Raw genomic sequence first — 144,179 nt, forward strand, 5'->3', positions numbered from 1 at the left:
GCCTTTGAATACTAGCGAAGTTCAGCAGCAAATCAACAGAACAACCCTAGAAATCCAAGCCTGAACTTCAACTTTTATCTCCTTGAAACTCAAATCCGGATTCAGAAAAATAGAAAATTTTTTACCTATACTTCTCTTAAACCTTGAAAGGACTCCTCAAAGAAGAATATTAACCCTTAAAACCATCAGTTCAATAAGCTTTTTAACCCTTTTTTCGGAAAATTCTTTTTTGAGTCCCCTTTTTCACAATCGGATAAGGCTTCTTTTGAAGACCAATCCTTGATGAATGTGGGGCTCGGATTGAGTGAAATCAATCCAATGCCTCACACTCATCCATCATCTCATCTCCAGAGCCTTCCAATCGTGCGATAAAACTCGAATTCGAGCGAGTGAGAGGAGAGGGGAATATTTGGTGTCACAAACCGTTAGAAATGGTGATGAGGAGAGAGGGAGAATGCGTGAGGCAAGATTTGGGATTCACTCACCCGAATCTGGACTGAATTTGGGGCCTGGTTCGAGTGATTTTGGAGAAGAAGAACAGTAGGCATCGGTTTGGGACTTAGGGCTCGCCCGCTTGTTTCATTTGGGTTTAACCCATTATTTGGGGAGCGGGTCGGGTTGCAGACGGGTTGGCCAGCCGGGTTTGGCGTAATTGGGCTAGGGTGAAGGATTTCAATTTGGGCTTGGACATGAAAATTGGAGATGGGTCCAATTGGTATTGCTCTTCCTTTTATTTTCACCTATTTTCAATTTTTCCAAAAGTTCTTTTTTTTCAAGATTAAATAACAATCTAAATTAATTACTAGAACTTAATTCACCTAACAAACACTAATTAAACCTAAATGATAATTGTCAAAATTAAAAAAAACAAATTAAAGGGAAATCTACTTATAATCAAAGTTAAAATTAAAAAAGCAAATTAAACTATTTTTGTGTAATTTTCCTTTTATAAAAAACCTAATTGCTTAATTAGCCCTAAAATATTAAATTAAATCCTAATTGCAAATGCACATATATTTTTGAATTTTTCATTAATTAAAATGCACAGACAAAAAAATGCAAACAATTAACAGAAATGCTACAAAAATCTACGAATTTTGCAATTAATGAAAGAAATTATTTTGTTTTGAATTTGTGGGAGTAATTAATATAAGGCAAAAATCACGTGCTCACAGCTGCCCCTCTTTGCCCGGAAACACGAAGAGTTTTCGTGCAAAGATAAAGTGAGCGGATACGAGCGATTTTTGCCCGTCTGAACACTCCGTGGGAAGCATTTTTGAAAGAGTTGACCGTACCCTGCTTCTGAGGTTGCCTAAATATACTTGGCTAAAAGGAATCAGGCTGGTGTAGTTCAGGAATGTCTGGTAGCTGGGACTACCATGAAGTTGGGATTTCACTGCTGCTGCTGCTGCTTGCTGAACCTCCTTATTACACCATGTCAAAATAAAACAAGAGGCTAGACTAGACTATGATCTATGGATTACAAAAAATCCTATCTATATCTTCAAACTTGATCTTGTGCTTCTTGTTGCCTTGTTGTTCTCCATTCTTTCGGAGACATCCGTTTGTTGCCACCTTGAATTGTAAACTGAGATGTTTTCCCCTTCTTCAGGTGGGTGCCTGACTGCTGAACTTGATATGTATTCCCTCCTCTCCAGGCGGGCTCCTGACTTCAAAACGTGAATATATCCCCATGTTATCGAGGCAGGCTCCTGACTATTGACTTGAAATGTATTCCCTGCTCTTCAGGCGGGCTCCTGACTTCAACATAAACAAAGCAAAGAATTTGAAAGCTAACTTAAATGGTACTCCCTTGTTCTCCAGACGGGCTCCTGACTGCTGCATTTGAAGTATTCCCTGCTCTTCAGGCAGGCTCATAACTTCAATTTGAAATGTATTCCCTACTCTCCAGGAGGGATCCTGACTTCTGACTAGAAATGTACTCCCTTGTTCTCCAGGCGGGCTCCTGACTTCAAAATGAACAAAGTAAAGAATCTGAGAACTAAAACTTCAATTGCACTCCCTTGTTCTCCAGGCGGGATCCTGACTTCAAAAAAACAAACAAAACAAATAAAAATTTTTGCCCCAGTTTGGCGGCTGGGGAGAGATGTGATTGGAAAACTAAATCATGCTACCAAGTGTTATTAAGGATTTGAGAGCTAGGTCCCATTATTCAAGGGGAGGGGTTCCTGACAACTCTTAACTAACGACAATTTAAAATCTAAGTTATATCTTCTACGGGTGTGACTTCTGCTAAACTTTGCTATCTAAGAGGATCTTTAGACTACTCCCCATTATCCATGAGGGTCCTAAAACTCAAAGGTCAAATTTTATCTTAAAGGTGACAGCTTTCATGTCTGAATTATACTACCTTACGTAGAGTTTACGCTAAATGTTGGTATCTAATCGAAATCTTAAGATAAGTCCCATTATTCATGAGGGTCCTGAAAACTCCTAATTGAATCCTATCTTCAACATGCAAACTTCTAAGCCCACTTATATTCCTTTGGGATACATTTATGCTAGATTATGCTATTTCTTAACTTTAAACTAGGTCCCATTTTCCAGGAGGGTCCTGAAAATTTAAAAAATCAAACCTGTTTGATGCCTGCCTTTCTCCACGGAGAATTCCTCTGAAACAAACTAACTTTTTTGCCCCTGTTTCATTCAAAGAAAATTTGTCAGTTTAAAATGGTGGCTAGCTGATGGAATTCTTGCTGAAGATCTTTCCGCTTCATTGTTTTGTTCTAACTGACTTCCTCGAACTGGCCTTGAACCGCTTTGACTTTCTGACTAACTTTCACAACCCATGACCTTTGACGAACTGAGTGGTCTATACCCATGCTGTTGTTTTACCTCTGACCCCATTATCTGAACCTTTGCATTCCCCCTGACATTACCAATCCATTACACCGATGGAACTTCCAGTGATTCCTTGTACCCCCTCTTACATCATGTTATCCTTAGTACGCTCTGACCACGCTGTGCTTTGCAATTTTGTAAGTTGGTAGTGAGCTTTGACTTGCTTTGAACAAAACTGATATCGAAACATCTTAGACAAATAAACCCCAAAAAATGAAATGCAATGATTTTGTGGGTTAAAGATAAGAAGAATCCAAAATCAGATGACTGCTACAGAGGGGAAAAGAAAAAGAAACTTATCTGAGTGGAACAGCTGATACCAATGGGCGTGACATGCATTTAGGATTAATCGGCCAAATCTATCCAACTAATCAACTTTCATTCGCCGTACTATGTTGCCTCAGAATTTCCATGACCTGATTGCTTCACCCAAACCTTGACCTTGTTCATCCTGCGGTGCATTGAAACAATTTTCCACCAACAGACCTTTCTCATTTCACTTCTCAACGCACTTTCACCTCAAGGTGCCCGTGAAGTTTCACCAATAAGACTCTCTCATTTTAATTTCTCTCAACTCCCATCGCCTTACGGTGCCTGTGAAGGTTTTCACCAATAAGACTATCTCATATTTATTTCTCTCAACTTTCGTCGCCTTACGGTGCCTGTGAATGTTTTTACCAATAAGACTCTCTCATTTTTATTTTCTCTCAACTTCTGTCGCCTTACGGTGCCTGTGAAGGTTTTCACCAATAAGACTCTCTCATTTTTATTTTTTTCTGCTTGAACCAAAGTGTTGCCCCTGACATGAATTACCTTTACCTGCTCGACTTGGCATTTCTCAAAGACTGATCAGAAGGTCTTTCTTTGGACCGTAATGTGGGCTTTTGGACAGGGTTAAAAAGAAAGGGTATAAAAGGCTCAAAACAATTCAAATGGGTTAAAAATACAACTTTCGGAATTAAATTTCTCACAACAACCACAACTTCTGCCCCAGTTTCTTGCTTGGGGATTGTTAGATTTTATTTTGATGGGACCGAACCGTGAGGCTGCCTACGTATCCTTAAAAGGAATCAGGTCGAACGTAGTTCATGTCATAGAAATTACTTCGTTGTTGTGATTTTTCTTTTCTCTCTTTCTTTTCTTTCTCTCTTTTTCTTCTGTTATTCTTCTTTTCTTCTTCTTTTTTTCTTTTCTCTCTTTTTTCTTTTTGCTTTTCTCTTTTCTTTTCTTTTCTTTCTCTTTCTTCTATCTTTTCATTTTTATTCTCCTTTTCCTTTTTTGTTCACCCTTATTTTTCCTTTCACTTACTTATCCTGCGCACTTGCGTTTCTGAATTGTGTCGTTAATCCCAAAAGAGGGGTATGAAAGAAAATAAATAAGGCTCAAAAAGGGGTGACAAGGGATAAAGTGTTTAGATAGCAGAACAAAATGTCTTCGTCATTTCAATCTTCAAAATATGCCAAATACAAACAAGTACAATCAAACAAGGGAATCATACATAGTATCTTTTGATTGCATCAGAATTGATAGACATTTCTACACATTTGCCTTCTATATCTGTCAAATATAATGCGCCATTGGACAATACTATGGATACAACAAATGGCCCCTGCCAGTTTGGGGCGAACATTCCTTTTGCTTCAGCCTGATGAGGCAAGATATGTCTCAACTAGGAGTGTACAAAGGAAACCGACAAACCGCACCAACCCGATAATCCGAGTCAAACTGAGAAAAAAAATCCGACTATGGTTTGGTTTGATTTGGTTTGGTGTTGGAAAAAAAAACCCGACCATAATTGGTTTGATTTGGTTTTAACCAAAGAAAGTCAAACCGAAACCAAACCAACCCGACATTACATATATAGAAATTTTAGATATATTTAATATATAAATATATTTATTGTGATGTAATTTATAAATATTTCTTAAAACTTTTCATAATTTTATCTTTTAAGGTATTATTTCAAGGTTGGACTTAAAACTTTTGAATGTTCCAATAAGTTTTATAGCCATTAATATTAGTAAATTAAATAATGCTAACAAAAGCCCAAACAAAAATCAAATCAATACTAGTGCTAACAAAAGACATTCAATTCAATACTACGAATGAGAATGTATTGAATATCTATTTTTTGTTTTGCAATAATTTTGGATAAAAATGCATAACCTATTTTTATTTTTTCTTTAGCGTTTAGTCATGTAATTAATACTCCCTTATTAGTCTACTTATTTTAACACGACTTAGTACTTTTAAATTATGTTTATTTTTATTATGGCTTATTAATTAGCAATATTTATATTACATAATTTTATTCTCTTTATTGTTGAATATTTTAGGATAATGTCATGACACATCTCATATTTTATATTATTTTCTTGTAAAATACTTTATATAGTTGCTTCTTACTAGGATTAAAGAAATATTTTGAGCACAACTTATATGTTTTGTTCTACGAAGATTTTACCGGAAAAAACCTGAATAACCCGAAAACCCGAGAAAACCCGAAAAAAATCGAAATTGAAAAATCCGAGTTTTATTTGTTTGGTTTGGTATTTAGATTTAATAACCCGACACAATTGATTTGGTTTGGTAATTATAAAATCCGAACCAACCCGACCTATGTACACCCCTAGTCTCAACACTAGTTGACCCACTTCGAACTTCCGTGGACGTACCTTCTTGTTATATGCTCTCGTCATTCTCTGTTGGTACAATTGGCCATGACATACTGCCGCCAATCTCTTTTCATCAATCAGACTTAATTGCTCCAAGCGGGTTTTGACCCATTCAACGTCATCAATTTCTGCCTCAGCAACAATCCGAAGGGATGAGATTTCAATTTCTGCGGGTATTACTGCCTCCGTGCCATACACCAACAAATAGGGAGCAGCCCCTACTGAAGTGCGAACAGTAGTGTGATAACACAGCAACGCAAACGACATCTTTTCATGCCATTGCCTAGAACCTTCCATTATTTTTCGAAGTATCTTCTTTATATTCTTGTTGGCTGCCTCGACTGCTCCATTCTCCTTAGGGCGATATGGGGTGGAATTGCGATGTATAATCTTAAACTGCTGACATGTTTCCGTCATCATATGACTATTGAGATTAGCGCCATTGTCTGTGATGATCACCTTCGGAATCCCAAACCGATAGATGATATTTGAATGCACAAAATCGACCACTACTTTCTTGGTCACAGATTTGAAAGTTTTTGCTTCAACCCACTTGGTGAAATAATCAATGGCTACTAGAATAAACCTGTGTCCGTTTGATACTGCTGGTTCGATTGGCCCAATGACATCCATTACCCAAGCAACAAAAGGCCATGGTGCAGACATTGTATGTAATTCAGATGGTGGAGAATGAATCAAATCTCCGTGCACTTGGCACTGATGACATTTATGCACAAAACTTATGCAATCCCGCTCCATATTGAGCCAGTAATAACCTGCTCGGAGAATCTTCTTTGCCAAAATGTACCCACTCATATGCGGTCCACAAACTCCGGAATGTACCTCGGTCATGATAGTTGTGGCCTGTCTTGCATCTATGCATCTTAGCAATCCTAAATCCAGAGTTCTTTTATACAATACCCCTCCACTGAAGAAAAATTCACTTGCCAACCGTCGAATTGTTCTTTTCTGATCACCTGTGGCCTATATCGGGTACACCCCAATCCTGATGTATTCTTTGATATGATGGAACCATTGCTCCCCATCAAGTTCTTCTTCTACCATATTATAGTAAGTGTGTTGGTCACTGACCTGAATCTTCAAAGGGTCCACATGAGCCTTATCTGGATGATGTAGCATCGATGCCAAAGTAGCCAAAACGTCTGCAACTTCATTATGGATCTTCAGTATATGCTTGAATTCTATCGACTGAAACCATTGGCAAAGGTCATGCAAATATTGTCTGTATGGTATGAGTTGCAAATCCCGTGTTTCCCAATCTCCCTGAATTTGGTGCACCAGGAGGTCCGAATCGCCCAAGACCAAGACTTCATGGACACCCATATCCACAGCTAACCTCAAACCCAGAATGCACGCCTCATACTCAGCCATATTGTTGGTACAGTAAAAACGAAGTTGACCCATAATAGGGTAGTGTTCCCCTGTTTCAGAAATAAGTACCGCTCCTATTCCCACACCCTTCATGTTTGCAGCCCCATCAAAGAAAAGTTTCCATCCCGGCTTCTCAACTTGTTCCAACTCATCAACATACATCACCTCTTCGTTAGGGAAATAAGTTTTCAAAGGTTCATAATCTTCATCAACCAGATTCTTGGCCAAATGGTTTTCCAGGGCCTGTGCTTTCATTGTAGTCCGAGTCACGTAGACAATGTCAAACTCTGTGAGCAAGACCTGCCACTTTGCAAGCCTCCCTGTGGGCATAGGTTTCTGAAAGATATACTTCAATGGATCCAAGCGAGATATGAGGTAAGTAGTATAAGATGACAAATAGTGTTTCAGCTTCTGTGCCACCCAAGTTAGGGTGCAACATTTCCTCTCAAGATGAGTGTACTTAACCTCGTAGGATGTGAACTTCTTGCTGAGGTAATAGACGGCCTGCTCCTTCCTGCCATTGATATCATGTTAACCCAATACACAGCCGAATGAATTGTCCAATACCGTCAAATATAGAATCAAAGGTCGCTCTGGTTCTGGCGGGACCAACACGGGTGGATTTGACAAATACCCCTTTATCTTATCAAACGCCTCCTGACATTCATCTGTCCACTTGACCGCAATGTCTTTCTTTAACAGCTTGAAGATAGGCTCACAAGTTGTCGTGAGCTTAGCGATGAACCTGCTGATATAATTCAATATCCCCAACAAACTCATCACCTCAGTCTTGTTCTTCGGAGGTGGCAATTCCTGGATGGCCTTGATTTTTGATGGGTCCAATTCAATACCCCGACGGCTGACTACGAACCCCAACAACTTACCAGACGGCACCCCAAAAGCACACTTTGCAGGATTAAGCTTGAGATTGTACCTACAAAGCCTTCATAAGAACTTCAGATCCCTGACATGGTCAGACTGCTTTCTAGACTTCACGATCACATCATCCACGTATACCTCGATTTCCTGGTGTATCATATCATGGAATATTGTTGTCATTGCCCTCATGTAGGTTGCCCCCGCATTTTTCAAACCGAATGGCATGACCCGATAGCAGTACGTTCCCCACAGTGTGATGAATGCCATCTTTTCTACATCTTCCTCGTCCATCAAGATCTGATGATAACCCGCGTAACAATCCACAAAAGAACAAATCTCATGTTTGGCATAATTGTCAATCAATATATGGATGTTTGGCAGGGGAAAATTATCCTTCGGACTTGCTTTGTTGAGATCCCGATAATCAACGCACACCCTGGTCTTGCCATCCTTCTTTGGCACATGCACAACATTGGCTAACCAGGTGGGATATCGCGTGACCCGAATAACTTTCACATCGAACTGCTTGGTGACCTCATCTTTGATCTTTACACTCATATCCGTTTTGAACTTTCTCAGCTTCTGTTTGACATGAGGGAATGTCGGGTCAGTGGGCAACTTTTGAACCGCTAAATCAGTGCTCAGACCCGGCATGTCGTCATAGGACCATGCAAAAACATCTTTGTATTCGAACAGTGCTTTAATTATCTCCTCCTTGAGTTGAGGTTCCAGATGGACACTTATTTTAGTTTCACGGACACTTTCTTGGTCCCCTAGATTAACTGTTTCTGTGTCATTCAAATTAGGTTTGGGATTTTCCTCAAAATGACTTAGTTCCTTACTAATTTCTTCATAGGCCTCATCATCCTCAAATTCCAACTCGTCATCACACTCAATTTCTTGTATTATTATTTTAGAGTTAGATTGGCTTTTAAAACTGGGCCGAAGATTCCTCACGCATGTCATGTCGTTGATATCAGCATAAAAAGGACTGTACAAAAGAAGAAAACCAAAACAAAAATAAAATTAGAAGAAATGAAAGAAAAGGAACAATTGCATTTCATTGAATATAAAGATAACAGGGTTTTAACACATCCAACTGGACGGAACATAATATCTAAATTACAGACCTTGGAATAATCCGGATAACTAAAAGAAAATCAAAATCCACTACCAAGACTCCCTCCGGATAGGAAGAGGAGTAGCTTCCTAGTTGTTGACTTTTGCACGTGGTCCCACAAATTGCACATCTGCCTTGCTGGACCCTTCCCCAGCCTGAACCATATTAACCTCAGTGAATAACCTTTCGAACCCCTTCTCCAAGTCTCCATCGGCTCCAATCAGTGGTCCAGGGACCTTTGACAACAGTTGCTTTCTCGTACCCTGCCTGATGAATGACCTAGACAGATGCGGGATTGGCTTTGGCAGTGCTCATGCTTTCTTTTTCATTTTTCTACCTCTTCTCACGTCTGCAACGGTAGGCTTGAACCCAAGACCAAAAGTATCTAGATTCTTTGGAAGAGAAACTGGCTGCATAATACCTTGCAGAGATGCACCTAAACCCTTGCCCGGTACGAAACCATTTTTCAATATTTCAACAGCTACCATAACTAATGCCGCAGCCATCTTTGGAGTTGGAACGCACTTTCCTTCCGAAATTTTCTCTACCGATACTATGTCGAAAACCTGATAAACCCACTCCCCTTGTCGTCGTCGACCTCTATGAACAGAACAATGGCATCATTGGGAACACACTAATTATCTTCACCATGTACAACAATTTCCTATCGATCCCATTCAAACTTAACAACTTGTTGTACCGTAGATGGGACTGTCTTGGCAGCATGAATCCAGGGTCGTCCCAGCAACAGATTGTAAGAAACAGCCACATCGAGCACCTGGAATTCCATAGTAAATTCAACTTGCCCTATGATGAGCTCAAGCACTATGTCTCTGACTAAATCCTTCCCTCCACCATCGAACCCCCGAACACAGATATTATTCTTGTGAATTCTTTCATCATCCACCTTCAACTTGTTCAGGGTGGAGAGAGGACAAATGTTTGCACTAGACCCATTATCAACCAATACCCGAGTAACCACGAAATCTTCCCATTTCACCGTTAGGTAGAGGGCTCTATTGTGCTCAGTCCCTCCACGGGCAACTCATCATCAGAAAAAGTGACTCTGTTTACCTCAAATATCTTGTTAGCTATCTTTTCCAAGTGGTTTACTGAGATCTTGTCAAGAATGTAAGCCTCATTTAAGATCTTCATCAAAGCCCGGTGGTGCTCATCGGAATGGATCAACAATGATAATAATGAAATCTGAGCCGGTGTTTTCCTCAACTGCTCCACAATGGAATAGTCTTGCACTTTCATCTTTTTCAAAAATTCATCTGCTTCTTCCTCGGACACAGCTTTCTTCACCAACATTGGGTTGTCTTTGGAAGTTTTAGCTTTTCTCAACTCTTCGGGGGCAAAGCATCTCCACGATCGAGTCAAACCATGGGTCTCACACACTTCTTCTTTAACCTCTTTCCCCTGGTAAGTTACTGTCACTCATTCATAATTCCACGGGACCGCCTTACCGCTGATCACTGGAAGCTGAGTTACTGGTTTTATAATAACAGGCTCTGTGCGAGCACCCTTCACGACCACGACAGGTTTACTTGTAACCCCTGGTACCACCACTTTAGATTTCTCTGGTTTCACTGCAATAGTACTTGACAACCCTTTCTCGGCTACCACAGCTGGCTTGTTGTCTACCTCTTTCCACTGGACCACTGATTTCCCATTGGTTACCTTTTCCTTTGAACTGGTTTTACTGGAGCAGTTCATCATCACCGTCTGCGAGGGTTTCTTGGCCTTCCCTCCCTTGTGTATCAACTCAATCATATGGGTATCATGGTGAGCTGGTAGCGGATACTGGTTGATGTTTGGTGTTTCTGGGGCTTGAACCTTGATCCGATGAGTATCAATGAGCTCTTATACAGTTGTTTTTAGTTTCCAGCATTTCTCTGTGTCATGGCACAGGGCCCCTGAACAATACTCACAATTCACCGAGCGATCAAGATTTCTGGGGAGGGGATTCGACATTTTGGCCTCGATCGGATTCAACATACCCAACTGTCTCAATCTGTGGAATAGGCTGGTATACGATTCTCCTAATGGAGTGAAAGTCTTCTGCTTCTGCAACCTCTCATTCTTAAAGGCTTGATTAGGTCGAAAACCTGTCCCAAGAGGGTTTTTGTAGGCCTTTGGGGGCGGATGGGTATTTTGTGGAGCTTGGTAGGGACTCTGTGGAGCTGGCACACGCCATTGTGCATGAGCAGGAGGTTGGGTATAGGTTTGTGCGTGATAGATAGAAAAATGGGGATCTGGCGGTGGGTAGTAGTGTTGTGGTGGGCTATATGGAGTGTGGGGGTATGTTTCGGGATAGGGTCGAGGCTGGTTGTAGAATGGTGGATGGTTCCTGGATCTACCCAAGCTTCCGACTCTATCGTTGCAACATCCTCTTGCTTCTTCTTTCCGAGTACACCCCCAGTACCATTTTGAATGGCCTGAGTGGTTGCTTTGATTACTGAATAACTCATGATCTTATTGGACTTGAGACCCTCCTCAACCATGCCTCCCATTTTCACAACTTCATTAAAGGACTTGCCCACTGCTGACACCAAATGACCAAAATAAGTAGGCTCCAAAGCCTGCAAGAAATAATCAACCATCTCGCTCTCTTTCATCGGTGGGTCAACCCTCGCTTCTTGCTCTCTCCAACGGAACCCATATTCTTGAAAACTCTCACCGAGCTTCTTCTCAATCTTCGTCAGTGACAGACGGTCTGGGATGATTTCAAGATTATACTGAAAATGACAGGCGAAGGCTTGGGCCAAATCGTCCCATGTGTACCACCTGCTATGATCTTGTCTGGTGTACCATTCTAGCGCCGACCCACTCAAACTTTGGCTGAAATATGCCATCAACAATTCATCTCTTCCACCTGCTCCTCTTATATTACTACAGAATCCTCTTAAGTGTGCTACCGGGTCTCCATGCCCATCGTACATATCAAACTTGGGCATTTTGAACCCTGCTGGCAATTGAACATCTGGGAACAGACACAAATCCTTATAGGCCACGCTCAATTGGCCTCCCAACCCCTTCATATGTCGGAACGATTGCTCTAAGCTTTTGACCTTTATGATCATCTCTTCATGCTCGGGATTTTTAGGTGATTTCTCGGTCTCTGCTGGGATATCAAGATGAGGAGTGTAAGGATATGGTTCTGGAACTTTAAAGGTGGGTTTAGGGGGATAGTACTGGTTGTCGTGAGTTTGGAACAGGGGTTCACTGGAAGATCGGTGTAATGTAGCAGGTGGAGGTGCCACAAAAACAGGTGTAATTGGTAGAGGAGGGTATGAGACTTGTTTGGGTGGTGCAGCTTGAGAAGTATGGGAAGTGGCACCATGACATTGTTGGTAGAGGGGAAAGGCTGGAGATGAGTTCACAGTGAGAGGCTCCGGAGGTTGGGCTGATGGTGGGATATAAGCAGGATTGGCGGGATAAACCGGTGGTGGATGCCCTTTCGCCCAAGCTTGGTACATTTCAGCCATATGCTGTTTCAGCTTATTCATTTCTTCCCTCATTGCATTAACGTCCATTTCTTCCACCTCTTTCGATGGGTCAACAATACTTGTTTCCGGTTCCTGGTCGACCATATTCAGCCTGTCTTTCGATCGGGTGCTGTAGGAGTGAGTTGCCAGAATGCCAGTCAATTAACCACATGCCTGAACTCAATTCATCAACAACAACATTGTTAGTGGTTAGGTTTTCAACAAGTTGGTAATCGCACATTTGAGGGATGAATGCACCTAAGCAGTTAACTGTTTCTATCATGCATTTGTTCGACCGCTTGCGTCATCCCGGCTTGGTCATTTTGCAACTTTATTTCTTTTCCTTTTTCTTTTTTTTGTTTCTCTTTTCTTTCTCTATCCTCTCCTTGCCATCGTTTCTTTCCTCTTATTTCTCTTATTTTCTTGTTTTCTCTTCCTATCTCTTGTTTTTCCCCTCATTTCTTTTCTTCCTTTTTTTCTCTTTCTTTTTCTTTATTTTGGTTATGGTCGAATCCTATGGAGATTGCCTGCGCATCATGACCCCGCATGAATCAGCCCGAGCGTAGTTCTGGGAGATAAGTGTGAAAGTAAATAAAACATTTTTGGGATTTTCAGTTTTTATAAAAATAGATGTTTCGATTACAGAGACTCAATACTAACAAATTCCAAAAGACTAACAGACTCTGATGCAAAGACAAAATACAAACTCCGTAAATAAGCTACCATATGCCAAAGAAATAAACACTCAAACAGAAAGAAAATAAAAGCCTAACATGACTTACAGACTCTGACAGAAAAGGAAATACAGACTCAAACGAAAAATCACGAGTACATCAATGCTCCTAGTGCCCGCGGGACATCATTCAGTCTCGCCGCGGGCCTATGTGCAAGATCCCTTTGAAGTCGGTCCAAATCATTCACTATCTGTTTAACAAAGGTCATCACTGCTACAAAGAATGTAGTGCGAGTCATATCCTCACAGATATGGCACTTCATAACGATGTAGTCGGCAATGTTTCTAATTATCTCTCTTATGACGCCCTTTTCTTGTAACAAACGCCCAATCTGCTGGGCCCTGGCCTCCAAAGTTTGCTCAGCAGCATAATTTTGCTCCTGAAGCTGTTGCAAATCTATTTCTAACTGCGCCAGTGTCGTATAACAATGTTCCCTTTCAACTTTGAAGTCTTTTGACTGCTTGATCATTTTGTTTTCCGTGGCGATGACCCTTTTCTTCAGTCCTGCAACCTCATCATCGTACCTTTCTCTCAACTGCTTAACCAGGCGTATCTGTTCATCTGCATTTTTAGCCAATTGTTTTTGAGCCTTGGCTAGTTCACTTTCTGCTTTGTTCAAATCGAAACTTTAGTCACTCACTTTCTGCCTTAGGTTAGCTATGAGTTTTTCATCCCTGTCGCTTCGAGCTGGATTTTCTGCCTTAGGTTAGCTACTTTTATCTTCTGAATTTGAACTCGAAGGGCTTCATTTTCTTTGGCTAGCGTTTTCTTTTCCCCTTCATCCACCGCAATCTGCAAGCTACTCTCGAATTGAAGCTCCCTGATTTGCTTTTCTAATTTTCCTATTATGGCCCTGTACTCACTCTCCTTAGCCACCCAAGCCCACTGTTCTTGTGACGCTTCAACGAATTTCTGAAGGTGAGGCTTTTTGACTGGTCTTTCTTGTTCAGCCCTTGTAGTGTTCTTCTTTCTATACCAAGCAAGATAGGTTGGTGAGACTTCGCCTCTAGATAAATCACGCACTCGAGTGTTTACTGTTAAGTACTGGCATTCATTCCAAATAGAACGAACTGTTTCTTCACGAAATTGACCGTCAGAACTAACCTCGACCGCATTCGTACTATGATCTTCATCTGGATGCATCACCTGACACCTTCCCAACTGTTTCATCGCCCGGTAAAGAGCGTAAGGCTGAATACCTCGCAGACCCATCAGGAGGAAATAAGGACCAGTGGCGGGCATATACACAATTTCTTCAACAAGAACCCAACCCAATGTCCACTCTATTTGCCCTGTAGTAATGGAGCGAAGGCAGGATACCCATTCCTCAAACCCATGTGGCAACATAAACCCTGCAATTCTTATGCCAAACTCTTCAATACAACTTTTCTTTGTGGATCCATAACTCATATACTGAGGGCGATGGCACAGGTGCTCGATCGTCCACATCTGTAATAGAAAATTGCACCCCTCAAAGAAATCTGCCCCAGCTTTATAGGCTGTGAGAGCTCGGTATATCTCAGACACTATCATAGGGGAGAGAATGCTCTTGGCACTGGTAATCAGGACCTTGACGACTGCGGCCACCCGCAAATCGATATTCCCATCTTTTCGGGGAAATACCATAAGGCCTAAAAAAGCTACCATGAAGGCGAAATGCCTATGCTCATCCCATTTTGTTCGGTTTCCTTTGATACAAACCCCGCTTACCGGATCATTGAACCCTCTTACATGATCGTACCTATGGTATATAAAATGTAGAGTAGCAAAACCATCCTCCAACTCGGAGTACGGTACTCCCTTGCTTATGTTTAGCAAATCCATGAACTTGTGAGAGTTAACGGCTCTTGGAGTGATCAGATACTTATGCCTCAGCCCTTCAGTACTTCCCATATAACCTGCTATCTCTTCCAAGGTTGGGGTGAGTTCAAAATCCAAAAAGTGAAACACGTTATGGGCCGGGTCCCAAAACGTAACCAAAGCCTTTATGACATCTCCTCTGGGCCTGATTTTTAACAACCCGGTGAGACCTCCCAAATGTATATTGACCTTATCTTGCTCCGTCTTTCCTAGATCCTCCCACCACATATGCAACTCCAAAGGGATCTTGTTCGTAATTGTTATCGGCAAACATGGACTCGTGCTCATTCTGCACATTTATTAGGATGATTAAGCAAAATTCAAGACTCATTTGACTCAAAGACAAAGTTGACACTTTTTTTCTATTTTTTCAAATTAAAAATAAAATCCGGTTTTGCAAATACGGCCTTTCAGCACCTCGAAGACGAAGATTTTAAGGCTGTGTTGGCTAACCGGTGAAAACCTTGAAAAATGACCACAGGCGGCTGTCCTTGCAAAAGCATCCTTTCGGCGCCCTTTTAGGGACATTCGGCTATTTCTGACAAGAATGACATCACCCTAATTATTTTCAAATAAAAGTAAAATTTTGTTCTTTTGGGCTATTTTTGCAAAAGGAAAGTTGGACCCGATGAGGGTTACCTACATATCCCACACCCTGTGAGAATCAAACTGGCGTAGTTCGGGCAAATAAAGCAAAAAACTCTTTTTTCATTCCATTGGCAAATAAACAAACTAATTTCTCAAAAATTCGGCAGAGTTTTGACACTATTTGGACATTTTTTTTCAAAACAAGCGATTAACTCTCTTTAGCCCTCGTACTGCCATTTCTTTCCAAATGCTCTTTTTTTTTAAAAAAAACTGGTCAGCATGCAAATCCGAAGCAAATAAATGCAAAAGTAGCAAGCAAAATGCATTAGGATGGTCTTTTGTTTCGGGTGCACCTGTGCTAGACAGACCCAACCCCTGTGTTGAGTCTCCAAAGTCAAATATGCACATGATGCAAACAAACGTTCCTACTAGGGATCTGGCATGAGGTGTTGTTATACTAGGTTTAAAACTCTGGGTTTATTTGTTCTAGACCTGGCTTACCCCAGCGGACAACTCGAGCCGAGGAGGGGGCTGCGTACCGGTAACCAAAGGATCATCCGGCTTTGCAACTTGTCCGAGCCTCGTTGTATTTGGGATTTGACACTAACAGAAAGAAGTCACGACAAGCGTGCACTCCTCAGGAGAGAAGAGAGGGGTTTCGTAGCAGTTTATATATACAGATTAGATAATATCAAAGCGATAAAAAGCAACATTTAGCACATTAGGCCCAAATATGTGAATAAAATCAGATAATAAATAAATCCAAATACAACGATTCATCTAAGCTTGAATTCTTGAACCCAGAACCAGAGATTCTGGGTTCGGTCCCCAGCAGAGTCGCCAGAGCTGCCACACCTCCTTTTTTACTCACACCCCGTAAAAGGTATAAATACAAGGGAGTTTTTCCAATTAAAAGACAATCGAAACGGGGTCGTTTATTTATTAAAAATCAGAGTCGCCACTTGGGATAATTTATGGTGTCCCAAGTCACCGGTTCAAATCCCGAATCGAGGAAAAGGTTGACTCTGTATTACAGTCCGCGAACCAAAAATCCGGGTAAGGAATTCTATTAACCTAGGATAAGGTGTTAGGAACTCCCAAGTTCTGTGGTTCTAGCACGGTTGCTTAACTGTTATATTTGGCCTATTATCTGATTTTTAATACATGTTTTAACATATGGTTCAATTTTAACTTTGTGCCGCTTTGAATTATTTTTTAGAAGATTGCAACGTTATTAAAATACGTCTCGAACAGCGTCACATAAATGCACCCGCGGTCTTCGACACATTTTAACATTGTTGAGATTTGGATTTGAGTCACATAAATGCGCACCCAAATTTAGGAAGGTGAATTGTTAAAGTAACGTGCCTAAAGCAACTACGCGTTTGCAACTTTGTGAGGGCCATAGAAATTTACTAAATGGCACGCCTCGAATTCTAAAAATCGAAACAAGACTAGTTAAGCGATGGTCGTAAACTATGTAATTCAAATGTATGAATGACACGCCTCCAAACTATTCAACTAAATTAATTAGGATATTCATATTTGGAACTAATACGACATTAATCATCGCAACTACATTACGGGAACCGTACCCGTAGTCGTAATGATCTAATTATATGCTTGTAGGTCTGCCTAACCATGAAATGCCAACAGTTGCAGTAAACCAGTCAAAGGAATAAGACAACTTAGAAGTAAGCACCAAATCAATTCTTCATGTTTTAGTAGTACAACAACAACGAAAAGAATGTGACTCAGAAATATATGGAAATTTCTTTGACATGAGAATAATCAGGGAACATAGAGGTGAAATAGAGTGAAATTCAAGTGCAAACGCCTCCTGACATTCATCTGTCCACTTGACCGCAATGTCTTTCTTTAACAGCTTGAAGATAGGCTCACAAGTTGTCGTGAGCTTAGCGATGAACCTGCTGATATAATTCAATATCCCCAACAAACTCATCACCTCAGTCTTGTTCTTCGGAGGTGGCAATTCCTGGATGGCCTTGATTTTTGATGGGTCCAATTCAATACCCCGACGGCTGACTACGAACCCCAACAACTTACCAGACGGCACCCCAAAAGCACACTTTGCAGGATTAAGCTTGAGATTGTACCTACAAAGCCTTCATAAGAACTTCAGATCCCTGACATGGTCAGACTGCTTTCTAGACTTCACGATCACATCATCCACGTATACCTCGATTTCCTGGTGTATCATATCATGGAATATTGTTGTCATTGCCCTCATGTAGGTTGCCCCCGCATTTTTCAAACCGAATGGCATGACCCGATAGCAGTACGTTCCCCACAGTGTGATGAATGCCATCTTTTCTACATCTTCCTCGTCCATCAAGATCTGATGATAACCCGCGTAATAATCCACAAAAGAACAAATCTCATGTTTGGCATAATTGTCAATCAATATATGGATGTTTGGCAGGGGAAAATTATCCTTCGGACTTGCTTTGTTGAGATCCCGATAATCAACGCACACCCTGGTCTTGCCATCCTTCTTTGGCACATGCACAACATTGGCTAACCAGGTGGGATATCGCGTGACCCGAATAACTTTCACATCGAACTGCTTGGTGACCTCATCTTTGATCTTTACACTCATATCCGTTTTGAACTTTCTCAGCTTCTGTTTGACATGAGGGAATGTCGGGTCAGTGGGCAACTTTTGAACCGCTAAATCAGTGCTCAGACCCGGCATGTCGTCATAGGACCATGCAAAAACGTCTTTGTATTCGAACAGTGCTTTAATTATCTCCTCCTTGAGTTGAGGTTCCAGATGGACACTTATTTTAGTTTCACGGACACTTTCTTGGTCCCCTAGATTAACTGTTTCTGTGTCATTCAAATTAGGTTTGGGATTTTCCTCAAAATGACTTAGTTCCTTACTAATTTCTTCATAGGCCTCATCATCCTCAAATTCCAACTCGTCATCACACTCAATTTCTTGTATTATTTTTTTAGAGTTAGATTGGCTTTTAAAACTGGGTCGAAGATTCCTCACGCATGTCATGTCGTTGATATCAGCATAAAAAGGACTGTACAAAAGAAGAAAACCAAAACAAAAATAAAATTAGAAGAAATGAAAGAAAAGGAACAATTGCATTTCATTGAATATAAAGATAACAGGGTTTTAACACATCCAACTGGACGGAACATAATATCTAAATTACAGACCTTGGAATAATCCGGATAACTAAAAGAAAATCAAAATCCACTACCAAGACTCCCTCCGGATAGGAAGAGGAGTAGCTTCCCAGTTGTTGACTTTTGCACGTGGTCCCACAAATTGCACATCTGCCTTGCTGGACCCTTCCCCAGCCTGAACCATATTAACCTCAGTGAATAACCTTTCGAACCCCTTCTCCAAGTCTCCATCGGCTCCAATCAGTGGTCCAGGGACCTTTGACAACAGTTGCTTTCTCGTACCCGGCCTGATGAATGACCTAGACAGATGCGGGATTGGCTTTGGCAGTGCTCTTGCTTTCTTTTTCATTTTTCTACCTCTTCTCACGTCTGCAACGGTAGGCTTGAACCCAAGACCAAAAGTATCTAGATTCTTTGGAAGAGAAACTGGCTGCATAATACCTTGCAGAGATGCACCTAAACCCTTGCCCGGTACGAAACCATTTTTCAATATTTCAACAGCTACCATAACTAATGCCGCAGCCATCTTTGGAGTTGGAACGCACTTTCCTTCCGAAATTTTCTCTACCGATACTATGTCGAAAACCTGATAAACCCACTCCCCTTGTCGTCGTCGACCTCTATGAACAGAACAATGGCATCATTGGGAACACACTAATTATCTTCACCATGTACAACAATTTCCTATCGATCCCATTCAAACTTAACAACTTGTTGTACCGTAGATGGGACTGTCTTGGCAGCATGAATCCAGGGTCGTCCCAGCAACAGATTGTAAGAAACAGCCACATCGAGCACCTGGAATTCCATAGTAAATTCAACTTGCCCTATGATGAGCTCAAGCACTATGTCTCTGACTAAATCCTTCCCTCCACCATCGAACCCCCGAACACAGATATTATTCTTGTGAATTCTTTCATCATCCACCTTCAACTTGTTCAGGGTGGAGAGAGGACAAATGTTTGCACTAGACCCATTATCAACCAATACCCGAGTAACCACGAAATCTTCCCATTTCACCGTTAGGTAGAGGGCTCTATTGTGCTCAGTCCCTCCACGGGCAACTCATCATCAGAAAAAGTGACTCTGTTTACCTCAAATATCTTGTTAGCTATCTTTTCCAAGTGGTTTACTGAGATCTTGTCAAGAATGTAAGCCTCGTTTAAGATCTTCATCAAAGCCCGGTGGTGCTCATCGGAATGGATCAACAATGATAATAATGAAATCTGAGCCGGTGTTTTCCTCAACTGCTCCACAATGGAATAGTCTTGCACTTTCATCTTTTTCAAAAATTCATCTGCTTCTTCCTCGGACACAGCTTTCTTCACCAACATTGGGTTGTCTTTGGAAGTTTTAGCTTTTCTCAACTCTTCGGGGGCAAAGCATCTCCACGATCGAGTCAAACCATGGGTCTCACACACTTCTTCTTTAACCTCTTTCCCCTGGTAAGTTACTGTCACTCATTCATAATTCCACGGGACCGCCTTACCGCTGATCACTGGAAGCTGAGTTACTGGTTTTATAAATAACAGGCTCTGTGCGAGCACCCTTCACGACCACGACAGGTTTACTTGTAACCCCCGGTACCACCACTTTAGATTTCTCTGGTTTCACTGCAATAGTACTTGACAACCCTTTCTCGGCTACCACAGCTGGCTTGTTGTCTACCTCTTTCCACTGGACCACTGATTTCCCATTGGTTACCTTTTCCTTTGAACTGGTTTTACTGGAGCAGTTCATCATCACCGTCTGCGAGGGTTTCTTGGCCTTCCCTCCCTTGTGTATCAACTCAATCATATGGGTATCATGGTGAGCTGGTAGCGGATACTGGTTGATGTTTGGTGTTTCTGGGGCTTGAACCTTGATCCGATGAGTATCAATGAGCTCTTATACAGTTGTTTTTAGTTTCCAGCATTTCTCTGTGTCATGGCACAGGGCCCCTGAACAATACTCACAATTCACCGAGCGATCAAGATTTCTGGGGAGGGGATTCGACATTTTGGCCTCGATCGGATTCAACATACCCAACTGTCTCAATCTGTGGAATAGGCTGGTATACGATTCTCCTAATGGAGTGAAAGTCTTCTGCTTCTGCAACCTCTCATTCTTAAAGGCTTGATTAGGTCGAAAACCTGTCCCAGGAGGGTTTTTGTAGGCCTTTGGGGGCGGATGGGTATTTTGTGGAGCTTGGTAGGGACTCTATGGAGCTGGCACACGCCATTGTGCATGAGCAGGAGGTTGGGTATAGGTTTGTGCGTGATAGATAGAAAAATGGGGATCTGGCGGTGGGTAGTAGTGTTGTGGTGGGCTATATGGAGTGTGGGGGTATGTTTCGGGATAGGGTCGAGGCTGGTTGTAGAATGGTGGATGGTTCCTGGATCTACCCAAGCTTCCGACTCGATCGTTGCAACATCCTCTTGCTTCTTCTTTCCGAGTACACCCCCAGTACCATTTTGAATGGCCTGAGTGGTTGCTTTGATTACTGAATAACTCATGATCTTATTGGACTTGAGACCCTCCTCAACCATGCCTCCCATTTTCACAACTTCATTAAAGGACTTGCCCACTGCTGACACCAAATGACCAAACTAAGTAGGCTCCAAAGCCTGCAAGAAATAATCAACCATCTCGCTCTCTTTCATCGGTGGGTCAACCCTCGCTTCTTGCTCTCTCCAACGGAACCCATATTCTTGAAAACTCTCACCGAGCTTCTTCTCAATCTTCGTCAGTGACAGACGGTCTGGGATGATTTCAAGATTATACTGAAAATGACAGGCGAAGGCTTGGGCCAAATCGTCCCATGTGTACCACCTGCTATGATCTTGTCTGGTGTACCATTCTAGCGCCGACCCACTCAAACTTTGGCTGAAATATGCCATCAACAATTCATCTCTTCCACCTGCTCCTCTTATATTACTACAGAATCCTCTTAAGTGTGCTACCGGGTCTCCATGCCCATCGTACATATCAAACTTGGGCATTTTGAACCCTGCTGGCAATTGAACATCTGGGAACAGATACAAATCCTTATAGGCCACGCTCAATTGGCCTCCCAACCCCTTCATATGTCGGAACGATTGCTCTAAGCTTTTGACCTTTATGATCATCTCTTCATGCTCGGGATTTTTAGGTGATTTCTCGGTCTCTGCTGGGATATCAAGATGAGGAGTGTAAGGATATGGTTCTGGAACTTTAAAGGTGGGTTTAGGGGGATAGTATTGGTTGTCGTGAGTTTGGAACAGGGGTTCACTGGAAGATCGGTGTAATGTAGCAGGTGGAGGTGCCACAAAAACAGGTGTAATTGGTAGAGGAGGGTATGAGACTTGTTTGGGTGGTGCAGCTTGAGAAGTATGGGAAGTGGCACCATGACATTGTTGGTAGAGGGGAAAGGCTGGAGATGAGTTCACAGTGAGAGGCTCCGGAGGTTGGGCTGATGGTGGGATATAAGCAGGATTGGCGGGATAAACCGGTGGTGGATGCCCTTTCGCCCAAGCTTGGTACATTTCAGCCATATGCTGTTTCAGATTATTCATTTCTTCCCTCATTGCATTAACGTCCATTTCTTCCACCTCTTTCGATGGGTCAACAATACTTGTTTCCGGTTCCTGGTCGACCATATTCAGCCTGTCTTTCGATCGGGTGTTGTAGGAGTGAGTTGCCAGAATGCCAGTCAATTAACCACATGCCTGAACTCAATTCATCAACAACAACATTGTTAGTGGTTAGGTTTTCAACAAGTTGGTAATCGCACATTTGAGGGATGAATGCACCTAAGCAGTTAACTGTTTCTATCATGCATTTGTTCGACCGCTTGCGTCATCCCGGCTTGGTCATTTTGCAACTTTATTTCTTTTCCTTTTTCTTTTTTTTGTTTCTCTTTTCTTTCTCTATCCTCTCCTTGCCATCGTTTCTTTCCTCTTATTTCTCTTATTTTCTTGTTTTCTCTTCCTATCTCTTGTTTTTCCCCTCATTTCTTTTCTTCCTTTTTTTCTCTTTCTTTTTCTTTATTTTGGTTATGGTCGAATCCTATGGAGATTGCCTGCGCATCATGACCCCGCATGAATCAGCCCGAGCGTAGTTCTGGGAGATAAGTGTGAAAGTAAATAAAACATTTTTGGGATTTTCAGTTTTTATAAAAATAGATGTTTCGATTACAGAGACTCAATACTAACAAATTCCAAAAGACTAACAGACTCTGATGCAAAGACAAAATACAAACTCCGTAAATAAGCTACCATATGCCAAAGAAATAAACACTCAAACAGAAAGAAAATAAAAGCCTAACATGACTTACAGACTCTGACAGAAAAGGAAATACAGACTCAAACGAAAAATCACGAGTACATCAATGCTCCTAGTGCCCGCGGGACATCATTCAGTCTCGCCGCGGGCCTATGTGCAAGATCCCTTTGAAGTCGGTCCAAATCATTCACTATCTGTTTAACAAAGGTCATCACTGCTACAAAGAATGTAGTGCGAGTCATATCCTCACAGATATGGCACTTCATAACGATGTAGTCGGCAATGTTTCTAATTATCTCTCTTATGACGCCCTTTTCTTGTAACAAACGCCCAATCTGCTGGGCCCTGGCCTCCAAAGTTTGCTCAGCAGCATAATTTTGCTCCTGAAGCTGTTGCAAATCTATTTCTAACTGCGCCAGTGTCGTATAACAATGTTCCCTTTCAACTTTGAAGTCTTTTGACTGCTTGATCATTTTGTTTTCCGTGGCGATGACCCTTTTCTTCAGTCCTGCAACCTCATCGTCGTACCTTTCTCTCAACTGCTTAACCAGGCGTATCTGTTCATCTGCATTTTTAGCCAATTGTTTTTGAGCCTTGGCTAGTTCACTTTCTGCTTTGTTCAAATCGAAACTTTAGTCACTCACTTTCTGCCTTAGGTTAGCTATGAGTTTTTCATCCCTGTCGCTTCGAGCTGGATTTTCTGCCTTAGGTTAGCTACTTTTATCTTCTGAATTTGAACTCGAAGGGCTTCATTTTCTTTGGCTAGCGTTTTCTTTTCCCCTTCATCCGTCGCAATCTGCAAGCTACTCTCGAATTGAAGCTCCCTGATTTGCTTTTCTAATTTTCCTATTATGGCCCTGTACTCACTCTCCTTAGCCACCCAAGCCCACTGTTCTTGTGACGCTTCAACGAATTTCTGAAGGTGAGGCTTTTTGACTGGTCTTTCTTGTTCAGCCATTGTAGTGTTCTTCTTTCTATACCAAGCAAGATAGGTTGGTGAGACTTCGCCTCTAGATAAATCACGCACTCGAGTGTTTACTGTTAAGTACTGGCATTCATTCCAAATAGAACGAACTGTTTCTTCACGAAATTGACCGTCAGAACTAACCTCGACCGCATTCGTACTATGATCTTCATCTGGATGCATCACCTGACACCTTCCCAACTGTTTCATCGCCCGGTAAAGAGCGTAAGGCTGAATACCTCGCAGACCCATCAGGAGGAAATAAGGACCAGTGGCGGGCATATACACAATTTCTTCAACAAGAACCCAACCCAATGTCCACTCTATTTGCCCTGTAGTAATGGAGCGAAGGCAGGATACCCATTCCTCAAACCCATGTGGCAACATAAACCCTGCAATTCTTATGCCAAACTCTTCAATACAACTTTTCTTTGTGGATCCATAACTCATATACTGAGGGCGATGGCACAGGTGCTCGATCGTCCACATCTGTAATAGAAAATTGCACCCCTCAAAGAAATCTGCCCCAGCTTTATAGGCTGTGAGAGCTCGGTATATCTCAGACACTATCATAGGGGAGAGAATGCTCTTGGCACTGGTAATCAGGACCTTGACGACTGCGGCCACCCGCAAATCGATATTCCCATCTTTTCGGGGAAATACCATAAGGCCTAAAAAAGCTACCATGAAGGCGAAATGCCTATGCTCATCCCATTTTGTTCGGTTTCCTTTGATACAAACCCCGCTTACCGGATCATTGAACCCTCTTACATGATCGTACCTATGGTATATAAAATGTAGAGTAGCAAAACCATCCTCCAACTCGGAGTACGGTACTCCCTTGCTTATGTTTAGCAAATCCATGAACTTGTGAGAGTTAACGGCTCTTGGAGTGATCAGATACTTATGCCTCAGCCCTTCAGTACTTCCCATATAACCTGCTATCTCTTCCAAGGTTGGGGTGAGTTCAAAATCCAAAAAGTGAAACACGTTATGGGCCGGGTCCCAAAACGTAACCAAAGCCTTTATGACATCTCCTCTGGGCCTGATTTTTAACAACTCGGTGAGACCTCCCAAATGTATATTGACCTTATCTTGCTCCGTCTTTCCTAGATCCTCCCACCACATATGCAACTCCAAAGGGATCTTGTTCGTAATTGTTATCGGCAAACATGGACTCGTGCTCATTCTGCACATTTATTAGGATGATTAAGCAAAATTCAAGACTCATTTGACTCAAAGACAAAGTTGACACTTTTTTTCTATTTTTTCAAATTAAAAATAAAATCCGGTTTTGCAAATACGGCCTTTCAGCACCTCGAAGACGAAGATTTTAAGGCTGTGTTGGCTAACCGGTGAAAACCTTGAAAAATGACCACAGGCGGCTGTCCTTGCAAAAGCATCCTTTCGGCGCCCTTTTAGGGACATTCGGCTATTTCTGACAAGAATGACATCACCCTAATTATTTTCAAATAAAAGTAAAATTTTGTTCTTTTGGGCTATTTTTGCAAAAGGAAAGTTGGACCCGATGAGGGTTACCTACATATCCCACACCCTGTGAGAATCAAACTGGCGTAGTTCGGGCAAATAAAGCAAAAAACTCTTTTTTCATTCCATTGGCAAATAAACAAACTAATTTCTCAAAAATTCGGCAGAGTTTTGACACTATTTGGACATTTTTTTTCAAAACAAGCGATTAACTCTCTTTAGCCCTCGTACTGCCATTTCTTTCCAAATGCTCTTTTTTTTTAAAAAAAACTGGTCAGCATGCAAATCCGAAGCAAATAAATGCAAAAGTAGCAAGCAAAATGCATTAGGATGGTCTTTTGTTTCGGGTGCACCTGTGCTAGACAGACCCAACCCCTGTGTTGAGTCTCCAAAGTCAAATATGCACATGATGCAAACAAACGTTCCTACTAGGGATCTGGCATGAGGTGTTGTTATACTAGGTTTAAAACTCTGGGTTTATTTGTTCTAGACCTGGCTTACCCCAGCGGACAACTCGAGCCGAGGAGGGGGCTGTGTACCGGTAACCAAAGGATCATCCGGCTTTGCAACTTGTCCGAGCCTCGTTGTATTTGGGATTTGACACTAACAGAAAGAAGTCACGACAAGCATGCACTCCTCAGGAGAGAAGAGAGGGGTTTCGTAGCAGTTTATATATACAGATTAGATAATATCAAAGCGATAAAAAGCAACATTTAGCACATTAGGCCCAAATATGTGAATAAAATCAGATAATAAATAAATCCAAATACAACGATTCATCTAAGCTTGAATTCTTGAACCCAGAACCAGAGATTCTGGGTTCGGTCCCCAGCAGAGTCGCCAGAGCTGCCACACCTCCTTTTTTACTCACACCCCGTAAAAGGTATAAATACAAGGGAGTTTTTCCAATTAAAAGACAATCGAAACGGGGTCGTTTATTTATTAAAAATCAGAGTCGCCACTTGGGATAATTTATGGTGTCCCAAGTCACCGGTTCAAATCCCGAATCGAGGAAAAGGTTGACTCTGTATTACAGTCCGCGAACCAAAAATCCGGGTAAGGAATTCTATTAACCTAGGATAAGGTGTTAGGAACTCCCAAGTTCTGTGGTTCTAGCACGGTTGCTTAACTGTTATATTTGGCCTATTATCTGATTTTTAATACATGTTTTAACATATGGTTCAATTTTAACTTTGTGCCGCTTTGAATTATTTTTTAGAAGATTGCAACGTTATTAAAATACGTCTCGAACAGCGTCACATAAATGCACCCGCGGTCTTCGAAACGCGGGTTACAGCTGTAAGAACTTATTTCTTTCACGCTGCCAAAAACAGTTGAATCGAGCAATGAATCGTGCCGAAACGTGCAGTATTTTGGGACATTTGTTTGGATTGTGAGCCTGCTGAAAATCTGCTTTGTTTTGCACTAATTAAGCAGCAAATCTGCACAGTTTGAGTGCAGATTTTGCGCTATTAGCCCTCGTTATTGAATCTGTCTTGGTTTAACTAAAATCTCTCATGTTGTGACCATTAAACGAACTTAATAATTTGAATTGAATTCGATTTTGAAGCAACTTTAAAGGCGGAACAGAGTTTTATGCTCTATGCTCATGAGAAATGAGATTTTCAGTTTACTTTTCAATATGAAACAGTCTTAAGGGGTTTATTAAACTCATTGTGAGTTGTGCATTTGGAGTTTTTGGCTGTCCTCATTGTCCTTTCAGTTGTAAACTATTTCCCCGGTAAAGACTCTAGCTAAATTTGGAGTTGGCTGGAAAAGACTATTTGGAGTTGTGAGTTGTGAACTATTTCAGTTGTGAAAGATTCTGCATGCGTAATTTGAAACAGGAATTTCTAGCTTGCTATAGGTATTGTTATCTATGAATCTTTCCATCTGATAAACTTGGTGCGCGCTAGGAGGTCAAATCACGCTATACAACTAGGCTAACCATTACTTTGGCTGATCATGTGAGCTGAAATTAGTCATTGCTATTGCACTTGAATTTCACTCTATTTCACCTCTATGTTCCCTGATTATTCTCATGTCAAAGAAATTTCCATATATTTCTGAGTCACATTCTTTTCGTTGTTGTTGTACTACTAAAACATGAAGAATTGATTTGGTGCTTACTTCTAAGTTTTCTTATTCCTTTGACTGGTTTACTGCAACTGTTGGCATTTCATGGTTAGGCAGACCTACAAGCATATAATTAGATCATTACGACTACGGGTACGGTTCCCGTAATGTAGTTGCGATGATTAATGTCGTATTAGTTCCAAATATGAATATCCTAATTAATTTAGTTGAATAGTTTGGAGGCGTGTCATTCATACATTTGAATTACATAGTTTACGACCATCGCTTAACTAGTCTTGTTTCGATTTTTAGAATTCGAGGCGTGCCATTTAGTAAATTTCTATGGCCCTCGCAAAGTTGCAAACGCGTAGTTGCTTTAGGCACGTTACTTTAACAATTCACCTTCCTAAATTTGGGTGCGCATTTATGTGAAAATAAAAATTCCAAGTGTTCTTAAGGAAATCAAGAGTTTTGGTGTTACATTCGTTGTTTAAGATATTATTTTGGCGGTTAGGGGAAGGAAAATAGAGTAAATCTACATATATACAAGTAGCGAAACAGTTGAGTTTCAACACCAATTTAAACCAAGATCTGATGAGAATGAATCGTCAAGCGGCATACAAGATTCACAAATTCTTGCAGTCAACAAAGAATCCTACTGCCCGTGTCATTTAACATGAAGAAACCAAGACAAACTAACACGGGTCTAACTCAGTAAAACATAAACCAATGCAGCTTTGCCCAAGTTTTAAGACTCGATGAATCAAGACTAAAGTAGAAACGAGAAACTATTTTCCATTTCCTAGAACTTCAAGGTTGAGCTCAACTCACACAACTTGACCTCAGCCTCTAGTTTTAAGTCCAAACAATGTCAAACAAACAGACGCGAACTAAGTTCTCAGCCACAGCACATCGAAGAAAATAGACATAGCTCAACAGACTTTACAAAATAAAAATTCTCAACTAGTCACAAATCAATAAGAAACTAAACTCGAATTCACTGATTCAATCCCACAAAAACTTAAATGACAACAACAAAGAGATGCAAACTCAGAAATTCCATAGCTCAAGAACAGCTAAAACCAGAGTTATATGTGAGAAAGAAAGCCAAACCTGAAGTTACAAACTTCTTTTAACAATTACAGCCTTAATAATACACCTCTTGCCTTCGAATGCTAGCGAAGTTCAGCAGAAAATCAACAGAACAACCATAGATATCCAAGCCTGAACTTCAACTTTCATCTCCTTGAAACTCAAATCCGGATTCAGAAAAATAGAAAAAATTGTACCTATACTTCTCTTAAACCTTGAAAGGACTCCTTAAAGAAGAATATCAACCCTGAAAACCATCAATTCAATAAGCTTTTTAACCCTTTTTCGGAAAATTCTTTTTTGAGTCCCCTTTTTCAAAATCGGATAAGGCTTCTTTTGAAGACCAATCCTTGATGAATGTGGGGCTCGTATTGAGTGAAATCAATCCAAAGCCTCACACTCATCAAGCATCTCGTCTCCAGAGCATTCCAATCGTGCAATAAAACTTGAATTCGAGCGAGTGAGAGGAGATGGGAATCTTTAGAGTCATAAACCGGTAGAAATGGTGATGAGGAGAGAGGGGGAAGGCATGAGGCGAGATTTGGGATTCACTCGCCCGAATCTGGACTGAATTTGGGGCCTGGTTTGAGTGGTTTTGGAGAAGAAGAACAATAGGCATCGGTTTGGGACTTAGGGCTCGTCCGCTTGTTTCAGTTGGGTTTAACCCATTATTTGGGGAGTGGGTCGGGTTGCAGACGGGTTGACCGGGTGGGTTTAGCGTAATTGGGCTGGGGTGAAGGATATCAATTTGGGCTTGGACAAGAAAATTGGAGATGGGGCCAATTGGTGTTGCTCTTCCTTTTATTTTCACCTATTTTCAATTTTTCCAAAAGTTCTCTTTTTTTTTCAAGATTAAATAAAAATCTAAATTAATTGCTAGAACTTAATTCACCTAACAAACACTAATTAAACCTAAATGATAATTGTCACAATTAAAAAAACAAATTAAAGGGAAAGCTACTTAAAATCAAAGTTAAAATTAAAAATGCAAATTAAATTATTTTGTGTAATTTTCCTTTTATAACAACCTAATTGCTTAATTAGCCCTAAAATATTAAATTAAATCCTAAATGCAAACGCACATATATTTTTGTATTTTTCATTAATTAAAATGCACAGACAAAAAAAATGCAAATAATTAACAGAAATGCTACAAAAATCTACGAAATTTGCAAATAATGAAAGAAATTATTTTGTTTTGAATTTGTGAGAGTAATTCATATAGGGAAAAAATCACGTGCTCACAGTAGCTTCTCAAACTCTTTGCGCAGCTCCTCCCTGCGGGAATGCAGTTCATACTTCTCTAGGAAGAGAATGGAGAACTAATACCAGGTAAATAGCGGTGCACCAACAGGCCTACGCCTCTCATAAGCCTCCCACCAAGTGAAAGCAGCCCCAGAAAACCGAAAGGTAGTAAGTGAGACCCCACTAGTCTCCAGAATACCCGCTGTAGGCAACATCCTCTGACATTTATCCAAGAAACCACTGAAATTTAGAGGCTGAAGTCTATCAAATCTCTCCAATCGACGCTGCTCTTTGTTAAGCATAACTGGAACCACAAAATCCTGAGCAGGTGCAACCAGCTGGGCTAGTGGTGCCTCCAGTGTCTGGAGTCCCTGAACAACCTGCTCGAGTGTACGGGCAGGAGTCTGAGTGCCTCCCCCGACCTGAGAAGTAGCTGCTGTAGTAGAAACTATGCCTTCTTGAGCAAGGACGGTGCACACACTTAGAATCTGAGCCAAAGTCTCCTGTAGACCCAGAATAACAATAGGCACAGCCGGTGCCTGAGCTGGTGCTGCTGAAGCATCCTCAGCTGGAGCCTGATCATGAACTGGGGAAGCAGGTGGATTTGTAAGTATTGCCCTAGCTGCTATGAGGGACACACCCCTGCCCCTACCATGGCCTCGATCATATCCTCGACCTCTAATGGCCCCAACTGGTGGTATTGGTGGTCGTCCATCCTGACCGGTAGCACGTGTCCTCACCATCTATGAGAGAATAGAATAACAGAAGTTTAGTACTCAAATCAACAGATTCGACCGGCAGAATTCAAGAATATGAACTTTTTCCTAAAGGTTTTGCAGCCTCCCGAGGATAAATACAGACGTCTCCATACCGATCCACGAGATACTACTAAATCTGCTAATGACCCATAAGACTTATGTAACCTAGGCTCTGATACCAACATGTCACGACCCAAAATCTGACTCGGTCATGATGGTGCCTATCGTGGAACTAGGCCAACCACTTATTCCAATTTTCCTTTTTTACCCAATTTATTTACTTAGAAAAAAATCAATTTTTAAACAGAAATCCATTAATAAAAGATAGAAGTATCAAAACAGCGGAAAGAAGTACAACCCCAACCTCGGATGTCGCTAGTCACGAGCAAACTAATACAACTGTCTGAAATACAAATCTAGAATAGTTTGAATACATCCAATAAGTAAAGCTAGAGAAAGATAGGGAAGGAGAAGGCGGAACTGCGGTCGCCAAGCAGCTACCTCGCAATCTCTGGTGGAAGTACACACAAAGAAGATTAGCAACCGCTACCGTGACCAGATACACCTAGATTTGCACACAAGGTACAGGGGTAATGTGAGTACAACAACTCAGTATGTAACAAGTGCAACCTCCGGACTGATAGGTAGTGACGGACAAAACCTCAACAGGCAAATAGCAATTAACAGATTAGAAATATAGACATGCTTACAGTTCAAGAAAACTCAACAATAATTGATGCAGCTGACTAGAAAAAGAGTTCAAAACTCATAGATTTTATACGTGTACCAATGCACACTAGCATGATCAATGTTCCACAACCTCCACTCACAAATGATTAACCACTCGGTACTGTATATGACCATCCGGCCCAGGGAAGGTTCATCCCGGAATATATATCACTGACCATAGTCATTCAGTACCGAGGACACAGGATGATCCAGCCTCTTGGGGAAGATCCATCTCCCGGTATAGTACTTCGGACAAGATCCATGTCCAGGGAAGATCCATCCCTCAATATAATCATCTACTGTGCTCACTGGGGGTGTAAAGACTCCGGAGGTTCTCCTCTAAGCCCAAGCGCTATATCAATGCCAGCGAAGGCATGATCAATATCATGGCTGCGATGTGCAGCTCGATCCCATACTGTCAATCAATATTCGGCTCTCGGCCTCACTCAGTCAATACTCTCCAATCTCACACACATGGGCTAAGATGTCATAATACAAGCCCGAACAATGAAATGATATGCCAAATAGCAATAATCGAGATTGAGGCATGATATAATATGCATGAATATGACTAATTATAGAATATACATGAATCTAATGACATGATAGCAAGAAACGACCTATCGGGTCTCAACAGTGTTGGCGTGAAGCCTTAACATGATAATTAACATGATTTGCAGCTTATCAACTTGATCACATGATTACAACAAAGATATCAACATAAAAGAGTAGCTAAGTGGTGCCATGGAATGATCCAGGCCACATTTCTCACGGTGCACACCCACACGCCCGTCACTTGGCATAACATCACCTTCATAATAATCATGGAACACATCGTTCGGGGTTTCGAATTTGCAGAACCAAGGTTGGAAGTGTTACTTATCTCAAGCCAAGCCAAAACTCTTGCCCGCGATGCCTTTTCCTTTCGAATCGGCCTCTGAATGCCTCAAATCATACCAAAATCAGTACATAGCCATCAATATACGCTAAAGGAGTGAAATCCATACCAAATTAACCAAATTACACCATAAAATCCGAAATTGACCAAACCCAACCCTCGAGCCCACATCTCAGAATTCGACAAATTTTACATCAATAGAATCCTTATCCCGCCACGAGTTCATTCACACCAAAAGTTCCAAAATCGGACCTCAAATGATCCCTTAAATCACCACTCAAAGCTCTCCAATTAACCAAGCCCTAACCCCCAATTTACCACTGATTTTCCCTTAAATTTCATGTTCACAACGATAAAAATCGCCATAATAACTACCTTAGGAACCAAGGTCCTTACCTCAATGAATCCCTCTGAAAATCTCCCTTGAAATGTCTTCCAAAAGCTTCACCCCGAATGAAATATTGAGAAAAATGGCCAAAAATCGCAAAGGGTGAAATATATACCTTTTGACCCAGGGATTCTGCGCCTGCGGTTATTTCCTGCTTCAGCGGTCTAGCCCACCGCACCTGCGGTTTTCACTTAAAGGCCTGGGACCGCACCTGCGGTCAGTCTCTCGCACCTGTACCATCGTAGATGCGTCCAGACATCCACTTCTGCGGCTCCGCCTGACTCACCTCATGGCCTTACTTTTGCATCTACGGGAGTCGTAACTGAGGCCTCCGAACCGCATATGCGGTTATGACAGCAACCATAAAACTTCAGCGGTAAACTCCCAATTCTTAACCTTCCGACAACCATCCAAAATCACCCTGAGTCCCTCGGGATGTCAACCAAAAGCACAAATAAGTCACATACCACTATCCAAACATATACCAACCTTCAAAGCACCTCAAACAAAATCGAATCAACCAAATCACATCGGATTCAAGCCTAAGATTCCAAAAATCTTCCAAATTGCGCTTTTGATCAAAAAGTCTATCAAACTACGTCTGAATGACCTGAAATTTTACGCACACATCCCAAATGACACAACGGACCTACTGTAACTCTCAAAAATCCATTTCAACCCCTATATCAAAATCTCACCTATCAACCGGAAAACGCCAAAATTCCAATTTTGCCAATTCAAACCTAAATCTACTCAGCACTTCCAAATCCTATTCTGGTCACGCTCCTCAGTCCCAAATCATCTCCTGAAGCTATCCGAACCATCGGAATTCACATCCCACCACTTATTTACATAAGTCAACATCTGTTTGACTTTTCCAACTTAAGCTTACTCAGAAGAGACTAAGTATCTCAAACCTTACCAAACCTTTCTGAACCCAAATCAATCAACCCAATAACATATAAAACATCTGAACAAGATAATAAGAAGCATAAATGGGGGAAATATAGTGGTAACTCATGAAATGACCGGCCGGGTCGTTACAATAATTGGTTGGGAATGGCTATGAATTAACGTGGCAGCCCCCCCTCTTTTTAATTTAAGATGACTCTTAAGTCATTACTATAGGTGGCAAGATTAAGAGATGTGGGCAAGTCTTGTAAACATGAGACACATTATTCATTTAAGGAAAGAGATCCATTTTAAGTCTTGGGAAGATAAGTCATTAGTCACATATTCATCTAAGGAAAGAGAGCTTCATCCAAGCATATAGAAACGTAACAATTCCAACTACATTCTCATCCAAGGAAATAGCAACGTTCATTCATCTTCCAAATAGCAACGTTATTGCTAAGTTCTTAAGGAAAGGTTTCGGCCAAGATTTTCTTTGCATAGCAGCGCGATTGTTTCGAGCTTTTGATATGACTTGTTCCATGTTTTTTTTTGCAATTAATATGTGTTAGAGGGATTTTCAAGAGAATCAACCCAGGTATGTTAAGGATATCCCTTCTTTCCTTTTTGGCATGATCCATATGATACAACGAAATGAGAAATCACGCAAGTTTCATAAATGATTCTATTCTTATAAGTACTAAGGTTGCCTATGTTCTTGATTCCCCATATGTCCTACTACCATATTGTCTATTCATGGGTCTCATGACATTCCAAGAGATCATATTAACTTACTTCATTATGCATTGCATTCATATACGCGTATATATGTGTTTATATATATATATATATATATATATATATATATATATATATATGTGTGTGTGTGTGTGTGTGTGTGTGTGTGTGTGTATGGGAAAAAGTGTTATATACGCACCACCACCTGACCAGCTGGTATACGATGATGATTTTGCCCACAGTGGCTGAGATGATATGATGGGATGCCCTCAAAGGCTTTATGATGTTATGTACGTACAGACCTATGCATTACATGACATTTATACGCATATGCATGATACTATATATATTTCATGATTTACAGAGCTATCCGAACTTATAGGTTGAGTCATTTACTCTATATTTCTTCCATGTCCTTAATTAATGTTGACTTACTGTTATGTTTTAGTTCCGCCTTACATACTCGTTACATTATTTGTACTAACATCCTTTTCTTGGGGACACTACATTCATGCTTGTAGGTATAGACACTCAGTTTGATGAGCCCTCATAGTAGACGGGGTTAGCATTCAGCGAAGGATCGGTATTACTCCACCTTATTTGGAGTGCATCCGAGTCTATAAGTAATTGTGTAACAGTTTTGCTACAAACTTATGAGCAGGTCGGTACCCTATCCCATTTTATGTCAAATAATCTTAGAAACTTTATAGACACAGGTTTATTATGGATAACATGTCAGAGGTCTTGACGACCCATATGTATTCATATTTTGTGAACGATGGTTCATGGATATAACTTTTGCCCACTTACAATTGTACATTACGAGTTGTGTCTGTTTTGGCCCATGATAGTTATAAAAGGAATGAATGAGTTATAGAGTGGTTCGCTCAGGCTAGTACTGCACCGGGTGCCAGCCACTCCTCCCCAGGTTTGGGGCGTGACAAAGTGGTATCAAAGTGGATCGTGTCCTTGGGAGTCTATAAAGCCGTGCCTAGTAGAGTCTCACTTATGGGTTTGTTGCGCGCCACATTTATAATTGAGAGGCTATAGGGTATTTAGGAAATGTTACCCTTCTTTTGTTTACAGATTGTGCCATAGAACTGAGCCATAAGAAGTCAGTATGAAGTTTTTGTCAGGTTTTGTATGCACTAGAGGTGCAGGTATTACATTGGAGCTTTAAGGCGTAATTTACACCTATGTTTAAGGAGGTTATAAAAGAAACAGAAGACACAATATGAGATACTCAACTACAAAAGGTTGTGAATAGTCGAGACTTCGGATATAGTTTGGGTTTTAGTTTAACTTACAGAAGAGACCTAGTGAAAATTTTGTAAATCTCTAAGAGTTAACATTCGAGGACGAATGTTCTAAGAGGGGAAGGATGTTACATCCCATACTTTAATATTAGGATAAGTCGTAGTAATCCATATGAGCTTGAAGGGAATAAGATAATTCATGAGGTTATAAAGAATTTGTGACTATGTTATTATAAGACCCTGTAAGCTTAACAACATTGACATCGTTATATACATTTGATATTGTATTTTGAGAGGAATATTTTTGTAAAATAGTTTGAAAAAAATATATGATTATATATAGTTATTATATTACTACTTTCGAATATGCTTTAAATTATACACATAATAAGAGAAAGTTTATGAGATTTTCTTTATTGAAAAGATAGAAATTATTTTCTCACAAGAAAAGAAGATTATCTTTTTACCATTTTAACAATTAGGCGTACGAAATTTGGTACTCTTTGTATGAAATTAGGAAAAATTATATGCGACTTGTTCATACGCCTCTTTTCTACTTATGTGCTCATGATATGCTTTAATTATTTGGTTACTATAAACACTAGTCTTTCCTATAGGAGATAACAAAGAAGACCTGCTGTTTATATTCTTTTACATGAAACTTCCATAATTGGCATTTGAGTAGTACGTTGGCTTCTTTAATATAGTTCATATCTTATTATGGGTATATTTTTAGCTTTACACTAAAGGCAGAACTTTCTTTTATTAAAGTCATATTTATCATCCTTTTATTAGTTATATCAATTTCCAAACACTTAAGGAGTTTTATGTTCAATCTCATCATTAGTTTTTGTTTGTTTTTATTACGTGATAGGCTATTGTCTAGTAGACTAATATTTTGCTTTTATTCAAATTTTTTGAGTATACTATATATTCGATAACTATTATTTTTACTCTAGTTGATTCTTGGTAAAATTTTCACCCATTTATCTTACTTCCTATGCATATAGCTATTTAGTTTATTTAACATGGATGTTTTAAATAATAGTATATGTATTTAATTTATATAGTATCACATGACCATGATAGTAAGCTATATATTAAGTATTAAAAGTGAGTAGTATTTTAAGTAAGTCTAGATAATTCTTAATTATGTGGATAATCGAATAATTATTGATTTCGATGGGAGATTAGCAATTAATTAAAAAGTTGGTAGCTAATTGGTTGGGAATGGATAAGAATTAACGTGGCAGCCCCCCTTTTAATTTAAGATGACTCTTAAGTCATTACTATGGGTGGTAAGATTAAGAGATGTGGGCAAGTCTTGTAAACATGAGTCACATTATTCATTTAAGGAAAGAGATCCATTTTAAGTCTTAGGAAGATGAGTCATTAGTCACATATTCATGTAAGGAAAGAGAGCTTCATCCAAGCATAGAGAAACGTAACAATTCCAATCACTTTCTCATCCAAGGAACATAGCAAAGTTAGTTCATCTTCAAAATAGCAACGTTGTTGCTAAGTTCTTAAGGAATGGCTTCGGCCAAGATTTTCTTTGCATAGCAACGTGATTGCTTCGAGCTTTTCATACGACTTGTTCCATGTTTTGTCGTAATTAACGTGTGTTAGAGGGATTATCAAGAGAATCGACCCAGGTATGTTAAGGATATCCTTTATTTCCTTTTTGGCATGATCCATATGATACAACAAAACGAGTAAGCACGCAAGTTTCAAGAATAATTCTATTCTTAGAAGTAGTAAGGTTGCCTATGTTCCTTATTCCCCATATGTCCTACTACCATATTTTCTATTCATGGGTCTTATAATATTCCAAGTGATCATATTGACTCACTTCATTATGCATTGCATTCATTTATATATGTGCATTTACCCATGACTCAGACAACGTTATATATGCGTATATATGGATATGGATATGGAAAAAGGTTACAGCATTATATACGCATCACCACCTGATCAGCTAGTATACAATGATGATTTTGCCCACAGTGGCTGAGATGATATGATGGGATAACCTCAAAGGCTTTATGATGTTATGTACGTACAGACCTATGCATTACATGACATTTATACTCATATGCATGATACTATAAATATTTCATGATTTACATAGCTATCCAGACCTACAGGTTGAGTCATTTACTCTATATTTCTTCCATGTCTTTAATTAATATTAACTTGCTATTATGTTTCAGTTCTGCCTTACATACTCGGTAAATTATTTGTACTGATGTCCTTTTGTTGGGGACGTTGTATTCATGCCTGCAGGTATAGACAATTAGTTTGATGAGCCCTCATAGTAGACGGGGTTAGCATTCAGCAAAGGTTCAGTATTACTCCACATCAGTCGAAGTGCATCCGAGTCTATAAGTCATCGTATTAGAGTTTTGCTATAAAATTATGGATAGGTCGGTACCCTGTCCCATTTTATGTCAAATAATCTTAGAGACTTTGTAAACACAAGTTTATTATGTACAGTATGTCAGAGGCCTTGATGGCCCATATGTATTCATGTTTTGTAAATGATGGTTCGTGGATATAACATTTGCCCACTTATAATTGTACATTACGAGTTGTGGCCATATTGGCCCATGATAGTTATAAAAGGAATGAATGAGTTATAGAGTGGTTCGTTCGGACTAAGCACTGTCTCTATTTCTTGCATGAGGCTAAGCATTGCCTCCATTATCGCATTAGGAAAAACACTGCTTTCTTTGCATGAGCCTAAGCACTGTCTCCATTCCTTGCATGAGTCTAAGCATTGTCTCTATTATTGCATAAGGCTAAGCATTGCATTTCCTTACATGAGGCTAAGTACTGACTCTATTATTGCATAAGGCGAAGCACTGCCTTTCCTGCCTGAGACTAAGCATTGTCTCCATTCCTTACTGTCATGACCCGGATTTCCCGCCCTCGGGAGTCATAATGGCGCCTACTAATGTGAGCTAGGCAAGCCAATTATTTGAAGAAATTGCTTATTTATCCATTTTATACTCTTTAACAATTATAAAGCTAAAGCATATGGACAACGGAAAATTTCAATAAGCGGAAGTAAAGCAGTAAATTATCTGAATATATATGTCTAATACAACTGTTTGAACCTCGACCACCCAGAACTGGTGTCATAGTACCACAGACGATCTAAGAATGCTACATACAAAGCTTGAAAACAAACAATACACTGTTTCTGATTAAGGAAATGAAACAAGAATAAAGGGATAGAGGGAGACGCCAGGGCCTGCGGACACCTGCAGGTCTACCTTGGATCTCCGCGTGGACTGAAGGCAGCCACCCAACTACGGTCCAAATGTTGTTGCTCCGGGATTTGCACATAGTGCAGAGTGTAGTATCAGCACCACCGGCCCCTTGTGCTGGAAAGTGCCTAACCTAACCTCGGTGAAGTAGTGACGAGTCTAGAACAAGACTACCAAATAAACCTGTGCAATTTAACAATAAACAGCAGAAAAGAAGAATAGAAATATACGATCAAGTATGGGAGGGGTAACATGCTGCGGGGGAACTGTCAATTTAGAATAGAAAGACAACAGAAAATTGAAAGAAACAACATATCTTAGATATCAACAAAGAATCAGAAATTAATAAGTGCACGGCATCACCCTTCGTACTTTTACTCTCGTACTCACCAAAGAAATCAAGTAATGAAAATGTCCACGGCATCACCCTTTGTGCTTCTACTCTCGTCCTCACCATATAATCAATATAATCGGCACGGAATGGTACATCGTGCAGCATGGTATCACCCTTCGTGATTTACACTCTTTCCTCACAAATCATATATGGCATCACCCTTCGTGCATTAACTCTCTCTCACCAAAACAATACACGGCACCACCCTTCGTGCTTTAACACTTTTCCTCACCCAAAATAACAATTACAAATAATAGGGCAAGGGAATAAATGAAATTACAATAAGAACCCCGGCAAGGGAACAATAGTTAGACAATCAAGTTCCGGCAAGGGAATAACATCAAAAGAAGCATCAACATCCTTGCAAGGGAGATAACATCAAAACAACAAATTCCCGGCAAGGGAGATAATATAATGATTCTCTTCTCTTTTCACTTTTACTTCACAACTTTGAGCCAATGCTAAAAGGTTCAATTTCCCCTTATGCTTTCGCATTTCATTGTACAACTTGAGCCAACGCTCCTCAATGTTGAAATGTCATAATTACTTCCACAAAATTTGCCCAACAATAGTAATCATCATCAAAGCATGAATAACACAACGAAACCACAATAATCACAATATAAGATTCACAGGCATGCTTGACACCAACGTATAGATACTCATCACCATGTCTATACGTCGTACTCGACAAATACCACATAACAAATATGACTCGACTCATAATCCCTCAAGCTAAGGTTAGACCAAACACTATCCTCGATGCTACGAACACAATTCACATCTCAACTATCGCTTTACCCCTTTATTCCACGACCAACTCGCTCGTATCTAGCCACAAGTTACTTAATTACATCAATAAATGCTAATGAATCAACTCCAATGCATGAAAATAAGTTTTCCAAAGTTTTACCCAAAACATCAAAAATCGCCCCCGGGCCCACATGGTAAAAACCCGACGTTTGAACCAAAACCTGATTACCCATTCCCCCACGAACTCAAATATATAATTTGTTTTAAAATCAGACCTCAAATCGAGGTCCAAATCCCCAATTTTTGAAAAACCTAGGTTCTACCCAAAACACCCAATTTCCCCCCATGAAAATCATTGATTTTGAGTTGAAATCATGTGAAAAGATGTTAATGATTGAAGGAAACAAGATGAAATTGACTTACAATCGATTTGGAAGAAGAGTTGTCTTTGAAAAATCGCCCAAGAGTATTTTGGTTTTGAAAGAGCGTGAAAAATGAGAGATTTTCGGCTAAGTTATAAAATTGCAGGTTGCAGATATGGGAATTCGGACTAGGTTTCACAATTGCGAACTTCGACCTCTGCTATGTTTGGATTTGCGAAGGGATTCTCGCATTTTCAAGTTTTAAAATGTGAACAAAGGATCGCATTTGCGATAACAGACACAAAAGGGGCGCATCGCATTTGCGAAGGAAATCTCGCATTTGCGAGGAAGAGCTGGAAGGGTTGTTTCGCATTTGCGACTCAGCCTTCGCATTTGCAAACTTGCATTTGCGAGCCAGGTTTCGCAAATGCAAAGCCTGCAGACCTGATCACAGCAGCTAAAAACCTGCAATTCACCAAGTCCAAAATCTACCCTGTGGCCTATCCAAAACTCACCCGAGCCCTCGGGGCTCCAAACCAAACATGCACACCAACCTAAAAAACATAATACAGACTCGCTTGTTTATTCAAATCACTAAAATAACATCAACAACTATGGATTTAGCATCGAAACCATGAAATTTTCTTAAGAACTTCAAATTTCCAATTTTCTCAAAAACGATCCGATTCACGTCGTTTCAAGTCTGTTTCTTACCAAATTTCATAGACTTACCTTAAATCACATATAAGACCTGTACCGGGTGCCGGAACTAAAATACGGGACCGATACTATCAATTTTTAATCACAATTCATTTCCAAAACTCATAAACATTTTCAGAAAACAATATTCTTTAAAAATTCATTTCTCGGGCTTGGGACCTCGGAATCCGATTCCGGGCATATGCCTAAGTCCCATATTTTCCTACAGACCCTACGGGACCGTCCAATCATTGGTCTAGGTCTGTTTACCCAAAATGTTGATCGAAGTTAACTTAAACTTATTTTAAATGCAAAATTCATCATTTTCACAGATTTTGACAAAATGGCTTTTCAACCACGTGCCCGGACTATGCGCTCAAATCGAGGTGATGCTGAAAGAGGTTTTTAAGGCCTCGGAATGTAGAATCCACTTTTAAAACAAGTGATGACCTTTTGGGTCATCACATCCTCCACCTCTAAAACAACTGTTCATCCTCGAATGGACAGAAGAAGGAAGTACCTGTGTTGGGGAAAAGATGGGGATAACAGCTCCACATATCGGACTCAGACTCCCAGGTCGATGCCTCAGCGGGCTGACCTATCAACTGAACACGAACAGAAGGAAAACTCTTCGATCTCAACTGACGAACCTGCCGGTCTAGAATAGCTACCGGCTCCTCCTCATAAGACAAGTCCTTGTCCAACTGGACAGTGCTGAAATCTAACACGTGGGATGGATCGTCGTGATATTTTCGAAGCATGGACACATGAAACATTGGATGCACGGCAAATAAGCTCGGTGGCAACGCAACTCTATAAGCCACTTCTCCCACTCGATCAAGAATCTTAAATGGGCCAATGAACCAAAGGCTAAGTTTGCCCTTCTTCCCAAATCCCATCACGCCCTTCATAGGTGACACTTGAAGCAATACCCGTTTACCGACCATGAAAGCCAAATATCGAACCTTGCGGTCGGAATAGCTCTTTTACCTGGACTGAGCAGTACAAAGCCTATCCTGAATAATCTTGACCTTGTCTAAGGAATCCTAAACCAGATCTGTAACCAACAACCGAGCCTCTCCCGACTCAAACCATCCAACTGGCGACAGATACCGCCTACCATACAAAGCCTCATAAGGAGCCATCTGAAAACTCTACTGGTAGTTGTTGTTGTAGGCAAACTCTGCTAAAGGCAAAAACTGATCCCACGAGCCTCCAAAGTCAATAACACAAGCTCGGAGCATATCCTCCAAAATCTGAATAGTTCGCTCGGACTGCCCGTTCGTCTGAGGATGAAATGATGTGCTCAACTCAACCCGTGCACCCAACTCTCGCTGATTGCTCTCCTGAAATGGGAGGTAAACTGCGTACCTCAGCCCGAGATGATAGACTCGGGCACACCATGAAGGCGAACTATCTCCCGGATATATATCTCATCTAACCTCTTGGAAGAGTAGGAGACTGCCACAAGAATGAAATGTGCTGACTTGGTCAACCCATCAATAATATCCCACACTGCGTCAAACTTCCTCTGAGTCCATGGGAGTCCAACAACAAAGTCCATAGTGATCTGCTCCCACTTCCACTCGGGAATCTCAATCCTCTGAAACAAACCACCAGGCCTCTGATGTTCGTACTTAACCTGCTGATAGTTCAAACACCGAGTCACATATGCAACATTATCCTTCTTCATTCTTCTCCACCAATAATGCTACCGCAAATCCTGATACACCTTCGCAGCGCCTAGATGAATAGAGTATCGGGAACTATGAGCCTCCTCTAAAATCAACTCTCGAAGCCCATCCACATTAGGCATACAAATTCGCCCCTTCTATCTCAAAACTTCATCATTACCTAAAGTAACCTTCTTGGCACCTCCGTGATGCACCGTGTCTCTAAGGACACACAAATGGGGATCATCATACTTCCGATCTCGGATATGCTCCAATAAAGAAGAACGAGCGACTGTGCAAGCTAACACATGGCTGGGCTCAAAAACATCCAACCTAACGAACTGATTGGCCAAATCCTGAACATCCAAAGCAGCGGTCTCTCATCGACCGGAATATAAGCAAGACTGCCCATACTGGCTGTCTTTCTACTCAAAGCATCGGCCACCACATTGGCCTTTCCCGAATGATATAAGATGGTGATATCATAGTCATTTAATAGCTCCAACCACCTTCTCTGCCTCAAATTTAGCTCCTTCTGCTTGCACAAATACTGAAGACTCTTGTGATCCGTGAACACCTTACATGCCACGCCATACAGATAATGCCTCCAAATCTTTAATGCCTGAACGATGGCTGCTAACTCCAAATCATGAACCAGATAGTTCTTCTCATGAATCTTCAACTACCATGAAGCATAGGCAATGACCTTGCCATCCTGTATCAACATCGCACCAAGTTCAATACGAGATGCATCACAATAAAATGTATAAGGCCCTGAACCTGTGGGCAAAACCAACACTGGTGTCGAAGTCAAAGTTGTTTTGAGCTTCTGAAAGCTCGCCTCACACACGTAATACCATCTAAACTGGGCACCCTTCTGGGTCAACCTGGTCATTGAGGCTGCAATAGAGGAGAACCCCTTCACAAACCGATGATAATAGCCTGTCAATCCTAAGAAACTCCGAATCTCTTTAGCTGATGCTGGTCTAGGCCAATTCTTGACTGCCTCAATCTTTTTTGGATCAACCTGAATACCCTCTGCGAATACAACATGACCTAGGAATGCAACTGAACTCAACCAGAACTCACATTTCGAAAATTTGGCATACAACTGACTATCCCTCAAAGTTTAGAGAACCACTCTAAGATGATGCTCGTGCTCCTCCTGGCTATGGGAATAGATCAAAATATCATCAATGAAGACTATCACAAACGAATCCAAGTAAGGCCTGAACACTAGGTTCATCAAATCCATAAAAGCTACTGGGGCATTTATCAACCCGAATGGCATCACCAAGAACTCATAATGTCCGTACCGAGTGCGGAAAGCTATCTTAGGGACATCAGATGCCCTAATCATCAACTGATGGTAGCTAAATCTCAAGTCAATCTTTGAAAATACCTTGGCACCCTAAAGCTGATCAAACAAATCATCAATCCTCGACAATGGATATTATTCTTGATTGTAACCTTGTTCAGCTACCGGTAATCAATACACATTCTCATCAAGTCGTCCTTCTTCTTAACAAACTACACTGGCGCACCCCAAGGCGAAACACTAGGTATAATGAAACCTTTCTCAAGCAAGTCTTGCAACTGCTCCTTTAACTCTTTAAACACAGGCGGGGTCATACGATACGGCGGGATAGAAATGGGCTGAGTTCCTGGAGCCAAATCAATGCAAAGGTCAATATCCTTGTCGAGCGGCATACCCGACAGGTCCGAAGGAAATACCTCAGGAAACTCCTGAACAATAGGCACAAAATTAATAGAAGGAACCTCACCACTAAAATCAAGAACATAGCCAAATAGGCCAAACACCCCTTCTCGACAATATGTCGAGCATTCATATAAGAGATAACACTACGGGTAGAATACCCAGGAGTCCCACTCCACTCTAAATGAGGTAAAACCAGTAAGGCTAAGGTCACAGTCTTGGTATGGTAGTCCAAGATAGCGTGGTAAGGTGATAACTAGTCCATCCCCAATATGACATCGAAATCAACCATGTCCAGAAGAACAAATCTACATGAGTCTCAAGACCCCCAATCACAACTATACAAGAACGATGGACTCGATCTACCACAATAGAATCACCACCGGTGTAGACATATAAATAGGAAGCACTTAAAGAATCACTAGGCATGACCAGATACAGTGCAAAATAAGATGACACATAGGAGTACGTAGATCCGGATAAAATAAAATTGAAGAATCTCTACTACAAACTAGAACAGTACATGTGATAACCGTATTGGAAGCCTCAGCCTCGGGCATGGCTGGAAGAACATAACATCAGGGCTGGGACCCACCTCCCTGAACTACATCTCTAGGACAGCCTGCTGTTGGCTGGCCTCCACCTCTAGCGGCCTGAGCTCTACCTATAATACCTCTACCTCCACCTCTAGTTGGTTGTGCGGGCTGTGGAACACTCGGTGCCTGAACCATGGCACGGGAACCCTAATGCTGAGAGCAGCTCGGTGCTCGAGGGCAAAACCTAGCAATGTAAACCATATCACCACAAGTGTAACAAGCCCTCGGCTGCTAAGACTACTGACCCTGAAGACTTGAATGACCACCCCTAAAACTCTGAAGAGGTAATGCACTGATAGGAGTTGGTGGTGCACTTTAGGGCTGCTGATCAGAATACTGCATATGGGAACCATGATCACCTAAAGCACCGTGAGAAACCTGAAGTGCTGACTGAAAAGGCCTAGGAGTATGGCCTCAACAATACGAATCTCTGCCTCCAGACGAGGTACCACTGAATCGGCCTGAATGACGAGGCCTCTTGTCAGACCCCTGACCACCTCCCTACGATAGAACCATCTCAACTCTCCTGGCAACATTGGCCACCTCCTGGAAAGAAATCTCACTCCTAGTCTCCCTGGCCATCTAAAGTCAAATCGGCTGAATAAGTCCCTCAATGAACCTCCTCACCCTCTCTCTCTCTCTCGGTGGGAAGTATGATAAGAGCATGACGGGCCAAGTCGATGAATATGGTCTCATACTGAGTAACAATCATAAAACCCTGCTAGAAATGCTCAAACTGCCTCCGATAGATCTCTCTTTGAGTAATAGGGAGAAATTTCTCAAGAAATAGCTAAGTAAACTGCTCCTAAGTCAAAACGGGTGATCCGGTTGGTCTAGCCAAGCAATAATCTCTCAACCAAGTCTTGGCACATCCAGACAAGCGAAAAGTAGCAAAATCGACCTTATTGGTCTCCACTATCCCCATGTTCCTGAGAACCTCATGATAGTTGTCTAGATAATCCTGGGGATCCTCAAGAGATGCACCGCTGAAAGTAGTAGTGAAGAGCTTGGTGAACCTGTCCAACCTCCACAAAGCATCGGCAGATATAGCTTCTACATCACTGGTCTGAGCTACCACACCCAGCTGAATTGCTCCAACTGGCTGAACTACTGGAGTTTGAAACTGGGGAGCTACCTGCTCCGGAGTGCGAGTAGCAGATGTATGGGCTCCTCCTCCAGCCTGAGAGACGGCTGGTGCTACAGGAAGCAAGCCTGCCCGGGTGACACTATCCATAAGGCCCACCAGACAGAAAAGAGCATCCTAGAGTACTGGGGTAGCAATAAACCCCTCTAGGACCTGAGCTGTGGTGGCCGGAACTATCTGGGCCGAAACCTCATCATCAAAGTCAACCTGAGGCTCCGCCACTGGTGATGCTGCTCTACGGTGAGTTCTTCCCCTAACTCGGCCTCTAGCACGGCCTTGCCCTCACCCTCTGCCCCTTGTGGGAGCTGCTGCTGGCAGTTAGGGCTGCTGGTCAGTGGATGAGTAAGCGTGTGTTCTCGTCATCTGCAAAATAACTGAGTAGAAATTCAATTAGTATTGAGAAACCAAACCGCACGTCAGGAAAAAATAAATGTAAAGTTTTTCCTAACTCTATAGCCTTTGGGGGATAAATACAGACGTCTTTGTACCGATCTCTCAGCCTCTACTAATCTTATCTGTGAACTGTGAGACCCATGTAACATTGAGCTCTGATACCAACTTGTCACGACCCAGATTTCCCACCCTCGGGAGCCGTGATGGCACCTACAAATGTGAGCTAGGCAAGCCAATTATTTGACCAAATTGCTTCTTTATCCATTTTATACTCTTTAACAATTATAAAGCCAAAGCGTGTGGACAACGGAAAATTTAAATAAGCGGAAGTAAAGTAGTAAATTATCAGAATATATACGTCTAACACAACTGTTTGAACCTCGACCACCCAGAACTGGTGTCACAGTACCACAGACGATCTAAGAATGCTACATACAAAGTCTGAAAACAAACAATACACCATTTCTGAATTAAGGAAATGAAACAGGAATAAAGGGATAGAGGGAGATGCCAAGGCCTGCGGATGCCTGCAGGTCTACCTTGGATCTCTGCGTGGACTGAAGGCAGCCACCCAATATACGGTCCAAATGTTATTGCTCTGGGATCTGCACATAGTATAGAGTGTAGTATCAGCACAACCGACCCTATGTGCTGGTAAGTTCCTAGCCTAACCTCGGTGAAATAGTGACGAGGCTAGGACCAGACTACCAAATAAACCTGTGCAATTTAACTATATACAGCGGAAAAGAAGAACATAAATATACGATAATGTATGGGAGGGGTAACATGCTGCAGAGGAACTATCAATTTAGAATAGAAAGACAACAGAAAATTGAAAGAAACAACATATCTCAGATATAAACAAAGAATCAGAAATCAATAATGCACGGCATCAACCTTCGTGCTTTTACTCTCGTCCTCACCAAAGCAATCAAGTAAAGAAAATATGCACGACATCACCCTTCGTATTTCTACTCTCATCCTCACTATATAATAAATATAGTCGGCACAGAATGGTACATCGTGTGGCACGGCATCACCCTTTGTGCTTTACACTCTTTCCTCACAACTCATACACGGCATCACCCTCCGTGCTTCAACACTCTCTCACCAAAACAATACACGACATCACTCTCACAAATAATAGGGCAAGGGAATAAATAAAATTACAATAAGAACCCCGACAAGGGAATAATAGTTCAACAATCAAGTCCCGGCAAGGGAATAACATCAAAAGAAGCATCAACATCCCGGCTAGGGAGATAACATCAAAACAACAAATTATTGGCAAGGGAGATAATATAACAATTCTCTTCTCTTTTCACTTTTACTTCACAACTCACTTCACAACTTTGAGCCAATGCTCTAAAAGGTTTAATTTCCACTTATCCTTTCACATTTCATTGTACAACTTGAGCCAGCGCTCCTCAATGTTCAAATTTCATAATTACTTCCACAAACTTTGCACAACAATATAAATCATCATCAAAGCATTAATAATACAACGAAGCCATAATAATCACAATATAAGACATACGGGCATGCTTGACACCAATGTATAGATACTCATCACCATGCCTATACGTCCTGCTCGACAAATACCACATAGCAAATAAGACTCGACTCCTAATCCCTCAATCTAAGGTTAGACCAAACACTTACCTCCACGAACACAATTCACATCTCAACTATCACTTTACCCCTTGATTCCATCACCAACTCACTCGTATCTAGCCACAAGTTACTTAATTACATCAATAAACGCTAAATGAATCAACTCCAATGCATGAAAATGAGTTTTCCAAAGTTTTATCCAAAAAGTCAAAAATCGCCCCTGGGCCCACAGGGTCAAAACCTGAGGTTCGAACCAAAACCCGATTACCCATTCCCCCACGAACCCAAATATATAAATTTTTTTGATATCAAACCTCAAATCTATGTCCAAATCCCCAATTTTTAAAAAACCTAGGTTCTACCCAAAACATCCAATTTCCCCCATGAAAATCATTGCTTTTGAGTTGAAATCATGTGAAAAGATGTTAATGATTGAAGGAAACGAGTTAAAATTTACTTACAATTGATTTGGAAGAAGAGTTGTCTTTGAAAAATCGCCTAATAGTGTTTTGGTTTTGAAAGAGTGTAAAAAATGAGAGATTTTCGGCTAAGTTATAAAATTGCAGGTTGTAGATATGGGAATTGCGACCAGGTTTCGTAATTGCGAACCCCGACCTCTGCTATGTTTGCATTTGCAAAGGGGTTCTCACATTTACGAGTTGGGAAATGCAAACAAAGGATCGCATTTTTTATAACAGGCCCAAAAGGGGCGCATCGCATTTGCGAGGAAGAGCTGGCCTGGGCTGTTTCGCATTTGCGACTCACCTTTCACATTTGCGAACTCGCGTTTGCGAGCCAGGCTTCATAAATGTGAAGCCTGCATGCCTGATCACATCAGTTAAAAACCTGCAATTCACCAAGTCCAAAATTCACCCCTGGCCTATCCAAAAGTCATCCGAGCCCTCGGGGCTCCAAACCAAACATGCACACCAACCTAAAAACATCGTACGGACTCGCTCATGTATTCAAATCACTAAAATAACATGAAGAACTATGAATGTAGCATCAAAATCATTAAATTTTCTTAAGAACTTCAAATTTCCAATTTTCTCAAAAACGATCCGATTCACGTCGTTTCAAGTCTATTTCTTACCAAATTTCACATACTTACCTTAAATAACATATAAGACCTGCACCGGGTGCCGGAACCAAAATACGGACCCGATACCATCAAGTTTTAATCACAATTAATTTCCAAAACTCATAAACATTTTCAGAAAATAATTTTATTTAAAAATTCATTTCTCGGGCTTGGGACCTCGGAATTCGATTCCGGGCATATGCCCAAGTCCCATATTTTCCTACGGACCCTCCGGGCCCATCCAATCACGGGTCTGGGTCCGTTTACCCAAAATGATTGCTAAAGTCAACTTAAACTCATTTTAAATGCAAAATTCATCATTGTTCACAGATTTTCACAAAATGGCTTTCCGACTATGCGCCCGGACTACGCCCGCAAATTGAGGTGATGCCGAAAGAGATTTTTAAGGCCACAGAATGCAGAATCCACTTACACTTACATAGGGCTAAACACTGCCCTTACCATTGCTTAAGGCTAAGTATTGCCCCTCCTTAAGTGAGACCAAGCATTGTATCCATTCCTAGCATGAGGCTAAGCACTGCCTCCATTACTGCATCAGGCTTAATATTGCCTCTCTTTGCATGAGACTAAACACTGTCTCTGCTACACTGCATAAGGCTAAGAACTATCTCCTTTCTTCGTATAGGGATAATCACTGCCCTCATCTCATACAAGACTAAGCCTTGTCTTGTCTCGTCCTCGCATATGACTAAGCATCACTCGTTTCCTCTATCAAAAGATTGATATCGCCATATTTTTGCATTTCATGGGCTGAAACATCGCCACATTGTCTAAAGGTGTCATAGTCCGAAGGCACCATCCTCATAGCCTGAAGACACCATTCCATGGCTTGAGTATCTCTCGAAACTACACATAATTATTCAAAGGCGTCGTAGTCCAGAGTCACCATCCTCATAGCCCGAGGACACAATTTCACGGCCAGTGAATCCCATATCATACGCTTCATGGCCCAGGACATCGTGGTATTAGGACATCACCCTCATCGTCCAAAGACAACCTTCATGGTCCAAATGGAATTTGCATCATGTTTAAATTTTTGCAATAACCCATATATATTTGCATGCACCGTGTTTTGAGTTTTGGCAGGTAACTCGAGAGGTAACCGTTTTGCAAATAGGAGTAATCTTTACTCCGATTTCCATTCACAATGTTCACATCCTTTGACTACTTCGAACGTAAATGGAGACCCGTAATTGACTACCTTTTACTCTATAACCGATCAAATGTCTTCTTTGTGATATTTGTTATTTGTATTCATGAACCCACCTAAATATTTGTTACCTACAATTCTATTCTGCCCAACAGAACCTTTTCGAAACATACGACCACGCTCATAACAACTCCATCGATTTTGTTCGTTGTTGGATCTAGAACTATACACGGCCTGATTCTCGTAACACCAAGATATGTAGGCAACTTAAGAACCAGGGTTCGGCCCCCATTATATCAAAATACATCATTCCTCACTCACTTCGGACAAAATTGGTCATTATTTTCTTTACCCGACAACTCTTTCACCATTCCTATGCAAAGAGGGATAGTTGTTGATACCCAATTTGGCCCTCATATATTTCAAATAGTATATATAATTTCAAAATATAATTTTGCATCATTACTTAATTTACAAGAGTTATACAGGTATTTTCTATAATTGTCGAGCTTTAAAATTATTTTTCTTGCGTTTAAATTACTTGATTATTTATTAATTATCCTTTCAAATTATTTTGTGATGAATCAATTATCTAAACTTATTATTTATATCCACATATAGGTTTCATAATATTTTTACCTCATTTTATGTAGTTATATTTGTATCTTTAGGCTATTTAAATAATTTTGCAATAATAGTCTATGTGCTATGCATAATCATATGTTTTTCACATTATTTGTGCCAAATAGCATTTTTTATATTTTATAATATTAAATAGTTACTTTCAATTACTTTATTGGACAAGTAATATTTTTATAAATTATTTTATTAGCAATTTTTGTGTATTTAATTTATAGCCCAATACAAGCCTAATTCAGGACCAAAATCAAGCCCAAGACATTTGGCCCATTCCATTTCACCCTTCATCAACCCAACCAAATGACACTTTGAAAATCTGGTCTCAACCCGTTATATTTAACCTACTCGTTGCCTATTCGATCTTGGTCGTTGATTTTAAATGATCAACGGCCCATAATAAACTAACCCTTTCTCCTTATGACCCCTCACCCTAACCCTGGAGACTACTTTTGTTAGCCAACTGCCTCTATACCCTCTCGAAACTTCCCCTCTCTTCTCCAAACCCTAGCATTTGTTGCCCGATTCTCTCCGATTCCGACCTAAAAATGGAATCCACTTATGATCTACTTACCTTATTAGTCCTCTCTTATTATTAGCCGTCCGATTATGGTATCACATAGGTACTTGCCTAACTATGGCAAGTACCACTTCCAAGATCAGACTGGAACAACTATAATCTTTGGATTTTAGGCAGTTTCTGCCTATATATGCTTAACAAGGAGCGATTTGCACCTCTGATTTGATTTTTCAAGCAACTGGACCTAACTTGGGTTTGAGATGCTACATCTCCTCTACTTATTCTGATTTGCATGTGATATTTACTTTCTTTTTTGTGCTTAATTGATTGTTTTCCATGTTTGTTCGTTCAATTCCTACTACTATATAAACACCCTTCCTGTTCCCCTTAGAGGAAGACTCTAATCACCGGAATCACTATTATTCTCTCATACTGTCACTCACTCGATACTATTCTGAATCTATTGCTCTTGGCCAGCTGAAAGCCAAGGCTATCAGAATCCTCTCTAACGACCTCCCTAGTATGAACACTGCTTGGGTCCATTTGATGCTCATGTGAACTCTGACACACTAGGATTTGGGTTTTTTGGGTGTTCTCTTTGCTGGTGGTATTCAAGCTATTTCTGGCACTTAGCGTTTCCCTCTTATTTTGTTTGTTGAATCTGCAAACTGGTGAGTGTCTTAACTTTTGCAATTGTATATTCTTTTTCTCGTTTCCAGTATGAACCAATATGACTCCAGTATTATGTTATTTTACATGCTTTGGTAGATATCCTGTAACCTTGAGTCTTTGAATGTCATAACCTATATAGATTCTTATGGACATCTTGAATGACTAGGTACCTTTAAGTTTACTTTGTGTTCCGCTGTTTATAATGAGTTTTCTAAAACTTTGTTCTAGATTCTTGCACTGAAATTCCTAGGGCATCGTTTCCTTCCCAGAACTTGCTTTAATTCCTTATGTGAACTCCTTTTTCTCCTGCTTACATGAGCCAAATCTGTTGTCGCAATGCTTTAGTCAAACCTATTGTTGTGCCTTTGGTGTTTGGTCAATCCTGTATTCTTTAGTATTGTTTATGCTGCTAGTTGAGTCCTACAACATTTAGATTCCATGATCATTTATAGTTGACTGGCTTAATCTCTGAAATCTGTCTACTCTGTCTAACCTTAAGTTGGTAATGTTTTGTACCATAATAATCTTGAACTTGGGAATCTCTATATTGTATTCTGCATAATTAAGATCCTTATCAGCTACTATAGACCATGCATCCCTACTTGTTTGTTTACTTACCATTCTCTAGCTGTGACTTTGTTAGACCTTCATGCCTTAAATTCCCAATTTTGAATCACTTTAGGCTAATTCATGCTTTGCTATAATCTTATTTTTCTGAAAAACAAGAATCCATGCTTATCATGTTGAACTAAGTGATATGTTTGCCAAACTGTGCCTACTAGCATGTTGTTATGTTGTCTGCAACCACATTCTCATTAGGTTCTCATGTTAAAACCTTCATATAAGGACTGAACTCTACATACTTCTTGTTCGTGAATCTGCTAGACTATTATCTAAAGGTCTTTAGGTAGATTCTGGATCATACCTTACTTTGAATCCCTTTAAAAGTGGTTTGCTATCCTATGATGCTCAACCTTGTCACTATCAAACTCTACTTCTGGAATTACAAAGCATAAGCTTGACTCATATGTGTTTTTGTGTGCTTTTCCATTTAGCATGATCCTATTTATATATCTTGGATGGAGTTGTTGATGGTTACAACAGTATATAGGTTTTTTATGAATATTGTATCACTTGCCTAGCTAAATTTAACATCCATTTGGGTGAGCAAGTTATTCATTTGGCCTGGAAATGGGCCATGTGTGTTGTTGGACTTGGGGCACTGGATTCAGGTGCACTCTGATTGTCTTGTGACATGTGGTTTGAGCCTGTCGATTGTCCGAAAAGTAAAACTATTGAAGGTCTGGGATATACCTAGGTTATTTTGTATTGGGCCTATAATTTCTTTAGTAGGCTTATATTTGTTTCAGCCTATGCTTCGTCAATTTCAAGTCTGTATTATTTCATTCTTGCGCCTGTAATAATCTGGAAACAAACAATGGGGATACTACTGAAATTGGGGAAATGGGTACGTTCTTACATTTGCATAAAAGGGTAGAAAATTTGCCTATAGGATCTATGTAGTCTATCTTGTTTTAAAAATGAATTTTGTGTTCCGAGGCCTTAAAAACCTCTTTTTATCTCGCCTTGATTTGCGTGCACAGTTTGGGATCGTAACCAGAAAGCCATTATGTGAAGATCTGTAAAAAGTGATGAATTTTGACTTTAAAATGGATTTAAGTTGACTTGGGTCAATATTTTGGGTAAACGGACCTGGACCCGTGATTTGACGGTCCCGGAGGGTCGGTATGAAAATATGGAACTTGGGCGTATGCCCGGAATCGAATTATGAGGTCCCAAGCCCGAGAAATGAATTTTTTAAAGAAAATTATTTTCTGGAATATTTATGAGTTTTTGAAAGTGAAATGTGTTCAAATCTTGATGGTATTGGGCCCGTACATTGGTTTCGGAGCCCGGTACTGGTCTTATATGTTATTTAAGATGAGTCTATAAAATTTGGTAAGAAATGGACTTGAAATGATATGAATCGGACCTTATTTGAAAAAATTGGAAAATTTGATGTTCTTAAGAAAATTTCATGATTTTGATGCTAAATTCATAATTGTTGATGTTATTTGAGAGATTTGAATGCACGAGCAAGTCTGTATGATGTTTTTAGTTTGGTTTGGAGCCCCGCTGGCAAATGCGATGATGACCGGAAAGCTGAGTGGGTCGTAAATGCAAAAGTCCCAATTTTCTGAAGAGTTCGCAAGCAAATGCGACATCAGAGACCTGTAAATTCACACTTAGACGCATTTTCAACCATTTTTCATATCTTCTCAAAAGATAAACTCCCTAGGGCGTTTTTTCAAAGGCAACTTCTTCACCAAATCAATTGTAAGTGATTTCTATCTAGTTTTCTTCAATCCTTAATATCTTTTCACATGATTTCAATTCAAAATCAATGATTTTCATGGGGGAAATTGGGTGTTTTGGGTAGAACATAGGTTTTTCAAAAATTGGGTATTTTGGACCTCTATTTGAGGTCCGATTTCTAAACAAATTATATATTTGGGTTCGTAGGGGAATGGGTAATCGGGTTTTGGTTCGAACCTCGGGTTTTGACCATGTGGACCCGGGGGCGATTTTTGACATTTTGGGTAAAACTTTGGAAAACTTATTTTCATGCATTGACATTGATTCATTTAGTATTTATTGATATAATTAAGTAGCTTGTGGCTAGATACGAGTGAATTGGTGGTGGAATCAAGAGGTAAAGCGATAGTTGAGGCTTGAAGTGTGTTCGTGGCATCGAGGTAAGTATTTGGTCTAACCTTAGATTGAGGGATTAGGAGTTGTGTCCTATTTGCTACATGTTACTTTTTGGGTACGACGTATAGGCATGGTGACGGGTATCTATACGTCGGTGTCAAGCATGCCCGTGAGTTTTGTATTGTACTTGTTATGACTTCGTTGTGGTTTATTGCGCTTCATATGAGTATTATCGTTATTGTTCCCTTGCCGGGATGTTATTATCATAATTGTTCCCTTGTGGGGATGTTATTATCATTATTGTTCCCTTCTCGGGATGATATTATCATTATTGTTCCTTTGCCAGGATGTTATTATTATTATTTTTCCCTTTACCGGGATGGTATTGTCATATTATTGTTCCCTTGCCGGGATGTTTGTTTTGATATTATTGTTCCCTTACCGGGACCCTTTATGATGGTGTTGATAATAGAAATAGGAGCGGGTTGCACGCCCGCAATGGTAATATGTGAAATGGGAGCGGGTTGCATGCCTGCAATGGCAATATATGAAATGGGAGCGGGTTGCACACCTACAACTGTAATATGTGAAATAGGAGCGGGTTGCACGCCTGTAACGGTATTATGTGAAATGAGGTCGGTTGTGCTGATACTACACTCTGCACTGTGTGAAGATACTGATATCGGACCGCTTGGACCGTAGTGAGGGTGTTTTCTTCAGTCCACCCAAGCGACCTGAGGTAGTCCTGCAGATGTCCATGGGCCTTGGCATCACCTCCTACCTTTCCTCTTTCTGTTTTTCCTTATTCAGAGATAGACATATTTATTTCATTCAGACTTTGTTTGTGGTGTTCTTAGACTGTCTGTGAAGCTGTAACTCCAGTTCTGGGTAGTCTTGTTTAAATAGTTGTATTGGATATACTTAGTAGTTTTATTATTTTTTCTTCCGCTTGACTTAAATTTCGCTGTCTTTCAATTGTTGCTCATAATTGTTAAAGGATTAAAATGGGAAAAAAGGTAAATTGATCAAGTAGTCGGCTTGCCTAGCTCATATTAGTAGGCGCCCTCACGACTCCCGAAGTCGGAAAAATCCGGGTCGTGACAAGTTGGTATCAGAGCTTTAGGTTACATAGGTCTCACAATTCACAGACAAGCTTAGTAGAGTATGAAGGATCGGTACAGAGATGTCTGTATTTATCCCAGAGGCTACAAAGTTAGGAAAAAACTTCACATTTATTCTTTCCCGTCGTGTGGTTTGTTTTCTGTTGATACCTAATTTTTTTCTATATATTTACAATATGCAAAATAACTTCAAAATAGCATATATATGCATATATAAGCATGTCCAAGTATTTTATTATTTTTCCCATAATTTTAAAGGTCTAAATTGATTTCTTTTTCTCCCTTTTATCCATAAAATCCCCAATAATTATTTCCAAAATTATGGTTTTCATAATTCATCTATAGTATTTCTATAATTATGCCAAAATATGTCTAAGGTAATTTTTATATATTTATTTACAATTTTATTGAGAATTTTTAAAGCTTAATTGCACATAATTGCAATATTAGCCATTTTTTATATCTATAAAATCAGATCCTAAATTTTTAAATTGCTAATTATGTATTGTAAATAATTGTAGAATTTTTAAATTATTTTTTAGAAATTATCTACTATTTTTCTATAAATTAAAAGGGAAAAAGTGGCTATTTAACTTGTAGCCAAAATTGGCTTTCAAATCTAGCCCAAATCAAACCGGCCCAATTCCAGTTAAACCGACCCTAACCCAATTTTTAACCCATACCAACCCGGATCCCCACCTACCCCGTTCGATCTTGACCGTTGATCATTCAGATCAACGGTCCCATTTCCCATTACCATTTTTAAACCCAAATGACCCCCTAACCTAATTCATTTCCTACCAACATGCCGCTCTTGAATCCCCTTTCCTCTCCAATTCTCTCTGCAACCTCACTCAAACGCTAGCCGCCGCAACCCAAACTAACCCTAAATCCCCTTCGATCCTCACTCAATCCATGGACTTCCATGGCTGTTTGAGACGTGTACTTGTCTCCTACGTCTCCGGGTGGCCCGCTTTTGTGATTTCATGGAAAAATCTCGAAGAGATCTAGTCCAGTCCTTGCTGAACTTCTATCCATGGTCTTTTTCCGGCCATTCATAGCCGTTCGAGTAAGATCTGCAACTTTTTCGGCTAAATCGGTAACTTTTCGAAGTTTTCTCACTTTTTCTGGGTTCTCCAAAACCCTAGCTTTAAAGATTTTCCCATCTTCTTTCAGATCTACCTTAGATCTTCATATATTATGAACCTCTTGGTGTTGTTCTCAAAGATTTCTCCGATTTTGTTTTTTTCAAAATGACTATTCGTCTTCAAAGATTAGAGTTTTCTTAATCTCTTTTAAAAGACTTCTCCTCTGATTTTCAGTGTTGTCACATGACTTTACTAGGTTTAAACAGTTTGTCTATGTTTTCCTCTACCTGGTTCATCGTGTTGAAATCCTAAGTATTTTTGGTTTATCGGGGGTCTTGGAACTATCCTTGTTTATTTTATATGTATACCTATTTTGATTGGGTTCTTTACGGTTAGATCCTTTCTCTTTGTTTGTCTTGAATGATTCTGAGTTCTTACCGCTGTTAACTCATCTCTGTCAAAACCCTAATTTCCTAAAGATGTTCCTCGCTTGTTACTGTGGGTTTTTAAAGACCTCCTTTACTTATTTTCGTGTGTTGGTCTGATCTCCTTTACCTGTTACTATGTGTTAGACTGGTTTCTTCATTTTTTGGTTCTATGTGACTACTTGACTTTGTTGATTACTATGCTTCGAGTAGTCCTTAGGTTACCCATGTCACTCATGTATGTTTGTGTTCATCTAGTTTGCTTCTTTTGTCAATATGTTTGACCCTGCATATCTGATACGCATGTTCATTCTTTTCTATTTATATATCATAGTGCAGAATCATGACTCCTTCTTGATTGATCTTGATTTCCTTAAGTTACGGTTTGATTGCAAGGTTTTCTTATAAACCCCTAATTTTACTCGTTTGTTTAAGTTGATTGATTCCCTTCCTTTATTTGTTGTGATGTTTCATCCCTACTGAATCCTTTTCCCAAGTCAAGTATATTCTGTACCTACTCAATTGTATACTCTATACCTTTACTACCCCCTTATATGGTAAAAATCAATCTTTCTCAAACTGATTTTCTTTTCCTTAAGTTACCCCTGTTAGTATCTGTAAAGCTGCAATTCCTTGTTTAAAGGGGAGCACTTGTATTAATAGGATTCTGATTGTGATCATTTCCATATTTGTGTTAAACCTTTACTTGTTACCTTATTTTTCACTTATTTTCAAAACTATAAATACTCTAAAGTCTTTCATTAACAACACAAGCAACTAGTTCAGAACACACATACACATTCAAACTCTTTTCTCTTTATCTACTACTTGTTCTACTGCTTTATCTAGCCAGCTGAAAGCTAAGGTTAGACTGTGGAACTTGAATTTCTTTACTTTTTCTGCACTTTACTCCTTCAACTGGTGTGTTCTTAGTTTAAATTCTGAAACTCAACTCTATATGTTCCCTTGATTATCAATCCTTGTTTCTTTCTGCACCAACTTAATGGCTCATGCAGTTAAATTGTACTTTCTATTTACTACTTTACTCAGCATGCTTAAAATTATGTCCTCCTTTATTCAAATGTGATCAGTATGGTTACTTTTTCCTGTTTATGTCCCTCAACTAGCATGTCTCCTAATGTACTTGATTCATGACTAATTATGTGTTTCTGATTTGGGTCCTCTATGTCCCCAACCCCTACTTTCCTATTTGTAACTACTAAAGTTGTACTGCTCTTTGGACTTGTTCTGGTATGTGTTGTTGTTGCTCCTATCCCCTACCCCTTTCAAAACTGTCTTCCCTAAGCAGCTCTTCTGTTGCTGTTGCAAATTTATTTCAAACCAATCCTTTTCAAAAGCTGTTTTCTAAAACAAACTCCTTTTTAAACATGTGTTCTACACTTCCACTATCTCTTAGATCATTAGGTTCTGCCCTTTTTGTGTGAGGCTTGCTTTGGGACCCTTGAGTTCCCTCTGAACTTGGACACATAAGAGCTGGCCTTTCCACATTGCACTCATTCTGTTTGGTTATGCAATCTAGGTGTGAGCACTGCCCGGGATCCCTTGAGGTCCTTAGGGAACTCTGACACACCCATATATGAGAAAGGCTATGGAACAATATTGGCATTTGAGGTGGTTTATTACGTAACTCAAAGAGGAAGTCAGAATCAAGTTTCCTATAGTTGTAACTTCTTATTTTGCATTTCTCATGTAATTCAATCACATGGTCTGTGATAATTTATAAACAAGTGTTGGGTTGGCTAGTGAAAAGTGATATGGTAAATATGCAAGTTAAGGGTAGAAAACATGTTTTTAGGTTTATGTTCCTAATTGCGCAATAGAAACCATGCTTAGGGTTCATGCATGCATTAGAAATCATGCTCTTAGGTCTCATGTTTATTATTTCAGCATGTGCACCTTTACCACATCATATTTTAAAATCTGTTAATAATCAGTATTCTACTATTATCTACATTCCTACCATGTGCATTAGAAATCTTGCTCTTAGGAAATTTTGCATTCCCTCCCTATGCATTTAGAAATCCTGCTCTTAGGAAATTCTGCAATCTTGCCATACACATTTAGAAATTTTGCTCTAGGAATTTTGCATTTTTAGATACCATGTTTTAGGATCTTATTTGCACTTACACTTAGTGTAAATTGCTGATTATAAAATAGGTAAAAATAGCTTCATACTTGATTATCCCATTTAAAATAACTGGTAATAATCTCTGCTTTTGACTAGAACAGTATGCTCTTAGGGTAAAGAATAAGCTCCAAACCGTCATTTAATAATTTTGAATAACTGCTGCATCTCGCTTTGCACCTAGGAAAACCTTAGGTAATAACTTAAATAAAACTTGAACTGCCTTTGTTTAATTATCAACTGTTAAAATCAGTAGGCAAACCTGATTCGGACTTTTTTTCTAAGTCATGTAATAAATCTGGTTCTGATGTTACCACTTAAACGCCCTACTTTAGGATTTTGAATTTAGACTTTAGTTGTGCATGATACATGCTATCTCTATGCATTATTTGTGGAGGTAAACCTAAGCCTTCTACTTGCTTATATGTCCCCCCCTAGTGCAGTCTTATATGTTTTGTATGTCGCTTTAGTATTTTTGCGTTAAAACCTGAGGGTCTGCCTAGAACCTCCTTCTTATAGGAATAGGAGTCCTAAATTCCTCCGGGACTGATAGGAAGGGACGGGTAACAACATGCAATAGAGGTCGAGACCAACCTTCGCTTTAATTACCTTCACAGGGTGGGAAAGGGTAGATATGGATATGATGACCGATGCGCTAATACCACGTGTAGCCCCTCTTTTGAGGAGTGTCATACTGGGTATTGCATTCAAGTGATCCATATTACAAACAAATCTAGGACGCCCCTTTACATTGGACACTTAGATCGTAACTCTTTTTAAAACCTTGCTTTTATTAATCGTTTTCAAACACTTGTGTATTTAACTCCCCTATTATTTGAGCCCTACTTGTTTATTTTCTAATTGCACAAATTCACAAAAACTGTCTGGCCGGGAACCACACTAGTGGATCCTGAGGGGTGCCTAACACCTTCCCCTTAGGATAATTTCAAGCCCTTACCCTATCTCTAGTTATCAAACATAGTGGTAGATGAACCTTATGGGTGCCCTAACGCACCTTAAAATCGTTAGGTGGCGACCCTTCAAAAAATATAAACCTCATTCCCAAAAGGAATGAGTTGTCCCATACCCAAAATGTCATGAACCCGATTTCCGCAAAAGGAAAAAAGGGGGGCTTGATAGCATGGCGACTCTGCTGGGGATTTTTAGGCTTTTACCATTTCATACCGTTTTTGTGAATTTGTGCCCCTTTATGTGCAATTACCTGTTTAATTTCTTTAAGAATTCAATTTCTTCTTCAAAAGCAAAACTGACATATCTTTCTTGTTTCCTTCCTTTACTACTGCTTTAAATTATAAAAATTGTTGTATTTATCACTTTGTTAACGTGCAAATACATGTCAACATGCTCTTAATTATTGCATAATCATGTTCAACATCATACTCCACTCGTGCCAAACAAATACTATAGCAACGCTTGATGAGTGGTTGCGCTCTTCCTATATCATTACCCCATAAATTCAGAAAGGCATATTTGTGGTAAAACTAGTCGATGAGCGGTGCAGTCGACAGTTCCGTGCCTTTCCCCTTGAGTTGTCCGCTCAAGGGTATCAGCCTAAAACCCTATAGAATCCTTACTCTGTTTAAATTGTGCATGCATCATGGTCAAACCTAGTCGGGTCAGTTATGTTTTCCACATAATGATTCATTAAGATATCCTGGTCCAAAAGTCCACTGGGTTTTCTAAACCCAAATGGATGTCATCACGTTCTGTGCATTTATTTGGAGAACTAATGCTTCATGCTAATTGTTGATATTAAATAGTCGAGTCTGGTGGGGGTAAGGGCCTAACCTTGTTTGTCTTGCAGAAATATGAGGCACGAAGTCCCCAGATTTGGCATGGTCACCAACATCCACCCAAGATTGCTAAGCTGGTGGAGAGATTTACATTCTAGAGACCAAACCCTAGTCAGAAAATATCTAGGAAATCTACCAACCCTCCTGGAGGTCCAACCTAACAACATAATCATAGAAGTTGCTACATTATTTTGGGATTTTGAGAGGGTCGTGTTCCGCTTTGGGGACATTAAAATGACACCTTTGCTAGAGGAGATAGGGGGACTGGCCGGTCTTGTGTGGGAAACTACAGTTCTGCTAATGCCTGAGAACCGCACAGGCAGGGGTTTCCTTAAAATGATGGGTTTGAAAAAGAACGCAGAATTGGTATGCCTGAAGGAATCATACATCCCTTTTGACTACTTGTATGAAAGATACGGTCACAGCAAATCATACCGTACCTACCCTAACGAGTTTGCCATCACGTCCTTGGGACACATCCATCGTAGGGTTTTTGTCTTCATGTTTTGCTTCCTGGGTCTGATCGTATTTTCGATGAAGAAAGGGAGAATCCATACTACACTAGCTATGGTAACCAAAACCCTAATGGAGGGGATTGGTGGGCAGACATTTAGCATTGTACCCATGATCATTGCAGACATATACCGAGCCTTAGAGAAGTGTCAACGAGGAGCAAAACACTTCGAAGGTTGCAATCTACTACTTGAACTCTGGCTCATGAAACATCTCCAAAATGGCGAATACCGACAAGAAATTCAGCGGAGGGACTGGAATGATCACATCGCTTTCCACCATCCAAAGTGAATGAATTACATCCCCGACATGTTCTCTCAGCCAGAGAGTGCCAAAGAATGGGTTGAGCTCTTTGATAATCTAACTAAAGAATAGGTTCAATGGATGTTAGAGTTATTTTCGACAGCAGAGTTCATCGCCCGATCCAGAAATGCACCTTTCCTGATCCCGATTGGTCTAAGAGGAACCTATACTTACATCCCTCTTCGAGTTATGAGAAAGCTGATAGGAAGCAAGTTATACCCAGGGTCGACAAGATGAGTCATTTCAGAGCTGACTTCCAAAATGATGATAGTCCCTACAACTGCCAAGCCCAGCATATGTGGCACTGCAAGATCGTAATGGGGAAAGACACCATCGAGCCAGACAGATATCATGCCGGTTGTACTCCATTCTATTCTGGTTGGTAGGAAGACAATCATGATGGTCTGGGCTAGCCAGAGTTCGTTCGAGCTCAAAGAATTATAGATGAAAAGACCGAGGCGCAAGTCAAGTACAACTAGCTGCGCAAAAGGATTCGGGAATGCTAGAGCAAACATCGAGAGATACAAGAGTCTAACCAGAAGATGATTGAGGAATGGAAGGACATGGCTTTCAGTGCCAACAAAAGGCTAGGATACTTGGAGCGGGGCATAGAAGAACTGCAGAGAAAATTTCTCAAAAGTGTTGAAGATTGTCAAGAGGCTGAAGGGACCGAAGGTGGACATCTAGCAAGAGCGTACCTGTTGTTGGGACTTCGCGAGTTGGGGAAGATGTTCGACGGAGCCAGGGATACCGAGTCTGGGGAAGGTCGTTCTGGGACCAAGTAGATAGGAGTTTATCTTTTTCGCTTTATCAATGTAATAAGGCCAATAGCCATTAGTGACTTTTATTTCTTGTTTATTTAGTGTCGTTTTGGGATTCGCCTATCTTTATCAATACAATGAGGCATTTAGCATGGTAAGTTCTCCAAATCAATTTGTCGCTAGGCCTACCTCGGGCACAAAGAGGTTCCCAAATTAGGACACGCTTTACATTCTCGCACTATGTGTTTAAATAGCGCAATACTTTTTATAATCCTCACTAACTTGATTACCTTTTGATTTTATATTTTTTATTATTCTCCTCCCCAAAGGTTAGTTTGTACACTCTGGCATCCCATCTTATTTCCCAAGATCCAAAGGCCCTCCACCCACTCCTCCTCTTGGTCCCATTAAAGGCAAGAACAAATACAAGATGGAAGATTTAAACAACATCATGAAGGAGAACACAACTGAACGGATAGAAGCCACTGATAGCCAGGGTATTCGGGTTCTAAACGAGAATGTGTCGCAGCTTGAACACAAACTGTTGAAGTTCTAGGAAGAGCTCGATCAGGTTCGAAATCTGGCAAACTTGTTATTTTCCCTCAGCACCCCAGATGTCAGCTTTCCCCAACACTTAAAACCCTACACCTCCTCAAAATATCCCAAAACAACAAAATCATCTCGCTCATCACATTGCTCTACCAAAGAACTAATATAACACTTTCCATACCCCAAACAACGCGCCACTACTCATCCCAAAACCTCAAATCTCCACAAATGACCATTTCCACACCCATACACCAGGTCACCACAACACTCCTATCTACATGGTGACCATGCCACACTCCACGCAACCTATCTCACGCACACCTGAGTCTGACAAAAAGGATCTACTTATCAGGAACCTAGCCAAGGAGATTAAGAAACTGACTAGCCTGATTTAGGGCGTTAAGGGAAGCAACCTAATCGAGGGGCTGAACTATGAGGATCTTTGCATAAAACCTGATGTCAAACTACCCGAGGGGTACAAACCTCCTATGTTCGAGATGTTTGATAGCACGGGTGTTCCAAGGGTCCATCTGAGGACATATTGCGACAAGCTGGTTGGAGTAGGGAAGGATGAAAGAATCCGCATGAAGCTGTTCATGAGGAGTTTGAAAGGAGATGCATTATCTTGGTACATCAGACAAGATCCCAAGAAGTGGTCAAGCTGGGTAGGCATGGAATCTGACTTTATGGACAGATTCAGGTTTAATACAATGAATGCACCAGACGTGTTCTATATGAAGAAATTGAAGAAGAAGCCCACGGAAATGTTTCACGAGTATGCTACTCGCTGGAGGTCCAAAGCTACTAAGGTCAGACTTGCCTTAGAAGAGGAGAAAATGAACAAGTTCTTTGTCAGGGCCCAGGACTCGCAGTACTATGAGCGGCTAATGGTGATTGAGAACCACAAGTTCTCCGACATTAACACATTGGGTGAAAGAATTGAAGAAGGTATCAAAAGTGGTATAGTTACAAACTTCGAGGCCTTTCAAGCTATAAATAAGGTTTTATAGTCCAGTGGTGTCCAAGAAAAGGGACGTAGGGGCCGTGATGGTTGCACAAAGGACCAAGTCTCCCCATAAATACCAAACTTACCCAACACCTCCACTTACACACCAGCCAACTCCAAATTACCAAGTACCCTCATCCTCATACCAAGCTCTGACACCCACTTATTAGTCATCTCCACCTCCTACATATCAACATACTTTACACAGATACTCCCAACCCGCTCATGTCTACCAAACTTATAATGCTCAACCATCCCACTATCAATCACCCTCTGCATGCCAAAACTTCCCTAGAACTCAAACTAATTTTGATCACAGACCTCAAAAACAATATACAGCCACCGTCGAACCTATCGACCAGCTGTATGAGAGGCTCAAAGCTACTGGTTATGTCACCCCCATTCCTGTTGCAACCCTTGAGAATCCTTCTCAGTGGGTTAACTAAAACAAGTCCTGTGCATACCAATCCGACATGAAAGGGCACACCATCGATGAGTGTCGCTCCTTGAAGGACAAGATACAGTCCTTGATTGATAACAAGATTATTGTGGCAAAGGAACCCACTCCAAATGTATGCAACAACCATATGCTAGACCATAAGGGTGGAGGTATCCACATTATTGAAATAGAAGATGACTAGGATCCCGAGGGATCAATCGGGTTGATCGTAGAAGGTGATGACCCTAAGAAATCGACAGTTACTCTAAATCCAATCATAGTACAGATCCAACCGTCTGAAAATGCTGTGGTGAATATGTCTATACCTCTCGAGTTTGAAGCAGCGCCATCCGCAAAGACACCGACCACAATTGAGGTTGAATTCATGTCTCCAGCAAATGCACCCAAGGCACATGTTCCGTTCGGAGTGAGGATAGCCGCGCCGATCCCAGTGGCGATGTCAACTATGATACCATTGTATACAAATGTCATACCCTAGGACTATACAGTTGAGGCGAGAAGGAAAGGCAAGGTCAGGATTGAAGAAACTGTCGTAGCACAAGGTATGACAAGAACTGGTAGAGTTTATACCCCTGAACATCTAGATGAATCAAGCAAGCAGGCCTCTAATCAGCCACCCCTCATTGAGACAGGTCCGGATGACCTTTGGAAGAAAATACAGGCCAAGGAATATTCGGTCATCGACCAGTTAAACAAGATGCCAGCACAAATCTCCATTCTCTCTTTGTTGCAAAACACATAAGAATGCTTTATTGAAGGTGCTGAATGAAGCATACGTACCGAGTAATATCACTAGCGGGGAGATAGCTAATATGGTAGGGCAGGTGCTAGAAAGCCACAAGATCACCTTTCACGAGGACGAGCTACCACCAGAAGGGCTGGGTCACAACAAGGCACTACACATCACCGTGCAATGCGAAGATTATTTCATCACTAGAATCCTAATCGATGGAGGTTCCAGCCTTAACATTTGCCCGCTAGTAACACTCAAGAAGCTGGGTAAAGGACTGCATGAGATAAAGGATGGAGAAATCAATGTGAAGGCCTTCGATGGTTCTCAGAGGTCCACTATTGGCGAGATTATTCTATGCTTGCAGATGGGACCAACCTGGTTCGATGTCGATTTCCAAGTAATAGATGTACCAACATCTTACAACTTGCTGCTGGGACGGCCATGGATTCATGCTGCTGGGGCTGTAGCATCAACACTACATCAGGCAGTAAAGTTCGAATGGAATCACCAGGAAGTGATCATTCACGGTGACGGTAGCAACCCTATATATGGTCACTAGACCATTCTGGTAATCTAGGGAAGAATGAAGCTAGGTAGAGAAACTTACCACCACATCGAATGGGTCAATTCTGTCAACAAAGACAATGATGGGATAGCAAAATCGAGAGCATATTGAATTGGAGCGGGTACGAACCTAGTAACGGGCTCGGCAAGAACCTCCAAGGAATCTCTAAGCCCATAAAACTCAAGAAACATGGCACTACCTTCAGTTTGGGATATGAATACACCTGGGATGAATTCAACAACTGGTCGCCACCATGGCGCGGTCCTTACTATCCATTAGAGCAGCCAATACTGCATCTGGAGCAGACTTTCCAACAGGCTGACATTATTTATGGGTCAGATGAAGAAAAAGCACTTGCAGCGGTAAAGAACTTGCTTCTGGAGGACAATGATATGGACTGTTGTGTTATTCTCGAGGAGGAGGGGGAGGAAGACCCTTCCATACAAGCTGTGAGCAAAGGGGCCCATCTCAAGAATTGGACCATCAGGACAACCAAAGCCCGACGAGCTTCGGGGTAGCAAGGCTAAAACAAGCATTATTCACTATTTTATTTACTAAAGAATTTTCTTTTTGCATTTTTCAATTCCAGCAATAAGATCTTCATTGTTTAAAGCAGTTATTCCATTTATCAAAAGCATTTTCGATTTTTCTTATGAATTAATATTTATTGCTATCGTTTTCTCTCCTTACTTTACCAATACAATATTACTATTACTTATCTTGATGAACTAATGATTGTGACATGCAATGAGACAACGCAACAAATGGATATTGATTCAGAGAAAGATGACATACCTGACGAGATTGTTAAAGAAGTTGAGAACTTTGAGAACAGACCTAAGTCCAACCTAGACGAGACCAAAATTGTCAACCTGGGAGATGCAAAAAATGTCAAGAAAATGCGAATCAGCATTCACCTATCACCATCGGAAAAGAAAGAATACACAGAATTTCTAAAGGAGTAAGAGGACATATTTGCCTAGTCATATGATGACATGACTGGTCTGAGTATGTCTATTGTGGCTCACAAACTGCCAACCGATCCAATGTGTCCACTGGTAAAGCAAAAGGTCAGAAAGTTCAAGCCTGATATGAGTTTGAAAATCAAGGAAGAAGTCAACAAACAGATCAAAGCTAAGGTTCTCATGGTAGTGGAATACCCGACATGGTTAGCCAACATTGTGTCAGTTCCAAAGAAGGATGGGAAGGTCAGATTCTATGTCGACTACCGGGATCTCAACCGGGCCTGTCCAAAAGACAACTTCCCTTTGCCAAATATACACATCCTGATTGACAATCGCGCCAAGCATGAGTTGCAGTCATTCGTGGATTGCTTCGCTGGTTATCATCACATCTTTATGGATGAGGAAGATGCTGAGAAAACGACTTTCATTACGCTGTGGGGAGTGTCCTCTTACAAGATGATGTCGTTCGGCCTAAAGAATGTAGGGGCCACCTACATGAGGTCCATAACTACCATCTTTCATGATACGATACATAAAGAGATAGAGGTATATGTGGATGAAGTTATCATCAAATCCAAGAAAGCCACTGACCACATGGAAGATATAAGGAAGTTCTTCAATAGACTACAGAGGTACAACCTGAATTTAAACCCCAAAGTGCGCATTTGGGGTTCCTGCTGGGAAATTGCTTGGGTTTATTGTGAGCCGCCGAGGAATAGAAATGGATCCATCGAAAGTTAAATCCATTCAAGAGCTACCACCGCCAAAGAACAAGAAGGACGTAATGAGTTTCTTGGAAAGGCTTAACTACATCAGCTGATTCATAGCACAGTCTACAGTTATCTGTGAGCCAATCTTTAAGATGTTAAAGAAGGATGCTGCTACCAAATGGACCAATGACTTCCAAAAAGCCTTCAACAAAATTAAGGAGTACTTATCAACACCACCAGTCTTAGTCCCCCCTCCCCCCCCCCCCCCGAGAGCTAGGTAGACCCTTATTGCTCTACCTTTAGATGGAGCTTTCGGCTGCGTTCTAGGGTAGCATGATGAAATGAGGAGGAAGGAACAAGCCATTTATTATCTTAGTAAGAAGTTCACCCCCGTACGAGGCCCGGTATTCTCTATTGGAACACACCTGTTGTGCTTTGACTTGGGTAGCTCAGAAGCTGAGACATTACTTTTACGCCTATACTACATATCTCATATCAAGAATGGATCCCTTGAAGTATATATTTCAGAAGCCCATGCCCACTGGCAAGATAGCTAAGTGGCAAATCCTGTTGAGTGAGTTCGACATTGTTTACGTGACTTAGAAAGTGGTCAAGGGACATGCACTGGCAGACCACCTTGCTAAAAACCCCATGGATGGAGAATACGAACCCCTGAAAACTTATTTTCCTGATTAAGAGGTATCATTCATAGGAGAAGACATTGCAGAATCCTAGGACGGTTAGAGAATGTTCTTCGACGGAGCAACAAACTTCAAAGGAGTTGGTATAGGAGCAGTCCTAGTATCCGAAATCGGTCAGCATTATCTGGTGTCTGCCAAACTCAGGTTCCCCTGCACCAACAACATCGCCGAGTATGAAGCCTGCATCTTAAGACTCAAAATAGCCATTGACATGAACGTTCAAGAGCTGCTAGTGATTGGAGATTCATACATACTTATACATCAGGTACGAGAAAAATGGGTAACCAAGAACTCCAAGATACTCCCATATCTGCATCATGTACAGGAATTGAGAAAAAAATTCACGAAGATGGAATTCCAGCATGTTCCCAGAGTCCAAAATGAGTTCGCCGATGCAGTAGCTACCCTATCATCTATGATACAACATCCAGACAAGAATTTCATTGACCCCATTCCGGTGAAAATCCATAATCAGCCAGCTTATTGTACCCATATCGAAGAGGAAGCAGACGGAAAGCCTTGATTTCATGATATCAAGGAATATTTGGGAAAAAGAGAGTACTCGGAGCTTGCAAATCCTACTCAAAAACGCACACTTCGAAGATTGTCCAACAACTTCTTTCACAGCGGAGGAATCCTGCATAGGAGAACTCCTGATTTGGGATTACTAAAGTGTGTCGATGCAAAGGAAGCATCCAGGCTACTAGAGGAAATTCATGTTGGGACCTGCGATCCACATATGAACGGTTTTGTCTTAGCAAAGAAGATACTCTGGGCTGGTTACTTTTGGATGGCCGTGGAAAAGGACTGCATCCAGTATGTCCGGAAATGCCACCGCTGTTAGATACATGCAGACATGATAAAGGTACCTCCAAATGAGCTTAATACAACAAGCTCACCATGGCCGTTTGCCACTTGGGGGATGGATGTTATTGGACCAATCGAGCCTGCTGCTTCCAATGGACACAAGTTTATCCTAGTAGCCATCGACTATTTCACAAAATGGGTCGAAACAGCATCTTACAAGGAAGTGACTAAGAAAGTTGTGGTAGATTGTGTCCGCAACTGCATTGTTTGTCGATTCGGAATTCCAAAATCAATCATTACTGATAATGGCTCCAACCTCAATAGCAACTTGATGAAAGCTATGTGTGAATCTTTTAAGATTAGACACAAGAATTCTACAGCCTATAGGCCTCAAATGAACGGATCTGTAGAAGCCGACAACAAGAATATCAATAAGATATTGAGGAAAATGATACAAAAGCATAAATAGTGGCACGAGAAGTTATCATTAGCTCTACTGGGGTATCGCACCACAATTCGCACATCAACCGGGGCAACCCCCTATATGCTGGTTTACGGTATAGAGGCTGTCATTCCCGCTGAGGTAGAAATTCCTTCCCTAAGGATCATACAAGAAGCTGAGCTCGACGACGTAGAGTGGGTAAAAAGTCGTTATGAGCAACTAGCCCTTATAGACGGAAAGAGAATGAATGCAGTTTGTCATGGTCAACTCTATCAGAACAGAATGTCCAGAGCCTTCAACAAAAGAGTCAAGCCAAGACAGCTCACACCGGGGCAGCTGGTATTAATGAAAATTTTTCAGCATCAAGATGAAGCCAAAGGGAAGTTCTCTCCCAACAGGCAGGGTCCATATATGGTTCACCGGGTTTTGACAGGAGGAGCACTCATACATGTAAAAATGGATGGAGAAATCTGGCCAAAACCAATCAATTCAGACGCAGTCAAGAGATATCATGTTTAGATTATTTACACTCCTCCATATGACGTAAATTGAACTACGTCTGACCTGATTCCTATTTAAGATGGGATACGTAGGTAGCCCTATGGGTTTGGTCACAGATTCAATAAAATTTCATTTCCCGACGCAATTGGAAACTGGGGCAGAATTTTGAGGAGGACCCTCAAAATTCGAAGTAATTTCAGCCAATCACCACACGAGCAACAGTCAGAAATGTCAACCCATCAACCAGGGGCAGAATTTTGAGGAGGACCCTCAAAATTCCATTAGCAGGAGAGGTTGCAATGACCTGAACCACGTCACAGTCATCGATTCATCTAAAGCTATTTCTAAATTATACATTTAGGTCATATTTTTACAAAACCATGCATGTTTATTATTGAAACTGCTTTGTATAGCAACACTACCCTAATGATACAAACGGTATCACCATATCAAAGCCAAATGAGTCAAGCAAAGCCAGTGGGGATACGAACTAACCTTCCCCCTTACAAAACTCACGATTTTTCTTTGGATGCAGACACGAGTATTGCGAAATCATTAAACATGATGTACGCCATGGAACAAACATTGTTCGAAAATACGATTCTCAAAACCATCTCACTTGCCAACATTTGCTATCAGCACTCACCAGTAATGTTCCGTATGTCACAATGCTCCCAATAATCACGACGCCAGAATCTGCTATCAACTAAGAAAACACTACTATCATTTGTTATTTTATTTCTTGCATAAGGCTACTATTCTGCCTTCCAATTTGCATAAGGCTACCATTCTGCCTTCCGAGACTAAACATTGTCTCCATCTACATCTGCAATGCATAAGGCTACCATTTTGCCTTCCGAAACTAAACGTTGTCTCCATCTGCATTGCATAAGGCTACTATTCTACCTTCCAATTTGCATAAAGCTACCATTCTGCCTTCCGAGACTAAACGTTGTCTCCATCTGAATTCTTGCATAAGGCTACTATTCTGCCTTCCAACTTGCATAAGGCTACCATTTTGCCTTCTGAGGTTAAGCTCTACCTCCATCTGCATTTGCATTGCATGAGGCTACTATTCTGCCTTCCAATCTGCATAAGGCTACTATTATGCCTTCCAACTTGCATAAGGCTACCATTCTGCCTTCCGAGGTTAAGCTCTACCTCCATCTGCATTCTTGTCTTTGCATAAGGCTATTATTATGCCTTCTGAGGCTAAGCTCTGCCTCCAATTTTCTTCGAAACTAAGAGCTATCTCAAGCACTATTTATTTCTCTTTTCTTACAGGCTAAGCTCTGCCCTTCGATTCGCAAGACTAAGCTTTGTCTTGTCCGCATCATACTACTGCATCTTACTTGGGCTGAAATATCGCCAACTCATCCAAAGGCATAATCGTTCGGAGGCACCATCTTCATAGCCCGAGAATACCATGTCATGGCCTAAGGATCTCTTTCAATCTGTTGCATATCATTATTCAAAGGCATCATGGTTCGGAGGCACCATCCTCATAGCCTGAGAACATCATTTCATGTCCTGCAAATCCCCTATCATACGCTTCATGGCCCAGGACATCATGGTCTAATGACGCCATCCTAACCATCCAAAGACAACATTCATGGTCCAACGGGAATTTACATCATGTTTAAATTTATGCACAATATGCGCTTGTATTGTTTCTAATTGTAGGTAAACCGGCGAGCAACGGCTACCTCCAGCAAGAGCAATTCAGCTCCAGTACCCGCAGCCATATCAAACCTAAAAACTCCCGTAAACCTCTCACTCACCCAGCCCTAGATATTGCATCCGTTCTTGAAATATCTTCACCAGTATACTCAGCCGATGGATCCTAAACTAAATACGACCTGATTCGTGTAGAACCAGGGATATGTAAGAAGCTCAGAAACCAAGGTGTGGCCTAAACTCTTCAAATCATTTCGCTCGGTCAAAATTGGCCATCATATCTTTACCCGACAACTCTTTCATCCTTCCCGGGTAAAGAGGGGCAGGTGTTGATACCTAATTTTTTCCTATATATTTCCAATACAAAAAATAACTTTAAAATAGCATATATATGCATATATAAGCATGTCCAAGTATTTTATTATTTTTCTCATAATTTTAAAGGTTTAAATTGATTTATTTTCTCCCTTTTATCCATAAAACCCCCCAATAATTCTTTCCAAAATTATTGTTTTGATAATTCATATATTTTATTTCTTTATTTATGATAAAATATGGATAATATACTTTTTATATATTTTTTAAAATTTTATTTAGTATTTTTAAAGCTAAATTGCACATAATTGCAATATTAGCCATTTTAAGGTTTAATTGTGTTTTATACGAATAAAATCGGATCTTGTATTTTTAAATTTCTAATTATGTATTGTAAATAATTTTAGCATTTTTAAATTATTTTTTAGAAATTATCTACTATTTTTCTATAAATTAAAAGGGAAAAGGTGGCTATTTAACTTGTAGCCAAAATTGGCTTTCAAATCTAGCCCAAATCAAACCGGCCCAATACCAATTAAACTGACCCTAACCCAATTTTTAACCCATACCAACCCGGATCCCCACACATTACCTGGTTCGATCTCGACCGTTGATTATTCAGATCAATGGTCCTCTTTTCCCTTTCCATTTTTAAACCCAAATGACCCCCTAACCTAATTAATTTCCTACCAACCCGCCACCCTTGAATACCCTTTCCTCTCCAATCCTCTCTGCAACCTCACTCAAACCCTAGCCGCTGCTACTCAAACTAACCCTAAATCCCCTTCGATCTACACTAAATCCATGGACTTACATGGCTGTTTGAGACGTGTACTTGTCTCTTACTTCTCCCGGTGGCTCGCTTTTGTGATTTCATGGAATGATCTCGAAGACATCTAGTCCAGTACTTGCTCAACTTTTATCAATTGTCTATTTCCGGCCATTCATGGTCGTTCGAGTAAGATTTGCAACTTTTCCGGCTATATCGGTAAATTTTCAAAGTTTTCTCACTTTTTCTGGGTTCTCCGAAACCCTAGCATTAAAGATTTTCCCATCTTCTTTTAGATCTGCCTTAGATTTGCATGTATTATGAAGCTCTTGGTGTTGTTCTCAAAGGTTTCTCCGATTTTTTTTCAAAATGACTCTTTGTCTACAAAGATTAGGGTTTTCTTAATCTCTTTTAAAAGACTTCTCCTCTGATGTTTAGTGTTGTCATTTGAATTTACTAGGTTTAAACGGTTTTTTTATGTTTTCTTCTACCTGGCTCATCGTGTTGAACACCCTAAGTATTTTTGGTTTATCCAGGGTCTTGGAACTGTCCTTGTTTATTTTATATGTATACCTGTTTTGACTGGGTTTTTTATGGTTAGATCCTTTCTCTTTGTTTGTCTTGAAATGATTCTGAGTTCTTACCAATTTTCACTCAACTCTATCAAAACCCTAATTTCCTAAAGATGTTCCTCGCTTGTTACTGTGGGTTTTTAAAGACTTCCTTTACTTATTTTCGTGTGTTGGTCTGATATCCTTTACCTGTTGCTCTGTGTTAGACTGGTTTCTTCATTTTTTGGTTCTATGTGACTACTTGACTTTGTTGATTACCATGCTTCGAGTAGTCCTTAGGTTACCCATGTCACTCATGTATGTTTGTGTTCATCTAGTTTGCTTCTTTTGTCAATATGTTTGACCCTGCATATCTGATACGCATGTTCATTCTTTTCTATTTATATATCATAGTGCAGAATCATGACTCCTTCTTGATTGATCTTGATTTCCTTAAGTTACGGTTTGATTGCAAGGTTTTCTTATAAACCCCTAATTTTACTTGTTTGTTTAAGTTGATTGATTCCCTTCCTTTATTTGTTGTGATGTTTCACCCCTACTGAATCCTTTCCCCAAATCAAGTATATTTTGTACCTAGACTCAATTGTATACTTTATACCTTTACTACCCTCTTATATGGTAAAAATCAATCTTTCTCAAACTAATTTTCTTTCCTTAAGTTACCCCTGTTAGTATCCATTAAGCTGTAATTCCTTGTTTAAAGGGGAGCACTTGTATTAATAGGATTCTGATTTTGATCACTTCCATATTTGTGTTAAACCTTTACTTGTTACCTTATTTTCCACTTATTTTAAAAACTATAAATACCCTAAAGTATTTCATTAACAACACGAGAAACTAGTTCAGAACACACACATACACATTCAAACTCTCTTTTCTTTATCTACTACTTGTGCTACTGCTTTGTCTAGTCGGCTAGAAGCCAAGGCTAGACTGTGGAACTCTTATTGCTTTACTTTTTCTTCACTTTGCTCCTTCAACTAGTATGTTCTTAGTTAAATTCTGAAACTCAACTCTATGTGTTCCCTTGTTTGTCAATCCTTGTCTCTTTCTGCACCAACTTAATGGCTCATGTTGTTAAATTGTACTTTTTGTTTACTGCTTTACTCAGCATGCTTAAAATTTTCCCCTCCTTTGTTCAAATGTGATCATCATGTTTACTTGTTCTTGTTTATGTCCCTCAACTAGCATGTCTCCTCATGTACTTGATTCATGACTAATTATGTGTTTCTGATTTGGTTCCTCTATATCCCCAGCCCATACTTCCTTATTTGTAACTGCTGAAGTTGTACTGCTCTTTGGAGGATATGCTCCGAACTTGTGCCATTGACTTTGGAGGCTTGTGGGATCAGTTTTTGCCTTTAGCAGAGTTTGCCTACAACAACAGCTACCAGTCGAGTATCTAGATGGATCCTTATGAGGCTTTGTATGGTAGGCGATGTCGGTCGTCGGTTGGATGGTTTGAGCCGGGAGAGGCTTGGTTGTTGGGTACGGATCTAGTACAGGATGCCTTGGACAAGGTCAGGATTATTCAGGATAGGCTTCGTACATCTCAGTCTAGGCAAAAGAGTTATGCCGACCGCAAGGTTCGTGATTTGGCATTCATGGTCGGTAAGCGGGTATTGCTTTGAGTGTCGCCTATGAAGGGCGTAATTAGGTTTGGGAAAAAGGGCAAGCTTAGCCCTAGGTTTATTGGCCCGTTTGAGATTCTTCATCAAGTGGGAGAGGTGGCTTACAGACTGGCATTGCTGCCGAGCTTATTAGCCGTGCATCCAGTGTTTCATATGTCCATGCTTCGGAAATATCATGGCAATCCATCCCACGTGTTAGATTTCAGCACTGTCCAGTTGGACAAGGACTTGTCTTAGAAGGAGGAGACGATAGCTATTCTAGAATGGCAGGTTCGTCAGTTCAGATCGAAGAGTTTTCCCTCTGTTCGTGTTCAGTGGAAAGGTCAACCTGCTGAGGCATCAACTTGGGAGTTTGAGTCCGATATGCAGAGCCGTTATTCCCATCTTTTCCCCGACTCATGTACTTCCTTCTTATGTCCGTTCGAGAATGAACGGTTGTATGTATTCTGAGGCCTTAAAAACCTCTTTCTATCTTTCCTCGATTTGCGTGCGCAGTCTGGGCACGTAGCTGGAAAGCCATTATGTGAAAATCTATGAAAAGTGATGAATTTTGACATTAATATGGATTTAAGTTGACTTCGGTCAATATTTTGGATAAACGAACCCCGACCCATGATTTGATGGTCCCGGAGGGTCCGTAGGAAAATATGGGATTTAGGCGTATGTCCGAAATCGAATTCCGAGGTCCCAAGCCCGAGAAATGAATTTTTTGAAGAAAATAATTTTCTAGAATATTTATGAGTTTCTGAAAATGAAATGTGTTTTAACCTTGATGGTATCGCGCCCGTATTTTGGCTCCGGAGCCTGGTACAGGTCTTATATGGGATTTAAGATGAGTCTGTGAAATTTGGTAAGAAATGAACTTGAAATGATATGAATCGGACCTTATTTGGGAAAATAGGAAAATTTGATGTTCTTAAGAAAATTTCATGATTTTGATGGTAAATTCATAGTTGTTGATGTTATTTGAGAGTTTTGAATGCACGATCAAGTCTGTATGATGTTTTTAGGTTTGTGTGCATGTTTGGTTTGGAGTCCCGAGAGCTCGGGTGAGTTTTGGATAGGCCATGAAGTAGAATTGGACTTGGGAAAATTGCAGGTTTTCAGCTGGTATGATCAGGTCTGGAGGCTTCGCAAATGCAAAGCCTGACTCGCAATTGTGAGCTCGCAAATGTGAAAAACCTTCGCAAATTCGAAAAAAGGACCTGGCAGCTAGAGTCGCAAATGCGACTATTTTCTCGCAAATGCGATTTCGCATTTACGAATGGTCTCTCGCAAATGCGATGATGACCGGAAAGCTGAGTGGGTCGCAAATGCGAAAGTCCTAATTTTCTGAAGGGTTCGCAATTGCGAACCCTGGTCGCAATTGCGACATCGGAGACCTGTAAATTCACACTTAGACGCATTTTCAACCATTTTTCATATCTTCTCAAAACATAAACTCCCTAGGGCGATTTTTGACTTTTTGGGTAAAACTTTGGAAAACTTATATTCATGCATTGGCATTGATTCATTTAGCGTTTATTGATGTAATTAAGTAACTTGTGGCTAGATACCAGTGATTTGGTGGTGGAATTAAGAGGTAAAGCGATAGTTGAGGCTTGAATTGTGTCCATGGCATCGAGGTAAGTGTTTGTTCTAACCTTAGCTTGAGGGATTAGGAGTTGTATCCTATTTGCGATTTGTAACTTGTTGGGTACGACGTATAGGCATGGTGACGAGTATCTATACGTCGGTGTCAAGCATGCCCGTGAGTCTTGTATTGTAATTGTTATGACTCCGTTGTGGTTTATTGCGCTTAATTTGAGGATTATCATTATTGTTCCCTTGCCAGGGTGTTATTATCATTTTTTCTCCCTTGTCGGGATGTTATTATCATTATTGTTCCCTTGCCGGGATGCTATTATCATTATTGTTCCCTTGCCAGGATGTTATTATCATTATTGTTCCTTTGTCGGGATGGTATTGTCATATTATTGTTCCCTTGCCAGGATGTTTGTTTTGATATTATTGTTCCCTTGCAGGGACCCTTTATGATTGGTGTTGATAATAGAAATCGGAGCGGGTTGCACGCCCGCAACGGAAATATGTGAAATGGGAGCGGGTTGCACGCCTGCAATGGTAATATATAAAACGGGAGCGGGTTGCACGCTTGCAACAGTACTATGTGAAATGGGAGTGGGTTGGACGCCTGCAATGGTAATATGTGAAATGGGAGCGGGTTGCACACCTACAACGGTAATATGTGAAATGGGAGCGGGTTGCACGCCTGCAATGGTAATATGTAAAATGGGAGCGGGTTGCACGCCTGCAACGGTATCATATTAAATGGGATCGGGTTGCACGCCTGCAATGGTATTACATGTATACTTTTTTTTCTTACTTCCTTATCTCTGCTGGTAATTGATTTATAGCATTCCTTACATTTCTCTAATGTTGTTTTGTTGTTATCTGTTGATCCCCGCAGCATGTTTCCCCTACCCAATTTTCATTGTAATTATCTGCTTCCATTTCCGATGTATAGGATTTAACTGCACAGGTTTATTTGGTAGTCTGGTCCTAGCCTCGTCACTACTTCGCCGAGGTTAGGCTAGGCACTTACCAACACATTAGGTCGGTTGTGTTGATACTACACTATGTACTGTGTGCAGATAGTAATACCGAAGTGCTTGGACCGTATTGAGGGTGCTGTCTTCAGTCCACACAGGCGACCCGAGGTAATCTTGCAGACGTCCGCAGTCCTTGGCGTCACCTCCTATCTTTCCTCTTTCTGTTTTTACTTATTCAGATACAGACATATGTATTTCATTCAGACTTTATTTGTAGTGTTCATAGACTATCTGTGAAGCTGTGACTCCAGTTCTGGGTAGTCTTGTTTAAATAGTTGTAATGGATATACTCAATAGTTTTATTGTTTTTTCTTCCGCTTGACTTAAATTCCGTTGTCTTTCAATTATTGCTCATAATTGCTAAAGGATTAAAATGGGAAAAAAGGGTAAATTGATCAAGTAGTCGGCTTGCCTAGCTCACATTAGTAGGCTCCATCATGACTCACGAGGGCAGAAAAATCCGGGTCGTGACAATTTGCTATTTGCTCAACATGTCTTATATGTTATTTAGTTTCATGTGTAGAAAGCATGCCTATATCAATCATGCATAATTCATTTGTACATTGTTCAAACACGTTAGCTTAAGTATTTTCCATACGCGCCTCTATGTTATTACTATATATTTAGGCATCATGCATATAGGATATGACACATATGCATTTCTCAACTAGATACCATGCCCATAGAACTTCAAATAATTAATTGGTCAATTGTTGCTACTACTTTAGTGTATTTCCCATTTAGATATCATGGCTACAGGATCTTTATTATTTAATCAACTACTTTATGCTTCTTCTATACTGCTTTGTCATTAGAAATCTTGTCCATATGATATTATCACCCGTCTAGAAAACATGATCATAGGGATAAAGTGTTCTAAAACCAGTTTCAATTGTCAATCGTTAGAAATCCTACCTATAGGATGTGGTTATTCATCATAGACAACATGTTTATAAAAATCAACATCACAAATTCTGAGTGTTCAAATGGCCTTACTGCCTCTTCATATGAACAAGTAGACATTATGTCTATATGAACTGTAACGCCTGCAATATACCAATCTGTTAGTTTAAAGCTGCAATGCTGCTTGTACAACGCCATAAATTAGAATCAAATAGAAATCATACCTATAGGACTTGCAATGTTTTAGTCCACCTGAATGTTGTTTATATATAATACTGGAAATTAGAACTCAGATATAGATCCTTTTTATAGGACCTAATGATTAACAATGTGCACTGCCTAATCTAAAAACCTGTGAATGAACATGAGTGAAGAAAGGTCTTATGTTACCATTTTTTTGTGGTAAAGAATATGTTCTTGTTCTTCCATTCCCCAAACCCACTTCAGCTTTCAAGATTGGGTTAGTGTTCCGACAAGTGAGAGGTGTAAGCACCGTGTAATGACCCGACCGGTCGTTTCATGAGTTACCGCTCCGTTTCCCCCATTTATACTTCTTATTTTCTTGTTCAACTGTATTATGTGTTATCAGGTTGGTTGGTTCGGGTTCGGAGAAGTTTTAGTAAGGTTTGAGACACTTAGTCTCTTCTGAGTAAGCTTAAGTTGGAAAAGTCAACCGGATATTGACTTATGTGACAAAGGGCTCGGATGTGAATTTTGATGGTTTGGATAGCTTCGGGAGGTGATTTGGCACTTAAGAGCATGATCGGAATGTGCTTTGTAGGTTCGGAGTAGATTTAGGCTTGAATTGGCGAAATTGAAATTTTGGCGTTTTTCGGTTGGTATGTGAGAATTGGATATAGGGGTCGAAATAGAATTCTGGAAGTTATAGTAGGTCCAATGTGTCATTTGTGACATGTGTGAAAAACTTTAGGTCATTCGGATGAGGTTTATAGACTTTTTGATCGAAAGTGGAATTTGGAAATTTTTGGAATTCTTAGGGTTGAATCTGATGTCAATTTGGTGTTTTGATGTTGTTTTCAGCATTCCGAAGGTTGGAACAAGTTTGAATGAGGTTATGGGATATGTTGTCATGTTTGGTTGAGGTTCCGAGAGCCTCGGGTGAGTTTTCGGTGGTTGAACGGATCATTTCATGTTGGAAAAAGTTGCAGAAAAACTGTTATTGGTGTTGTAGGCATTTGGCCTTCGCGTTCGCGATGGATGTCCCGCGTTTGTGAAGGGTTAGGGTGAGAGGAAGGAGGTTTGGCCTTCACGTTCACGATGGATTTCCCACGTTCGCAAAGGGTTGGGTCCAGTACTCATTGCGTTCACGATGGTTATGCCGCGTTTGCGTAGAGTAAAGGTGAGCAGCTGGGATCCTAGAGAATTGTGCTTCACGTTCGTGTGCTGGTCGTCGCATTCCCGATGCATTGAGGAGCTAAGGCTTCGCGCTCACATATAGGGTGTCACGTTCGTTATGAAGGAATAAGTGGCCAACGAATGTTTGTGCTTCGCGAACGCGAGGCGTTGACCGCATTCGCGAATAAGAGATTTTAAGTGCTGGGCAGAATGTTTAAAAGACCATTTCCGCGATTTTGGGTCTAAGTTTCACCATTGTTGAGCGATTTTGGAGCTTTTTGAGGAGGATTGAAGAGGGAATCAAGGGGAAACACTTGGAGGTAAGCTTTATGGACTTAATACTCGATCTTATGTTGATTCTTACTTGTTTAAACATGAAATTAGTGGGATTTAAAGCCTAAAATTTAGGGAATTAGGGCTTGAAATTTGAGAATGTAAATTGGGGATTTGAGGGGCTATTAGAGGTCTGATTTTGATGTTCTTGGTATGTATGGACTCGTGGAAGAATGAGGATTCTATTGATATGATTTTTATTGGATTTCGAGACGTGGGCTCGGGGGCTAGGTTTGGCCAATTTTGGGATTTTTTATGTAAATTGGTTATTTTCGAGTGGCCTTTATTCCCTTAGCATATTTTGATGGTATAATCTGTTTTTGGATAGATTTTGAGAATCCGGAGGCCGATTCAAGGGGCAAAGGCATTGCAGGCTAGAGTTTGGACCGGATAGAGGTAAGTAATGATTGTAAATGTTTGTCCTGAGGGTATGAAACCCCAGATTTCACATCATTGTGCTACTTTGAGGTGATGCACATGCTAGATGACGAGCGTGGGATCGTGCACCGTTGAGGATTGTGACTTAGTCCACCCCGTACGACGGTTAAGTCACGTGTTTAATTAAAACTTGTTTGATATCGTTGTGTTTTGGAAAGCATTATCATGTTTTAGGCTAAATGCCATATTTGGGCCTCGTGCCAACTGTTTTGGACCCTTAGGGTATTTTTACTACTATTCCTCACTGTTTTGACTTCATATTTGTACTCCGTCATGTTGTATTCTACTGTTTTCATAACTTAACCATGTTTACTCCGTTTTGATATTTTAAATGATATTTTGGGCTGAGCATCATGTTTTACTATTGCCTGAGCAGCTTGAGAGATTTTTGACTAAGTGAGGTCGAGGGCCTGTGTTGTGAGAATATTATGGGATCGGGCTGCGCGCCACAGTAGTGTGGTACTGATTCATGATTATGAGGACGAGAGTCTGATTTGTTACGCCACGAGTTGGCTTGTTATGAGGCCGAGGTCCTGTTTGACTATGCCACGAGATGGCTTGTTATAGCGCTTGGGCTGTCGGGGCCCCTCAGGAGTCTGCACACCCCTAGTGAGCGTGGGTACCCATTGCGAGTGATATGATGTGAGGCTGTTGTTGTTTCATATTGTTGCCCGAGGGGCTGTCTTGATCCATGTTTTTTTCGAGGGACGGTTCTTGATTCATGTTATGCCTGAGGGGCTAATTACGAGTGATTGTGAGGTAGCCCGAGGGGATGGTTCTGTTGATATTATGCCCGAGGGGCAGTTTATGGTACATGTTTTGCTTGAGGGGCTGTTTAGGTTTTTCATAATTTTTACTCACTGTTTTATCACTCGTTTGAAACTATTGAAAGTTGTTTTCAAAAGGTTTTACCGAAACTGAGCTTGATTTACGAAGTAAATAATTTTTGTATTGTTTTGGAAACGTACTGCATTTATTGTAGTGTTATGGCGTGGTTTACGTGTTTTCTTACTTCTCAGATTTCATTTACTTTTATTACTTACTGAGTTGGCGTACTCACATTACTCCCTGCACCTTATGTGCAGATTCAAGAAATTCTGAACCTGGTAGCGAGTGTTGATTTCTCAGTGGCAGAGTCATCGGAGTTAGCAAGGTAGTTGCCCGATGTTCGCAGCACTACTCTTCTCCCTCTTGTCTTCCTTAAAATGTATTTAGTATATTTTTAGACTCTTCGTTGTATTCAAACCTTAGTAGATGATCGTGACTTGTGACACCCCGATGTCGGGCTTGTATATTTATTCTGCACTATTTAATTAGACTTACATTATGAGATATTTGGATTAATTAAAACCTTAAAAATGATTTATATTGATTAATGGTTAATTTGGAGTTGAGTCGGCTGGCCTAGTTTCACGATAGGTGCCATCATGACTGGGTCAGTTTTAGGGTCGTGACACACTGCGAGGTGTGAAGCCAGATCGTACTAAATATAATAAAAAAATTAGAAAATGAGAGATTTTAAATAAATAAGTAAAGGGATTATGAAAGACAGTCCCATATTGACAAGGATGAGCTTTTTCACGAAGAAAGCTTCGCACCCAACTGCTTGTATATCGATCAGAAAGAAGCAGCTGCAAATGCTATCAGTGGTTCTTTTGTTTGCTTTTTGTGCTTATGTGTGGAGGTTAACTTGAGCGTTTCATTGTTGTTATGTGCATTCCTAATTATTTTGAATGTTGATTAGTTTTATCATTTTGAGCATCCTAAGTAAGTCTAAAACTACCCAAATAGAGGTCTAAAGCCTCCTGGACCATATGCATGGGAGGGGTAGTGCACACATAGGACAACAACAACAACAAACAACAACAACAACCCAGTATAATCCTACTTAGTGAGGTCTGGGGAGGGTAGTGTGTACGCAGACCTTACCCCTACCCTAGGGTAGAGAGACTGTTTCCAAATAGACCCCCAGCATCCTTCCCTCCAAGAACTTCCCACCTTACTCTTGGGGAGACTCGAACTCACAACCTCTCAGTTGGAAGTGGGGGTTGCTTACCATCAGAGCAACCCCTCTTACCATCAGTGCACACATACGACACTACTTAGAATTGAATTAGAGCACCTTTAAGTAAAAAACTTCAACATAGTAATTTGATAGCAAGAGATGATAGTCTGTGCCCGCTAAATAATATGAGCAACCCCTACCCCAAGGGAGTTGCGAAGTATTATTTATGTTGCACGGGGTGATCCTTTAGGCTAAAAAACTTAGAACCCCCCCAGCTTTATGTACTTATTAATTACACTTAATCACTTAACATAAAACGATTTAGTCGTATCCTTGTAGTCATTAAGATTTGTACTGATTCTCGTATGTTTTAATAAGATTCCTCTACTTCTAAATTTTCCTTTAATTTATTTGATCACCTAGCCTAATTACACAGTCCACATGGTTTAAAGTTTGGCCGAGACCCACAGGTATGGACATCGAAGAGTGCCTAACACCTTCTCTTTAAGATAATTTGAGCCCTTACCCGATCTTTGGTGACATAGACTAGTTAAAACAAAATTATTTGCAAATAAGTGCCCTAACGCACCCCAAAATCATTAAGTGGCGACTCTTCTCTTTTAATACCCACTTAAAGAGTTATCAGACATTGAAACTCGCTTTCGTGAGAAAATGGGGCGCGACAATAATTCCCATTCAACTTCGGTTATTAAGGCCGACATAAAGTCGTCCACGAAATCTGCCAACATTTGAGATTTAATGGCAGTTCGAGGTCGATACTCAATATCGTACCTGCTGATTTTGACAGCCCATTTGGCAAAACGGCCGGAGAGCTCAGGTTTGGGCATGATGTTCCTTAGTGGGTAGGACGTTACGACACATATGGGGTGATATTAAAATTATGATTTTAACTTTCTAGAGGCGCTTAGCAAAGCGAGCGCCAATTTTTCCAGCTGAGGATACCTTGTTTTGGCCTCACCTAGAGTTTTACTGACATAGTAAATAGAAAATTGCGTACCTTCATTTTCTCGGACCAAGACTCCACTTACCGCCACCTCGGAAACCGCCAAGTTAAGGTATATCTGTTCATCCACCTTCGGAGTGTAGAGAAAAGGTGGACTTGAAAGGTACCGTTTGAGTTCTTCTAAAGCTTGTTGAAATTCTGGTGTACATGAGAAGTTATTCTTATTTTTCAAAAGTGAGAAAAACCGATGGCTTTTATCCGAGCATCTCGATATAAACCGGCCCAAACGGCTATGTGCCCGATCAGCCTCTTAACGGTCATAACATTGTCTACCATGGTCATGTCTTCTATGAGGGAGTTTTTTAAGATTGACCTCGATTCCCTCAATTGGATACCACGAAACCAAGGAATTTTCCCATCCGACCCCGAATGCGCACTTCTCCGGGTTCAACTTCATATTGTATTTCTTCAATATGTCGAAGGTTTCCTGCAAATGTTTCTAATGGTCATCTGCTCGCAGGGACTTGATTAACATATCATCAATATAAACTTCTATCTGTTCTTCGAACATCCAGTTTACTAGGTTGATAGGTGGAAGCAGTGTTCTTTAATCTGAATGGCATTACATTATAACAACAGGTGTCGAATTTAGTGATAATAGAAGTCTTTTCATGATCGTCCGGGTCCATCTGAATTTTGTTATACCTAGGATAGGCATCGAGAAATCAGAGTATCTCATGCTTGGTCGTCGCGTCGGTCATGCGAGCGATGTTAGGAAAAGGAAAAGAGTTCTTAGGGCACGCCTTTTTCAAGTCTTTATAATCTATCCACATTCTTAGCTTATTTCCTTTTTTAGGCATTACCACTACGTTAGCTAACCAGTCCGGGTGCTTAACTTCCTGAATGGACCCTATTTTAAGGAGTTTAGATACCTCGTCCTTGATGAATGCATGCTTGACCTCGGACTGAGGTCTCCTCTTCTGTTTAACCATATGGAACTTCGGGTCCAGACTCACCTTATGAGTGGTTACCTTTGGTGGGATCCCTGTCATGTCAAGATGGGAAAAAACGAAATAGTTTACGTTAGCTTTAAGAAAATAAATGAGTTTTTTCTTGAGCTCGAGGACTAACCCCATGCCCAGGTATACCTTTCGATCCGGCAGGTGCTCTTTAATATCGAAACGGCAGGTACCAATAGTATTTTATCGACTGCAAACATCTCTTTGCAGCCAGTTGTTCTCCATATACCGTCTTGATTCCTCCTGGTGTAGGGAACTTCAATGCCTGGTGCAAGGTCAAAGGAACCACCTTAAAGTTATGAACCTATGGTCTTCTGAATAGAGCGTTATATCTCATATCCCCTTCGATCATATAGAACATTGTTTTATGGATGGTCCTGATAGTGTTTTACGGTAGAGTTATCTCCCCTTTAATGGTTTCACATGCCATGTTAAATCCGTTCAACACTCGGATTGCTGGCACTATTTGATCTTGTAACCCCAACTGTCTACGACCTTCAATCTGATGATGTTGGCTGAGCTACCTCGATCATTCAACACATGTTTACAACAAGTTTTAATGATAAGTACGGATATTACGAATGAATCATTAAGAGGTTGAACGATGCCCTCGGCATCCTCATCATTGAATGAAATAGTTCCTTCCGGGATATAATCTCGGGTGCATTTTTCCCTCGTGATAGATACTTTAGTGCATTTTGTCATTGACCCTTGAGTGACATCGACCCCTCCAATGATCATATTGATGATGTGTTAAGGTTCCTCCTATTCGGTCTCCTTGCTAGCGTCCCTATTTCTGAAGTGGTTCTTGTCTCAGTCACTCAGAAATTCTCGTAGGTGCCATTATTAAACAATCGGGCAACTTCTTCTCTCAATTGCTGGTAATCCTCGGTCATGTGGCCATGAGTGCCATGATACATACATATTAAGTTAGGATCTCTTTGGTAGGGTCGGACTGCGATGGTCGAGGCCACTTGGTATCCTTGATTAGCCCTATAGCCGATACGATACTGGCAGCAGCGACTCGGAAGTTATATTCTAACAATCTTGGTGCCTCCCTGGCCTCGAGTGGCCTGTCGAAACTATTTTTTCTCATTATAACTCGACTAATGGGCCCTTGATCACTTCTCTTTTTTTCCTCGTAGGGTGATGCCAGGACCCATTTCCCCTACGATCTCCATCGTATGGTTGATACCGGTCTCGGATCGATCTTGATTAATGATTGATGACTCCTTTAGACCTATCTTCGGTTCAAACGGGATAAGCAGATCTAGAAGAGGTTCCGAGTTGGTCATCCTCGACTCGGATTTCGACCGATACCTATTGTAGATGTCAGCCCATGTTACCACCAAATATTCAACTAAATTTTGTTTTAGTTGCTGCGATGCCAAGGAACTTTTGGGGTTAAGTCCTTGAGTGAATTCCTGAATGGCCCAATCATCCTCGACCGGAGGCAGATCCATCCGTTCCATTTGAAACCTTGACACGAACTCCCTGAGCATCTCGTTGTCTCTTTGCTTAACCTTGAAAAGGTTCGATTTCCTGCTCTCAACCTTGATGGCCCCGGCATGAGCCTTTACAAAGGTAGCTGCAAGCATATCAAACGAATTAATAGAATTTGGGGGTAAATTGTGATACCATATCATTGCTCCTTTTCATAGAGTTTCTCCGAACATCTTTAGCAACAACAACTCGATTTCGTTATCTTCCAAGTTGTTCCCTTGATGGCACATGTATATGAGGTCACATGGTCGTTTGGATCCGTGGTTCCATTACACTTTGGAATGTCGGGCATACGAAACTTCTTTGGTATCGGCTTTAGTACAACGCTCAGATGGAAAAGCTTTTGGATAAACTTCTTTGAATCCGGTCCATTTAATATCGGGGGTGCTCCCAGGATTTAATCGATCCTGGAGTTATATGTCTCCACCCTTTTATCGTTGGCCTCAATTTTCTTCTTACTTGATTCTACCCGCTTTGTCAATGTTTCAAGCGTTTTTAGTATCTCGGGCTTGGCCCTGTGCTCTGCTTCACCCGTCCTCTTTGCAGTTTGCTCGTTTCCTGGGGTGTTTTCCCGGGACCATTCGGGCTCGACCCTACCAGGAGGGTGACCTTGATTCTATAGTTGTGCTATTGCTACCTGTTGAGCCTCCAACATTTTGAAGCCTTTGGGCATTTCTCAAACTGTTGGTCAAGGGGTTCCACAAATGCTATTTTCGAGGTCAGTTGGCAGGTTTGTGTCGATAGCGACCTGTGAATTAGCATCAATTGGATCAGCAGCTGGGACTTCGTTGGGATTAGCAGGGGGCACCTTATTGCTAGACACCAGGTTGTTGTTTTCGCCATGATGGCCAGAATCAGCTTCAACGTTCAAGTGAGCGGGCTGAGAATTTGACATTTTTAGGCTGACTTGACATTGAAGCCTTAAAGAAGAAGCATAAAATAGGGTGTGTTATGGAAATTTATGTCAAATCACCACTATTATCCTTAGACCCATTGTGGACGCCAAACTGTTTACCCTTAAAATGGTAACAATTGAATTTATTCGTGGTGTTAAATATGCGTAGATTGATTCAACACAAACAATCAAGAACGTTAGATAAATAAATTAAAGACACAATGAATAATTAAACCAGTCACAACGTTATGGCCTAGCTTGAACTTGGTTTAGGCAATAGTTTTTTGCCCTCGGTTAGGTCTTGGGTTCGAAGCCAATCAAGAACAAAGAACAAAAATAAGGCAAAGACCTTTCAGTAGGGAAAAAGCAGAGAAATAGTTTTTTATTACCTTGGTAAGCGTATTACCATGTCTTACCAAAGAAAAACATTCCGTTTATATAGTAGGAGAGTTCCATCCCTAGTATAATTCTAAAAAAAAGGTAAAAATCCTCCTTTCTCATCAATTACTGGTCCGCTGCCGACGTCATGCGAGATCTGCATCGTGATATGGGTGCGGATATCACGGCCCTCTGTTAGTTGTGTCCAACTGTTGCTATGTTTTTCGAGGTCTCGGAGCTTGTTCCAGGTTCAAGGAAATGTTGTCTTATCAGGCCCGGTGGGGAGAATTCTTTTTGGGCCTTAGTACAAGAAGTTCCCAACTTCGATTCTGATCCCATATAGTTATATCCTTGCTTCATTTGACCCACCGTGAAATCAGAGTTCATTATACAGTTTTGAATATAAGGTGATTCCGTACTCATTTTTTGTAGTCTAGCCATCAAAATGTGAATTTTCTTGCTTTTCTCTCTCTTGTGAAACTTATATTCTCTGGCTAATAAAGTAAGCTAATGTCTAAAATATACAAATCTTTTTATACTTCCTTCACTAACTAAGAATTTTTCTTCCTACTGGAAGTAGAAACGGACTCTACTGAGGTAATTCACTCTCTTTATCAAGGCAATAGAATGTATGACGATATTGTTAATTCATGCAAGTCGTTAATGCACTAGGAGAAAGGAATGGTCATCCGCCATGTATTCTGGCAAGGGAATGAAGTAGCTTACCACCAAGCCAAGGAGACCGATGCACACACAAGGATGAAAAAAATATTATGTGCAACCTCCGCTTTTTGTTGAGTCTTTTGTATCTAAGAATCAAAAGGAACAATGTGTTTTTGTCTAGTTTTTAACAAATGATGCATGTAATGTACTAGCAAGCCTAGGAAACCTAAATGTCTTAAGAGACATGGATTATGACCATAATGTTTTGAACCGTACGTAGTATTAATATAAATATTCCTGTTTGTTAAAAAAAAAATTCTTCATAGATGATTAGACTCTTATTCTAGCTACCTATTTGCAATTAGTTAGCATGTGCCAGTAACCACCTGCATGGTTCTAGTATAATATATAGTAGAATATATCATGCATTTCAATTTTTTTTGTAATAAATGAAAAATATTAATATTGACAAAAGTAATACACCTATACAGCATCTGATACTTTGACTAATTACTAGAAGATCTATGAACAAAAAACTCATATCAAAGTACCATGTTTGATCCCTTAAGCATTGTTACTTTTTCCCTAATATTGGTTTGTATCTGTTGTGAATAAAGGATTGCGAAGGGAAATATTTTTTTTTATTAACTTTTTTATCATAATTAAAGGGGTCTAAATTGGAAGCAGAAGATAAAGCCAGTAAAAGCAATGACAAGGGGGACGATTTTCAGCCAGAAAAATTAAAATATAAAAAAAAACATAAAGAAGTCAAGAAAATTTAACGTTTAATATATATATATATACATAAAAGAAAAATTAACGTTATATATACGGCATAATTTTTTAACGGAAAGACATTCAAATGAACCTTCCTCCCTAACTTAAAGATCAAAAAGGACATATGCCAAATTCAAATCGAATAAATTAGTTGATCATGTAATTATAGTAAACTAGTTGGCCTCTAAAATGTCAAGCTATCTCAACTTTCCTGGACCAAAGTGTGGAAAGTGGAAACATGTCACCCTCTCCAAAACCCCACCTCTTTTATTGTTTTTAGAGGTGTAGAAAATTTAGTACTGCAAGCAAATGCAGCCTTTTCTCATTTTATTTTACTATCATCTTCTTTTTAGTTTTTTTTTCAAAAAGATATTACTTATAATATTATTATTATTTTGATGAAGAAAAAAAATTATTTATCATCATAAAAAAAATCCTTTCTCCGTTTCAGTTTATGTGTGAACCTATTTTTTTTTTGTCTGTTCCAAAAAGAATGACCCCTTTCTAAATTTTGAAATAATTTAGCTTAAACTTCTAATTCTGAAAGCTTTTATAACCACACAAATACTCTGGACCCAATTTTAACTTGTTTAGGATCACAAATTCAATTTTTCTTAATTTTTTCTTAAACTCTGTGCTTAATCAAGCAGATTCATGTAAATTGAAACTGAGGGAATACGATATAGAGATTCCGCAGTTCTTGCAACTACCTAGCCATACCAAAAAAAATTGCTGCACAAGAAGAAAATAGCTTTATATTTTTACATCTGCAGTAACATATCTGTAAAGACTTTTCATTCATTCTTTATTTCTACTACTTTGTCTTCTCTAAAATTACTTGTACTAGTATACAGTCAAAATCAGGCTCGACCTTTTATGGTTAATCGAGATCGGGGTTGACATTCCAAGATTCGACCCCGTGTCATATTGAACCGTGACGCGAAGTTAGATTGCCAAGCTCATGACTTAGGGACCTATTGAGACCGAGATCAGCCAAGATCGAGACCGAGCAAGATCAAGACCGAATAAATTGGAGTTCGAGGGAAGCTTACGGGGTCGAATAACAGAAAGACAAAATATCCGTAATCGGGTGAAGATCACAGCTCAAATCCCGGCATGTATCAAGAAAAGGCCAATTAATTAGCTAGTCATGAGATTTCTTACTATATTTAGACTTGTACCAAGAGCAAGACTCCCCTACTTTATAAAGGAAGTCTGATAATTTATAAAGGACATCATATTTACGTCACATAAAGCAATATATTCTCTTTCTCTTAAGCTCTCAATATTTCTGTTACTATGTTTATACTTTCCGGCAAAATATTTACTTGATTCGAGGGCAGCCTAGCTCAAGGATCAAAGATACACATTTCATTTGGTTTTGCATTATTTATATTTACAGTTAATTTCAGTATCAATTTATGTTTTCTCTTAGTTTGTGCTAAGTAAATCATGTGTCCTTAAAACCACAATATAAATTCAATTGTTATCTGTTTTTAGGGTATTCTGCACTCTTGCTTAATCTATTCACAAACTTTCTAGGGTAGAGGAACCTTGTGATGCCACAAGGTTGTTTTCCTAATCTTCCAAATATGAGAGATCAGTGCAGTCGGATAGGTATTGCAAATGCACTACACAATTTTCTTTTTAGTCTTGCTATCCTAAACTATATTCCTTGGAGTTCAGTGTTCTGTATACCCAACCTCAACCAGTTTAGTATCCTCTGCAAACAAGATTTTGAAAAATGGATCTCAAAGAACAAATGCTCCATAGAATTCGTACCTCCTCCACATATCTGGCAATTAATAGCACAAAGACTGGCAATTTAAATAGGTTAAATGGGTGAATCATATATATATATATATATGTATATGATTCACCCATTTAACCTATTTAAATTGCCAGTCTTTGTGCTATATTCCACACATACTTGGGCCACATCAGCCTCATTCCACACTATACAGTCTATGATTCTTTGTTCACCTTCCCTTTTTAATGTGCACACCAAATACCAGGCTGCTAATGAAACTCTATTAGCGGATTCCATCCCATAGAAACTGTTTAAATATTAAAATGATAACTTTCAACACACTTCTAGACAATATGAATACTGAAGCCCCCAGTAATTGTGAATATGCATTAGCACCGATTTAACCAACTGTACTTCTCCTGTATCTATTAGCATTTCACAATCCTGCATAGGATAGGATCATAGGTGTCCGGAACTCCAACTTCTCCCTCTTGTTATAAACTTATCTATTAGCATTTCACAATCCTACATAGGATAGGATCATAGGTGTCTAGAACTCCAAACTCTCCCTCTTGTTATAAACTTATCTATTAGCATTTCACAATCCTGCATAGGATAGGTGTCTCAAACTCCAACCTCTCATTCATGTTATAAGCTTATCTATTAGCATTTCACAATCAATCTTAGAGATCTTCCTTGATGATATTACTGTTGGGGCATATACTATTAACCATGCATTTGGATATAGTATATTTTAATAATTGTCATGGTTAAAAGTCTAAGTGAGAGATTATTGTGATATATACTATTAATTATGGGTTTGGTTTAGATAGTATTTCTTAAGGAATAATTATTTATTCAATTTTAATAAATTTTAAAATAGATCATATATTAGTTTGTGTCATGTGCTTATATAGTAGATGATTTAGTGTATAGAATTTAACTTATACACGAAAGATTAAATTATCGATTCTTATAAGTATAAAGTTTGAATTCACATTCTAATAATGGAATTGGACAAACCATTAGGAATGATTGTAGCACAAGATTAAATATAATTTGTCTTGATTATGGGAATGGTTTAATTCCAACTTCTTGTGCTAGTACATTTTGTATGTATTGAACGGATCAAGTAAAGATGAGTATTTTATACTGACTTTATAAAATAAAATAAGTCATCTCATGAGTAACCGCTATGTTTCCCCCATTTCTGCTTCTTATTGTTTTGTATAATGGTTCTATATGTGATCGGGTTGATTGGTTAGGGTTCGAAAAGGAATTGGTAAGGTTTGAGACACTTAGTCTCTTTTGAGGAAGGTTAAGTTGGAAAAGTCAACCGGATGTTGGCTTATGTGTTAGAGGCCTTGGATGTTAGTTCTGATGGTTTCGTCAGCTTCGGGAGATAATTTGGGACTTAGGAGCGTGATAGAAATGAGTTTTGGAGGTTCGGAGTAGATTTAGTCTTGAATTGGCGAAAGTGGATTTTTGGCAATTTCCGGTTGGTAGGTGAGATTTTGGTATAGGGTCGGAATGGAATTCCGAGAGTGGCAGTAGTTTCGTTGTGTCATTTGGGATGTGTGTGCAAAATTGCAGGTCATTCGGACGTGGTTTGGTTGGGTTTTTAGTCAAAAGTGGAATTCAGAAGATTTTGGGAACTTAGGCTTGAATCCGATGTGTTTTGGTTGATTTGATGTTGTTTAAGGTGGTTTGAAGATTGGTACAAGTTTGAATAAGGTTTTGGAATATGTTGGTGCTTTTGGTTGACGTCCCGGGGGCCTCGGGTGATTTCGGATGGTTGACGGAGAAGTTTGAGACTTGGTGAATTGCAGATTTTTGCAGCTTCTGGTATTTCCGCACTTGCGGATGTCACGACCCTAAACCCCGACCCGGTCGTGATGGCGTCTCTCGTGAAGACAAGACCAACCGACACTTTCCATTTTCAATTATTAACAGTTAAGCCATAAGAAATAAATCTAAAGCATGATAAGATAATTCAAAGTTAACAGATAATAGCATAATTTGCGGAATACAACCCAACACAGCCCGATACCGAGATGTCACTAGTCATGAGCATCTAAACAATCCGGAATACTCCAAATCAAACTACAGAGTTTAATACAGAAACTAAGAACATGAAGGAATAAGATAGGGAAGAGCTCCGGGCTGTGAACGCTAATAGTTACCTAGAGACTCCTCGGATCTGCCTGAGCTGGAAATGATCAGCACTCGGGAGCGAGACCAGATATGCCTGAATCTGCACATAAGATGCAGGGAGTAAAGTGAGTACTCCAACTCAGTGAGTAATAATCATAAATAAAGACTAAAAGCAGGAAATCACATAAGGCAGAAGGCATGCTATAATGAAGCAGTAAAACCCTTAAAAACAGTAAACTAGTGAAAGATAGGTAAAAATCCTTTAACTGAAGTTTAACTTCATGAAAAGCCTTTTTCAACAATTAAGCAGATAATTGAAAGGCAATTAAGAAAAATAAACACATAAAGGATCGCCCCTCGTGCACAGTATCAACAAATCCGCCCCTCGGGCAACATCTCAAAACACACTAGACCCTTGGGCTCAATCTCACGTCACAATGGGTACCCGCGATCACTGGGGGTGTAAAGACTCCTGGAGGGGCCCCTTACGGCCCAAGCGCAATATCAAGCTATCTCGTGGCATCATCACTAGGCTCCCGACCTCATATCAATCAAGCCACCTCGTGGCATACATACCTCAGGCCCTTGGCCTCATAATCAATATCAAATGTTTCCTCACAACATAGGCCCTCGGCCTTACTCAGTCAAAATCCTCACAAGCCACTCGGGCAATAGTAAAACATGATTCTCAGCCCAAAATATCATTTAAAAGATCATTTAAGTGTTAAAATAAGGTAAACATGGCTGAGTACGAAAATAGTGAAATATAACATGACTGAGTTCAAGTATAAAGTCAAAACAGTGAGGAAATATCGATAAAAATCCCCTAAGGGTTCAAATAGTTGGCACGAAGCCCAAATATGGCATTCAACCAAAATACTGATGATAGCAAATAGATTTCAGTCAAATATGCGGTAAAATAATCATTCGGGACGGACTAAGTCAAATCCCTAACAGTGCACGACCCCACGCTCGTCATCTAGTGTGTGTGTCACATCAATATAGCACAACGATGTGCAAATTCGGGGTTTCATACCCTTAGAACATCATTTACAAGCATTACTCACCTCAAGCTGGACAAATCTCTAGCTCGCGACGCCTTTGCCCCTCGAATCGGCCTCCACTCATGTCGAATCTATCCAAAATCAGAATTATGGCGTCAAAATATGTTAAGGGAACGAAGCCCAAGCAAAAATAATCAAGATACAACACAGATCCCGAAATTACCAAAACCCGACCCCCGGGCCCACGTCTCTGAATTTGATAATTTTTACATCAATACATTCTTTATCTCCCCACGAGTTCATACATATCGAAAGTAACAAAATTTGACCACAATAGGTCCCTCAAATCCACAAGAAAAGGTCTAAGTTTCTAAGCACTAGTTTCCCCAATTTTAACCTTAGATTCCATTAATAATAGCTCTAATCTGTTAAATAATAGCATAGGAATGAGTTTCAGGTCCAAATTCCTTACCTCAATGAAGTTCCCTTGAAATCCCTGTTCAAAATCGTCCAAAAAGCTCCCAAGCTGAATTAGAAATTGTGAAAATAGCTAAAAATCACGAAGGACACAATTCATACCTTCTGTCCAGGAATTTTCGCATCTGCGGCCCTATTTACCGCTTCTGCGGTACCGCATTTGTGGTTCTTGATCCGCTGCTGGGTAAATCACTTAAGCTTCCCATTATCCACATCTGCGGTCCCATACCCGCATCTGCGACATTGCAAATGCGGTTCTCCTCACCGCTTCTACAGTTTCTGCTCTTCGAGCTCCCTTTTTGCTTCTGCGACCAAACGCTCGCATATGCGGCATCGCACCTGCGGTCCCCAATCCGTATTTGCGGAAATACCAAAAGCAGCAAAAATCTGCAATTCACCAAGTCTCAAACCCCTCTGCCAACCATCCGAAATCGCCCTGAGGCCCCTGGGACCTCAACCAAAAGCACCAACGTATCCCAAAACCTTATTCAAACTTGTACCAATCTTTAAAACACTCAAACAACATCAAATCAACCAAAACACATCGGATTCAAGCCTAAGTTCCCAAAATCTTCTGAATTCCGCTTTTGATCAAAAACCCAACCAAACCACATCCGAATGACTTAAAATTTTGCACACACATGCCAAATGACACAGCGAAACTACTACAACTCTCTGAATTCCATTCCGACCCCTATATCAAAATCTCACCTACCAACCGGAAATTGCCAAAAATCTATTTTCGCCAATTGAAGCCTAAATCTACTCCGGACCTCCAAAACTCATTCCGATCACGCTCCTAAGTCCCAAATCACCTCAAAGCTAACCGAACCATCGGAACTCACATCCGAGTCCTCTAATACATAAGTCAATATCCGGTTGACTTTTCCGGCTTAACCTTCCTCAAAAGAGACTAAGTGTCTCAAACCTTACCAATTCCTTTTCGAACCCTAACCAATCATCCCCATTCACATATAGAACCATTATACAAAGCAATAAGAAGCAGAAATGGGGAAACGAAGCGGTAACTCATGAGACGGCTGGCCGGGTCGTCACATCCTCCCCAACTTAAACAAACGTTTGTCCTCGAACTAGTCAAGAAACATACTTGAAGCCTCAAACAGACAAGGGTATCTGCTCTGCATCTCCCGGTCGGTTTCCCAGGTAGCCTCCTTCACGGGCCAACCTCTCCACTGCACTTTCACTGAAGCTATATCTTTTGACCTCAGCTTTCCAACCTGACGCTCCAAAATAGCTGATGGCTCCACATCATAAGTCAAATCACCATCCAACTGAACCTTGCTGAAATCCAGAAAATGAGACGTATCCCCAATATACTTCCGGAGCATAGAAACATGAAATACCGGATGCACACTCGACAAGCTGGGTGGCAAAGCAAGCTCATAAGCCACCTCCCCAATCCTCCGAAGCACCTCAAAAGACCCAATGAACTGCAGACTCAATTTCCCTTTCTTCCCAAATCTCATAACACCCTTCATGGGTGAAACCTTAAACAGAACCTTCTCATCAACCATGTAGGACACATCTCGAACTTTCCTGTCAGCATAACTTTTTTGCCTCAACTGCGCGGTACGAAGCTTCTCTTAAATCACCTTCACCTTTTCTAAAGCATCATGCACCAAGTCTGTTTACAATAGCCTAGCCTCACTAGGCTCGAACCAACCAACTAGAGATCTACACCGCCTCGCATACAAAGCCTCATATGGAGTCATCTAAATACTCAACTGGTAGTTGTTGTTATAAGCAAACTTCGCAAGCGGTAGAAACTGATCCCATGACCCTCCGAAATCAATGACACAAGCACGCAACATGTCCTCCAATATCTGAATAGTGCACTCAGACTGCCTGTCCGTTTGAGGGTGAAAAGCTTTTATCAACACAACCTGAGTACCCAACTTTCGCTGCACAAACCTGTAAAACTGCGAAGTAAACTGAAATGATTAAAACTGGGACACCATGCAAACGAACAATCTCCTTGATATAGATCTCTGCCAACCTCTCAGAAAAATAGGTAGTACATACAGGAATGAAGTGCGTGGACTTGGTCAGCCGATCCACAATCACCCAAATAGCATTGAACTTCTTCAAAGTCCGTGGAAGTCCAACTACAAAGTCCATAGTGATCCTCTCCCACTTCCACTCTGGAATATCCATCCGCTGGAATAAGCCACCCGGTCTCTGATGCTCATATTTCACCTACTGACAATTTAGACACCGAGCTACAAATCCCACAATGTCTTTCTTCATTCTCTTTCACCAATAGTATTTTCTCAAATCCTGATACATCTTCGCGGCACCCGGATGAATAGAATACCGCGAGCTATGGGCCTCCTCCAGAATCAACTTCCAAAGCACATCTACATTGAGCACACAAATCCAACACTGCATTCTCAACACCCCATCATCACCAATGGTCACATCTCTGGCATCATCGTGCTGAACTCTATCCTTAAGGACAAGCAAATACGGATCAACATATTGGCGCTCTCTGATGCGATCATATAAAGAAGACTGAGAAACCACACAAGCTAATACCCGACTGGCTCCAAAATATGTAAACTCACGAAACGATTGGACAAGGCCTGAACTTCAACTTCAAGGGGTCTCTCCCTAACTGGAATATACGACAAACTCCCCATACTCACCGCTTTTCGGCTCAACGCATCGGCCACCATATTGGCCTTCCCCGGATGGTACAATATATTAATATCATAATCCTTTAGCAACTCTAACCATCTCCGTTGCCTCAAATTAAGATCCTTCTGCTTGAACAAGTGTTGTAGGCTACGATGATCGGTGAACACCTCACAAGACACACCGTACAAGTAATGTCTCCAAATCTTCAACGCGTGAACTATGGCAGCCAACTCCAAATCATAAATGGGGTAGTTCTTCTCATGGGGCTTCAACTGACTAGAAGCATAAGCAATAACTCTACCCTCCAGCATTAATACACAACCAATACCAACTCTCGAAGCATCACAATACATGGTATATGAACCTGAAATTGATGGTAGAACTAACACTGGATCTGTGGTCAAAACTATCTTGAGCTTTTGAAAGCTCTCCTCACACTCGTCCGACCATACAAATGAAGCACCCTTCTGAGTCAACTTGTTCAAGGGCGATGCGATAAATGAGAATCCCTGAACAAATCGACAATAATAACCAGCCAAACCAAGAAAGCTGTGAATCTATGTGGCTGCGGATAGTCTCGACCAACTCTAAATCGCCTCTTTCTTCTTTAGATAAACCTGAATACCATCGCTGGACACCACGTTCCCCAAGAAAGCCACTGACCTGAGCCAAAACTCACATTTGGAGAATTTTGCATAAAGTTTGTCCTCCCTCAATCTCTGCAACACAACTCTCAAATGCTCCGTGTGCTCCACCTGACTATGTGAATACACTAGAATATCATCGATGAAGACTATGACATATGAAACGAGATAAGACCGGAACACGCAGTTCATCAAATGCATGAACGCTGTTGGGGCATTGGTCAGCCCAAAAGACATCATCAAGAACTCATAATGACCATATCGGGTCCTAAAAGGTGTCTTAAGAATATTCGAGTCCTTGATCTTCAATGGGTGATAACCTGAACGGGGATCAATCTTGGAGAACACTCTCACTCCCTGAAGCTGGTCGAATAAATCATCAATGCAAGGCAAAGGATATTTGTTCTTAATCGTTACCTTGTTCAATTTCCTATAATCAATGCACATCCTCAAAGTGTCATCCTTCTTTTTCACAAATATAACTGATGCACCCCAAGGTGACACACTGGGCCGAATGAACCCCTTATCAAGCAGTTCCTGAAGCTGCTCCTTCAACTTCGCTAGTGCCATACCATACGTCAAAATAGAAATGGGTTGAGTGCCCGGTACCAGGTTAATACCAAAATCAATATCCCTGTTCGGTGGCATACCCGGCAGGTCTGCAGGAAACACATCGGGAAAATCCCTCATCAACTAGAACAGAATCAATACTGGGAGTCTCAGCACCGACATCCCTAACAAAGGCTAGATACGAAAGACAACCCTTCCTAACTATACGCTGGGCTTTCAAGAATGAGATCACTCTACTGTGAACATAATCAGTCAAACCTCGCCACTCAACCCGTGGCACACCCGGTATAGCCAATGTGACTATCTTGGCATGATAGTCTAGAATAGTACCATACGGAGATAGTCAATCCATGCCCAAAATGACATAGAAATCCACCATACACAATAATAAAAGATCCACATGGGTCTTCAGACCCCTAATAGTCACCACGCATGACCGATACACATGGTCTACAACAACAATATTGCCCATCGGGCTAGATACGTGAACAGGTGAAGCAAGAAACTCACGGTGAGTACCCAAATAATGAGCAAAGTATGATGACACATAAGAAAAGGTGGAACCGAGATCAAATAATATAAAGGCATCTTTGTGGCAGACTAAAACAATACCTGTAATAATAGCATCTGAAGCAATAGCAATGGGTCTGCCTGGAAGTGCATAGAAATAGGCCTGGCCGCTACCTGATCGACCTCCCCCTCTAGGGCGACCCCTAGCTGACTGACCTCCACCCCTAGCTGGCTGAGCGGGTGGTGATGAAGTAACTGGCGCTGAAGCTGATGACTGACCCCTCTACTGAGGTGAACTCGCAGGATGACGAGGGCACTACCTCCATATATGACCCATCTCACCACACTCATAACAACTCCCAGGTGTTGGAGAAGGGGACTGAAGGGAACCCCTCGCATCGGAGTGACTAGCAGATGCACCTGGCATAGAAGAGCCATGAACTAATGGAGCACAGGACGAACTCTAAGCTAGAAGGGCACTAAGTGATGACTGGCCCTGATGAGAACTATGAGAACCATGACCCAATGACGCCCCACAATAACCTGGGCGAGCTGGTTGAGCATGCTTCAATGGACTACTTCTGCTGTGTTGAAGCTAACCTCTCGAAGGAGTACCACTATAACTACCAGATCCTCGAGGCCTCTTGGCCTCCCTCTCCTCGCGCTCCTGGCGACAAACAGACTTAATCTCCCGAGCAATGTCTACAACCTCCTCAAAGGTAGCACCAATCACCCTCTCCCTGGTCATGAGAAGACAAAGCTAATAAGTGAGGCCATCAACAAACCTCCTAATCCTCTCTCTATCTGTCGGAACTAACCAAATAGCATGATGAGCTAACTCAAAAAACCTCATCTCATACTCTGTCACAGTCATCTCTCCCTGACGCAACCACTCAAACTCCCTACGTAGCTCCTCTCTACGGTACTACGACACATATTTCTCTAGAAAGAGAATGGAGAACTGCTGCCAGGTTAGGGGTGCTGCACCAACAGGCCTACGCCTCTCAAAAGCCTCCCACCAAGTGAAGGTATCTCCAGAAAACTGATAAGTAGTGAAAGCGACCACGCTGGTCTCCAGAATACCCGCTATACGAAGTATCCTCTAACACTTATCCAAGAAGCCCTGGGTATCCTTGCCATTTGCACCACTGAAGGTTAGAGGCTGAAGTCTACCAAACCTCTCCAACCTACGTTGCTCGTCCTCTAGCATGGCCGGAACTTCATAGCCCTAAGCAGCTACAACCGACTGGGCTGGATGTGCCCCCAACGTCTGAAGTCCCTCTACAACCTGCTCTGGGGTGCCAGCGGTAGGAGTCTGATTGCCTCCCCTACCCTGAGAAGTAGCTGTGGCTGTAGTGGCTGAAACCGCCTGAGCTAGGCCAGTGTAAACTGATAAGATCTAAGCCAAGTCCTCTGGAAGACCCGGAATCACCATGGGTACAACTGGTGCCTGAGCAGGTGCTGCTGGAGCGTCCATAACTGGGACATGATCTTGAACTGGGGCAGCTAGTAGATCTGCAGATGTTGCCCTAGCTACTGTGTGGGCCACACCTCTGCCCCTACCGCAACCACGACCATGTCCTCGGCCTCTAGTGCCATAGATGGTGGTACTGGTGGTCGTCCATCCTAACTGGTAGTGCATGTCCTCACCATCTGTGAGAGAATAGAACAACAGAAGTTTAGTACTCGGATCAACAAAGTGGCACAACAAGAATTACAAGAATATGGAGTTTTTCCTAAAGGTTCTGCAGCCTCTCGAGGATAAATACCATACGTCTCCATACCAATCCACGAGACTCTACTAAACCTGATCATGACTCGTGAGACCTCTGTAACCTAGGCTCTGATACCAATTTGTCACGACCCTAAACCCGGACCCGGTCATGATGGCGCCTCTCGTGAAGACAAGGCCAGCCGACACTTTCCATTTGCAATTATTAACAGTTAAGCCATAAGAAATAAATCTAAAGCATTATAAGATAATCCAAAGTTAACAGATAATAGCATAATTTGCGGAATACAACCCAACACAGCCTGATACCGGGGTGTCACTAGTCATGAGCATCTAAACAATCCGGAATACTCCAAATCAAACTACAGAGTTTAATACAGAAACTAAGAACATGAAGGAATAATATAGGGAAAAGCTCTGGGCTATGAACGCTAATAGTTACCTAGAGACTTCTTGGATCTGCCTGAGCTGGAAATCATCAGCACTCAAGAGCGGGACTAGATACGCCTGAATCTGCACACAGGATGTAAGGAGTAAAGTGAGTACTTCAACTCAGTGAGTAAGAATCGTAAATAAAGACTAAAAGCAGGAAATCACATAAGGCAGAAGGCATGCTATAATGAAGCAGTAAAACCCTTAAAAACAGTAAACCAGTGAAAGATAGGTAAAAATCCTTTAACTCAAATTTAACTTCATAAAAAGCCTTTTTCAACAATTAAGCAGATAATTGACAGGAAATTAAGAAAAATAAACACATAAAGGATCGCCCCTCGTGTACAGTATCAACAAATCCGCCCCTCGGGCAACATCTCAAAACACACCAGCCCCTCGGGCTCAATCTCACGTCACAATGGGTACCCGCGATCACTGGGGGTGTAAAGACTCCTGGAGGGGCCCCTTACGGCCCAAGCGCAATATCAAGCTATCTCGTGGCATCATCACTAGGCTTCTGGCCTCATATCAGTCAAGCCACCTCGTGGCGTACATACCTCAGGCCCTTGGCCTCATAATCAATATCAAATGTTTCCTCACAATATAGGCCCTCGGCCTTACTCAGTCAAAATCCTTACAAGCCACTCGGGCAATAGTATAACATGATTCTCAGCCCAAAATATCATTTAAATGATTATTTAAGTGTTAAAACAGAGTAAACATGGCTGAGTACGAAAATAGTGAAATTAACATGACTGAGTTCATGTGTAAAGTCAAAACGGTGAGAAAATATCAATAAAAGTCCCTTAAGGATTCAAATAGTTGTCACGATGCCCAAATATGGCATTCAACCCAAATACTGGTGATAGCAAATAGATTTAAGTCAAATACGCGGTAAAATAGTCATTCGGGACGAACTAAGTCAAATCCCCAACAGTGCACGACCCCACGCTTGTCATCTAGCATGTGTGTCACATCAATATAGCACAACGATGAGCAAATCTGGGGTTTCATACCGTCAAAACATCATTTACAATCATTACTCACATTAAGCCGGACAAATCTCTATCTCGCGATGCCTTTGCCCCTCGAATCGGCCTCCACTCGCGTCGAATCTATCCAAAATCAAAATCACGGCGTTAAAATATGCTAAAGGAATGAAGCCCAAGCGAAAATAATCAATATACAACACAAATTCCGAAATTACCAAAACCCGACCCTCGGGCCCATGTCTTGGAATTCGATAATTTTTACATCAATAGATTACTTATCTTCCCACGAGTTCATACATATCGAAAGTACCAATATCCAACAACAATAGGTCCCTCAAACCCTCAAGCAAAGGTCTAAGTTTCCAAGCCCTATTTTCCCCAATTTTAACCTTAGATTCCATTAATTATAGCTCTAATCCATGAAATAATAGCATAGGAATGAGTTTTAGGTCCAAATTCCTTACCTCAATGAAGTTCCCTTGAATCCCTCTTCAAAATCGTCCAAAAAGCTCCCAAGCCGAATTAGAAATGGTGAAAATAGCTAAAAATCGCGAATGACACAATTTATACCTTCTGCCCAGGCATTTTTGCATCTGCGGCCCTATTTACCACTTCTATGGTACCGCATTTGCGATTCTTCATCCGCTTCTGCGGATATCACTTAAGTTTACTGTCACGACCCAAACCGATGGGCCGTGACGGGCACCCGATACCTTACTCAACTGAATACCAATGTAACGTATCTTTCTTATTACATCATCATATACACGTGACATACGGGCCTAATAGGCCAACATAATCATTTATAAACTCAAAACATAGGCCGACAAGGCCGTACAATCTTTCACGTACACGACATATGTCTACAAGCCTCTAAGAATACATAAATATCATAAAGGTCAAGACAGAGTGCCACCATACCAAACATTATACGTCTAACTCATACTAACCAAACAAGCAACTCCGAAGCAAATGGAGCGCACCAAAATCTTTCGCTGAGCTAATAGCCTACATGGATGGCTCTCGACCTGTCTATCGGGACCTACGGGCACGAAATGCAGCGTCCCCAAGCAAAAGGGACGTCAGTACGAATAATGTACTTAGTATGTAAGGCAATAAATAAATACATAAGAGACATGGAAGACATATAGAGTACATGACTCAACCTGTAAGTCTGAATAAATTTATAAATCATAAATTACTTTAAGTGTCATGCGTATGCGTATAAATGCCATGTCGTGCATAGGTACATGGTTCATAACATCATCAGCCTCTAAGGGCATCCCATCATATCATATCGGTCACTGCGGGCAAAATCATTATCGTATACCAGCTGATCAGGTGGTGGTGCGTATATAACGCCATAACCTTTCACATATCCCATATACATATATACATACATATATACGCGTATATAACATCATTTGAATGATATTTACATATTTACGTATATAAAGTCATTTGAATCATATTTCAGCCACTGTGGGCAACATCATCATTATATACCAGCTGATCAGGTGGTGGTGCATATATAACGCCGTAACCTTTTCCCATATCCCATATACATATATTTACATATATACGCATATATAACATCATCTGATCTTGGGTCAATGCACATGTATAAATGAGTGAAATTCATGAAAAATACATAATAATCTCAATATTTCTTCCGGATAAACTTTTTCAACTACGTATTATTCTGAGACTCATGAACGGAAAATAAAAATAATTCTCATGGGGAATCAAAAATATAGACACCCCTACTATTTCTATGAATAGAGTAATTTATAGAAACTGTGTATTTGCTCGTTTCATCAGTATAATCTGGATCATGCCAAAAGAAAGAAGGGAGGGCCTTAACATTTTCATGAAGTTTCCAACATTATTACTAAGTGTCTTTCATCTTGAAGACTTAAATCTTTAATTCTTAATGTTATGCCACCTTTTACTCAAACATATGAGTCATATCTACTTATACATAGAGGCTGCCACGTGCGGTGGGGTGAGAAATATTAATAAGTATCCACTTATTAGGTATTAAGGTAATGTCCTGTTACCCGGTAATTAACCAATTACCCCCAAAATTAAGAACTTTCTCAAATTACTTAAAATATTACTCACTTTTCACATACCTTATACACCTTTCTATCATGGCCATGTAGTACCTTGTATGTCACTAGTCCATAAATATCGAGTATTTTAGCTCGGGCCGTATATTATTCCAGAATGCCAAACTTTGACAAAATTCGTTTTCTTAGACTTGCTCCCCCTTTCACCTTCATGAATTTACTAATCACTTGTGAAATAGCATAATCCTTATAATTCCCAAATATTCTTTTCCTTGGACTGATGTCAATTACCTTATGACAAATTCAACATAAAATACTGCATGGTGAATCATCGTCGTAACTTATTACTATGAAACGTAATATCACTGTAACGTAATACTGTCGGGTACAAAACTATCGTAACTTAATACTGCAGGACGTAACATCAATCGTAATATATTACTGTAGAGGATAATACCATCGTAACATATTACTGCAGAGCATAACATTGTCGTAATATAATACTGTGAGACGTAATATTGCGAGGCATAACATCATTCCCCCTTTGGAACATTCGTCCTCGAATGTTGACTGATGCTCTTATCATTTTCGTAACTTATAGCTCTTTTGAATACCTTAATACTCTTCTTTACATTTAAGCAGTTGCTTTGTGAATAGATCCAAAGTCTAGAGTATTCTCCCTTTTGGTCTTTTTGTTCATATCATGACCTGTGGTCAAAATCTTCCTAATCTTGCAACTTCTGTTGCCTCATGTCATGTAGTCTGTATGACCCTGGCTTTGTAGGTGCATTTATGAAATTCATATCTCCCTTTCCTTTTATATTTTAGTCCATCTGTAGGCCTTACTTTGTATATACAAGGCTTAATAGGATGCTTCTCTGGGCCTCTATAGGTATACTGAAGTTCTTTGCTCGATACTTTGTAGAACTTGCGAATATGGCCATATCTTATTTCATAGATCTGGTTATCCATTCATACGACTTTACCGCATTTCCATGGGTTATACTATACCATAATTTTTTTTTCAATCTATCCTTATTGAGGTATGCCTACCAAGCTCCCAGTTACTTTTGTTACCTATCCTTTAGGTATAATCCCAGTCCTTCAATGCTCTTTCATTACCGTTCGTCTAAAGAATCATGGACCAATCTCATGTCATACTTTGCAACTTGTATCTGACTATTGTTGATTCGCCTCAATGTTGATCTATAATCCTCTACTTGAAGACTTGAAACTTCTTACGTAACACATTATCGCTGGGGCTTACGTTGCATTGAGGAATATTTGAAGTGATTTCCATAATCATATTTCATAGTGTCTCAATGTGATTCACCTTATGGGGGTATCCTAATTTCGTACAATCCATGAAATCCTCTTCAAATCATTACTCACTCGAAGACCTAAATGTCATCCTTTATCCATCACAATTACACCCTTATTGTACTATCAGGGCAGCATTCCATTTTTTCTAAATGCTACTAGTCTTAGACTCCTTTGAGTTCATTCAGGCTATACTGATCTTTCTATAACTTTAGAGAAACTATTAGCTCTTCTTGTTTTCATGGGCTTAATCCCGAGGACTTATCCATTCTCGTCACATTCTCACTCGCCTTTTCTTATCCTTACTCCTGTCTTCCTAAAACCTTGTCGCCCTATCATATTTTATCTTGCAACCTACACATATCCATTTATACTACTTGTAACCTTTCTTCAACTTGCTTGTACCATAGATTTCCTTATGTTATTCTGGAATATCAAGCGAGACGTCACATCGTCTCTAACTCTTCTATACTCTTTTAACTACACATCTCGTACGTAGAAACCATAGGCTGGAAGATATGCCACTAATGATGCCACTATCATTCCTAGATATTGAATCCCCGTGCTTATAACCTTCTATCCGAAGTATGGATTATTCACAACTTTTTGCATTTTAGTACCTCGTACGTTGTTCACTTTTATCTTACTTACTTAAAATCTCATGTCATATCTTCTATCTCTTTCATAACCTCCCTTCTACCTAGGTGTAGTTCACGTCCGTAAACTTGAAGCTCTATTATAATACTCGCACCTCTGGTACATACACAATCCGGTGGGAGCTTCATACTGACTTCTTATGAGGTTGGTACTTCTTCTAACTGGCTTTATCATAGAGCTGTTATAGAATATAGTTGTTGTGCTATCTCTCTTGCACCTTTAATATTAAGAGTGATTCTGCTATGTTCTCAATCATGATTCCTATAACTTTTGGGTCCAATAATCAGACTCCTGATTACTTAGTTTATGTCACTCTTTAGTTTCCTCTTGCTTCTGATCAGCCTTTATGTAGGCTTAAGCTATCTTCCGATCTGTGGCTCATGGTATCAATTATTACCTTAGCCTTTCATGAGAGTTATGAAATATCTATGATACAATCTTCTAACAATTCAATCCTTTGTCCATGTCCTGGGATTAATTCTTTTGTTCCATCTTAGCTTTCTTTCAACATAAGCTATTACTTTTCCTAGTCTTTCTGCCCCTTGTTGCGTGCATAGTTCCCACGCATGCTAGAGTTTTCGTGCAACTCATATGACCTTCGAATAGTACTTTTAATTTTTATTCCCGTTCATTATCCACGGTAGGGGCCACTTTCCTTTGGAGTGCTTACAATGTTATTGTGAGACTGTTGTTACACAACCCTTTCCTCTTTAGGTCATTGTGATTAGGTTGAAGTCTTTTTCCTTATTTCCTCATCTAGTCTTTCGTTATAGTACTTAGGAAGAACCCTTGATTCCTGTAAAGTTGTGAGCTTATTATGGACCTTTTGATGCCTTTCTTTGCCTATAATTATCTGTACTTGCTTACCTCCATGCCCTTGCGCTTATGGGTTGCTTCTGAACTGATATTTTGATTGTCTCCCCAGTGGCACTCTCTTTTATTCCGATAACATTCATACGGTACCTTTAACTACCTTGACTCCTATCTGAATATATCTCAAGTATTATAACAACATACTGTGAGGATAAAATCTCCATGTTGGGGTTTACTGCATTTACCTTGCATGATCTGCTATTTTATCTGTAACTTCTTGTATAGACATGACTAGGCTCTTCTTGAATCAACTACTAACTACTCATCGACCCATTCTTATATACATATTCGGCATAAACTCTCTAAGGTCATTTCCGTTGTCTAACTTACCTTTTGCACTAGCTCCTTATTTATCAATAACCTTCGGGGCAAGAAACCTCACTTCCTTTTTTTGACATTGTTCTTACGTAACATTATGGAATCATAGCATAACTATAGGATTCGGATAAGTGCAATCTTATACCTTTCTCATTTTTATCGCATTCTTCCTTTTTCATTCCATATTCCCCCCTTTAGGGGAGTGCTAAGAGTTGGAGCTACGACGACTTGCCTATAGATGTTTCACCTTTTCATCTTTGGCATCTTTTCACATCATCCATGACCCTTACTTGCCATGCAGTAATCCTTTTGTACCAAGGATAATAAATTTCCTTACTCGCGAGGGTGACACTTAGTATAACTGGAACATACAATCCCTTAAGCAGAACTTTTCTTACATTGATTGTTCTAGGGAAGCGTATTTCTGAATGACCATGCTCGGAATTACTCATGAATCTTCTTTTGTCGTCCATTCTATTATTGGCGGAACAAAATCTGAAATTCTTATGATGGCGACTATCATCAGTTACTCAGTCCCTAATTCATGTTTAGTTTATCTTGTTTACCAGTCCATACTGATTTCTGTTACTCTGGGATTAACTTTCCCCTCTGGTAGTCGCATTGGAGTCACGAACTTATTTCTCAAAATGAGGATATAACCTTATGGCCTATACTCTTTTGTTGTCTTAAGGGCTATCACCTTTCATCTCTTCCTTCATTTGATTATAAGTTCTGTACCACTCTACCATTTTCATCCATGTATCACACCTTATTCATAATGCTTCCTTATCTCTCTTCTCATTACTCTGCTAATATTTCTACATATCCCTTTTTTTGTGAAAACTTCAATACGATATTCTTTCGCTTTTAGATTTCCTTTGCTCCATGCAGTGGCTCTTCAAGTTGCTTAACGTTCTTGCTTTACTAGGGACGCGAGCCACACTAAAGTAATATTTATCCTATCAAGGCTTATAGTGCATGTATTTATAGTACTCATATCTAGCTATACTATTTTAGGGTGCACCATCGAGGTGTTTCATAAGGAGATGCATTACCACGTTTGCACTATCCTTTGGAAACATCAACTAACTCTACCAATCCATCCACTATTTTGGGTTACTATATCCCCAGCCGGATCCTGATAACTCGTCCTCCTCTTAAACTATGTCTGTTAGCCCCCATAGGGCATAACTGAGATGAGTACGGCCAATTATACATACCTCTGTACCATTGAATATAACTCAAAAAGCTCATATTCCTCTGCCTGAATTATAAACACCGTTAACCTTCATTAACTGGGCGCCTCGTACTTTTCTTCATCTTACTTATTTTACTTGTTGACACTTGTATTTACCGTCTAAATCTCTCATTGTTTTTCACCATTAAGGTGCATATGTATTCATGCCTTAAGATCCTTACCAAGAGGCTTACACCTTTCAATACATCTATGATTTGCTAAAGATTTCACATTTACGTATCATAAGCAAGATGCAAAATCGAGTTCCTCTAAATTAATAATCCCACAATAGTATCTCTTATTGATCGTCTTTCTAAATGTAGGAATCGACTTATTACGAATAGAAGTTTGGGACTCGAATTCTTATAAGTGAGCTCTACCACACGATCTAGAGTAAGAAGAAAGAGTGACAGTCCTAAATGCCCTGTAGCCTCCTGCTTATAAGTGTGGTGCACGACACACCCATGAACAAGACTCTACTAGACACGGCTTGTAGATTCCCTAGGACAGAACTGCTCTGATACCACTTTTGTCACGACCCAAACTGATGGGCCGCGACGGGCACCCGGTACCTTACTCAACTGAATAACAACGTAACGTATCTTTCTTATAACATCATCATATACACATGATATACGGGCCTAATAGGCCAACATAATCATTTATAAACTCAAAACATAGGCCGACAAGGCCGTACAATCTTTCAGGTACATGACATATGTCTACAAGCCTCTATGAATACATAAATATCATAAAGGTCGAGACAGAGTCCCGCCATACCAAACAATATAAGCCTAACTCATACTAACCAAACAAGTAACTCCGAAGCAAATGGAGCGCACCAACATCTTCCGCCGAGATGATAGCCTATATAGAGGGATCTCGACCTGTCTATCAGGACTTGCGGGCATGAAACGCAGCTTCCCAAAGCAAAAGGGACGTCAGTACGAATAATGTACTGAGTATGTAAGGCACATAAATAAATACATAAGAGACATGGAAGACATATAGAGTACATGACTCAACCTGTAAGTCTGAATAACTTTGTAAATCATAAATTACTTTTAGCGTCATGCGTATGCGTATGAATGTCATGTCGTGCATAGGTACATGTTTCATAACATCATCAGCCTCTGAGGGCATCCCATCATATCATATCGACCACTGCGGGCAAAATCATCATCGTATACCAGCTGATCAGGTGGTGGTGCGTATATAACGCCACAACCTTTCCCATATCCCATATACATATATACATACATATATACGCGTATATAACGTTGTTTGAATCATATTTACATATATATGTGTATATGACGCCATTTGAATCATATTTCAGCCACTATGGGCAACATCATCATCATATACCAGCTGATCAGGTGGTGGTACGTATATAACGCCGTTAGCTTTTCCCATATCCCATATACATATATTTACATATATACGCGTATATAATGTCATTTGGTCATAGGTCAATGCACATGTATAAATGAGTGAAATGCATGAAAAATACATAATAATCTCGATATTCCTTCCGGATAAACTTTTTCAACTGCGTATTATTCTGAGACCCATGAACAGAAAATAATAATAATTCTCATGGGGAATCAAAAATATAGACACCCCTACTATTTCTATGAATAGAGTAATTTATAGAAACTATGTATTTGCTCATTTCATCAGTATAATCTGGATCATGCCAAAAGAAAGAAGGGAGGGACTTAACATACCTGGGCTGATTCTCTTGACAATCCTTCCAACACACGACTATTGCGACAAAAATCATCACGGCAAAATCAGAGTACGGAAAAATCTATTGTCCACTTTGCGTGAATATCTATTACCTCTTTCTTGAATTAGAAAGGTTAATTTGTATGAAATCTTTATGAATCTTGGATGCTCTTACGTTATGACTAAAGATTTTTAGTCTTCAAGGCTTTTATCTTGAAGTTTCCAACATTATTACCAAGTGTCTTCATCTTAAAGACTTAAATCTTTAATTCTTAATGTTATGCCAACTTTCCCTCAAACATATGAGTCATATCTACTTGTACATAGAGGCTGCCACGTGGGGTGGGGTGGGAAATATTAATAATTATCCACTTATTAGGTATTTAGGTTATGTCTCGTTACCTGGTAATTAACCAATTACCCCCAAAATTAAGAACTTTCTCAAATTACTTAAAATATTACTCAGTTTTCACATACCTTATACACCTTTCTATCATGGCCATGTAGTACCTTGTATGTCACTAGTCCATAAATACCGGGTATTTTAGCTCGGGCTATATTTTATCCCAGAATGCCAAACTTTGACAAAATTCATTTTCTTAGACTTGCTCCCCCTTTCACCTTCATGAATTTACTAATCACTTGTGAAATAGCATAATCCTTATAATCCCCAAATTATCTTTTTCCTTGGACTGATGTCAATTACCTTACGACAAATTCAACGTAAAATACTGCATGGTGAAACATTGTCGTAACCTATTACTACGAAATGTAATATCACCGTAATATAATACTGTCGGGTACAACACTGTCGTAACTTAATACTGCAGGACGTAACATCAATCGTAATATATTATTGTAGAGGATAATACCATCGTAACATATTAATGCAGAGCATAACATTGTCGTAATATAATACTGTGGGACGTAATATTGACGTAATATTGCGGGGCATAACACTTCCCATTATCCGCATATGTGGTCCCATACCCGCATCTGCGACATCGCTGATACGGTTCTCCTCACTGCTTTTGCGGTTCCTGATCTTCAACCCCCTTTTTTGCTTCTGCGACCAAACGCCCGCACATGCGGCGTCGCACCTGCGGTCCCCAATCTGTAGGTGCGGAAATACCAAAATAAACTCTCTAGCCATTAAATGTACTTATACTCTTAATCTTGTGCGTGGTGATATCTGGGAGGCCGATTTCTCTTTGACAAAATGCTTCGAAGGGTGATCCAGGAATCCCGGGATCTCAAGCCAGTCACTTCCCACAAGATCGGTCGGTGCCCTGCCAATGATAATGTCGACCGAAGTCCCGACGAATAGAGGAATCTCCCGAGGAATGCACCCGAGGTCGATCAGGTCTATTCAAGCGGCTCGAATCAGCCCACGTGTACGTCACAAAGTTAGCTGGTTGTCCCATCCCATTTCTTTTATCATGCAACGTATCTTATACTAAGTTGGGCTCCCCCTTTCTATAATAGGGCAGTCGCTAACACCCTATAAAGGTAGAGCTCCATTTCTCCACAAATGCAATAATATCTCTCCCTCTCTTCTTTCTAACTTGCACGTTCTCACTGGCCAGAGGCCACTTTAACATTTATTGCTTTCTTACTTGTTCTTTATTTTATCACTTGTTATTGTCCATAAAGAGCCTTTTTTAGTCATAACCTAACTGTTATCCCATTCCTGACTATCCCAGATACCTCGAGCAGTATAACACCCGGGCAGCAGGTTTCTCGGTCCGTTCAATCCCCCATTTTAGCCTGTATCCCCAGGGTAAAACACTCCTAGACAGTGAGCCTTTTGGTTTGGTTATTGCCCCGTTCCTAGCTTGCATTTCATCATTAAGCTTCATATTCTTAGCATCAAATGCTTTAACAACTTGCTCGAGAATAGATCACGTATTTTTAAAATCCCATTTATAAATTTAATTGTTGTTACCATTTTCACGGTAAACAGTTTGGCGCCCACCGTGGGGCTAAAGATAATAGTGATTGTTTTCTTGCTACTTTCATTGCACAAAAACACATTATCTTTCACACTTTTTCTTGTCCAAGACCCTTTGATTTCAGGTCAAAATGTCTGGATCGGTAAACAGAGTCGAGAACGACAACCTTGAAAACCACGAGGAAAATGGTGTGGTTGTCTCGGCCGCTAGAGCACCACCACAAAATCCCGATAACATGCCTAGGCCAATTCTAGCGGACACGAATTCGCAGGACACACAACAACTTCTCATACCGACAGGAGCATACAACACAGCGACCGACAGGAAGCTCAAAAAACCCCAGCCCGGAAAGAACAAGAAGTTAGTCTTCATGTCATTTTTGAAATGTTGCAGGCACAACAATTGGCCATTGCTCAGTTGCAAAGCCACCTAAAGAATCCAGCACAGCGGCACCAGAGACAGCTCCCTCTGCCGAGCAAGTAATCGAAAGGTCAAGTAATAACGGGTTAGTGGCCGACCCTGCCATAGTGAAGATGCTCGAGGACCTCACCAAAAGGATCGAATCGGGTGAGAAAATGATTGCAGCCAACGATAAGAAGGTCGAGACCTACAACTCTAGGGTCGATTAGATCCCGGGTGCGCCCCCGATCCTCAGGGGTTTGGATTTGAAGAAGTTCACACAGAGGCCGTTCCCGGAGGAAGCGGCCCCGAAGCCTATTCCTAAAAAGTTCAGAATCCTGGAACTCCCTAAGTACAATGGTACCACTGACCCCAACGAACACGTCATTGCCTACACCTGCACAGTAAAAGCCAACGATATAAAGAATGACGAGATCGAGTCTGTATTACTAAAAAATTTTGGAGAAACGCTTTCGAAGGAGGCCATGATGTGGTATCACAACTTGGCTCCCAACTCCATAGATTCATTTGCCATGTTAGCAGACTCCTTCGTAAAGGAACATGCTGGGCCATCAAGGTAGCAACGAGGAAGTCTGACGTTTTCAAAATCAAGCAAAGAGAGAATGAGATGCTGGGGGAATTCGTATCCCACTTCCAGATGGAGCGGATGGAGCTATCGCTAATCTCTGACCCCTGGGCAGTGCAGGCCTTCACCTAAGGCGTGAACGAATGAAGCTTGGTGGCTTCGAAATAGCTAAAGCAGAACCTAATCGAATATCCTGATGTGACCTGGTCGGATGTCCACAACCGATATCAGTCAAAGATCAGAGCCGAGGATAACCAGTTGGGAGCCCCTTCGGGCTCGGTGTACCCACACAGACTCCAGGCAAAAGAATCGAAACCAAACAAAGAAAGGTACCAGTTGTACCTCGAAGACGGAAGGAACGCCCCAAGGCGCAACCTACCCCGCAATGATCGGAGGATAGATCGAGGACATGACCCTCTAGAGCTCATCAACAGAACCAGGTTCGATGGAAACATTGTGCCAACAAACGTGCCCCACCTATTGGAATACAACTTCAGCGTCGATGTGTCAGACATCGTGTTCGCTATCAACAAGATCAGAGATGCCAAGTGGCCCAAATTGATACAGTCAGATCCTTCGCAGAGAAATTACAACTTAGTATGCGAGTTCCACAACACGCATGGTCACAGGACCAAGGATTGCCATGAACTACGTGAGGAGATGGCTCGACTGCTCAACAAAGGACACCTTCGGCAATTCCTTAGCGATCGGGCCAAAAATCAGTTCCGAGAAAGGGAGGCAACCAAGAAAAATGAGGCAAATGAGCCACAACACGTCATCCACATGATCATGGGGGGCGCCGATGCCTCGCAGGAACTCGTGATGAGAAGAACAAAAATATCCATTACTAGAGAAAAATGAACTCGGGGATATATCCCTGAAGACGCCCTCACATTCAACGAAGAGGACATCGAGGCCCTGTCTTAACCCCACAACGATGCCCTGGTAATCTCCTTTTTTGTAAATTCTTTTTAGATAAAATGTGTACTCGTGGATCCAGGTAGGTCGGCCAATATTATTAGGTCGAGGGTGATAGAACAGCTCGGACTGCTCGAACAAATCATGCCTGACACTCGGGTCCTCAATAGATTCAACATGGAAAGCGAAACGACAAAAGGAGAAATCGTCCTTCCTGTTATCGTGGCAGGCACAACCGAAGACACCAAATTCCATGTCATCGAGGGAGATATGACGTATAACGCCTTATTTGGGCAGCCATGGATACACTGCATGAGACCAGTACTATCCACCCTCCACCAGATGATAAAATTCCCGACAAAGGACGGGATCAAAACCGTCTACGGGGAACAACATGCGGTAAGGGAAACGTTTGCAACACACGACATGCTACCAACGCTCATACCTCCGCCCCCGAATAAATCAACGGGTAAATCGGGTCTCGCCCCCGGTCGAGCTTGACAAAACAAAGTAGAGATCCACGCCGTGTCTCTGCCCCTGGGCAGTTATAATGGACCAATCCCAAGGCATCGCCAGCATATCTCGCTTCAAGATACGACCATCCCCCCTTTTAATTTCGAATTTGGAATTAACCTTCGTGCAGGTACCCTATCGGAGCTGCTGGAACGCTAGTGCTATCGCAAGACCTCAAGGCTCCAAAAGCGCACCCGTTGCACTCTTTTCCTTCGACCGAGTTTTTATCCCAGAAGAAGGGTTTTTACCGGTAAGGTTTTTAATGAGGCAACGTCTGCGAGCCGTCTAAGGGGGAACTCCGCAAAAACATTCAAGACTTTCCCTGCGGTTGACTTTTGAATAAGCGAGGGGCATTCTCCAGAAAGCTTCGTGCTCATAGGAGTTTTGGAAACGCCAAATAAGGTTCATATAGGAAGACAACATATCGGACCGAACGGCCAATATAGTCAGGCCCCGTCGGCAAAACCATGTACTATTGGATCGAGCAATCAAAATATACCATTTTAACAAAAAAATGGGGGGGGGACTCCTTCTCATAATAAGGTAACAAATTCTTTCACCAGAAACATCCCGAAAATCCGGGAACGGACACCAGCAGTTCAAACGCTCAGACGGCCTCCGAATCAAAGCTCTGAAATCACAAAAACTTCAGGCAAGGCAAATCTCGGAGCGATCGAATTCTACCTAATATAGATCGACTCAACACAACAATATATGTTACGTTAGTGGATCGAAGAATATCTTTCAAGCATCCATTCTCCAAACAAGGAAATCGCAGTGTACTATCGGCAGGAACCCCTCCACCGAATGTGTCCCGAAATACTCGGAGACTTAGCATTAATTTGGCACCCGCACGACCTCAGGGTCGGAACTCCGGCTCATAAAACTCCAGCAAGGTAACTCCAAGTTCACGAATAAATGGCCTTCGAGCCTAAGAAAACTCGATGACTCGGAGACTTTCGCCAATCGCCATGCACTAGAAAACTCAAAATTGTAAGACCTCTAGCGGGCAGACTCGGTGTAACCAGACCTATTCTACAAAGCAACACAAACTGTAAGACCTCAATAGGCATGACAAACTATAAGAACTCAACGGGCATGAAAATCCCGAAGTTTAGGCTATACGTCGCATTTGTAAGAGTCCCAAAAGGGCATACCCTTGGTGTAGACGCCTAAACTATCACTCGGGATCAAAAATGGCTCCGGTCAAACACATATGACTACGGTCAAAACGGCTAATACAACCAAATTAACGCGACTCGGGGACGCCCGACCATCGTTAAACAAAATCGCAGGCCATTACTTTGAATATACTTCGGAAATAACCGGTTAAAACAGACTTCCCTTAACAGGCAAAAATGAGCTTCGACCATGTCAGCTCCAAATCACAAGTCTTCGACCTACTCAGCCTACGAGCTATGAACCTTCCGAGGTGCTCGAACATCACTGATAACGACTTGAAATCGAGGTTCTTACGGAACCGACGATGGGTCAGGAAAAATTATTTCAAAAGACCTTAACGAGCGGGAAACAAGCCTACAAAAAGCCTACGGGCAAAACAGCGTAAGGTCCATTGTTGCCAGCCAAACGAGCCTCCAGGCCGCACACTAAAAGGTCTCAATGACCAAACAGTGTAAGATCCATTGTCGCCAGCTTGAAAAATGGCAACTTGAGGATTAAAATGAGCTCAAGTCGTAACCCGATTAGGAGACCGGATCCAAAATAGTTAACTATACAAGCCTCTGGCTACATATTAAAAGGTCTCAATGACCAAAACAGCGTAATAGCCACTATCGTCGGTCTGAAAATCGAAAGAACGTAAGGGTCAATTAAAGCTCTAATTGCAACGTGACTCGGAGACTGGACCCGAAATGGTTGAAACAACAAATGCCCGAGGGCAAGAAATAAAGGTCGTTGTCGCCCGCCTATGCAGGCAGAAAAGAACTTAAGGGTCAATTAAAGCTCGAATCATAACGCGACTCGGAGACTGGACCCGAAATGGTTGGAACAGTAAATGCCCAAGGTCAAGAAACAAAAACAATCACTATCTGCCCGCACGGGCACAGAAGATTGAAGGTCAGGAAAGCTCGAGTCAAGGCCTAACTCAGAGACTAAGCCTAAAATAGCTGGGCAAAACACGGAGGCCCCAATGCCTGCTTACATTAAGGATTGCACTTAAAGGCCTCAGGGCCTGCCTGATCAGCTCCGGACCTACAAGGATCCCGCCAAACATGGAAACCAGCCCGCCGGGTCAAAAGCAATATGGGAAGAGAGACAAAGGAGGTAAATCTTTAAGATTTCTCTCATTTTATAGATGCGCGAAAGATGTGCTCTCCATCTACAAGCATGCTCTACATATAGCAAATACAAAGTGGCAAAATCTATGCTCTACCCCAAAAGGTTACGACCTACTAGCCCCAGTCTCGCTCTCCGGGGCATCGGCAATAAGAAACCAAGCATCACGCTTGACCACCTTCGCTCAAGAATATCCTTCTAGAAGGATGGAACCCCTGGTATGGGTCTCTTCAAGCGCCTGTCCCAAGATCTACGACGAACGTATCCCTCGAAGGCTTGCTCCAACTCGGCTCGGACATCTGCGATGTTGTTTTAACAGGTCGTCACTCTCTCATCATCCTCGGTCCGACTCAGTACTATACCAGTCCGGGCACCGGTCATTTTTTACCCGAACTATTGAGGAATCAAGCTATAGCTTCACGATCATGTCCACTCAGATCAAAGCTCGAGCCTGCATTTGATACTCCAGTTCACCACAGGCATTCCTGGCTCGATCGGCTCTGCCCCTAAGGTACTTCTAAGCATTCACCTTTTTTTTGCAGCTAAAAAATAAGCAATGTCTAAACTCAAAGGTTGAAAAGGCGAAACTCTTACCACAAGAAGGCTCCTGCCTCATCAAAAGGCTTCTATAATGCGAGCCCCGATATGTTCCAAACCGCCAGTACACTGACTTGACCCCTCCTTCCACCCGCCAAGAAGCCTAGGGGGCCCACCCTCATCCAGGGCCCCCCAAAGTATAGCCCCTTGGCAGAGCAGCTCAAAGCCTAGGTCTATCAGAGTCTTACGGAGGGAAAACCTGATAAGAAAGGGAAGATCCCAGATACGGAGGAATCATGCTGAAACTCACCACAAAGTGAAGCCACTAAACCTACTCAGCGGCCGAGCACACTCCTAGTGGCCCAACCCTTTTTGGCCCGAAATAACCGCTGCTCCGGAACTAAGGACTCCAGGAACGTCAGGCTCGAATGATGAACTCTCCTCAGAAGCACGAGCCCATCTCGCCCCGATAAAAGCTCCATCATAATTATGAAGCGCACATCTCATTTATCGTCGTGCCCGGTCTCTACCATTCCCCGAATAAACAGCCGCTAAGGGCATGACCCACCGGCACCATGGAATCAGTAAACCCCGATGACCCCCGGGAAGCGAAAGCAACCTCACGTTACATATGGGAAGAGCAGAAATGATTCAACGCCAACTAAAGGCACCAACCATCGGTACTGCCTCCAATTTCGAGGTAATACTCAACCCCGAAGACCTCCGTAACAGCAAGACAGTGCTCTAGCAGGCCAACAATGCCTTCACCACACTAGATTGGCATACAGCTTGAAAAGGCCTCTGCCAAAGAAAGCTCATTTGCAAAGAAATTGGCGTCTCTAACAAACACCCGTGCAAAACAGGCTCCGGGTGATGACCAGGATGGTCCGAAGCACAACCAGGCCTCCGTTCAGAGATTGCCTCCAGGAAGTCACCGGCATCCCGGGACCGCAAGTCCTCAGGCAAGTTTCTTCTCGAAGGTTATTATGAGGCCCAAAGATATTATCCACGCTTTCATGCAAAGAAAGGGTCCCGGCGGCCCGAGGTTATTGGCCTAATACGGATTCAGTATGAGAAGTCACGAAGGACCCCATGCGAAGCCATTTTATCAACCAAAGGCTGGGAAGAATACTCACGCCCAAGGTCCGTATCACAGGCTACAGAACAAGATCATGCATTCAGAGCTGCCAAAAATATAAAGAGATACAGCGAGTGTCGAAGGAAGGATTCAAGAAAATATTTTTGTATTTATAAAAGTATTCGCTTACAACGACCCTCGAGGGTCCTTACATATGATTACAAAATCCCACGGGGGGATCCTTACGTAAAGATAATGAAGTACAAGTAGTATGCATACAACAAGAGCCTAAGGATCTAGCCTATTCCCTGAAATGCTGCATCTCCATCATCATCCTCTCAGGCATATGACCTCAAAGACAATATCTTCCAAGTCCAATCCCCTCGGGGACCTTATCCTAATACTCCCGGAATGGCATCTTCAAAAGGGAGGGTATAGAAAAAGAAGGCGGGGGAGAAGAGCAAAATGATGAAGGAGAAGCTGGAAGAAAACAAGAAATGGCTGGGTGAAAATTTTGGCTAGTACGAACTCCGCCAGTACTACCATTTTGAAGCCACTTCTTGAGACGTTGCCTCAGCCCGGGAGGCAATAGCCAGCAGAGACCGCCGCCACACCCCCAAGGAATCCAAAAGGGGTATAACACGTCGAGTCGAGGGAGGAGGGTGAGCAACAGTGTATAATTTGAGGCCCCTCTTGAGCAGCGGTGCATAATCCGAAGTATCCCCCAGGGTCGGAGGAAATCGGCCCTCTGCCTCATCACCCCGAGCTAATGGCGACTGCAACAACAACAACAACATCATCATAGAGGTACAACTTCGCCCAACCAAAAGAGTATCCAGAGTTTGGCCAGGGTGCACATGGCGTATTATCTTGAGGCTATGGGCCTCGAACATGACGAGATGGAAGAAACTCAAGATAGAAGGAAAGGAAGAAAAGATGGGTATCAAAGGAAGTTTGGATAAGAAGCCAACCACAAAAAGCCCCATTTATAGGGAGGGAAAAGTAACTGACGGCACCATTACCGCCCTCGAAAAGTGTAACAACAGGTGTAATCAATGTGTTCATAGAAGCTGATTCGATAGCAATGATATAACTCCGAAGAATGAAGAGTCGCGACATTTCAGGTGATCCTGGAGAAGTAGAAAGGCGAAGCTCCTCAACACTTGTAAAAAAGGGGTTGCACCGTCAGTACGACGTCATTATGGGAGACCGAGAAGTGGGGTGTCACAATCATTTCTTATCACTTCCCTATAAGAAACGCAGAGACTATCTGTGCACGGTGAAATCTGGGAGGCCGATTTCTCCTTGACAAAATGCTTCAAAAGGTGATCCCAGATGCCCGGGATCTCGAGCCAGTCACTTCCCTCAAGATTGGACAATGCCCTGCCAAGGATAATGTCAACCGAAGTCTCGACGAATGCAGGAATCTCCCGAGGAATGCACCTGAGGTCGATCATCTATTCAAGTAGGTCCATATCAGCCCACCTGTACGTCATATAGTTAGTCGGTTGTCCCATCCCATTTCTTTTATCACGCAACATATCTTGTACTAAGTTTGGGCTCCCCCTTTCTATAAAAGGGGAGTCATTATCACCCTGTAAAGGCAGAGCTCCATTTCTCCACAAGTGTAATTATATGTCTCTTTCTCTCTCTCTTCTTTCTAACTTGCTCGTTCTCACTGGCCTGAGGCCGCTTTAACATTTATCGCTTTCTTACTTGTTCTTCATTTTATCAATTGGTATTGGCAATAAAGAGTCTTTTTTAGTTATAACCTAACGGTTATCCCATTCCTGACTATCCCCGATACCTCGAGTTCGGCCCTGACATCGACCCCGAGGTCCCCCATCGATCAGTATCACACCTGGGCAGCAGGTTTCTCGGTCCATCCAATCCCCCGTTTTAGCCTGTATCTACACGGTAAAACACGCCCGAACAGTAAGCCTTTAGGTTTGGTTATTTGCCCATTCCTAGCTTGTATTTCATCATTGAAATTCATATCCTTAGCATCAACTGCTCTAACAACTTGCTCGAGAATAGATCACCTATTTTTAGAATCCCATTTATAAATTTAATTGTGGTTACCATTTTCACGGTAAACAAATGTTGATATAATTATTATTAGCTGTGTATATTACTATTGTTTTAAATTATTAAAAGGCGAGATTCTTTCATGGGTCAATATGCCTGGTAAATCGGATAATAATAATGTACATTGGCGAAGTAATAGTTAGTTGATGGAATCCATGTCTCAGTTTAGAGATTGATGATACACCTTTATGAAAGTTTATAAGTTTTCATGTGTAAATCCGGCCGGTGAATTTTGTATCCGACACATGAAATAAGTTAAGAAAAAGTCGAAAGGAAATAATCAATAATTTAAATCGTCAATAATTTGATTTAATTGATTAGGTTCTGAATCTTAACATGGGGAGTTAAATAAGATTTAATGGATGAATTTCAAAATTGAATAAGGAGTGCAATTATGGATTTTTAGTGGAATAATTCATATTTAATTATGGTGCATATTAATTTCAAAAATTAGAAATTAATTTCACAATTAGAAGCCTTGTTAACTAAATTTTGTGGTCCCTACTGTGCCTAAATAATAGGAAATAAAGGAATCTTTTTTATGGTGGAAAGGAAAACCTAATAGGTTTTGGAAACGGGTTTTAACCCTAAAAACTTGTGCTATAAATACATAAGGTTTTCCACCTAGAGGGGTATAACAAAGTAGTCAAAATTTTCAGCCAAGTTTTCCTAGAAATTCCGCCCATACGAAATTGCTATTTTTCGGATATTATTTGGGTATCACAGTAGAAGACCGTGGAACGTTCGGAGATTGTAATCATGCGGGTGATGAAGATTTCATCGAATTGCTATGGAATTGGAGGCTTACATGATAGAGGAGCTTTACCCACGCTTCAAGAGGTAATCCGTAAAATTCTATTTATATTAGTTGTCTAGATTACATATTATTTTGATATTGGGATTGCTTCCTGCTTATTATAATCCATCAATTGGTATCAGAGCTCACTCACATCTAATTAAATAACTTAGTTTTTCATGAAAAAAGAATATCGTGTTTATGTGCATTTTTTGAATTACATGTATATGTGGTTTTCTTAAAACTGCAATGATGTTTTGTGAATTAACTGTGCAAAAAATTAAAATTATTCTTGTAATCATGAGATATCTATTTTTTATTGATATTTGAATGGGATGATCTGGATATTTTTTTGGTAAACCCTAGAAAAATGCAAAACTTGATTTTGACCGAATTACCGGTATCTTCGGAGGTCAGCGAACTTGACGGACTCCGATTGAGCTGAAATTTGGTATGTCCATCGGAAACAGTATGGTGAGAAAAACTCACTGCTTTAGCAATGAATCAAGGTGTTTTCGGCATTTTGAGGCCATTTGGACTGTATGTTGGACGATTTTCTATTTTTTGGAAATTATGTTTTAATAATTTTAATTCGTTTTTAATTCAATGATGGTGGGGGTGACTCCCTATGGTCTCCATGATTAAATACTGGTGATATAATAGGTTTACATATTTGTTATTAGTAAATAGACGTGTTGTTGTATTAAATTCAATAATATAAGTGTAGGATTTTATTGAATAGGTCTTGCAAGGTATAATTGATATTGTGTGATGATATAATTATTTTGTAAGAAAGTGAAATCCTCTTTTTGATATCCTGGATGACTAATGATTGGAGCGTTTTGGCATATTTGTGCATAAAAAATTTCTCAAATTTTAGTTTATATTTGCATGCCCTACGTGATTACTAGTATTGGATTTTCGATGAAATATTTAGTTCTCTGGTTGGAGGTTATAATTAAGTGAAATATGACGGTATTTTGTATGAGTTTTATATTATTGACATGGTTTTTAAGTTGTGGTCCATAATCTGCCATAAAATAATTTTATGAACTACATGTATCTTTCTTTTTGGTAATTAAACATTTCCATTAATCACCAATATAACTTTACAAAACCACAGTTGGATTTTAACACAACCTCCTGTCTCACCTATGCTTCCTATCTATGCTATACATATATCAAATTTAAACTCAACTCCTATATGCTATTCTACTTTACAATCAAAATTTAAGTTGTTGCATGAGATTTCTAGTTTGAGTTGTCACTCTTACATTGCATACACATGCAACATTTCTAGCTAATTCTTCAGCTTTCCTACTTTGCTTCTCAAATATTCTAAGGTTTCTCTCATTCCAGATCGTATGTATTGCCTATGCATATACCATTTTGAAAACTGCTGCTCTGCTTGATTTCCCTTTTGCATTCTCTATTGCCCATTTCCAATGTTGGTCCCATGAGGTTGCCCAGAAAGATTGTCTTTGCATCAATTTTAGCAATCTCTTCCATATACTCCTAGCAAACTCGTATTCAACAAATATATAATTCCTGCTCTCATCACATGATTGGCATAGTACACATTTAGTATCCACCTGCATCCCCCATCGAGCCAATCAATCACTGGTCATCATCTTGTCTTGAAAGTATAGCCACATTGTGAACTTAGCATTTGCCCTTGCATCATTACCAAACATAAAAACCTTACATTCCACTCTTACCAAACCACCATTTTGTAGTATATTTGTCTAATCATGCTCATGTTATTCCTTGTCTGCATTTGAATTGCTTCCACTAAACTCCTTGCTTCCACCACCTTTCTTACTAGCCAAGAAGCTTGATGTGGTATTGGCATGTCAGAAATTTGTTTCCCTTTTATGTAACAAGCATGTATCATTTTGATCCATATTTTGTCACCTTTGTGTGCAAGATCCCAATAGTTTTTTGTTGTTGCTGCTCTGTTCCAAACTTTGAGATTGATTAAGTTAAGTCCACCTGCACTCTTAGGTGTACATATTTTATCCCAAGCCACCAAAGATCTTCTTGTGGTGACATTTTCTCCTAACCATACATAGCTCATGCAATATGCTTCAATTGTCTTCAGTACATTGGAATCAGGAATAACTGTGACCAGTACGCTTGGTTTCCAAATAGGACAAATTGAACTAACTGAATTAGGCGAGCATAAGAAAGCTTTTTTCATTCCATAAAGATATTATTGTCACCATTTTCTCAATGAGGGGTTGCCATTGAGCTATGGACATCTTCTTGGTGGACAATGCGACTCCCAAGTACTTGATTGGTAATTCTCCTCTGGAACTAAATTTCTGCACTATCTCTTCACTTGCCAAATGTGTTACTCCTCCAAAGAAAATTGAGTTCTTTTCCTGTTTAGCTCTCAAACCTGATGCCTCATAGAAATGGATGAGGCATTGTTGTAGATGAGTAATTGAAGCCATATCTCCCCTTGCAAAGAGTAGCAGAGCATCTGCAAAACTCATATGAGTTATTCCCATTTTGGAACATCTGGGATGATATTTGAAACCCCTTTCCTTTTTCAATCCATTCAGGCATTTACTCAGGTATTCCATAGCAATTGCAAATAGGAAAGAAGACATAGGATCTCCCTGCCTCAACCCCTTAGCAGTTGGGAATGGTTCTGAAGGTTCTCCATTAATAATTATAGAGTAGCTCACAATTTTGACACCAGCAAGCACCCATTGTTGAAATCTTCTAGGGAATCCCAGCTCAACCATCACCTGTTCTAAGAAGATCCATTCCACAGAATCATATGCTTTTGGTAGGTCAATCTTGATCATACACCTAGGAGAGGAGTTCTTCCTTTTGTATGCCTTAACAAGTTCATGGGATAGGATTATGTTATCTGATATTTTCCTTCCTAGAATGAATCCTGCTTGAGCTTCACTTATCATACTAGCAATTACTATTTACGATCAGTTTGCTAGTATTTTAGAAATGATCTTATATACGACAGTGCAGCATGCAATAAGCCGAAATTTCTTTACTGTAGTTGGGCTACTTACTTTAGGCACAAGTGTAATTGTTGTACAATTTATGGCTTTGTAAATCTTGCCAGTAATGAAAAATTCCTAAACTACTTGCACTATTTCCTGCTTCACTATAGGCCAAGCTTTTCTGAAAAAGCATGAATTGTAGTCATCAATCCCAGGAGCCTTATCCTCATGGATAACACATAAACCCTTATATACCACTTCTTCTATAACTTCAGTAATTAAACTAAGTTGTTGTTCATGAGTGAGTTTGGGACCATTTTGCATTATCTCTTTGTTGATTGCTGGTAAGGACTTAGTAGAAGATCCCATAAGGTTTTTATAAAAGCTGATGAACTCCTATTTGATGCTAACAAAACCAGATAACTTTCTTCCATCCATAGTTGTAATCTCCAGGATCTATTTTCTGTGGCTTCTTTATTTCATAATAGCAGAAATATACTTGGTGTTGGCATCACCTAGTTTGATCCATTGTATCCTTGACTTTTGCTTCAGAATACTCTCTTCAATTAATGACCATTTCTCTAACTACTGAAGTGTTTGTTTCTCTTGCTCTAGCAGACTGTCAGTGTATTGGCTTTGTATCTTCTCTTGTACTATAATGAGGTCACTCCTAACATTCTTAATTCTCTGTAAAATTCCCTTATATTCTTCACCATTTAGCCTTCTAAACAAAGGCTTAAGGACTTTGAGTTTCTTCCATATATCCTTCATTTTATCCTCTGTCATTCTCTTTTTCCATATGCCCTCCACCAAACTTTCAAAATCCTTATGATCTGCCCACACATTAAAGAATCTAAAAGGGGATTTGACATTGATCCTTACAGATTGAATATTCAGCAGCATAGGTGAGTGATCAGATATCAGTGGAACATCATATTCAGTGCACACATTACCCCAGTTTATCATCCACATATCATTACCAAATACCCTATCAATCCTGATCAGTATCCTATCATTTCCTTGTTGTTTGTTTGACAAAGTATAGTACTCTCATTTCCATGGAAGCTCATTCAAAAGGAGATTATGTATGCAGTCTGAAAAGTCAGCCATTTCAGTCATTGTGACTAGATTACCATACATTCTATCATGTGTGTACAACATGGCATTAAAGTCTCCACCTATTATCCAAAGCTTTGTCATTTGTATAGAGATATCATTCAAACTTCTCCATAAAGTCTTCCTATATTCTACTGTGTTAAAGCCATATATCAATGTAAGACATGTTTCAAATCCATCCAACCTCCCCCTTGCTATGCAATGAATTAACTAAGATTCTACCCTTTCAATGTCTATATAGTATACCTTGGGGTCCCAAGTAAGCCATATTCTTCCATTAATTGCATTTTGATAGTTGCACTATATTGCCCATCCTGATAATACATTTTTGAACACCCTATTGGCTCTACTCTCTTTCACTCTAGTTTCCAGAAAACCAGCTAGCTTTATGTGTTAATTCTGTAAGTATAATTTTAACTCCTTTTTGTATGTATCTCTTATTTATTCCTCAAACATTCCACACTACCCAGGTCATTGTGCTATGATAGGAGGCCCACTATCTGCTGCATGAAAGCCTTTCTGAGTCCCATTACCACCTGGATTCCCCATTGTTTTATGCCCTCTCTGCACACTGGTAGCCAAAGATGGGAATTCCCTGATAGAGCTTAGCTCAGGGCTTTTTGAGGAGTCTGCTCCTCCTTGTGATTGCTCCTCACTAGTGATTGATCTTCACAACTTGTTGGAGGGTGTTGTGCTTGTTCAGGGCATTGTTTATCATGTGACTCTACTATTGGTTGATATGTTCTTGCTACCACAGTAGGCAGATCCTTCACCTCTACAGGCTTATTTTCTCTCCACTCCTGCACCACTTTGTCCACTAGTTGAGGAGTTGCCTGTGGGGTTGTTTGAGCGTTAGCAATTGGTCTTCTTCTCCTTCTAGGCTACTCAAATTGTTGCTGCTCAGTCTCAACTTTCTTGCACGAGTGGCCAGTTTTCAAGCATTCTTCACAAAATTCTAGTTTCCAGTCATAATCTACTACTTGTTCAAACTGTCTCCCATCAGGTTCCCACATTGTGACACACGATAAGAGTGGCCGAGTGACATTGATCTCTATTAGCATACGAGCATATGAAATCCGCTTCTGCTTGGATGTACATTCATCAACATACAATGGTTTACCAATTGCACTTGTAATTCTACTCAATGACTGAGCGCCCCAGCAACTCATAGGGAGGTTGGGCAGTACCGCCCACAGGGGAATTTTAGTGAGAAATTCCTTAGTAAAATCAAAATTAACAGTCCATGGTTTCAAAATAAGAGGCTTATTATCCATTATATATAGCCCCAAGTATAAGATTTCATGCATGTCATTTACAGATTGAAACTTAATTACATAGTATCCTTCTTCATGGTAGAATACCTCTAGCTCTACGACTTGATTCCAGCTCTGCTTTACAAATCTGTTCATATAGTTGTATCCTGGAATTTCCCCAATTACATACCCAATTAAGGCACATCTCCATTTCATTATTTCCTTCTCAATATCCTCTTTTTCTAGTTGTACAACTATTTTCCCATCAACAATTTGAGGTGGAATGTAGGTTAACTTCAAACCATTTTCAGAGCTGCGATTACCTGCAAACAATGAAGTCCACGTTGTTGTTTTCCCTTTTCCCTCACTTACTGGTGCTAGATCTGATGTCGTCTTGCTTGAACTTACTAGATCTTTAGGTTTCTCAGTCGATTTGTCACTTTGGCCGCTTAGAATTAGACTAATACTCAGATCCAATCTCCTAGCTGGCCCTTGCTTCATCCCTTCACTTGCATTTGCTTCATCCTAACATCATCCAATGGAACAAGAGATTTAACCATGTCAGCTACTGGAGTTTTCTCTAGTTGCATGAGGGCTTCAACTGGTTTTCCAACACCAGCGAAAGGTTGCAACCTTGGTCTTCCACGAGCTTGACCCCTTCCTCGAGCCATAACCACGGTGGTCGTATGTCGGACTGACGTTGTCACGACCCCAAATACCTGGTCGTGATGGCGCCTATTATATTACTAGGCAAGCCAACCCAACCCATTAATCACAGAAAATTTCTTTTACAAAACCATTTTTCTAACATGGATTTAAATCTCAATTTTCATAAGAAATGTATAAACAGCCAAAAATGTGCAGAAAATCAATAAAACATTAAACCAACGCAGCCCCAACATCTGGTGTCACGAGCCTAGAGCCTCTAAATATACAAGTCCGACTATCTAATACATAACAAGTCTAAAATGCAGAAAAGAACAAGATAGGAAGGAGGAAAGCAGGGCTACGGACGCCATGCAGCTACCTTGCAGTCTCCAACAAACTCTGAAAATGCTGAGGACCCTCACTCTGTCATTCGGGCACCTGGATCTGCACATAAGGTGCAGGGAGTAACATGAGTACGCCAACTCAGTAAGTAACTAAAGTAAATAAGGTCTGAAAGCAGTGACGAGCAGTTAAAATCATATAAAGGAGTAAACAATAGAATAATAGATCAAACTCCACAGTTTAAAAAATCAGCTTCATCATAAAAACTTCATTTTCAATTGGAGTACTTGAAATCATTTACTTAGCAATTCTCAATAGAGGCTTATTTTAAAAGAAGAGTGAAATCAGTGAAAATGTCATAAATGGGCCCCTCGGACAAGGTATCACTCAGAATATGGCCTCTAAGTCACTCGTGACTCAGCTCTCGTCACTCAGTACTCACTCTCAGCACTCAGGCTCATTAATATCTCATAATAGTAATAATTATAGTAACCGCTGCAGCGTGCAGCCCGATCTATAGTTTATAGTCGACTATGCTCACTAGGGGTGTACAGACTCTGGAGGGGCTCCTACAGCCCATGCATCATATCGCTGCGGTGCGCAGCCCGATCCAATATATGTATCACTATGGCGTGCAGCCCGATCATATAAGTATTGTTGTGGCGTGAAACCCGATCCATAATATATATTCATATAATATTGCTGCGGTGTGTAGCCTGATCCGTAATATTTATAATCCTCACCATTCAGTCCTTAACCTCTCTAGTCATTCACCTCACAGCCACTCAGGCATAACGGAAGAATTCAGGGAACTCAGTCCAAACAGTTCTCACATTTAAGAAGCAGAGTGATAAAACTAGTTTTAAACAATAAACAGGTAAAACATGACTGAGGATATGCTTTTAATCAACTAGAGTAAGGAGAAACAGTAAAAATGCTCCTAAGGATCAACAGGCCGGCACAAGGCCCCAAACATGGCATACAACCCATAATACAGTATAAATGCCTAAAACATGAGATATCATAAGATTTTAAATCAAGTACGTGCCTTAATAGTCGCTACGGGACGGACCAAGTCACAATCTCTACTGGTGCATGCCCAGACGCTCATCACCTAGCATGTGCACCACCTCATCTATCAAAATAATTCGAAATACCAGGGTTTGTACCCTCAGTTCTAGATTTACAATGGTTACTTACCTCAAACCGGGTGAAAATACTACTCCGCGACGCCTTTGCCTCTCGCCTCGGCCTCAACTCGGACCGAATCTACCCAAAATCAGAATCATAATATTAGTATATGCTAAAGGGACGAAGCCCATGCGAAATTAATCAAATTATACCAAAAATCTCGAAATTGGTCCAAGCTCGACCCCGGGCCCACGTCTCGAAACTCAATAAAAATCACATCAATGGAATCTTTATTATCCAACGAGTTCATACATACCAAGAATACAAAAATCCGACCACAAATGGTCCCTCAAATCCTCAAGTCTAGGTCTCCAATACCAAGCCCTAGTTTCCCCAATTTTAACCCTTAATCTCCACTAATACTATGATTAACCAAGGGAAAATGATCATAAACTCAAGTAATGAAGCTTAAGGAACTTACCCAACTGATTCCCTTCATTTCTCCCTTGATTTCATTGCCCTAGCTCGCTTCCCAACTTCAAAATATGAAGAACTTAGCAAAATTTCACGAAAGAAACATTATATACCTTTTGGCACAGGGATTCCGCACCTGGACCATTCCCCGCTCCTGCGCAACTGCTTCTGTGATCCCATGCACTGCATCTGTAGTCCTCACTTAAGCTGCCAACTCCGTATCTGTGATGCATAATCCCTACTTGCGCCATCGCAGGTGCGGTTCCTTGACCGCTTCTGCAGTTTCTACCTTCCCAGACCCTTTTCCGCTTCTGCGAGACCGCACCTGCGGTTCCATAGCCGCAGGTGCGGTTATGATAGCAATGCGAAACTTCAGCTATCACAACCAACTCCAAATCTTTCCGCCAACAATTCGAAATCACCCCGTGGCCCCCAGGACCTCAACCAAAAGCACAAACACATCATATACGGCCACTCAAACTTGTACCAATCTTCCAAACTCCTCAAATAACATCAAATCAATCAAAACACATCGGATTCAAGCCTAAGTTTCCAATATCTTCCGAATTACACTTTTGATAAAAAATTATATCAAACCACTTCCGAATGACCTGAAATTTTGCACATACATCCCAAATGACCCAACAGATAATTCCGGCATCCGGTAAGGTAACTTCACAAGATTGGTATCAAAAGAACCCCCTTCTCTTGTATAACAATCCCCATCTGATTTTACCTTCAAATCCATAGCTATACATAACAGATCTTAAATTTGTTTTTTTGAAAATACTGTAGCATCCATTTCTTATACGAAAATTTACAAAGCTAATGCCTTTATGTAGCGTGCAAGTGATCTGTAAGCCTTCAGTTCTGTGGAGTGTTGAAAAAACCCCATGGATGCTTAATATAACTCTTTCGCAATTGGGTTAGAAAAGCACTGTAGCATTAAAAAAAAGAAATACGAGAGAGGTCGTTCATGGCCTCTAAGTCTAGCGACCAGCCTCCTCCAATGGCTGGCCAGCCTACCCAAGCACCCCATTCCATCTATAACAATGCTACTCCATTACACAAACCGTTAAATTACTCGAACCTGTTATAACCAGCAGTTATTAATACAGCAGCAAATGGAAATTCTGTTAATCCTATACCATTTCGTCGACCAATTTTATTACAAGGACAACCCATGGTGAAGTTCACTGAAGAAGAAGTGGAGTGAATGAATGTGATTGAAGATTTGCAACATGCTGTAGTATGAAAATTTTCATACGGATGGCCTGAGCTGAATGAATTACGTCGGATTTTGCCGCTTCAATGTGGAATTAAAGGCGAGTGTGAGATTGGATAACTTCGAGACAAGCATGTGTTAATTCGACTAACGTTATGGCAAGATTTTATTCAATTCTCATCGAAAGGAGTGTACTATATGAAAGACAAATATGGCCAGGAATATCAATTGAGAACTTTGATCTATGATACTAAGTTCAAAGCCGGGGAGGAAACACCTAAGGTAATGGTGTGGATTTCATTTCCAAATTTGCTACCAACATACTTTGTTAAAGAATGCCTTTTTCGTTGGCTTATGCTGTGGGCAAGCCAATATATCTTGATTTGGCGACAATTAGTAAGACAAGGCCAAGTTGTGCAAAAGTTAAGGTGTTAGTCGACCTTTTAGACGATCTTCCCAAAAAAGTGCGCATGGATATCGTTAATGAAGCAACAGGGGATGTTAGAACTGAATGGGTGAATGTCAGATACGATTATTTGCCAAAGTACTATAAAGAGTGCAAGTTACAAGGCCATGACATGCTTGAATGTTGGAGAATTAATCCGGAATTAATGGAGAGTAAAACTGGCGAACAGCAGGTGCTAAGGAATATATGATAAAAGACAGTAAAGAAAAAGAGAAACATGATGCTCCACTGATGATACTTAGCAGTAGCAAGGTCGTTGGTAATGTAGGCCCTTAGTGGAAGGAAGTACGAGATAATAGAGGTCACAACAAAGGGAAGCAAGCTGAAGGTAATGGTACAGCTGGTACACAATTGGTTCCTATTGATATTGTTGCAAAACAGGTACAAACAAACAATAAGAAGGTTCAGGTGACCAACCAATTTACTGTTCTGGGGATAGAGGAAGGTGAGAATGAAGATCAGAAGTAGCTGGCATTAGTGGAAGATAATACTAATCAAAGCCCAGCAATATCACCTACTGCTGCAATGAATAATAATGCACAGATGCCTAACAGATTAAATCCAAAGGCAAAAGCTTTTATTCCTAATGACAAAGGCATTGAGTGTGAAGGACAGCTACAAGAGGAGTCTACATCTCAATGGGTAAACAGGAACTTTGGAAGTGGTAACGTGGTTGCTACCAATCGTTCATGTCAAGATATACCTTCCCAAAATACCAACACAGTAAATTCTTTTGAAGAACCAACGGAAAGTGAGAGATTGCTCCTAACTGAAGGGAAATTATGGGAAGAACAAATAGAAGAAGGATCAGAGGAAGGGGAGATTCCAGATGCAATGGAAATAGAAGATGAATCGACTGATGAGGAGGCAGAGGAAACAGAACAAAATATTAATGGGAAGAACAAGGAATTTAATGCTACAAAAGAAAATCAAAATGCTGAAGCACATATTGAGCAGGAGAAGTGTGGGACTAATTCTAATGCTACTCTTAAGCTGAGTAGTAACAATAATCAAGACCAAAGCAGTACACATGCAGCTCTTACTATTCACAATAAGCTAACATCGCATCAGATTGATGATATAGACCCAGGGGGAACCAAGGAACCACACAGTGTGCAGAGGAATGAACTGGAGAAATTGAAATGCACTGAGACACCACAAGCACATGAGGAGCAAAGAATATCAGGAAAATAGGTAGTTTATGAGGAAAAGCAAAATGGAATTCTTATTCCAAAACCTGTAACAACAGAACTGGGCAGCAAAGATACACATGTTGAAGAGGTACAAGGTTATACTAGTCAACAAGCCATAATGCAAGATGGAATACTTATGGTTCAACAATTGAGAACAGAACTTGATACCCAAGTAATAACTAAAGAACTTGAGGAAAAGTTAACCACATCTGGAAAAGATTTGGATAAAGAGTCCATAGCACAGAATTTTCAAATTATTGCAAAGCAACGAGATTTATCTCTAAGAGTATTTGAGAAGGGAAATTCTGAAGGTCGTGGAAAGAAAAAGCAGCAAAAGGACACATCAACAGGGCAAAAATGTGGTGTTCAAATAAGGAGGAATCTATCTAAATCGCATAATTAACTATGAATGCAGTCATTTGGAATGTGAGGTCAATTAAGACAAAAAAAAGCTTTTGAAAGGCTTGTCAATATGAATAGACAACATCATTTTCAATTCATTGGAATCATGGAGACAATGAAGAAACAGAGAAAACTTGAATGATACAGAAGAAGGATTGGACTAGCACATGAATTTGCTAACGTTACAAATAAGATATGGGCCTTCATTGATGAAGATCATATTGTGGACATAATGTTTGACTTGGAGCAGCAATTAACTTTGAAACTCACTAACATTGATACTCAGAGAAGCTTCATACTCACATTGGTGTATGCAAAATATGACTCTACAGAAAGGATTGAATTATGGGCCACACTATATGCCCTTAATAGAGATATGATATTGCCATGGCTTGTTGCTGGAGATTTTAACGTCATATGAGATGAAGAAAAAAAAATTTGGAGGACTACCTGTCTCACTAAATGAAGTCAATGACTTCAGACATTGCATCAAATCATGTAACTTATTTGATCTTGGATTTAAGGGGAGTATTTATACGTGGTGGAATGGGAGAGCAGAAGACGATTGTATTTCTAAAAGGCTGGATAGATGTTTCGCCAACATTGAATTCCAATAGATGTTGCCTGCTATAGAGATCACTCACCTATCTAAAATAGGTTCAGATCACTGCCCCCTTTTGATGACTAGCAATCCAACATCAATGACAGTTAAAAAATCATTCAAATTCTTAAATTTCTGGACTAAACACCCAGCCTTTTAAGGATGTTGTGCGAGAAAACTGGTACACTGATTTTGCAGTAAATCCATTCACTATTTTTAACCACAAACTAAAGAAGGTTAAAAAGACACTTTCACTATAGAGTAAAGCTACTTATGGTGACATATTCCATAAGATAACAAGCATGGAGGAGGTGGTACTTGTTCATGAAGCACAATTTGAACAGAATCCCACGCAAGAAGACAGAACAAGACTTCAAAAAATCCAAGCAGAATTGATCAGATACCTAGCTTTGGAGGAGGAGTTTTGGAAACAAAAAACGGGAATGTCATGGTTTCGAGATGGAGATAGAAATATTAAATTTTTTTCATGCTTTGGTGAATGGAAGAAGGAAAAAGCTGCAGCTAAGGAGAATACAAAACAATGATGGGAATTGGTTAGACGATACTGATGCTATAGCGGAGGAGGCAATCAATTTTTACACAACGCAACTTCATGAAGAACACATTCAAACATACTTTACCATTATTGATCACATTCCAACAATGATTGACTATGACCAAAATAAGCATCTGATGGCACAACCTATGACAAAAGAAGTAAAAAAGGCAGTAGATGGGCTCAATGGAGAAAGTGCAAGTGGACTAGATGGTTTTACTGGTTGTTTCTTTCAGGAGTGCTAGGATATAATAGGAAATGACATTTTGGAAATGGTAAAAGCGTTGTTCAATGGACATGGACTACCCAGGTTCATAACTCACACAAATTTGATTTTGTTACCCAAGAAGAAAGAAGTGACCTCATTTTCAGATTTGCGACCAATTGTCTCAGCAACTTTGTCAATAAGATCTTTTCAAGAGTAGTTCATGAGAGGCTGGTTGGACTACTTCCAAACCTGATATCAAACGAACAAGCAGGGTTCGTAAAAGGCAGAAACATAGTGGAAAATTTTTTGTTAACGCAAGAAATAATAACTGATATAAGGTTGAGGACAAAGGATGGTCCAAACGTTGTGATCAAATTAGACATGGCAAAAGCATATGATAGGCTAACTTGGCTCTTATTGACTAAGGTATTGAGGAAAATGGGATTTGAAGAGAGGTTCATCGGCATTATCTTTGGGATTATTTCTAATAATTGGTATTCAGCTTTACTTAATGGACAACCGCATGGTTTTTTCAAGTTCACAAGAGGTGTGAAACAAGGATATCCTTTATCGCCAAGTTTATTTATAATGGCTGCAGAAGCACTATCGAGGGGACTCAATGCATTACACATGAATCAACAATTCAAAGGCTTTGGAATGCCTAAGTGGAGCCCCGAGATTAATCATCTTGTGTACGCGGATGATACAATCATTTTTTGCTCATCTGATCCGACTTCACTACATTTAATAATGGGCACATTGACTGCATACGAGGCTGCTTTTGGGCAAATGATCAATAAAAACAAGTCAACTATTTATATACATCATTTAACCAATCCAGACGTGATAATCCAGGTGGAGAGAATAACTGGGTTACTCAAGCAAGACTTCCCATTTACTTATCTAGGTTGTCCCATTTTTTATGCGCGAAGAAGGATGCAATACTATCAAGAACTACTGAACAAAGTTTTGGACAGATTGAAAACTTGGAAAGGCAAACTATTATCAATTGGAGGTAGGGATGTCCTAATCTCTCATGTTCTTTAAAGTATGCCAATCCACCTTCTGGCAGCTGCAAATCCTCCACCATATGTGATTAATAAACTTCACAAGATTTTTGCTCAGTTTTTCTGGTGTAATACTGTGGGCGGAAAAAGAAGACACTGGGCATCATGGACTACTTTATGTATGCCTTGTGAAGAGGGAGGGGCTGGATTCAGGTCGCTACACAATGTGTCCAAGGCTTTGTTTTGTAAATTGTGGTGGAATTTTTGAACAAAACCTACTTTATGGTCATCGTTTATGAGCCAAAAATACTGTAAAAAATTGAATCCTATAGTAGTGCCATGGAAGAAAGGATAACATATCTGGATGAAAATGATCGAATGTCGAGAGTTGACTGAACATGTAATTTATTGGCATACGAAGATGGGGTCTTCTCTCTTCTGGTTTGAAAATTGGACTAGCTTGGGAGCATTATATTTCACAACACCAACAGATTTTGTCATTGACGAAACAATTCATAATGTAAGGGATGTAATGCAACAGGGGCAATGGGATGAAGAGTTACTCAGACAATCGCGAATAGACGAGCTGGCAACACACATCATGGAGAATTGCAAACCACCAGAACTGGAGGATACACTAGATAAACCATTATGGATGCTTCAACCCAATGGGGAATTTAGTGTGAAATCTACTTGGGATTATGTTTGGAGAAGGAATGAGCCACTTAATGCGTACAAGAAAATCTGGGTGAAAGGGCTTCCATTTAAAATTAATTTTTTCCCTTGGAAAGTAAGAATAAGCTACCTCTAGGTGACTTTATGAGAAGACTTGGTTACTCCATGCCATCTAAATATTGCTGCTGCAATGAACCTACTGAAGAAACAATACAACACGTTTTCTTCACTTCACCATATGCCTCAAGAGTTTGTTCATACTTTCTGTCACACGCAGGCATTAGCACAGCTGGGCTATCACTTCACCAAACAATAATTAAATGTTGGATTGCTAAAGTTATATCAAGATTAACGCATATAATTCAAGCAATACCAGCCATTATCATTTGGGAACTGTGGAAGCGCAGGAACAGTCAAAAGCATGGAGAAATCATTATTGTTAACAGGGTGATCTTTCAGGCATCGTCGACACTACAATTGCTGGTCAAATTTAGGAAACCTAGCCTTAATCATGTACCACATAAATGGCCAGATCTAATTGCAATGATGGAGCAGTACACTCCTAAGTTGACGACAACCAAAGTATTTGGAAATTCCCAGAAGCTGGCTGGATCAAAGTGAACACCGACGGAGCTAGCAGGGGAAACCCAGGGAGAAGTGCAATAGGTTTTGCATTAAGAAATGAAGATGGGAACTTACTATATGCTTGTGGTAAAGTCATTGACGACGGAACTAATACTGAGGCAGAATCTAAGGCGATAGTAGAGGCAATTAGATATTGTGTTCATAATAACTTTGTCTTGATCGACTTGCATACTGATTCTTTGATAATAAAGAATGCAGTACAAGGAATATGGTCTACTCCCTGGGTTGTAACAAGAGAAGTGGAGGAGATCAAGATACTCATGTCAAGTTGCAATGCTTCAATCTCTCATACACTCAGAGAAGGCAATAGACTGGCAAACCACCTTGCAAATTATGCTCTAGATGTTGGACCAATTAGCTGTAGCAGGTTTGGTGATCTAGACATCCAAGGAAGAAGAATTTTGAATGACGATAAATCCCAATGCCCATATCTAAGAATTAGAGTAAATGGAACATAGAGAGTAGAGAATCCTGTAGCACTCTATTTTGGGGATGCATGGGCAGCTATAAGGATAGCAAATCTGGAATAGTCAAAGTGGAGGAAATGAACAAGGCAAGGGTATTTGTAAAGGAAATAGGCAGTCTATACAGTCAGTTTCATCAAATCCATGTGGGGGAGATGATATTGACAGATAGTTACACTAACCTTGGTTTCTTTTTTGTAGGAAATATTATTGTACTCATGCCTTGCCTCTTACTACGACTTCAAAGGGTGGTATTAGCACTATGTGCTCATTCCCTTTAAGAAGGAAAAGAGGCATGCACAAGCATGAGAGCTGTCATCAGGGTCTTAATGCAAAACTGGAGGTACAGCAATTTAATGGGCACGATAATAGTTATTTTGATGATAAATTCTGAGCCTTCCTCATTCCTCGAAAAGGAAGGCAACAACAACATGATAGACGTTCAAATTGAGGCAATGAGGCATGACTGGCAAAGGCAAATAACAAGACAAGTTTTTCTATATCTAAAGGATAACTGTGGATCCAAATAGGACTGCATATCAAAACAACATTGGAGATGGACACAACAGCAAGTAATTCCAATAAATATCTGGACAGAAGCAACCAAAAATGAAGATTCAAACAAGCAGGGATACAAAAGGATCATATAGGCACGGGTACAACTGTTCTGGACAATGGGTAGCAAGGATCAAAAGAAAAATATTGTCAAATGCAAGAGATTTGGGCAATGAATGTTAATTGCAATGGTTGGAAGAAAACTAATGGGACCAAAGCTATAAGCGTGCACACGTACTATGTAGCAGGACTGAGCCTAAAAAGTATAATTCAAAAGATTATACATCATCACAGTAGGTGCTCTTTTAGTATGCAAATTGTACTATCAATGTGGAGTATTTTGCTAAACATTGGTAATAGGATTTATGTAACACTCATATTTTACTTCTTTCATCGTTTAAGACCTCCTGAATTTTGTAATTGTTGTAATTTTCTCTTTTTATTTATATATAAAAAACTAGCCCAAGGAACTTGCCTAGTGGATTGCCAAAAACAAAATCTCACACATCAACCGGAAAACGCCAAAATTCTAATTTTGTCAATTCAAGCCTAAATCTACTCTGATCATCCAAAACACATTCCGATCATGCACCTAAGACCCAAATCACCTCCCGAAGCTATCCGAACAATCGGAACTCACATCCGAGCCCTCTAACACATAAGTCAACATTCAATTGACTTTTCTAACTTAAGCTTCCTCAAAAGAGACTAAGTGTCTCAAACCTTTCCAAAACCTCTCCAAACCCAAACCGATCAACTCGATGACATGAAATACAACTGAACAAAGCAATAAGAAGTAGAAATGGGGGAAACGGAGCGATAACTCATAAAATGACCAGCCGCGTCGTTACATCCTCCCCCTCTTAAACAAATGTTCGTCCTCGAACGAGTCAAGAAACATACCTAAAGCCTCAAACAGGTGAGGATATCTGCTCCGTATCTCCCGCCCAATCCCCCAGGTAGCCTCCTCCATGGGCCGACCTTTCCACTGTACTTTCACTGAAGCTATATTCTTTGACCTCAATTTTCGAAGCTAACACTCCAAAATATCCACTGGCTCCATATCATAAGTCAAATCATCATCTAACTGAACCGAGCTGAAATCCAGAACATGAGACGGATCTCCAATATACTTCCGGAGCCTAGAAACATGAAATACCGAATGCACACTCGACAAGCTAGGTAGCAAAGCAAGCTCAAAGGCCACTTCCCCAATCCTCTGAAGCACCTTAAAAGTCCCAATGAACTGAGGACTCAATTTCCCTTTATTCACAAATCTCATAACACCCTTCATGGGTGAAACCTTCAATAGAACTTTCTCGCCAACCATGTAGGACTCATCCCGAACCTTCCTGTCAGCATAACTCTTTTGTCTCGACTGCGTTGTACGAAGCCTCTCCTGAATCACCTTCATCTTGTCTAAAGCATCCTGCACCAAGTCTGTCCCCAATAGCCTAGCCTCACCCAGCTCAAACCAACTAACTGAAGATCTCCACCTCTTCCCATATAAAGCCTCATACAGAGCTATCTGAATACTCGACTAGTAGTTGTTTTTATAAGCAAACTCTACAAGCGGTAGAAACGGATCCCATGACCCTCAGAAATCAATGGCACAAGCACGCAACATGTCCTCCAATATCTAAATAGTGTGCTCGAACTGTCCGTCCGTCTGAAGGTGAAAAGATGTGCTCAACTCCACCTGAGTACCCAACTCTCGCTGCACAGACCTCCAGAACTGTGAAGTAAACTGACTGCCCCTATCTAAAATGATGGAAACTGGGACGCCATGCAAACGAACAATCTCCCGAATATAGATCTCTGCCAACCGCTCGGAAAAATAGGTAGTACACACAGGAATGAAGTGCGCGGACTTGGTCAACCGATCCACAATCACCCAGATAGCATCAAACTTCTTCATATTCCGTGGGAGCCCAACTACAAAGTCCATGGTGATTCGCTTCCCCTTCCACTCTGGAATATTCATCCGCTGAAGCAAGCCACCCGGTCTCTAATGCTCATATTTCACCTGCTAGCAATTGAGACACCGAGCCACAAATCCCACAATGTCTTTCTTCATTCTCATCCACCAATAATGTTGTCTCAAATCCTGATACATCTTCGTGGCACCTGGATGAATGGAATACCGTGAGCTATGGGCCTCCTCCAGAATCAACTCTCGAAGCCCATCCACATTGGGCACGCAAATCCGGCCCTGCATCCTCAACACCCCATCATCACCGATGGTCACATCTCTAGCATCATCATGCTGAACTCTGTCCTTAAGGACAAGAAAATGAGGATCATCATACTGGCGCTCTCTGATGCGACCATATAAGGAAGATCGAGAAATCACACAAGCTAACACCCGACTGGGCTCTGAAATATCTAACCTCACGAACTGATTGGCCAAGGCTTGAAGATCCACTACAAGAGGTCTCTCCCCAACTAGAATATATGCCAAACTCCCCATACTCACCACTTTCCGGCTCAAAGTATCAGCCACCACATTGGCCTTTCTCGGATGGTATAAAATAGTAATATCATAATCCTTTAGCAACTCCAACCATCTTCGCTGCCTCAAATTGAGATCCTTCTGTTTGAACAAGTGTTAGAGGCTATGATGATCAGTAAACACCTCACAAGACACACCATACAAATAATGCCTCCAAATCTTCAACGCGTGGACAATGGAAGCCAACTCCAAATCATGAACAAGGTAGTTCTTCTCATGGAGTTTCAACTGACGGGAAGCATAAGCGATAACTATACCCCCTACATCAACACACATCCAATACCAACTCTTGAAGCATCACAACACACGGTATACGAACCTGAAGCTGATGGCAAAACCAACACTGGAGCTGTGGTCAAGGAAGTCTTGAGCTTCTAAAAGCTCTCCTCACATTCATCCGATGACCTAAATGGAGCACCCTTTTGAGTCAACTTGGTCAAGGGCCATGCGATAGATGAGAATCCTTGAACAAACTGGCGATAATAGCCTGCCAAACCAAGAAAGCTACAAATCTCTGTAGCTGAAAATGGTTTAGGCCAACTCTGGACCGCTTCTATCTTCTTTGGATCAACCTGAATACCCTCGTTGGACACCACATGCCCCAAGAATGCCTCCACTAAACTGAGCCAAAACTCACACTTGGAGAACTTTGCATAAAGCTTCTCCTCCCTCAATCTCTGCATCACAACTCTCAAGTGCTCCGCATGCTCCTCCTGACTACGTGAATATACCCGAATATCATCAATGAAAACTATGACAAATAAGTCGAGATATGGCCGGAACACGCTGTTCATCAAGTGCATGAATATTGCTGGGGCATTGGTCAGCCCAAAAGACATCACCAAGAACTCATAATGACCATATCGGGTTCTGAAAGTCATCTTAAGAATATCCGAATCCCTAATCTTCAACTGGTGATAACCTGAACAGAGATCAATCTTGGAGAACACTCTCGCTCCTTGAAGCTGGTCAAACAAATCATCAATGCGAGTCAAAGGATACTTGTTCTTAATTGTAACTTTGTTCAACTGCCTATAATCAATGCACATCCTCATAGTGCCATCCTTCTTCTTCACAAATAGAACCAGCGCACCCCAAGGCAATACACTAGGACGAATGAAACCCTTATCAAGGAGTTCCTGAAGCTGCTCCTTTAACTTCTTCAACTCCGCTGGTGCCATAAGATACAATGGAATAGAGATGGGCTTAGTGTCTGGCACCATATCAATACCAAAATCAATGCCCATGTCCGGTGGCATACCTGGAAGGTCTGCAGGAAACACATTGAAAAAATCCCTCACAATTGGAACAGAATCAATACTGGGAGTCTCTGCACCGACATCGCTCACAAAGGCTAAATACGAGAGATAACCCTTCCTAACCATACGCTAGGACTTCAAAAATGAAATCACCCTACTGGGGACAAAATCAGTCGAACCTCGCCACTCGATCCGTGGCACACCCGCCATAGACAAAGTCATGGTCTTAGCGTGATAGTCCAAAATAGCACAACATAGAGATAGCCAATCCATGCCCAATATGACATAGAAATCCACCATACATAACAACAAAAGATCCACTCGGGTATCCAGACCCCCAATAGTCACCACACAGGACCGGTACACACGGTCTACAATAACAGTATCGCCCATCGGAGTAGATACACGAATAGGTGAAATAAGAGACTCACAAGGCATATCCAAATAACGAGCAAAGTATGATGACACATAAGAAAAGGTGGAACCGGGATCAAACAACACAGAGGCATCTCTGCGGCAGACTGAGACAATACCTGTAATCACAGCATCTGAAGCAACAACATCTAGACTACAGGGGAGGGCATAGAAATGAGCTTGACCACCACCTGATCGATCTCCCCCTCTGGGGAGACCCCTAGCTGACGGACCCCCACCTCTAGCTGCCTGAGCGGGTGGTGAACTGATTGGAGCTGAAGTCGAGGGTTGACCCCTCTACTGAGGCGAACCCTTAAGAAGACGAGGACACTAGCTCCTCATATGCCCAAACTCTCCACACTCATAACAACTCCCCGGTGCTGGAGATAGGGACTGAAAGGAACCCCTAGCACTGGAATGACCAGTAGAAGGACCTGTCATAGAAGAACCTTGAAGTGATGGAGCACGGGACGAACTCTGGGCTGGAAGGGCACTGAGTGATGAATGGCCCTGATGAGAACTATGAGAACCATGACCCGATGATGTTCCACGATAACCTGGGCGAGCTGATTAAGCCTGCCTGAATGGACGGCCCCTGCCGTGTTGAAACTAACCCCTCGAAGGAGCACTACCAAAGCTACCACATCGCTGAGGCCTCTTGGCCTCCCTATCCTCTCGCTCTTGGCGATGAACCGACTCAATCTCACGGGCGATGTCACCAACCTTCTTGAAAGTAGCACCTGACACACTCTCCTTAGTCATGAGAATCTGAAGCTGATATGTGAGGCCATCAACGAACCTCCTGATCCTCTCTCGATCTGTGGGAACCAACCAGACCGCATGACGAGCTAACTCAAAGAACAATATCTCATACTGTGTCACAGTCATCTCTCCCTGACACAACTTCTCGAACTGCTTGCGCAGCTCCTCTCGGCGAGAGTATGGCACATACTTCTCCAGAAAGAGAACAGAGAACTGCTGCCAGGTAAGGGGGCCACACCAACAGGCCGACGCCTCTTATAAGCCTCCCAAAAAGTGAAGTCAGCCCTAGAAAACTGAAAGGTAGTGAAAGCGACCTCGATGGTCTCCAGAATACCCGTTGTACGAAGCATCTTCTGATACTTATCCAAGAAACCCTGGGCATCTTCGCCCTCTACACCACTGAAAGTTGGAGGCTAAAGTCTACCAAACCTCTCTAATCAATGTTGCTCATCATCCGGTATAACTGGTACCACATACTCCTGAGTTGGTGCAACCGGCTGGGCTGGAGGTGCCTCCGGTGTCTGAAGTCCCTGCAAAACCTGCTCAGGTGTGCGAGCAATGAGATTCTGGGTGCCTCCCCGGCCTGAGAAGTAGCTGCGGCCGTAGTAACTGAGACCGCCTGAGCCAGACCGGTACACACTGATAAAATCTGAGCTAAAGCCTCCTAAAGGCCTGGAATCGCAATAGGCACAGTTGGTGCCTTAGTTGGTGCTGTTGTAGAGTCCACAATTGGGAACTAATCCTAAACTGGGGCAGTTGGTGGATCTGCAGGTAAGGCCCTAGCTGCTCTGCCCCTACAACGGCCTCGACTGCGTCCTCTGCCTCTAGTGGCCCCAGTTGGTGGTACCGGTGGTCGTCCATCCTGACTGGTAGCACGTGTCCTTACCATGTTTGAGAGAATGGAATAACAGAAGTTTAGTACTCGGATCAACAAATTCGCACGACAAAAATTTCAAGAAGACGAAGTTTTTCCTAAAGGTTCTACAGCCTCTCGAGGATAAATACAGACGTCTTCGTACCGATCTGCGAGACTCTACTAAACCGGCTTGTGACTCGCGAGACCTATGTAACCTAGGCTCCGATACCAACTTGTCACGACCCCAAATACCCGGTTGTGATGGTGCCTATCATATTACTAGGCAAGCCAACCCAAACGATTAATAACAGTGAATTTTTTTTACAAAACCATTTTTCTAACACGGATTTAAATCTCAATTTTCATAAGAAATGTATAAACAGCCAAAAATGTGCAGAAAATCAATAAAATATTAAACCAACACAACCCTAACATCTGGTGTCACGAGTCTAGAGCCTCTAAATATACAAGTTCGACTGTCTAATACATAACAAGTCTAAAATGCAGAAAATAACGAGATAGGAAGGAGGAAAGCAGGGCTGCAGATGCCATGCAGCTACCTTGCAATCTCTGGCAAACTCTGAAAATCTGAGGACCCTCACCTCTGCCGCTCGGGCACCTAGATATGCACACAAGGTGTAGGAAGTAATGTGAGTACTCCAACTCAGTAATTAACTAAAGTAAATAAGGTCTGAAAGCAGTGATGAGTAGTTAAAATCATATAAAGGAGTAAACAACAGAATAACATATCAAACTCCACAGCTTAAAAAAACCAGCTTCGTCATAAAAACTT

This window comes from Nicotiana tabacum, chromosome 11, assembly GCF_000715075.1.
Source record: "Nicotiana tabacum cultivar K326 chromosome 11, ASM71507v2, whole genome shotgun sequence".
Taxonomy (NCBI): Eukaryota; Viridiplantae; Streptophyta; class Magnoliopsida; order Solanales; family Solanaceae; genus Nicotiana; species Nicotiana tabacum.